This window comes from Moschus berezovskii, chromosome 7, assembly GCF_049115385.1.
Source record: "Moschus berezovskii isolate FMDL1 chromosome 7, NW_MosBer_1.0, whole genome shotgun sequence".
Lineage (NCBI taxonomy): Eukaryota > Metazoa > Chordata > Mammalia > Artiodactyla > Moschidae > Moschus > Moschus berezovskii.
This window is the reverse complement of record NC_142466.1, coordinates 96678790-96822968: the sequence shown is the minus strand read 5'-3', so window position 1 is coordinate 96822968 and position 144179 is coordinate 96678790. Positions and strand designations below refer to the sequence as shown.

General features: G+C 42.4%; 1 long non-coding RNA gene across 1 annotated transcript; it reads left to right on the top strand.

Moving 5' to 3' along the window:
• The first annotated feature begins 40553 nt into the window (after positions 1-40553).
• Positions 40554-98540, top strand: LOC148777424 (uncharacterized). Its single transcript, XR_016037775.1, has 4 exons — positions 40554-40679; positions 89299-89347; positions 95881-95945; positions 97251-98540. It is a non-coding gene; the product is annotated as an uncharacterized LOC148777424 (long non-coding RNA).
• The last annotated feature ends 45639 nt before the right edge of the window (positions 98541-144179 follow it).

Genomic DNA, 144179 nt, shown 5'->3' with positions numbered 1-144179 from the left:
TTGAGAAAGAAGAATGGCGCTGGAGGAATCAACCTTCCTGGCTTCAGATTATACTACAAAGCTACGGTCATCAAGACAGTTGGTACTGGTACAAAAACAGAAATATAGACCAATGGAACAAGATAGAAAGCCCAGAAATGAACCCATGCACCTATGGGTACCTTATTTTTGACAAAGGAGGCAAGGATATACAATGGGGCAAAGACAGCCTCTGCAATAAATTGTGCTGGGAAAACTGGACAGCTTCATGTAAAAGAATGAAATTAGAACACTTCCTAACAACATACACAAAGATAAACTCAAAATGGATTAAATACATAAATGTAAGACTAGAAACTGTAAAACTCTTAGAGGAAAACATAGGCAGAACACTTGATGACATAAATCAAAGCAAGATCCTCTATGACCCACCTCCTAGAGTAATAGAAATAAAAACAAAAGTAAACAAGTGGGACCTGATTAAGCTTAAAAGCTTTTGCACAGCAAAGGAAACTATAAGCAAGGTGAAAAGACAACTGTCAGACTGGGAGAAAATAACAGCAAATGAAACAACTGACAAAGGATTAATTTCCAAAATATACAAGCAGCTCATGCAAACTCAATATCAGGTAAATGAACAACCCAATCAAAAAGTGGGAAAAAGACTTAAACAGCATTTCTCCAAAGAAGACTTACAGATGGCTAACAAACACATGAAAAGATGCTCAACATTGCTCATTATTCAGTTCAGTTCAGTTCAGTCGCTCAGTTGTGTCCGACTTTTTGCGACCCCATGAATCACAGCATGCCAGGCCTCGCTGTCCATCACCAACTCCCGGAGTGCACTCAAACTCATGTCCACAGAGTCGGTGATGCCATCCAGCCATCTCATTCTCTGTCGTCCCCTTCTCCTCCCACCCCCAACCTTTCCCAGCATCAGAGTCTTTTCCAGTGAGTCAACTCGTCGCATGAGGTGGCCGAAGTATTGGAGTTTCAGCTTTAGCATCAGTCCTTCCAATGAACACCCAGGATTGATCTCCTTTAGAATGGACTGGTTGGATCTCCTTGCAGTACAAGGGACTCTGCTCATTATTAGAGAAATGCAAATCAAAATCACAATGAGATATCACCTCACAGCAGTCAGAATAACCATCATCAAAAAGTCTATAAACAGTAAATCCTGGAGAGGATGTGGAGAAAAGGGAATGCTCTTACATTGTTGGTGGGAATATAAATTGATACAGCCACTATGGAAGACTGTATGGAGATTCCTTAAAAAACTAGAAATAAAACCACCATGTGACCCAGCAATCCCACTCCTAGGCATATACCCTGAGGAAACCAGGGTTGAAAAGACACATGTATGTCATTGTTCTTTCAGCACTATTTACAGTAGCCAGAACATGAAAGCAACCTAGATGTCCAATGACAGAAGAATGGATCAAGAAGTTGTGGTGCATATACACAATGGAATACTACTCAGCCATAGTCAGGAATGCATTTAAGTCAGTTCTAATAAGTGGATGAACCCAGAACCTACTATACAGAGTGAAGTGGGTCATAAAAAGAAAGATAAATATCATATTCTAACACACATGTACGGAATCTAGAAAGATTGTTCTGAAGAATTTATTTACAGGGCAGCAATGGAGAAACAGACATAGAGAATAGACTCATGGACACAGGGAGAGGGGAGGAGAGGGTGAGATGTACGGAAAGAGTAACGTGGAAACTTGCATTACCATATGTAAAATAGATAGCCAATAGGAATTTGCTGTATGGTTCAGGAAACTCAAACAGGGGCTCTGTATCAACCTAGAGGGGTGGGATGGGAGGGAGATGGGAGGGAGGTTCAAAAGGGAGGGAATATATGTATACCTATGGCTGGTTCCAAATAGGAAAAGGAGTACATCAAGGCTGTATATTGTCACCTTGCTTATTTAACTTCTATGCAGAGTACATCATGAGGAACGCTGGGCTGAAAGAAGCACGAGCTGGAATCAAGATTGCCGGGAGAAATATCAATAACCTCAGATATGCAGATGACACCACCCTTATGGCAGAAAGTGAAGAGGAACTCAAAAGCTTCTTGATGAAGGTAAAAGAGGAGAGTGAAAAGGTTGGCTTGAAGCTCAACATTCAGAAAACAAAGATCATGGCATCTGGTCCCATCACTTCATGGGAAATAGATGGAAAAACAGTGGAAACAGTGTCCGACTTTATTTTTTTGGGTTCCAAAATCACTGCAGATGCTGATTCAGTTCAGTTCAGTTCAGTCACTCAGTCGTGTCCAACTCTCCGCGACCCCATGAATCACAGCACGCCAGGCCTCCCTGTCCATCACCAACTCCCGGAGTTCATTCAAACCCATGTCCACAGAGTCGGTGATGCCATCCAATCATCTCATTCTCTGTCATCCCCTTCTCCTCCCGCCCCCAACCTTTCCCAGCATCAGAGTCTTTTCCAGTGAGTCAACTCGTCGCATGAGGTGGCCAAAGTATTGGAGTTTCAGCTTTAGCATCAGTCCTTCCAATGAACACCCAGGATCAATCTCCCTTAGAATGGACTGGTTGGATCTCCTTGTGGTACAAGGGACTCTCAAGAGTCTTCTCCAACACCACAGTTCAATTGCAGCCATGAAATTAAAAGACGCTTACTCCTTGGAAGGAAAGTTATAACCAACCTAGATAGCATATTAAAAAGCAGAGACATTACTTTGCCAACAAAGCTCCGTCTAGTCAAGGCTATGGTTTTTCCAGTGGTCATGTATTGATGTGAGAGTTGGACTGTGAAGAAAGCTGATCGCCGAAGAATTGATGCTTTTGAACTGTGGTGCTGGAGAAGACTCTTGAGAGTCCCTTGGACTGCAAGGAGATCCAACCAGCCCATTCTAAAGGAGATCAGTCTTGGGTGTCCATTGGAGGGACTGATGCTAAAGCTGAAACTCCAATACTTTGGCCACCTCATGCGACGAGTTGACTCACTGGAAAAGACTGATGCTGGGAAAAATTGGGGGCGGGAGGAGAAGGGGACGACAGAGAATGAGATGGCTGGATGGCATCACCGACTCTGTGGACATGAGTTTGAGTGAACTCCGGGAGTTGGTGATAGACAGGGAGGCCTGGTGTGCTGTGATTCATGGGGTCGTGGAGAGTCGGACACGACTGAGCGACTTCACTTTCACTTTTCACTTTCACGCATTGGAGAAGGAAATGGCAACCCACTCCAGTGTTCTTGCCTGGAGAATCCCAGGGACGGGGGAGCCTGCTGCCGTCTATGGGGTCGCACAGAGTCGGACACGGCTGAAGCGACTTAGCAGCAGCAGCAGCAGCAGTACCTTTATGGTTTTTTTGACCCTTGACTAGAGGCCCACACACATTTGCCTCTGGAACACATTCTAAATCCACCTGGGGCTCTCTTGTTCATGGTGGGTCCAGGACTCACCTGGGCGCCCTGCTGGTGAGCTCACTGATGCTCCTGGTCTTAGCACAGCATCTCTGCCTTGTCATGACTGTACCTCCATATTCTGAACCGTGGACACATTGTAACCCTGAACCTCTGGTTCTCTTCTGCTGAACTTTACAAAGAATGAGATTGTTACTTGAAAATTTGGGGGGTTTGTAGTAGCAAAGCCTTCTTTCTACCACCCTCACAAACAATATCTAGTTCACAACCTCAATCCTGAAAACAGAGAAGATGACCCTTTCTGGTGGAGGCTGAGCTCTGAACTGCGCTCACTGAACTTACCAAGTCCAGGACCTGAGGATGCGACAATCTGGTAGGTTACTTAATTATTATTATTATTCTCTACAGGGGTGTTTTTGTGAAAATGCATCAAGGGTATACTTTTATAATGTGTGCACACTCATGATATGTGCACACATTTGTGACTCATATTTTTCTGTACTGCAGGTTACACTTCCATAAAAGATTGAAAAATTTCATTGATTAAAACAAAAAAAGTAAAGATACCAATCTTAAGTATTCATTGTCTACTTGAAAAAACATCGAGTCTGAATTTTCAGTTTTATGTTTCAGATCACACTCTACTTAGAGAAATTAGAATCGCAAAGTTGAATCTAATCAGTGCACATGTTGCCTATCAGTTTCTGAAAAAAATTGAAAAAAACCACCTCATGTTTCTCTCAGTTTTGTGATTATTCTGGTGAAACTAAAATAAACTCTAGAGATCCCATCCACTCCACTTTAGAATAGCTGTTGAACGGATTAAGAATTCACCACTTCTGGCTCCTACTTCTCTGCTTTTACTATTTCTTTTTTATTTAAATTATTTTTAAATTAAATTGTTTTAATTGGAAGCTAATTACTTTACATTATTGTATTGGTTTTGCCATACATAGACATGAATCTTCCCCGGGTGTACATGTGTTCCCAATCTTGAATCCCCCTCCCACCTGACTGAGGACAAGAAATGGAACTTTATGGATGGAGGCAAGAGGCTCAAAGGAAGACTCCAGTGACTAGAAATGTAAACTCACAAGATAAAACTCCATTTTCATATCACAACACCACAGTCACGCAGGGAGAAGTAGAGGTACATCACTGAAACACACATGCAAACTCTCCACAGAACAGTTGCATGTTTTGAAAAATTATTGGTGTCAAGAGATTCCGGGAGCAAGATGTAGATAGTGTTTACTCAGAGCACATCTGAGGGAGAGAAGGTTTGTAAGAGTGTGATTCCATTAACAACTTACCCCCCTTTCCATCTCTTAGAAACTAACTGTTGTTAACTGGGACACACAGATCCTGCTCCCCCATGAGGCTATCCCAGAGGAACATGCTTTGTCTCAGATGCCATCAACTGATTATCGAGGGTCCACACTTACCAAAAGAACTAGCTTTTTCCACTAGCACTGCCAAATTATTAGAAACATAGATACTGTGCCTATTGCTGCTGCTACTGTGCCTATTAGAGAAAACAAAATCTTCACTGGGCTAAGAGTTTTACACGGATAATCTCATGTATCTCTCACAAACTCCTAGGGTATCCTGAGTAGGATTCCTCTTTTGACAGTTTTAATTAAAAGCCTGGGACTTAACAGCCATGTAGATGAGAGATTTTAGTGTGGCACATGGAGAGAAGTTATATACCCCTCTAATTAGTTACTAGAATGTGCAGCTAAAGTCAGCAATGATCTCATTAATTTATAAGTATTTGATGGGAGGAAACTCCCGCTAATTAAATAGTTTTCAAAAATAAGATTCATGATTTCATCCATCAATAGTGTATTAAAATATTTTTTTGGAATTGGATTCATGTAATGCTCCCACTCTAGTACTCTTGCCTGGAAAATACCATGGACGGAGGAGCCTGGTAGGCTACAGTCCATGGGGTCGCGAAGAGTCGGACACGACTGAGTGACTTCACTTTCACTTTTCACTTTCATGCATTGGAGAAGAAAATGGCACCCCACTCCAGTGTTCTTGCCTGGAGAATCCCAGGGACGGGAGCCTGGTGGGCTGCCATCTATGGGGTCGCACAGAGTTGGACACGACTGACGTGATTAGCAGTAGCAATGCTCTGTTACAGCTATGTAAAGAAAGCAAACAACTAATCAGCAGTAAAGATCAAAAATGGTGAAAATAAAATAGTAAAAACTCTCATCACAGCTGTCTAGGTCATCAAGGGACAGCCAGAAGCTTATTTTTCTTTTGTAGAAATGAGATAAATGGCCTCAAATATTTCTCCCTGCCTGCATGTCCTGTGCAGGATTTTCTTCTGGCACCATACAGACGTCATTTCATTGTCTTTTGTTTTCACTGATTCTCCTGAAAAAATCAGCTAAATATCTTACTGTTGCCCCTTTTAAGTTAATCAGCCTTTTAATTTTTTTTCTGGCTGCTCTAAAGATTTCTCTCTTTGTTGCTGGTTTTCAGCAGTTTACCATGATGGTATGTACATACAGTTTTCTTTGTATTCAACTGGCTTGGGATTCACTGAACTTGTCTGGATTTCATGAGTTTTGAGAAATTGTCTACAACTATTGGTTTTTCCAGTGGTCATGTATGGATGTGAGAGTTGGACTGTGAAGAAAGCTGATCGCCAAAGAATTGATGCTTTTGAACTGTGGTGCTGGAGAAGACTCTTGAGAGTCCCTTGGACTGCAAGGAGATCCAACCAGTCCATTCTAAAGGAGATCGACCCTGGGTGTTCATTGGAAGGACTGATGCTAAAGCTGAAACTGAAATACTTTGGCCACCTCATGCAATAAGTTGACTCACTGGAAAAGACTCTGATGCTGGGAAGGATTGGGGGCGGGAGGAGACAGGGACAACAGAGAATGAGATGGCTGGATGGCATCACCGACACAATGGACATGAATTTGAGTGAACTCCGGGAGTTGGTGATGGACAGGGAGGCCTGGCGTGCTGTGATTCATGGGGTCGCAAAGAGTCAGTCACGACTGAGTGACTGAACTGAACTGACTGACTGCTTCCATCAGGGCTTCTCTGATGGCTCAGACAGTAAAGAATCTGCCTGGAATTCAGGAGATATGAGGGTTGGGAAGGACCCCTGGAGGAGGGCATGGCAACCTACGCCAGTATTCTTGCCTGAAGAATCCCATGGACAGAGGAGCCTGGAGGACTATAGTCCATGGGGTTGCGAAGAGTTGGACACAACTGAGTGACAAACATTGCTTCAATCATCATCTCCTTCTTCTTCCTTTCTGGCACTTCAGTTATATAATAGACCATTTTATCACATCACATTTGTTTCTTAAATAATTTTTGTATGTTATACTTTAAATTCTCTTTCATTATGGACATTTCTATCACTGATTTTTTTTTTTTTGTTTGTTTCCAAATCTTTTCTTCTACTGAATCTAATCTAGGGTGAATCCACTCATCGATCTCCTAATTTCAATTAGAATTGAATTTCAACTAGAATTTTCATTTGATTTCTTTATTATCACTTTTTCTTTGCTAACCCCCATTTTGTCTTTTAATTGGTTAAACATGTCATAGTTATTTTAAAAATCACTATTTGAATATTCTCATATCTGGATCTGGGTCTATTATATATAAATACACCCACCCACCCACCCACACACACACACATAGGGCTACAGTCCATAGGAACGGAAAGAGTTGGACATGACTGAAGTGACTTAAGACACATGCATGCAGAGTGTACTATGCATAGTCTCTTAAGGGTCCTAACTGAAATGCATAGTCTCTTAAGGGTCCTAACTGAAAACCTAGGAAGTTTATTAGGCCTCTTACTCAGAGACAGACACAGGACTAAAATTCCTCAGCATTTTGAGACCACCAAAATTTCTGTCTAGTTTGTCAGGTGTTTTAGTCAGCATGGGACGCCATAGCAAATACTGTAGACTTGGTGCCTTAAACAGCATTTATTTCTCATAGTTCTGGAGACTGGAAGTCTGAGATCAGGGTCTAATGAGAGCCACTTCCTGCCTTGCAGGTGGCTACCTTCTCACTGTGTTCTCATAGCAGAGAGAATAATCAAGCTCTCTGAGATCTGTTTTTATGTGGATGCTGATTGATGGCCCTATCTTTATGACCTCATGAAGCTCAACATTCAGAAAACTAAGATCATGGCATCTGGTCCCATCACTTCATGGGAAATAGATGGGGAAACAGTGGAAACAGTGTCAGACTTTGCTTTTTTGGGCTCCAAAATCACTGCGGATGCTGATTGCAGCCAGGAAATTAAAAGACGCTTACTCCTTGGAAGGAAAGTTATGACCAACCTAGATAGCATATTAAAAAGCAGAGACACTACTTTGCCAACAAAGGTCCATCTAGTGAAGGCTATGGTTTTTCCAGTGGTCATGTATGGATGTGAGAGTTGGACTGTGAAGAAAGCTGAGCACCGAAGAATTGATGCTTTTGAACTGTGGTGGTGGAGAAGACTCTTGAGAGTCCCTTGGACTGCAAGGAGATCCAACCAGTCCATTCTAAAGGAGATCGACCCTGGGTGTTCATTGGAAGGACTGATGCTAAAGCTGAAACTCCAATACTTTGGCCACTTCATGCGATGAGTTGACTCACTGGAAAAGAGTCTGATGCTGGGAAGGATTGGGGGCGGGAAGAGACGGGGACGACAGAGAATGAGATGGCTGGATGGCATCACCGACTCAATGGACATGAGTTTGAGTGAACTCCGGGAGTTGGTGATGACAGGGAGGCCTGGCGTGCTGTGATTCATGGGGTCACAAAGAGGCAGTCATGACTGAGCGACTGAACTGAACTGAACTGAAACCTAATTACTTCTCAAAGGTCCATCTACCAGTATTATCACACTGGGGACTAAGGCTTCAACATTATGACTTTTGGGGGGACACAATTCAGGCCATAGGACCAAACAAATTTTTAAAATCTGAAAATGTCTCAAATTAAAACTTGGGTCAGAATGTAGGCTCATGTTTCTGAATTTTCCTACTCTCCAGGACGGATATCTCAAGTCCTGGGCATTTTGGAAACCCTGGACCCCCATTTTTGCCTTCTCAAGTCCATGTTACTGCTGAATGCTCAGCCTTTCTGCTCCATGTTTTTTTGTGATTCTGTAAATTCCTGGAGGGCAGAACTATGTAGATTGCTCAGCTCACGGCAATATGTTTCCCTTCTCTATGGAATCTTGGTCAAGTTCTAGTGACCAGATCACTAACATCTTCAGATGATACATTGGTATTTTATTCAACTTTTCCAATGAGACATCAACTAAATTAGGCTGCTACAATTAGGCTGTTAGAGCTAGAATTTCATGTGCCCATAGCCATTTCCCAGCACTACCTCCTCCCCCATGACTATTTTACCTCTGTTCTTTTCATTTTCTCTATTCATCTCTTGAATTCACAAATCCTGCTAGAATACATCTTCCAATGTGAAGCTTTCCAAAGTGACAAAGGAATACTGAGCGTTGAAGGTGATGCTGCCTAAACAAGACTTGCCCATCCTGTCCTGTGAGGTCCCAAGTGAGGACTAAGCTTGGGCTTGGAACAGATGTAGGGGTGCCCACATCAACAGCTACTTTCTTGGCTTTTGTTACATTTGCTTTGAAGATTTTGAGGCTAACCTTAAGCTCATCTCTCTATTATAGAACTTTGGGAGCTAGAGTAAATCCAAAATTACATGTTCACTGTCTGTTCTTTTTTTCACATTCTGTTCTTTACATTCTAACATTCCTCCTGGCATGACACTGACCATCCTCTCTACCAGGGTTGACATTCAGATGTTCATAGCCAGTCAATGTTCACCATTTCCAGCCAGGGATCATACCTTGAACTTGGTGCTATTCAACACTTGAAGAAAAGCTAAGTGGAGAATGGGCATGTGGTTGAGTTTTTCTCCTAGATATCCAGCCATCTGTGTCTGGATTAAACCAGCTGTGACCCTGATTTCACTATAGTGGGAACCAGGGAGTCTTCACTGAATTTTACTTTGGATTAGTGCTCTGGTTTTCCCGTGGTCATGTATGGATGTGAGAGTTGGACTGTGAAGAAAGCTGATCGCCGAAGAATCGATGCTTTTGAACTGTGGTGTTGGAGAAGACTCTTGAGAGTCCCTTATACTGCAAGGAGATCCAACCAGTCCATTCTAAAGGAGATCAATCCTGGATGTTCATTGGAGGGACTGATGCTAAAGCTGAAACTCCAATACTTTGGCCACCTCATGAGACGAGTTGACTCACTGGAAAAGACTCTGATGCTGGGAAAGGTTGGGGGCGGGAGGAGAAGGGGACGACGGAGAATGAGATGGCTGGATGGCATCACCGACTCTGTAGACATGAGTTTGAGTGTACTCCGGGAGTTGGTGATGGACAGGGAGGCCTGGCGTGCTGTGATTCATGGGGTCGCGGAGAGTCGGACACGACTGAGCGACTGAACTGAACTGAACTGAGCTCAGAGGTTAAAGCGTCTGCCTCCAATGCGGGAGACCCGGGTTCGATCCCTGGGTCGGGAAGATCCCCTGGAGAAGGAAACGGTAACCCACTCCAGTATTTTTGCCTGGAGAATCCCATGGACGGAGAAGCCTGGTAGGCTACAGTCCATGGGGTCGCATAGAGTCGGACACGACTGAGCGACGGAACGGAACGGAATGCCATCAGCAATCAAGGGAGAAAGCAAAAGAAAGAGAATTTCATTTGTGGATGTATTTTCTACATTAAACAGTACCTTCTTTTGAAGACCCTTGGAGAAATTCTCTCTGGTCTCAGGATAAGTAATGACTAGATTGCTCCTTGGAAACTGGTTCATTTTTATATTTTAAGTTTTATGAATTTTGTAAGTAATAGTATTTTCTTCTTGTATTAGTCACTTGATAGCTTTGAGTCATACTTAGAGCTTTCTCCTGAAAAGCGTGTGGGATTCCATTACATGCATTTGCTATATTCATTCCAAGTCTGCCTATGTCATATTTCCCTAACCTTGGGGCTCTCTGTCCTCACTGACATCATTCTGGGTCAAATACATCTCTTCCCTTGCTTCAACTACTGTGGCTGCTGTTTTATTTGTCTTCCTCCTTCTAGTCTTACCTTTATTTCCAAGTGTATTGCCTACATTAGCCAGAATAATCATCTGTATTAGTTATCTATTGGTACATAACAAATTAGCCCCCAAATTAGTGGCTTAAAACAACATATATTTGTTATCTCACCATTTCTGTGGGTCAGGAATTTAGGCAAGCCTAAGCTGGGTGTCTCTGACTCAGGATCTCTCAAAAGTTGCAATAAGTGTTGGCAGGGGCTTCATCACTTGAAAGCTCAACTGGAGAGATGTACACTTCCAAGTTCACTCACAGGACTGTTGGCAGGAGACATCAGTTCCTTCATGTGTGGGTATTTCCATAGGGCAGCTCACACCGTGGCAGCTGGCTTTCCTTAGTGTGATGAGGGAGAGACTGGGGTGTCAAGGATGAATTCCACAGTTACCTAATCTTGGAAGCATCAACCTATCCCTTTTATCATATTTTTTGTCATTAGAAGCAGTCACTAAATCCAGTCTATACCTGAGGGTAGAGGATCACACAGTATGAATACCATGATGTGTGGATCACTGGGGCCATCTTGGAGGCAGCCTACCACATGTCTTAGTACACAAAGCTGAGTGTACTTTACTGAAAACCTTTTGGTAGCTCCTTAGTGCTCTTCAAATGAAGTCCAAACTCTGACGTGAATGACGGGGCTCTCCAGCCATGGCTTACCCACTGGTCTTATTTGGAGAAGCTCCATTCCTGATCCTTTTATTTTTTTTTCATGAAAAAAAAAAAAAAAAAAAAGAAAATGGACCCCATTTAGTTTCATCTTTTCTCTGTCCCAGAGGACATTTTCAAAACCTAGAAAACTTATCCAAGAAGCGTGAAACAGAATGTTGCAAATCTTGCCAGAGTAATGTACAATCTAGAAATTTATTTCTAAATAATTTACAATTGTCTATAACTGGACTGAAATGAGTAAAAACAGTGAAAATGGCTAGCACTTATGACTGTGGGTTGGGTTCTCCCTGGAGAACTTTAGGAGTACAACTTTCAGTTCAGTTCAGTTCAGTCGCTCAGTCATGTCTGACTCTTTGCGACCCCATGAACCATAGCACGTCAGGCCTCCCTGTCCATCACCAACTCCCGGAGTTCACTCAAACCCATGTCCATCGAGTCGGTGATGCCATCCAGCCATCTCATTCTCTGCCGTCCCCGTCTCCTCCTACCCCTAATCCCTCCCAGCATCAGACTCTTTTCCAGTGAATCAACTCATCGCATGAGGTGGCCAAAGTATTGGAGCTTCAGCTTTAGCATAAGTCCTTCCACCCAGGATTGATCTCTTACTTTACCTATTCTTAATCACCCTGTTCCCTCGTCCCTCCCAGTTCACAGAAGTTGGGCTCACAAAGGCTGCCTTGGAGCCTCCTCCCTTAAGCACTACACCTATTGCTGTGGCTGGTGTGTGTGGACATGACCTGGCAGGTACTGCTGGGACTGGTGACTACTCTCTGGCTTTCACAATGCTCAGCACAGGGTTCCATAAGCGATCTGATCCTTGAGGAGGGCTACTGTTGCCTATTTTAGACCATACATAACATTTTAAGATGAAGAGTGAAAACAAGGACACTTGAAATATTTTTAATGTGTATTTGGATTTCATGAATTTGATAATAGAAGAAGATTTTTGTTGTTGCTTATTTTACTTTTCCCCATAAGTAATCTTTTTGAAACAAGGGCATTTTTTTTATATTAAAGTTCTTTTGAACATAAATTCTGGTGTAGGAGGATGTCTTTCAGAAAGTTTTCAAACTGATTCTTTTCTACAAAAACATTAATATAACCAGCAACAAGAAAGTTGTGAACAGATCAGTGTTGGAAGATTCTGCCATCAGTCATCTGTGCAGGGTGACTTTAGCTTTCTCTTACCTGTTTCTTCTTTGTTCATCTTTTAGCAAACATGACTAAGTTTTGTGGATTACGTCAGGTCATTTCCAGTTGAAGGAGTGACACTGAGATGGAGTTGATTTGGAGTCAACTAAGGAACCCTCATAGAGCTGGGTAAAGTGAGGAGCTGGCACCTACAGGCCCCACAGAGGGAGGGGTGGCTATCCTCAGGGGCTCCCAGGAAGGATATCTCTCCTGGGTAAAAAGTTGGAGAAATGAATGTTCCCATCTCAAACCCCAGATTTCTATGATCCAGTAGCATTTACTCCTTTTCCAGCCCTCATTCTAAACCCATTACTGCTAAAATAACTTCAATGTCATATGGTAAGAAATCATGCTTCCCTTGCCAGTATTAGCCTGCACAATTTTTAGAAAAGAATGTCTCTAAAAGATCTAGGTCTCTGATAGCAGTCACTCACGGGCCCAATCATTCCAGAAGCAAGTTTTATCTTATGTGATTTGGAGCACTGGGAACTTTCTGACATTTTCAGCTGCCTCTCAGCTTTTTGACACATGAGTTTCACATAAGTTTTAACTTTTTCAGTTATTTCACCTTATCTCCCCATCCAAATGTTTAATGAGTGCTTCATTAATGGTGACTGATTTTTGCAAGTTAACACTCACTTTGCAACCCTGAGCAGCAAATGGAAGAAAACAAAACCAAACTTGTCCTTCTCCAGAGAGCACAAGTTCAAACCAGCCTAGTCAGAATCTCAGTGACTGATCCATTGGCTTCCTCTCTCGAGGAAAGTGTTAGCTGCTCAGTCGTGCCTGACTCTTTGTGACCCCACGGAGTATAGCCCACCAGGTTCCTCTGTCCATGGAATTCTCCAGGTAAGAATACTGGAGTGGGTTGCCATTCCCTTCTCCAGGGGATCTTCCTGACCCAGGGATGGAACCTGTATTGCAGCCAGATTCCTTATTGTCTGAGCCACCAGGGAAGCCCCTAGGGGAGCTTCATCTTCTGCTGAACACATTTTTAAAGAGACTTTAAGAAGCTTATCATATCAGGGACTGGACAGACTCCATTGCCTGGGACACATCAGACCACCTGACCCCTGTCCTGTGATGGCTCAGCACTGCTTGGAGTCTCTCTGTCAGGTCTCTGTGATGGCTGTACCCCAGGGCTGCTTGAGGATCAGACTCCCCTGAAACACTGTCCCTCCCTCATGACTATCATGATCTCTTCTTTTCCTTCCTCATTTCTTAGTGGCACTCTATGCACAAAGGAATTAGCTAAAAATCTGTTTGAAAAATGTACTTTCTTGCACACCTTATGGCCCTTGGAAAACTAACCCTTCATGTCCACACATCCCAGTTTACAAGGTACAGTCACATGACCCAAAACAGTGAAGTTAAGGCCAGTGCCCACTCTAAAGAGGAGATGGGGTTCACAGGTGCAAGGAGACTCAACTAGGGCTGTGTCTCCCATGTGTGGCAAAGCCATCAACTGAATACAAGCTCATTCTTCTGCACTAGTAGTTTCTGGGAAGCAGAACTCACTCTGTCCAGGGGTCCAGGGTTTGGTCATATCTGGCTGAGTTCTCACTGCCCTGGCTTCTTTGAGCCTCCTTCCGTGAGGGCCAGGGGAAGGGGAGGGTTGGAATTTGAGGGCTGGGGCAGAACCAGGACACGAAACTATCAATGAAAACTTAGGTAAGAGTTTTCTTAGACTTGGAAAACAAATCACATTTCAAAAATTACACATTTTTGAAAGTTGACAAATACCATATATGTCATAATATCATAAAAATAACATATTTTTATTATTTCACTTCTGAAATACTTCAGGAATTCCTTTTTTTTTTTTTTTTTTTGCTTTGGTAGTAATTTGCATCTTTCATTTGGAAATACCTATTTCTGAAGGATAAGACTCACTGGAATCTCTAATTTGTGAGTTGCTGTGTGGAGGTGGTAGGGCTTCCCTGGGGGCTTAGTGGTAAAGAATCTGCCTGCAATACAGGAGACATGAGTTCGATCCCTGGGTTGGGAAGATACCCTGGAGGAGGGCATGACAACCTACTGCAGTATTCTTGCCTGGAGAATCCCAGGGACAGAGGAGCCTGGCGGGCTACAGCTTAGAGGGTCACAAAGAGTCCGACACGACTGAAGCAACTGAGCACACACACATGGAAGTGGAGGAGAATAAAATATGACTTCATATATATGGATGGAGTTGGTATTTGTAGAACTGCTGCGCTTTTGCCCTAAGAAACAAGAGTTCTGATAAGTGCTATGGCACATGATTCTCATAAAAATCTCTACATTGCATCTATAATTAAGTATACTGCATTTTAAGCATTTTCCTTATCAGAGAACACTTCTTTTTTGACAGGCATTACTGGAAACGGCCTGTGGTTTAAAGCATGATGGCTGGGAGAGTTCTCAGAGACCAGCTTCTGGCTCTGCGCCTCTCCATCCTTGCCTCTCTTCTGCTGCCCCATCTGCTTGTCAAGACATTGGGGGATTGACATCTTGGGCAGGGGGACGTTCCAGGAAGTCATTCCTGCGCTGGAATGGTTACCAATAAGGTAGCCATACGTGGAGGTGACTAAAATCATGAAAATATGCCTCCAAAGCTCAAATTCAGCATTCTTCCAACTCATTTTCTCATTGGTTGGATCTCAGATCGTTCCTATTCACATGATGCCCTCTAGCTGGAGGTACAGTGGGAGAGAGAAGCTTTGACGTTTTCAGATCTTATGGAAGCAGAACCTTGTGAACATGTTGCTCGTGCAAACAAAGGGTATAAATTGCCTTCGCTCCAAAATGGTCTTGTTTCCAAGGCGGCATCAGTGACCTACAGGGACATGCTAAATGCAGGGAGGGTATTATAGTTTGAGTCATCCCCCACCATGTTGAAGCCTTAACCCCTAGCACCTCAGAATGTGACTGTTTTTGGAGATGAGACCTTTAAAGGGGTGACTAAGGTAAGAATGGACTGATGCTAAAGCTGAAACTGCAATACTTTGGCCACCTCATGCGGTGAGTTGACTCACTGGAAAAGACTCTGATGCTGGGAAAGGTTGGGGGTGGGAGGAGAAGGGGACGACAGAGAATGAGATGGCTGGATGGCATCACCGACTCTGCGGACATGAGTTTGAGTGAACTCCGGGAGTTGGTGATGGACAGGGAGGCTTGGCATGCTGTGATTCATGGGGTTGTGGAGAGTCGGACACGACTGAGCGACTGAACTGAACTGAACTGAAGGTAAAATGGGGCTATTAGTGTGGACTCTAATCCAGTGTGCAGTGCTCTTACAAGAAGAGGAGCTGGGGACACAGACCCCACAGAAGGAAGACCACGTGAGGACACAGGGAGAAGACAGGCCCAAGAAGAAGTCAACCTCCTCACAACTGGATCTTGGACTTTCAGCCTCCAGAGCTGTCTGAGAATACATTTCTGTTGTTTAAGCTGCCCAGTCATGGAGTCCCATACAGGACTTATACAGTGGTACAACTGGGATGTGACTGCGATGCTCCAGGTTGTAATGGAAATTTACAGTTGAGTTGTTTTTGAGTTTATTTAGTTTTTCAAAGTGTTTATTGAGTGATCTACTATCTACAATGGCACTATGCTATGCCACTACACTAAGTGCCAGCCTTAGAACATGACCTAAAAATCTTATGTCTTATGACATAAGATGGGAGTATCAGACAGAAAAATCCTTGCCTTAACTTGTAGTCTAGTGGGAAGACATCAGTTCAGTTCAGTTCAGTTCAGTCGCTCAGTCGTGTCTGACTCTTTGCGACCCCATGAATCACAGCACGCCAGGCCTCCCTGTCCATCACCAACTCCCGGAGTTCACTCAAACTCATGTCCTTCGAGTCGGTGATGCCATCCAGCCATCTCATTCTCTGTCGTCCCCATCTCCTCCCACCCCCAATCCCTCCTAGCATCAGACTCTTTTCCAGTGAGTCAACTCGTCGCATGAGGTGGCCAAAGTATTGGAGTTTCAGCTTTAGCATCAGTCCTTCCAATGAACACCCAGGATTGATCTCCTTTAGAATGGACTGGTTGGATCTCCTTGCAGTCCAAGGGACTCTCAAGAGTCTTCTCCAGCACCACAGTTCAAAAGCATCAATGCTTTGGCGATCAGCTTTCTTCACAGTCCAACTCTTACATCCATACATGACCACGGGAAAAACCATAGCCTTGACTAGATGGACCTTGGTTGGCAAAGTAATGTCTCTGCTTTTTAATATGCTATCTAGACTATAGGTATACATAAATCAATAGGATTTTAAGTAAATTGTGTTTGTGGCAATAAGAATACTCTAGATGGCTGGAATAGAGAGGGCCTGGCAGTAGAAGACCTCTTTAAGAAGATGTCAGAGAAGAGTTTTTTGAAGCCTTGACCGGTGAGAGGAACCATGAACAGCCTGAAGGAGGTGCCAACACACAGATCACTGAGAACATCATTAAAAGAAACATGACACAAGAATATAGGGAGAGAGGAGAATTATAGAGGGAAGTGGAAGATGTTCCGGGCACCCTCTGAGGTTTGATAACCAAAGCTGACTTTGAGCCAACTGCCAAACTTTTGAGTAGGACCATTCTAAGTCATCTAGCCCCAGGCATTCTGCCATCTGGCCTCTACTGTGTATGTAAGTGGAGCAGGGATCCATCAAATCTGCCCTGACTAGAAAAACTGCACAGCTGAGTCACAGAATTGTGAGAAATAATGAACATTTGTCATTTTAAGCTTAACTTTTGCGGTGACTTGTTATGCAGCAAGAGCTAGCTGATACAAACTCATAAAGATGTCATGAAGAGTATCAAGATGACTAAAACATTTAGAACAGTGTTGGGATATAGGCCGTGTATAGTAAATGTTAGTCATTATTGATATTAGGTTATGTGCTTGCAATTTTTGTTTTAACTGTCAGCTCTTTCTTGGCAGGGAGCAGTTTTTTCTCTGTGGGAGCTCCATGAGTCTGAGATTGTGGAGCTGTCCCTACAGAAGGCTTGATGCTTGTTACTGCCAAGTCACCGTAGTGGTTTTATGTTAATTTCTCAGCTTATGATACCTGCACTATGTGGCTCATGTAAATTTTTGCATGGCATAGATTTGGTTTTTCAAGTACTTAGTAATTTTCCCATCCATCCAGGGTTCTGGACATGTGGTGAGTTTCCTTGCTCCTTCCCTGGACCAGTGGTGGAGTTCTCTCTTCTCCTTTGTGAGAAAGATGGTCAGCATTCCATGGGGTCTCACCCAGGCACCTCAGCTCTATCCCAGCCTGTGTGAGTGTTAATTACATTCCCATGGTGTTTAATCCTCACTTCTGCACTAGAGGCCTGAGGCCCATGTCAAGGACTGTCTTGGGCCACTTGGACTAATTTCTGAGAATATTCCTCTTTATTATTTTGAGCTAGGCTATGCATTTTAAAAGGCAGGATGTTAGTGTATCATATCTATCTCCATGGGCTTTCCAGGTGGTGCTAGTGGTAAAGAACCTGATTGCCAACGCAGGAGCAGTAAGAGTCACTGGTTTGATCCTTGGGTCAGAAAGATCCCCTGGAGGAGTGCATGGCAATCCACTCCAGTATTCTTGCCTGGAAAATCCCATGGACAGAGGAGCCTGGCGGGCTACAGTCCATGGAGTCACAAGAGTCAGACACAACTGAGTGACTGAGCACACAGCACATCTGTTCTCATAATGGTAGGAAATCCAAGTCTTCCCAGGATGCCACCTTTCTGGAAGTCACTAGCAATCTCTTTTTGGCAGATCTAGTGGGACATACTTCTCTTTGGATAATGGGAAAAATAATTTCCAAAAATTGATTTTTGAGTTGAAAGCTCCTGTTACTCAGAGGTATTTTTTAAAAGACTGATTTAGAGTTTTTTTGCAAACATTTCCCTGAGAAAGTTACTACTTAGTAATTTAAAAAATTCTCCTCAATGTTTAAAAGAGGTGAACGTTGTTTGTAATAGATTCTTTAATTCTGAAATATTCATCTCAAAAAATTAGCTTCAAAAAAAGTTAGCCTCCTTCCTCAGTGATATCTCTCCCCACCCAGCCCACGTCTTTCAACAATACTGGCAGTTATCACGATTTAAAGATATGCTTGTGGGACTTCTCTGGTGGTCTGGTGGTAAAGGATCCACCTTGTAGCACACAGGATGTGGGTTTGATCCCTGGCTGGGAAACTAAGATCTCACATGCCATGGAGAAACTAAGCCCGCACACTGCGACTACTGAATCTGGCCCATTCTGGAGTTTGTGTGTCACAACTGCTTAGCCTGAGTCACGCCTAGGGAGTTCCTGTGCCTCAAGAAAAGAACCTGAATGATGCAACGAAGGCCCTGAAAGCGGCAACTGAGACCAGACGCAGCCAAATAAATAAATATTAAAGAAAAGAGGTGCTCATGCTTCTTTGTTTTCCTGTTCGGTTTCAGATGTTGCTTGTTAACCACCCAGTGTGAATTACGGGCATTTCCTCCCTCTGACCCCATGGCCTATCGCTACTTGCTCTGCCATCTTCCTCTTCCTATCCCTCCTGCCAAATATGAGAGCTACATTATATATTTTTTATGTTATTGATTGCTTTAACTAACACACTTAAATATTTATTTTCCATTTTAGCAACTTTATAGGACATCTTGACCCCACCTAATATGAGATAAAGGCTTCCTCTCTCCGTCATCCACTTCTTTTTTGTCAGGTACATTTTTATATTTAGTATATTAAAATTGGCAACATGTATTGTTTTGCCCAAATTTCTATGTTACGGTTGGTCATAGGTTGGCCCTAAAATTTGGGGAAAAAAATCGCCTTGGCATCATAAGTTTTATGTCTTTTTGTTTACTATTTAGGCCAAGATCACATATTTTTCTCTCTCAGATTCTGTGTACTGTTAGAAGAATATTCTTGCTCAAAAATCAAATACATTTTCTTTTATTATTTCTCATCAACTGCTTTCTCTTTGGAACATGACTATCTTTAGAACTCCTGCTCGTCCCCTAGAGTTTTAAATTGACTTTTCTTCTTTTCTAAAAAAACAATGCATTTAATTTGTTTGTTTGCTTATTTCTCATATATTTACCTGACACTTGTTTTGTTAGGCAACTTTCTGAGAATAAAGATGGAGACAAAACAGGCCCAAATCTCTGCCCTTTCATTTATTCTGCTAGTGGGAAAGGTAACCAATCAACAGAGAGGTAAAGTAAGGGCAGATAAGGAGGTAAGCATTGTGAAGAAATATACAGCAGGCAGCATCTAGGCAGTGCAATGCGGGATTGAAGCGTCTGCAGGTTTCAAGGTGATGATCAGTGAGTTTCCTCCTGAACCGATGTTCTGCTAGTTATTCTTGTAGTTAGAGATTCACCTCTCTTCAGTCTCATTCTGATTTCTGTGGGGTCAGGAGTATGTGTGGAGTCCACAGCCTGGCCTTAGAAGCCCTTTTCCTGGTCCATTAAAGGTCAGCTGTCCCCTCCCATGTTGTTCCAGAGCCCTCTTGCCAGCTCCAGTTGCAGAACAAGTTATTTGGCTCTGGCCTGGCACTTTTGAGGACTGGACAGAAACTAAGTGTCCCCATCCTTTGAGTAACACCGTCCCCTTTGTCCAAGGCCTTTCAGCCTGGCTTTGACATCCACATCCACTTCGGTGGGGTGAGGAGTGTGGAGAAGCTGTTCATGCTAAGCATCAGTTGGGTAAAGGGACACTTTTGCTAAAATAGGTTCAGCCGTGGTGAAACTGGTAGTTTTCTCAGATATGATAGGTGAGGGTAGCAATTTTGGTATGGTATCAAATTCATATAAAACCGTGTTCATTTTTCCTCTTTCATGATCATAAACACAATTTTAGTGCCAGAAAACTTTAAAGTGCCAGCCTCAAAGATGTTGTAGATGAATGGGTTCACAGTGCTTCAAGGTTTCTTTCAGACGATACTGCTTTCTTTTATAAAAACATGACAAGATGGGTTAATTATGGTGATTTCTATTATTTTACCCAGTGCTTTTCATACTCTCCATACTCTACATAATAAAAGTGGCTAATTTTAAAATCAGAGCAGGACTGGTGGGCAGGCCATAGCTCAGCAGTTCCTTAAACTGCACTGTGATTTCATTACACTTTTGGGGGTGATTCAAGACAAACAGGTGCTCCCCCATCCTTTATTGGGGCTTCCCTGATAGCTCAGCAGTAAAGAAACCACCTGCCCATGTGAGTTTGATCCCTGTGTTGGGAAGATTTCCCTGGAGAAAGAAATGGTAACTCACTCTATTCTTGCTTGGGAAAATCCCATAGACAAGATCCTGGCAGGCTACAGTCCATGGGATTGCAAAGAGTAGGACATGACTTAGCGACTATATAACAACAACATTTAAGCAAAAAGGACATTCAGTTCAGTTCAATTCAGTTGCTTAGTCATGTCCAACTCTTTGCGATCCCATGGACTGCAGTACGCCAGGCTTCCCTGTCCATCACCAACTCAAACTTACTCAAACTCATGTCTGTTGAGTCGGTGATGCCATCCAAACATCTCATCCTCTGTCATCCCCTTCTCCTCCCACCTTCAATCATTCCCAGCATCAGGGTCTTTTCAAATGAGTCAGTTCTTTCAGCTTCAGCATCAGTCCTTCCAATGAATATTCAGGATTGATTTCCTTTAGGATGGACTGGTTGGATCTCCTTGCAGTCCAAGGGACTCCCAAGAGTCGGGTCAGTGGTAGCCTGCTGCAGCATTGGGGGCACTGCGTGCAGTAGTGCATGCATGGGACCTTTTGAAGGAGGATGCCATTATCTTCATTACCTCCACCATAGTTAGGCCTCAGGTCAAATAGCAGGGGAACACAGCCCCCATCAACAGAAAATTGGATTAAAGATTTACTGAGCACGGCCCCACCCATTCCCCTCAGTCAGTCTCTCCTATGGAAGCGTCCATAAGTCTCTTATCCTCCATCAGAGAGCAGACAGACTAAAACCCTCAATCATAGAAAACTAACCAATCTGATCACGTGGACCACAGCCTTGTCTAACTCAGTGAAATTATGAGCCATGCCGTGTAGGGCCACCCAAGACGGATGGGTCATGGTGGAGAGTTCTGACAAAAGGCGGTCCGCTGGAGAAGGGAATGACAAACCACTTCAGTATTCTTGCCTTGAGAACCCCATGAACAGTATGAAAAGAAGGACGTTATATCTACATAAATAGGAGACACGCATATGTCTTTGCTACTTATGAAATTCCATCTGACAGAGTTTGAATCTCTGTTTAATTCAATAAAGTAACATACTATTCTGTGATATCCCAGAAAGTAGAGAAAGTAAACAAAAATAATTCAATAGTAGGGAATATTTTATACAAAGTGTTGGAACAAAGTGCCCTTTAGTTTGTTTGAGTTTTAGGTAATTACAAAAGCAACGGTAATATTGTCTTTTTAAAAGAAAGGGCAAATAGAAATGTGAGCCTCTACAAACCCCTTCTTCAAAAGCCAGGGCACCGTGGCTAGCGCAGGCACTGCTTGCCCAGCAATTAAAGCACCACTGGTCTGGGCCAAACTCTGGAGTTACATGTGTTCAGATTACTGTTCCCTCCCTTAAAACGTTTTACTTGTTTTTTTCAGAAGTGCCACACAGAGACAGCGAGGCCCCTCTCTTCTTGGTTTTTCAAATTGACATGTGTCTTAGGGAGGAGACAGAGCTCCAAACTCTGTGTCACTGTTGGTATTTAAGGCTGCAGACCTTAGATGGTGACAACAGATTACATGGCCAGCCTTGTCCCTCGTGGGTGTGGACAGTGTGCTTGCTTGCAGAGAATGACTCACTGTGGGTTTTGCTGCATCCGGGCTGGGAAGCCACTCAGGGCTTTGATGGAGGCTCCCGAATGAGGAGGGATGAGATGAATCAGAGGCTGAGCTCCCCCACGTCCTCCTTGAGCCTCACAGAACATTCCTCCAGCCAGTGCCCCAGATGGAGACAGGTTCTGCTCTGTGGCTCCTTCCCAGCTGTGAAGTGGTTCTGACCAAACCATCCATCCTAGTGTGACATACGTTAGGGGAGGTGTTCTAAAGCAGAGACAGAGACTAAAGGACTTGTCCCCAAACATGCAGGTGTGATCAGAACCCGAGGTGCTCGGCTCCCACTCTGAGCCCTCCCCTCTGCACCAATCCTCCAAACCACAGAGGGAAGCAGGGGCTGAGGGAGCAGGGTGACTGTAAAATGTGAGGAACTTCAGGGCAGAGTCTTCTTAAAATCTTGTTGCAAAACCCTAATTATAACGTTTTGTACATTCTGTTTTCTATTCGAGTGAGAAACTGCACAAGGCAAATAGTGCTTCTGAGGCCCTAAAATGATAGTGGCAAGTTGTACAGTTCTCAGGTAAATGGCATGGGGATCCCTGACCGCTGTCTGCAACCTCAGGGACAGTTTGGGGTCACCTTTGCAAAGCAGTATCAGTTTATAGTATGAGCAGTCTCTCTGATTTGTAAGTACCTGGGTGAAGGGAGAAAAGCACGGAGAAGGGAAAGGCTTTCTCTAAACAGGCGGCCAGGGTGAGCCTCACCTGTCACTAAGGTGGAAACTCCCCGAGTACAGTGACAAGGGTTATCATGCCAACTGCGCAGCACGTGCTCAATGGGCATTTTTGTTTGAATGTCCATTGTTGTTTTTCAAGATACCAATAGGAGCTTCAGAGGACAAAGGTGTCCGGGTGCTCAATTAGCTTGGGGAATCCTAGAACAAACAGTAAGCAGGGTTTTTGGTTGCAGTCCTCTTAGGATCTGTAATGTGCTATTGTGTGTTCAAAGCTGCAGGCAGAGCACGCCTGTGTATCTCTGACCACACATGCTTGGGAGGAGGGAACAGATAACTTTTTAGTAATGGAAAGAGGTGGAATTTTAGAGTTAGAAGATGTATACTGGAACTTGTCCCTTACTGATCACTGTGATATTGGGAAGTCATTCCCGTGTACTCATTTGCTCATCTGAGTAAAGGAATGGTTGTGGTATGATTTGTAACTTTAACTCAGCATGTGGTGAGATGTCTAGAACAAAGCACGTGTTTCATAAATGGTAAGTCTTGCAAATGTAATTGGGAAGCTGGGTCCCAGAGACTACCAAGAAGTCCAGGGTCACCCAGCTTTGTCCTTGGTTTTCTTGTCTCCCCCAACATTCCTTATACTGCACTATGCTGACAGACAATAGAAATTATATGTGAACATATTTCTCTCATATGCAAAACAAATCAAATAGAAGTTGCCAGATGTTTCTCTTTCACAGAAGAATGAAGTTAATGGATGCACATCAGGGCTCCAACATAAGATTTAAGGAGGGGTTGCTGAATGTGATCTGCCGTAAAAACTGTCGAGCTCGGTATTTCAGCATTCCAGGGCTGCCCAAACCACTGTTTGGTCACATCTGGTCTCCATCAGTCCTGAAGTGTTACATAAATACACGCCCAGTTTAGAGGGTGAGGAGGCCCTACTGAGACAGCGCAGGTTTTGTTCTGCATCGGTTCTGCAGGGGGCCAGGAGGCTGCCTCACAGTCCTGGTCAATGCCCTCTCAAGGGACAGGGCTCTCTGTAGCCCAGGGCATCAGGGGCAGGGACGACACACAACCGTATCTATCCATTCCAGCTGCCCAGCCTCACGTCAGACACACCTGGAAGTTCAGTCTTCCGTTAGAAGGCTCTGGAAACAGACAGCTGCTGGAACTCAGCTCTGAACTTAGAGAAGAACAAAATGCTTCAGTGATCTTGTGGGCTCCATCCATCCGTCGAGCCATCCGTTCATTCACACATCCTTCTACTCATCCATGAGTCCATTCAAACAGTCATCCACCCGTTCATCCATCCATGCCCATCCCATCTATTTATTCAACAAATACGAATGCTTTACATGTATAATTATTCTAGGCACAGGAAGTCCAACAGCAAACAAGTTGGACAAGGGGCTGACCCTTGTGCCCAATTCTGGGATGAAGAGCTGCATTAAGTCATTGCACAATTATTTCTTGGCCAGGGTGATAAATTCCCAGAAAGAGAATTACAGAGTGTAATGTGAGACCCTTCCTAACTGGGAGGCCGGAAATGGCTTGCATGAGCACAGAGGACGTGCAGTGGGGCAGCTTCGAAACCCAGGCTGCAGACCCTGGATCCACTCTGGCCATATGTTTTTTGAGAGGTCTATTCTGCTTTCTCTCAGTCCTGCTAGGCTATTAGTTTTTTCCCCCGAAAGACTCCAAAACAAGGCTATTCCTTCTCTAAGCAAAACTATTAAAACGATCCTAGTATCAGTTTCCCCAAGCAATGCAATTAAAGAGTAGAATTTCATAAAAGCAGAGTCCCTCATTGGAGAAGAAAATGGCACCCCACTCCAGCATTCTTGCCTGGGAAATCCCATGGACAGAGGAGCCTGGTGGACCACAGCCCATAGCGTCGCAAAGAGTTGGACACGATTTAGCATCTAAATAACAGCAACAGCAAAGTCCCTTATACCACAGTGAAGGAAGGAGGGAAAAGTAGGGATTCTTGTAAATAACTGTCCTGGGCAGGAGTCCTCTGTCCCCACGCCTGAGGCTCTGTTGAAGTATCACAGCCTCGGCGCTGTCTATTATCTTTTTTAAAAGGGATGAAACCCTGTGCCAAAATCCAAAACAAAATCTTTTATACTTGCCCTTCACTGATACAAGCAGAAAGGACCTGGTCAGTCAGGAAGTATTTAAAACTTCTCTGTTAGTGAAGTAAGTCAGAAAAAGAAAAACAAATGCCGTATATTAACGCATATATATGGAATCTGGAAAGATGGTGCCGACGATCCGCCTGCAGGACAGCAAAGGAGACACAGACGTAACAGACTTTTGGACTCAGTGGGAGGAGAGGATGGGATGATATGAGAGAATAGCACTGAAACATGTACATTACCATATGTAAAATAGATGACTAGTGCAAGTTAGATGCATGAAGCAAGGTGCCCGAAGCCAGCGCTCTGTGACGACCTGGAGGGCTGGGGTGGGGGAGGAGGTGGGAGAGGGGTTCAGAATGGGGGGAGAGCACATATATATCTATGGCCAATTCTTGTTGATGTATGGCAAAACCCATCACAATATTGTAATTATCCTCCAGTTAAATAAATAAATTAAAAAAAAACAAACTCCTTTGTTTTATGCCCTGCTCCTTGCCAGCAGAGGGGGGTGAGGGTAGGGTGGTAGGCAGAACTATTTCCCACACACACACCCGAGATCGTGACCCTGTTGCCCATGTCCGGTGGCTTGATTATCGCCAGGCAGGGTTCAGCCCTCTTCTCAGATGATCAACTGTAATTATACTCTGGAGGTAATTACACTGGCCTTGTTTCTGCTCTCTGTAGCTTTGCTGGGGTTTTCAAGAAAGGGAGCCTCTGGTTTTGTGCTACCGTGTAATTTCTTTGCAGGGACAGGGTGTTTTGGTTACTCCCAAACTGGCTACCTGTGCCCTAGTGTCTCATTTCCTGCTGCGCTGAGTAGCAATTACACAGCCAGAGGGTGGCTTCTAGTGGGTTTATTCGTCTTCGGGACATGCATTTTGTGAGACAGAAGAGAGTTCCTCTGTCTTCTGAAAGCAACTCTGGCACTAAATACGTCAGACTCCTCCCGTGAATATCTGCCTGGGAGGAAGGAAACCGTGGTGTCTGGTGGGCTCTGCAGCATTGGACAGGGGTGTGCACAGGTACGGATGCGGAGGAGCGAGGAAAGGTGCTGGGAAGGTGGGAGTCTGTCCGCAGGTGAGGCGTGCTTAGGGCCTCACGCCCTGCACACAGAGCCAGGGACAAACTGCGGCCCCAACTGTTTAAAGCTTAAGTCATGCAAAGACTTTCATCCAAGTGTCCCGACAGAACACTGGTGTGCGTGAAGGTATTTGCAGGGCAAAGAGCTTCACCTCACATGCTCTGCCAGGAAGAGATGGATGGATCCTGAGGTCTTTGCGAGATACCACATAAGTGGAGAGAAGCGAGGTGTTCTTGAGATTAGGAGCTGAAAGGGACCTTTGACGCCCTTCCCTCCAGTTCGGGGGAGGAAGCTGGATTCTCTCATGTGAGAAAACCCCACTCCTATGCTTCACCCCGCCCACTAACACTTTAGCTTGGGGCTGGAGAGCTGATTCCACAGCTCAGCCCTGTGCTTCTCTGAGACCATGGAACAAGGATCTGTCACTCAGTGTTTGAAATCTGAGAGCTGGAAATGAGGCTGTGCTTTCTCCTCATGGAGGGGTGATGCACAGAGAGAAGTCACCAAGATGCCCTCATTGGGCCCCGCCTGTGGATGGGAGCTCGGCTGCGTTGCTCTGTTGCACGAGGGTGAGCAGGGTGGGAAAGCAGTTAGCCTGTGATTGTCAGGACTGGTGCCTCTCTCCTCTGTAGAGCCTTGTGCTGAAAATGAGTGATCAGAAACAAAGTGAGACTCGAGCAGGGGACCCCAGGGGAGGGGTCACCGCGACCCTCTTTCCCAGCTCTGTTTTCTCCTCAACCAAACCTGCACGCTTGGTGAAAGCTATCTTTCAACCTGTGAGCTCTCTCGCCAGCTCTCGTGGGCTTCCTCCTCACCCTTCCTATGCCTTTCTCTCTCTGTCTCCACACTCTCAAAATTCTCTACGTTCCACAGCCTTTCTAAAATTTCCAAGGATTTGCATTAAATGCAGCCTCAGTATTTCCTTCATTAACTTGGGCCCCTCTCTATGTTAAAATGACTACTTATTTCCCTGATTGACAAAGGAATAAACAACAGACAAAGGTGGCGCTTAAACCCAGACAGTGTTGGGCTTCCCAGGTGGCTCAGTGGTAAAAGTATTCACCTGCCAGTGCAGGAAATGTGGAGACGTGGGTTCAATCCCTGGGTGAGGAAGTTCCCCTGAAGGAGGAGATGGCAATCCACTCTAGTATTCTTGCCTGGGAAATCCCATGGACAGGGGAGCTTGGCAGACTATAGTCTATGCGGTGGCAGAGAGTCAAAAACAAATGTGCATACACTGTCAACTTTATAGTTTGTTTTTCAAGATAACCGTTTGGTTTCCTTTCCACATTTAATATCCTCTCTGAGACATTTTGACCAACTCTGACTCACAGATCAAGTCCTAATTTTACTGAACCTCTGTTTCCCCGTTCTTCCCTTAACAAACCTGTGGGGATTTCTCAGAGGCTAGAACTCAGATCTGAGTGTTTAGTTGTCTTTACCAGAAAACAGACCTGAGTATACCAAAAACACATTGGCATCAAGATTCTCCCACCTCCTGAACCTCCAGGACAGCTCAGGGAGTGGTGGGAAAGAGAGAAAAAGAAAAACAAATCTGGGGCTTGATCCAGAGACTCAGTCAGGGAACTATGATGATGACAAAGGACAAGTGGATCTTAACAGGTAACCTTGTAGAGAAGCCCAGGCTTTATGTACCTCACTCCGAGCCAAGTTTTACAATAGTAACACTTTAGCCACCAATAAGCAGCCAAGGGCAGTGAAACAGGACTTTCAAGTTTCATTGATTAGCAATAATTTTTTCCCAGTTTTATTGAGATATAACTGACACGCAGGACTGTATAAGGTGTATAGCCTAATGGCTTGACCTGCATATATTGTGAAATGATATCTACTTAAGTTTAGTAGAAACAACAAGTTCAGTTCAGTTCAGTTCAGTCGCTCAGTTGTGTCCGACTCTCCGCGACCCCATGAATCACAGCACGCCAGGCCTCCCTGTCCATCACCAACTCCCGGAGTACACTCAAACTCATGTCCACAGAGTCGGTGATGCCATCCAGCCATCTCATTCTCCATCGTCCCCTTCTCCTCCCGCCCCCAACCTTTCCCAGCATCAGAGTCTTTTCCAGTGAGTCAACTCGTCGCATGAGGTGGCCAAAGTATTGCAGTTTCAGCTTTAGCATCAGTCCCTCCAATGAACATCCAGGATTGATCTCCTCTAGAATGGACTGGTTGGATCTCCTTGCAGTATAAGGGACTCTCAAGAGTCTTCTCCAACACCACAGTTCAAAAGCATCGATTCTTCGGCGGTCAGCCTTCTTCACAGTCCAACTCTCACATCCATACATGACCACGGGAAAAACCATTGCCTTGACTAGACGGACCTTGGTTGGCAAAGTAATGTCTCTGCTTTTTAATATACTATCCAGGTTGGTCATAACTTTCCTTCCAAGGAGCAAGCGTCTTTTAATTTCATGGCTGCAATCAGCATCTGCAGTGATTTTGGAGCCCAAAAAAACAAAGTCTGACACTGTTTCCACTGTTTTTCCATCTATTTCCCATGAAGTGATGGGACCAGATGCCATGATCTTTGTTTTCTGAATGTTGAGCTTCAAGCCAACCTTTTCACTCTCCTCTTTCACTTTCATCAAGAGGCTTTTGAGTTCCTCTTCACTTTCTGCCATAAGGGTAGTGTCATCTGCATATCTGAGGTTATTGATATTTCTCCCAGCAATCTTGATTCCAGCTTGTGCTTCTTCCAGCCCAGCGTTCCTCATGATGTACTCTGCATAGAAGTTAAATAAGCAAGGTGACAATATACAACCTTGACGTACTCCTTTCCTATTTGGAACCAGTCTGTTGTTCCATGTCCAGTTCTAACAGTTGCTTCCTGACCTGCATACAGGTTTCTCAAGAGGCAGGTCAGGTGGTCTGGGATTCCCATCTCTTTCAGAATGTTCCACAGTTTATTGTGATCGACACAGTCAAAGGCTTTGGCAAAATCAATAAAGCAGAAATAGATGTTTTTCTGAAACTCTCTTGCTTTCTCCATGATCCAGCAGATGTTGGCAATTTGATCTCTGTGCCTCTGCCTTTTCTAAAACCTGCTTGAACATCTGGGAGTTCACGGTTTACATACTGCTGAAGCCTGGCTTGGAGAATTTTGAACATGACTTTACTAGCGTGTGAGATGAGTGCAATTGTATGGTAGTTTGAGCATTCTTTGGCATTGCCTTTCTTTGGGATTGGAATGAAGACTGACCTCTTCCAGTCCTGTGGCCACTGCTGAGTTTTCCAAATCTGCTGGCATATTGAGTGCAGCACTTTCACAGCATCATCTTTCAAGACTTGAAATAGCTCAACTGGAATTCCATCACCTCCACTAGCTTTGTTCGTAGTGATGCTTTCTAAGGCCCACTTGACTTCACATTCCAAGATGTCTGGCTCTAGGTCAGTGATCACGTTATCGTGACTATCTTGGTCGTGAAGATCTTTTTTGTACAGTTCTTCTGTGTATTCCTGCCACCTCTTCTTAATATCTTCTGCTTCTGTTAGGTCCATACCATTTCTGTCCTTTATCGAGCCCATCTTTGCATGAAATGTTCCCTTGGAATCTCTAATTTTCTTGAAGAGTTCTCTTGTTTTTCCTATTCTGTTGTTTTCCTCTATTTCTTTGCATTGATCAGTAATAGAGTTTTGTCAAGAAAATGCACTGGTCATAGCAAACACCCTCTTCCAACAACACAAGAGAAGACTCTACACATGGACATCACCAGATGGTCAACACCGAAATCAGATTGATTATATTCTTTGCAACGAAAAATGGAGAAGCTGTATACAGTTAGCGAAAACAAGACCAGGAGTTGACTGTGGCTCAGATCATGAACTCCTTATTGCGAAGTTCAGGCTTAAATTGAAGAAAGTAGGGAAAACCACTAGACCATTCAGATATGACCTCAATCAAATCCCTTATGATTATACAGTGGAAGTGAGAAATAGATTTAAGGGACTAGATCTGATTGATAGAGTGCCTGATGAACTCTGGACGGAGGTTCGTGACATTGTACAGGAGACAGGGACCAAGACCATCCCCATGGAAAAGAAATGCAAAAGAGCAAAATGGCTGTCTGAGGAGGCCTTACAAATAGCTGTGAAAAGAAGAGAGGCGAAAAGCAAAGGAGAAAAGGAAAGATATAAGCATCTGAATGCAGAGTTCCAAAGAATAGCAAGGAGAGATAAGAAAGACTTCCTCAGTGATCAGTGCAAAGAAATAGAGAAAAACAACAGAATAGGAAAAACAAGAGACCTCTTCAAGAAAATTAGAGATTCCAAGGGAACATTTCATGCAAAGATGGGCTCGATAAAGGACAGAAATGGTATGGACCTAACAGAAGCAGAAGATATTAAGAAGAGGTGGCAGGAATACACAGAAGAACTGTACAAAAAAGATCTTCACGACCAAGATAGTCACGATAACGTGATCACTGACCTAGAGCCAGACATCTTGGAATGTGAAGTCAAGTGGGCCTTAGAAAGCATCACTACGAACAAAGCTAGTGGAGGTGATGGAATTCCAGTTGAGCTATTTCAAGTCTTGAAAGATGATGCTGTGAAAGTGCTGCACTCAATATGCCAGCAGATTTGGAAAACTCAGCAGTGGCCACAGGACTGGAAGAGGTCAGTCTTCATTCCAATCCCAAAGAAAGGCAATGCCAAAGAATGCTCAAACTACCATACAATTGCACTCATCTCACACGCTAGTAAAGTCATGCTCAAAATTCTCCAAGCCAGGCTTCAGCAGTATGTAAACTGTGAACTCCCAGATGTTCAAGCAGGTTTTAGAAAAGGCAGAGGCACAGAGATCAAATTGCCAACATCCGCTGGATCATGGAGAAAGCAAGAGAGTTCCAGAAAAATATCTATTTCTGCTTCATTGACTATGCCAAAGCCTTTGACTGTGTGGATCACAATAAACTGTGGAACATTCTGAAAGAGATGGGAATCCCAGACCACCTGACCTGCCTCTTGAGAAACCTGTATGCAGGTCAGGAAGCAACAGTCAGAACTGGAATGGAACAACAGACTGGTTCCAAATAGGAAAAGGAGTACGTCAAGGTTGTATATTGTCACCTTGCTTATTTAACTTCTATGCAGAGTACATCATGAGGAACGCTGGGCTGGAAGAAGCACAAGCTGGAATCAAGATTGCTGGGAGAAATATCAATAACCTCAGATATGCAGATGACACTACCCTTATGGCAGAAAGTGAAGAGGAACTCAAAAGCCTTTTGATGAAAGTGAAAGAGGAGAGTGAAAAGGTTGGCTTGAAGCTCAACATTCAGAAAACAAAGATCATGGCATCTGGTCCCATCACTTCATGGGAAATAGATGGAAAAACAGTGGAAACAGTGTCCGACTTTATTTTGGGGGGCTCCAAAATCACTGCAGATGCTGATTGCAGCCATGAAATTAAAAGACGCTTGCTCCTTGGAAGGAAAGTTATGACCAACCTTGATAGTATATTAAAAAGCAGAGACATTACTTTTCCAACCAAGGTCCGTCTAGCCAAGGCAATAGTTTTTCCCGTGGTCATGTATGGATGTGAGAGTTGGACTGTGAAGAAGGCTGATCGCCGAAGAATCGATGCTTTTGAACTGTGGTGTTGGAGAAGACTCTTGAGAGTCCCTTATACTGCAAGGACTCTTGAGAGTCCCTTATACTCCAACCAGTCCATTCTAGAGGAGATCAATCCTGGATGTTCATTGGAGGGACTGATGCTAAAGCTGAAACTGCAATACTTTGGCCACCTCATGCGACGAGTTGACTCACTGGAAAAAACTCTGATGCTGGGAAAGGTTGGGGGCGGGAGGAGAAGGGGACGACAGAGAATGAGATGGCTGGATGGCATCACCGACTCTGTGGACATGGGTTTGAGTGAACTCTGGGAGTTGGTGATGGACAGGGAGGCCTGGCGTGCTGTGATTGATGGGGTCGCGGAGAGTCGGACATGACTGAGCGACTGAACTGAACTGAACTGAACATATTGTCTATATTTTGCTGGTTTTGTTACAGACTTATAGAGAGTCATTGTTGAGCATCACTGGTCCTGTGCTGGATCCTTGGCCTAGAGCAATGAGGGTTCTCAGCTTCAGTGCTAATGACAGTCAGTGAATGGTCCTTTGCTGATTGGAACACTGCATTGGAAAGGATTCTGACGTGGGGTCCAGGATCCACCACTACTAATTAGCAACACATGACAGGGGCATTACAGTGATTTTGAAATATGCTCACAATCCTTTGCATTCCTCTCAGTGAAAGGCAGAGTACTCTTGCGGGCCAGCCTTAGCAACTTGTTTCTGACAAATAGAATGTGACTTCCGAACACTCCCACTTGAAAATCAGCTACCATTGTGTGAGGAAGCCCATGGTACATGAGGAGGCTGTGTTCTAACCTATGCTGCTGCAAAGTCACTTCAGTCGTGTCCGACTCTGTGCGACCCCATAGACGGCAGCCCACCAGGCTCCCCCATCCCTGGGATTCTCCAAGCAAAATACTGGAGTGGGTTGCCATTTCCTTCTCCAATGTGTGAAAGTGAAAAGTGAAAGTGAAGCCGCTCAATCGTGTCCAACTCTTAGCAACCCCATGGACTGTAGCCCACCAGGCTCCTCCATCCATGGGATTTTCCAGGCAAGAGTACTGGAGTGGGGTGCCATTGCCTTCTCCAGTTCTAACCTATAGCCCTGGTTGAAGTTGAGGACTGAGCCAACAGCCAATACTACCCACTGGCCATGGGAGCAAGAAGCTTGCAGATGATTCCAGCTGCAAGAGCCAAGCTGCCCCAGCTGAAAATGTGTGAAACATAAATAATCTGCCCTACATATATTGCAGATTTGTAAGTGAAAAAAAATGTCAGTTTTTAAAGTCACTAACTTTGGAGGTGTTTACTTATGCAGCAGTAGAAAACCAAAATAGTCACATTAGAGAGTTTGGAGACCTCTCTTCCCATGGGCCTTGGTTCTTGGTAAGGACACGAAGAATCTGAGGTCTCACTCATTGCAAGAAAGTTTATTGAATATAAGGAAAGAAAGAACAGAGAGAACACCTCAAGAGAGAGGTGGGCCAGGCCAAGGGAGGCAATGGCCCTGGAGGGCTGGGGTACAGAGTGTTTAAGGCAAGGTTATCTGCATATTCTAGGGGGTCATTGGTTGACAGTCTTGACCGACAATTGCAGGTTATATAACAAGATGCTCTACCATGCACGTTCTTCCCATAATTCAGTCTCTTATAATTAGCTGCATGTGTTCGTGGAGGACTTCCCTGTAGCTCAGATGGTAAAAATCTGCCTGCAATGCAGGAGACGCAGTTTGATCCCTGCGTTGGGAAGACCCCCTGGAGAAAGGAATGGCAACCCACTCCAGTATTCTTGCCTGGGAAATCCCATGAACAGAGGCGTCTGTTTGGGCTACGTGTGTAGGGTCACAAAGAGTCGGACATGACTGAGCAACCAACTGTATGTATGTCTTCATGGAATATTTGTGAGCAGTAATAGGTCCAATGGCTACCAAAGGTTACTTTAGTACGTGGTAGTGTCAGGTGTGTGCATGTGCCAGAGTAGGTAAAGTCCCACCAGTCTGCCAGAGGGGAATTTTTCCAGGCCTCCTGACTATTTTGGAGTACTGATGGGGGTGTATTAAGGGTGGGCTGGTAAATTGCTTGGTGGGATTAGGTGACCACTGGTTGTTTAGCTGAAGGGGCCACCTCTTGGTGCTCATGTCTAACTTCCTACCTAACAGTCACAGGATGAAAAGTGGCAGAAAATAGTTATCAGATGCTCTAGTCTAGAGCATCTGAAATAAAAACAGTATAAGTTATTTTCCTTCCATTAAACTACTTCTGTTTCCATTTGGGAATTTAAAATTTAATGTGCTTACCTACGTCCATGAAAAAAGGCCAAGATAGTATTGATTTCAGAAGATTACACTCAAATTGACCAATGCTCTTTGTTGAGTTTAACTTCTGCCAACCCCTCTGAAAGGGTGGAGGGTGACCATGGCAGCCTGAACATGCTCTGGAGACAGAGCGATCCAGAGGTGGGACCTCTTGGGGTCCTTGCCCACTCACCAACGTCCTCCATATCAGCAGCTGTCACTGGCAACTGTATTCTGCTTCCCAGTAGATTTCATCAGGAGGATCCAGCCTGAGATTAGAATGGGGCCTGAGAATTCCAAAATTCAGGAAAGGAGTTCTACATCCAAACACCCAAGGAAGAGCTCCCAGGCCAAACTTTCAGACAATTGTAACAGTCCTTTCCTGTGGTTCAGACATTCCTCAGAAATTCCCTTTCTCCAGTGACCCATACTGACAAGTGTGAAACATACCATAAGTGTGATTATTCCTGTGTGTGTGTGTGTATGTATGTGTCCGTATACGTGAAAGCTTCCCAGGTGACGCTAGTGGTAAAGAACTTGCCCGCCAATGCAGGAGATGTAAGAGTCGTGGGTTCCAGCCCTGGGTTGGGAAGATGACCTGGAAGAGGGCACGGCAACCCACTCCAGCATTCTTGCTTGGAGAATCCCATGGACAGAGGAGCCTGGCACACTACAGTCAATGGGGTCGCAAAGAGTCAGGCACAACTAAAGTGACAGCATGCACATGCACACACATGCGTGTGTATCTGGTCAAGCTGGTACACTCATTAGGTGCTGAGTGTGTGATGATGGTGGAGATAGAGGTCCAGACTTTGAGGGATCAGAGTGGACGCTGTCAGCATAAATGGCCTAATTTAAGTGTGACGTAGGCAAAGCACTTGAGTGGCTGGGGACAGCATTCTGGAGAGCATGTCCTCAGGGCTCCTTTCTCAGAGATAAGCTGAGTGAGCCGGGAGGAGGCATCAGGGAGGGTGGGGCTCTGGATGAATGCCCACGTGTGCAAGAGCACAGAGGCTGGGAGCTGCTCATCATTGCCAGGAGCAGGGCACCCCATGGCTTGCAGCCCATCAAGCGGAGACCACCCTGGGAGGGGAAGGGTCAGGAGAACCGCTCAGCCCTAGACAGTGCAGGCTGCACTGAACTGGAAAGGGGGTTCACTGGGTCCCCAGGGGTATCCTACCATCTCATGCTGGAGCTCCCCCTCCCACCCTATGAGCTAAAGAAAAGAATTAACAGCTGGCAAAAAGAACACCCCCAAATCCAAAAAGCATTTGGTCATGGATGGACATTGAAACCTCTGAGTCCAGCTTGCAAAGTCCTCCTGTCCTGAGCCTGGGTACCCCCAACCCTTGTATGCTATGCCTGGTGTGGACGGCTTTCACTTCAGACCCTGAGCCTCTCACTCACCATCGTGCCACCCATCTGCATGGCAGCCCCGGAGGATGTCCTTCCCTGGGAGCAATACCACAAGGCAGGCGTGGGTGGGGAGGATGGCGCAGACACCCAAGGGCCCTAGATCACTCCTGTACATTCTCCTGTTGTCCCTTCCCCCTTCTGGTTGGTGTTAGGTTCTGTGGTGACACCATCCCCCAAGCCTTTTCCTTCCTCTCTATACCCAACTCCAACTCACGCTTAGGTCTGAGGTCCAAGGTCAACTTTTGAGGGAGTGTCTTCCTGGATCCCGAGGTACACATACACACAGTACTTTGTACCTTGCACACATCCCAATTTAAATTATAGTTCTAAGCCTGGCGTGCTGTGGTTCATGGGGTCGCTAAGAGTCAGACACGACTGAGCGACTGAACTGAACTGAACTGAAAGCTACAATTACTCATTCACTGATAAGGTCTAAGTTCTAAGAAGAGTGTCTGGTGCCGGAGAGAAACCCAGGCGAGTGCGGGGCTAGGTTCCCAGGTAGCCCTCCTGTGGCACACTCTTGCCCTTGGGTGAGAGCTGGAGCATCCTGACCTCGTGCACAGGGACTTGTGCACGTTCGCTCCCTGAGGATTACATCAATGGCATCTCATTCTAGATGGTTGCTAAAGAGAAAACATCCTTCATCCCACGATCTGCCCTCTGGACACCAGACGGGACTAGAGGAAAGCTGGTCACTTCTCTTGGCATCACCTGAGGCAGCTTCAGGCTGGTGGGGCCAGAATTGAGGCTTGTGTACATGACCTGGGCTGTCAGTCAGGACTGTCCACATGTGCCCTGAGCTTCCTTACTCCATGTCTGCAGGGTTCCCAGTGTGAATGGGGAGGGAGAGAGACCCTGGATTTGGACATCAAAACATTACTTCCTCTGAATTTTACCCCCAAGGCAGCCACCAAGATCTGCCTAGGTTCAAGGAAAATAGGGTGGTTCAAGGGAACATAGACTTCCATCTCTTTTTTTACATTGTGGCAAAATACACATAACATCAACTTTATCATCATCAACATTTTTGTGTACGGTTCAGTGGCATTAAGTACATTCACATTATTGTGCAGACATCACCACCATCCATGTCTAAAATTCTTTTCATTTTCCCAAACGGAAACTTCACACCCATTAAACACTGGCTCAGATGGTAAAGTGTCTGTCTGCAATGCGGGAGACCCGGGTTCTATCCCTGGGTTGGGAAGATCCCCTGGAGAAGGAAATGGCAACCCACTCCAGTATTCTTGCCTGGAGAATCCCAGGGACCGCGGAGCCTAGTAGGCTACCGTCCATGGGGTCGCAAAGAGTCGGACACGACTGTGAAAGTGACTTCACTTTCACTTTTCTTTCCTCCAACCTTGGGCTCACCTCTTGCTAGGAGCAGTGGGTTCTGGAAGCATCACTGTGGCCATTTTTGAGAAATACAATCTACCTCAAATAATCCAGATTTCAAGGTGCGGTCAGGAACCATAAACAACGTGGGCATTTCCCCACTTTGAGTCTTGTCCTACTCAATGAAGAGTTATGGACCATGGCTTTCTCTCTCTTGGTACCCAGCACTCTCATGCTGGGTTCCTGGTATCTCAGATGCTGGTATCTCAGTTTTTTCATCTTTAGAAAGAGAAAGTAATGTATATGCTCCCTTCTAGTTATAAAATTCTATGGTTCTCTATCTCCATCCCATCTTAAACTGCAAAACATTCTTGAAGTATGTTTTGTGCTTTAATTTCTTAAATCCTGGAACATGAGGTCTTTCTCTCATTAAGGACCCTTTTTAGAAGTTATTTTTATTACAACACTTAGAGCAGAGATTCACTGGGCAGGAAAGAGCGGGGTTCTGACAGCTGCTGTGTGTGTTTGTTTTGTTTGGCCATGCAATGTCAACTCCACTAACTGGGTTAATAAGGGCAAGGTGCAAGCCACCAAGAACCTCGCCATTGGAAGTTTTACTGTGACCTTAGCCATCTCCTTTAGAGCCAGAGCTTCAAAGAGGAGACAGAGATAAAGGAAAGAAGGTTCCCCAGACTGAAGAGCCCACAGTGTCCACCTTATTCACTGACTTAGTGTCCATCACTCTCCTTTTAGGGGCAGCCGATTGGGAAATGCACATGTCCCTCTGCTTTTAGGTCTGACTATCACTTCATATGCCAAAATTCATATGAAAATATCATCTTTCAGAGAGAAATATGAAGCTTCCTTTAAAACAAATAAGTCATGCTTTCAAACCTTTAGAATCTAAAAAATTGCATTAAGTGTGAAGAGGTGAAATATGAAATAGATTTACCATTTCTGAAATAAATACGTTTCCATGCTGACAGCAACCCAGATCTAGCTCTCCACACAAACATCAAAAATATAAGTGGAAAGGTTCTGAAGCAGCTTTGGAAATGTTATCATGTAAAAAATTGTGAGTCGACTTTTCTGTGAAATTGATTTTCTTTGAAAGGGAAAATATGACTTTCCTTAAAAGTTTATTATTTTTTTATACTCAGTCAGAGCCCCCATGACCCAGCATCCTGTCCTGCATTTAGTTTTTTAAACAGAGACTTTCAGTCCATCTGGGATTTAAAGCAGAGTAGCTGAACCGAGCCGGGAGAAATCAGAGTTATTATGGGCTTCATTATTTCTGCTTTATGGGAAACCCCCCTCTACTGTAACTTCAGAGTAAGGGAGATGGATGAAGAGGCTTGTGCAAAAGATACACACTTTCCATATGTATGGTATGGGGGATGGTATTTGGAATATTTCATTCTAGAACCAGAGCCTCCTAACGAACCCCCAGCCCACATGCTTTGGATGCTGTGAGGTGAAGAAAGTTCTCCTGTAACTGTTGAGTTTCTGGAACACTCTGCAGGGAAACTTTGCTGCAAGAAACTGGACCAGACCTTATGCAGTCACTGCATCTAAATTATAAACCAACTAAAAGATTACATCAAGCCACTCGCCAGTCAGTATACACACATCCCTGGTTTAAGCCAGCTCTCTGTGAACCTGCCTGGGGTCAGTGTAGTAAGAGTGAGGCCCCATTCAAGTTCCCAGCACCCATGCTTTTGGGCTCAGACGGCTGGTAAAAGGTCAACAATCTAAAGTCTCCCCGGATCCTGGAACATAAACACTGCATAATAAGAATTTTTTAAAAAAGATGGTTTCCATCATTTTCCCAGCTGTTGGAGTTAATGGGCTGCTTCTCTGAGAACCAGAGAGATTATCTATAAGAGGAGATACAGATGGCCAAGTGTGACCCCCAGGGGACACAGCGCTGGGCCTTTTGGCACAGCTGTTTCCTGATTCACTTTTCTTCTTCAGTAAACACTTCTGTGAGCTGCTAGTTTGGAAGAAGAGCTGGACTGTTGGAAACCCTTTGATGTGTGGGGAGAATGAAGCTGAACTTGGAATTTAGTGACTTCAAACACTAGGTTGAAGAACTTCTCCAATTCCAGCAGAGCTCAGGGATTGAAAAACTGAAAGCAGGACTTAGCCTGTGAACTGGGTCTGGGATTTTGTGTGGAAAGGCCCCAAACCCTGTGCCTCTACTCTAGTTCACCCCATCCTCTGCCAGATAATGTTTGTCTAAAAGAATAAGCGGTTTATCTGGGGCCGGTTCTAATGGAAACATTTCCATTTGGGGTTTCCATAATTATAGGCCAGGCTCTCTGTTGTAATATTCCCATGAAGGGATTGAAGTCTAAACATGAAAAAGAGATCTTGGAAGTGCCTGGGAACCAGGACTTGTAACAAGAGTGAAGTGGAAGTGTCTCTGCTCAAGCTTGCTGTGTTGGAAACTTGTTCTGGGAAGCAGAAAATGGTCCCGATATAAAAGCCACTCCTGGTGAGGTTAGAATCGAGGCTGGGAGAGGGTCTCATCTGCAAGTATGATTTGGGTGTTATCATGATGCATTTCACCTTAAGCTGGTGTCAGGGTAGAAGCAGGCATGCCTGTGGTTCGAGGCTGGATGGCCAGGAACTGAGTTAGTTACCCCTGTGTCTGAGTGCTGGGTTGGCACCTGTAAATTGTCTGGGGGAGGTGATACTTCCCTGATTTTTCACCTATACAGAAAGGTCCATAGGCAAGTATGGTGCAAGGGGGCCCCCAGTCAACGGTGGTTCCGTTTCTGCAGTTTCCGCCTCCCGTATCTGACTCTGAGTGTCAGATATAACTTAGCGTAAACACAGGACACAGAACATAATTTCCTGCTCTTCTGCCTTCTTGCTGTAACATAGTCTCAGGAGTATTTTTCTTTTTGTGAATCAGCTACAAAAGATCAATGAATCAATTCTCCTATCCAGGGAATCCCGTGCCTCTGCCAGCCAAGAGGAATGGAGATTTGTTCCGCTTTCTGGAGTCAGGGCCCAGAGACCTCTGGTGGCAAGCAGGCTAGAGCCTTAGCTGTGGCAGGTCGGGAAAAGTGATGCCAGTGGGCATCAACATCAGCGGACTGCGAAGCGGAGCATTCACAAGCGTGAGGAGCTTTCAGGCCAGATGCTCTCAGGCTACATGTTGTGATTCCAACACTTTCCCTTCACTGATGCAGAAAGTGAGGTTTAAAGACCTGATTCGCTCACATGTCAGAAACAGCCATGAATCGCTCCCAAATGCTCACCCCTCTACCCCCAGCCTGTCTCTCTCTGTTTCTCTCCGTCTTTCTCGCTCTCTCTGTCCGTCACCTCCCCCACCCACCTATGGCACATTCCAAGTCTGGGATTCTGGGTGGAAGGCCATGAAGGCAGCCCCCACCCGCCCTGTCCTTTGCCCGGGGAAATGGGACTGGAAACCAGCAAAGCTCTGGTTCTCCCCTCACAGAAATAACGAGAGCTATTTTAGCAGAGCGTGAGGAAGAAGAGAGTCCTGTACTGCTCCCGAATTCCTCGTCCACAGCACGGTCTGTGGTTTCAGCTCACCATCCCCACCATGACTATGTGGAAGGCCAGCACAGGTGCAGAAGGCAGTGTCAACCCTGGCATCTCAGCAGCCCTGACCCCTACCTTGTGCCTAGTTTGTATTTAACCCTGTTATCACTTGGATTGGCCGATGGGTATGGGGCACTATTAGTCGCTCAGTCGTGTCTGATTCTTTACAACCCCATGGACTGTAGCCCACCAGGCTCCTCTGTCCGTGGAATTCTCCAGGCAAGAATCGTGGAGTGGGTAGCCATTCCTTTCTCCAGGGGATCTTCCCGACCCAGGGATGGAACCCAGTTCTCATCAAGTCTCCTGCATTGGCAGGAGGGTTCTTTACCACTAATGCCACCTGGGAGAATGATTTTACCACCTGAGCTACCAGGTAAGCCCCTTTCACTTTTTCTTTTCACTTGCCTGCATTGGTCAATGGGCGGGGGTGGGGGGGGTGGAGTAGGACTCTGTCTGGGGCAGCCCCGAGGTCTGTAGAAATGATAAACCAGATTCATATGGGAAAGCAGTTGCCCATACAAACTTAATGCTGATTCAAACATTAATTCTGCCAAAATAAGTCTAACGAATAAACAAATGGGGAAACTCGGTGCCACTGCCCTCTAAACTCAAAGCTTCCTGTCTTTGACAAGTTGTAAAACACCAAAAGAGGTCTAATTCAACAAATTACAGTTGTTTTCAGAACAGATAAGATTCCACTTTAATGATGCTTACAGGATATGAGAGTTTTGGGAAAACTTTTAATTCTGAAATAATTATAACTTTCCAGGAAGCTACAAAAACAATAGAGCGAGGCCGCATGCATTCTTTGCCCAGGTTCCCTTGAAGGTTACGTTGTATGAAACTATAGTTCGATATAGAAACCAGGAAACTGACACTGGTACCATGTACAAGGGGCTTCCCTGGTAACACAACTGGGAAAGAATCGGCCTGCAATGTGGAAGACTTGAGTTATATTCCTGGGTTGGGAAGTTTCCCTGGGGGAGGGATAGGCTACCCACTCCAATATTCTTGGGCTTCCCTGGTGGCTCAGATGGTAGAGAATCCACCTGCAATGAGGAAGACTTGGGTTTGATCCCTGGGTTGGGAAGATACCCTGGAGGAGGGCATGGCACTCCAGTATTCTTGCCTGGAGAATTCCCATGGATAGAGGAGCCTGGCTGGCTACAGTCCACAGGGTCACAAAGAGTAGGACATGACTGAATGACTAAGCACAGCCCAGCAGAACACAGATAGATTTGTATATTATATATTTAAAATCATGTGCTTCTTTACCATCTATATCCTCCTCAGTGAAGTGTCTTGTCATGCCTTTTGCTCATATTTTATTGTATTATTTGCTTTTGTTTTTAATGTTGAATTTCAATTTTAATGTTCTCTATTTTGTCAGATGTGTGCTTTGTAGTTCTCTCTCCCAGTCTGTAGGTTGTCTTTTTATCCTCTTCACCTGGGTTTTCTCAGACCAAGTCCTTATTGTTGAGAAAGTCAGATTTACTGAGATTTTCCTCTGATGGGTTGTGCTTTTGGTGTCATGTCTATTCACCACCCCTCGGCCTTGAAGATTTTTTCGTATTTTTTTTCTAAAAGTTTTATAGCTTTATGTTTTATGTTTAAACCTATTACCCATTTTGAGTTATGGAGTATATAATGTGTGAGGTTTAACGTTTTTGTTTTTTTCCCCAATATTCTATAAACATTGTATTGTATGTGTGTGCTCAGTCACGTCCAACTCTTCGTAACCCTGTGGACTGTAGCCCGCTAGGACGGTAGTCCTCTGTCCATGGGATTTTCCAGGCAAGAATACTGGAGTAGATTGCCGTTTCCTACTCCAGGGGATCTTCCTAATCCAGGGACTGAACCCATGTCTCTTGTGTCTCCCACATTGGCAGGTGGATTTGTTACGACTAGCACCATGTGGGAAGCTGCTTTTTTGGCCTATGCGTGTCCAATTACTCCAGCACCATTTGTTGAAAAGACTGAATTATAGGACATTTAAAAAATCATTTTGCCATTTTACATATGAATGTAGATGTGAAATTGCATTTCTTTGAGGTAGTTTTTGACAGTGAAAATCCCCTTTGAGAAAGTTTTGGCCCCAAAAATTCAGATACAAGTTTTTAAGTCTGTGTTTCCTGGGGCCTTGGTTTGGTTGTTGGGCAGATTTCCTGTTGTGGTCATCTGGTACTGGGTGATGCCAAAATTAAAGCTATCTCTGTAGTCAATGTCATCAACACTCAACCAGCTACTTCAACCAACACAGGACCCAGAACCTCTTTTTAAAATGTACGGAGTAGGTGAACAGAGGGCATGTCTGTATACAGAGCTCTAGGACCTTGAATTCAGAGGAAAAGAAAATGTAAACACATTGAATGACTGGTAGTTAAAGTTATTCAACTTGATCTGTACAGATCATTTTCTAGTACATGAATTAAGTTAATGAGGCAACAATTTTCACTGCATTCTTTATAAGGAGATTGAACAAAATTTTTCCTCTCAGTATCAAAATAAGAATGCTTTTCTCTTCCCCTTTGGAAGTACTGGTATCTGGGTATTCATTTTATGTCTGGGCTTGATCTAGATTGAAAGTAACGAGAATGGGCATTTTTGTTTCCCTGGTCTCTCAGGATCTTCAGGGGTCTTACCTGTAAGAGTGAGGTTCTGTTTCCTTGTCAATCAGAGAAGGGGTACATAACGATCTGATTACTCCATCCAGTTATTTTGTTTTCATATTTGTGCCTTTTATGGGGGTGAAGTCTTGGGAGCTGGGGTAGATGAGCTTCAAGGCTGAGTGCAGTTGGTTGCAAGGAGACAATTTCTGTGGATGCTTGGTCTGTGCCTGCATCCAGCCTCTCACCACCATCTGATCTCCACCTTAGGTCAGAGTGGAACATGCAGGCAGGGAAGGCTTGAAGCTCCATGCCTAGTGTGGAGTGTAGGCTGTGGTATAAGATATCAGAGAGGATCCTCTGGAGGACACTGATACTAGCTGTTTTTCAGCAAATCACTCAGTGAACATTCACAGCATGCCTGCAGTCGGCAATTTCATTGTAAGAACACTGACTAGGAGGATATTAAAAGAATAGTGTGAAGCCTCACCTCATTCTGTCAACCTGCCCAGTGCTCACTATAGCTATCATTGAATGACCTGAGTGCCTGCTCCTCATCTGAGCTGTGTGGGACACAAGGACACTGCTAGGGGGGGTTTTCCACTTGCATATTTGCATGCTAAGTCACTTCAGTTGTGTCCGACTCTTTGCGGCCCTATGGACTGTAGCCTGCCTGGCTCCTCTGTCTGTGGGATTCTCCAGGCAATGATACTGGAGTGGGTTACCATGCTCTCCTCCAGGGGAACTTCCCAAACCTGCGTCTATTATGTCTTCTGCATTGCCAGGTGGGTTCTTTATCACTAGCGCCACCTGGGAAGCCCTTTTCCAACTTATCCCCCTCCATTACTTTAAACCCTAAAAGAGTGCTAAGGACCCAGAAGACCATCAATGAATGATTTTTAATTTAGAAGAAACTATCAAAACAAGTGGTATAAATAATACTGTAATACTTCAGAGAAGGGAGAAATGTTTCCGGTGTGGTATGGGCAGGAAAGCTTTCCCACATTTGGGACACTTACATGGGACCCTGAAGGGAGTGTGTAAATTAAATGGTGAGTCCTTCTTTCCCTGTGACCTTGCAAGTCTCCAGAAACCTCTCCATAATGTTGGCCGTGGACTGCCACTCTATGGGAGCCAGCACTCAAGGGTTAAACAGCAGAGAGCCTGATTATATAAAATGAGTTCCAGATTTAGGACAAAATCTGAACTAATACATCGCATGCTGTATTCCCTGGGAAACTGAAGAGAAAAAAAGGTGAATTCCATCTGGTAATGCTGGGGAAAGTTCCCTCAGAGATCGGCAAATGGGGGGCAAGGGGTAGCTGGGTAAGAAAGTCATTATCATGACATTTCAAGCTTACAGTTCCAAATCTAGAACAGATGGAGATTGTTAGGTTGCATTTCTGAGCTAGATTATAAATGGCACTAATCAGCTTGAGGTAGCCTTGGCATTTCCTGAAGACTCTATGGCAGCCTGATTGGTGGACATTCAACATTCCACTGCAAAGAGCTGCATCAGACCCTGCTATTCAGAGCAATTAAAATTACAAGGCAAGCTTGGAAAAGTAGATTAAAATGATCTGTCTGCTGTTTATGAGAAATTCACTTCAAATTCAATAAGCATAGATAGGTTGAAAGTAAAAGAATGGAAAAAGACATGCCAACAGAATATCAATTTAAAAAGAGGCATGAGTGACCGTATTAATAGCCAATAATATACATTCCAGAGCAAAGAAAATAAAGACAAAGGGGAATATTACATAAAGATAAAAGGAAGACATAATTTTAAATATGTATGCAAAAAACAACAGAGCTTCAAAATACATGTAGCAAAAACTGATAGAACTAAAGGAGAAATAGACAAAGCCAAAATTATGATTGGGAACTTCAATGTCCACTTCTTATCAAGTAATAGAACTACTGGAGAGAAAGTCAGTAAGGAAATAGATATGAAAAATAGGATCTACCAACAGGATCTAACTTGCGTATATAGAATACGCCATCCAATGGCAGAAGAATACACGTCTTTTCTCAAATTCTCATGAATATTCACAAAGATGGACTGTATCTTGGACCAAAAAACAATATTAAAACATTTAAAATAATTGAAATCATACAGAATGTATTATGTAGGCATAATGGAATCAAGCTAGAAATCAATAACACAGACAAAAGGAAAAATCCCTAAACATATGGAAATGAAACAATATGTTTCTGAATAAACCATGGATTAAAGGGGTAGTCTCAAAGGAATTTCTTTTTAAAAAGTAGAACCAAATGATGAATGACATTTAAAAAAATATATGAAAATATGTAGGGTATAATTAAAACTCTTTAGAGGAAACTTAACACTACATGCTTACATGAGAAAAGAGAAAGTCTCATATCTAAATGTAAGTTCATGCCTCAAGACTGAAAAAGAAGAGCAAAATGACCTGAAAGCAAGTAGAAGAGAGGCAATAATAAAGTTCAGAGTAGAAACCAATGAAATTGAAAATAGGAAAACAATAGAGAAAACTAATGAATTTTAAGATTGATTCTTTTAAAAAATTAATAAAATTGAAAAAAGTTTAGCAAGAGATTGCACCAATATCAGGAATGAAATGGGACTACCACTAAAAATCCTATAATCATTAAAAAGGATTATAAGGATAACAAAGAAATACTATGAATAAGTTTATACTTGTAAATTTGAATATTGGAATAGTTGGAAGAAATGGACCAATTCCTTGAAAACCTAAAGCTGCCAGAAAGCAACCAAATGAAACAAATAATCTGAATAGTTCTATCAGTTCAGTTCAGTCACTCAATTGTGGACTGCAGCACATCAGGCTTTCTTGTTCATCGCCAACTCCCAGAGCTTGCTCCAACTCAAGTTCTATAATGATTTAATAAATTGAATTCATGATTGAAAGCTCTCCTAAAAAGGAATCTCTAGGCTAATGTGTTTCACTGTTGAATTCTATTAAATACTTAGATGAATTAATGAATTAACACAATTTTAATACAAATGCTTCCAGAAAACAGAGGGAAGACTTCCTAAATTCATTTGATTAGGTCAGTTAGATACCAAAATCAGAGAATGTGGCTGCTGAGCCAGAGCCTCTGTAGGAACCACGTCTGGATAGGCTACCACCATTAGGCCTTCCTCTCTAGTATCAGATGTGTTTTCAAATATGCAAGATGATGCTGTCTGTGTTGCTGGGCAACTTCCTGAGAAGCAGGCACGTGAGAGTTGAGGGGCGGGAGTGGAGGGCAGCACTTTTCCAGCTCACATTTACAATTAGATTAGATACCAAAATCAGAGAATGACAGAAAATGGAAAAACTATATCATGAAAGATCAATATCTTTCATGAATTTACTATAACAAAATATTAGCAAACTAAATCCAGCAGTGTATAAAAAATTATATACTATGAACAAGTGGGATTTATATGTGCAAGTTTGGTTCAATGTTCTAAAATAAATATAATTCACCATACCAACCAGGCAAAGAAGAAAAATCATATGATAATATCAACTGACACAAAAACATTATTTTGCAAATCCCACAGCAATTTATGATAAAAACCCTTTCTCAGAAAGATTGGAATATAGAGGAACTAACTCAAATGGATACAGAATATTTATGCAAAAGCTACAGTTCACACTATTCCTTATGATAGAAGACTGAATGCTGTCTCCTGAAAACTGAGAGCAAGGCAAGAATGTTCACTGTCACTACGCTTATTCTTTATAGTACTGGGAATTATAGACACTGTAAATGGCAAGGACAAGGCACACCAATTCTAAAGGAAGAATAAAATCATGATTTCCAGGTGACATGGTTATCTGTATATCTATATATATTGTATTTTGTAGATAAAAAATCTACAAAAAACCTAGAACTAATAAATGAGTTAAGTAACATTGCAAGAGCAACATGCAAGACTCAACTGCATTTATATAATAACAATGAATATTCAGAAAACATAATCTAAAAATACCAGTTTCAATCACTGAAAAAAATGCAGTACTTAGGTATAAATACGGGCTTCCCAAGTGGTGTTAGTGGTAAAGAACCCTCTTGCCAATGCAGGAGACATAAGAGACTCAGGTTCTATCTCTGGGTCAGGAAGATTCCCTGAAGGAGGGCATGGCAATCCACTCCAGTATTCTTGCCTGGAGAATCCCATGGACAGAGGAACCTGGTGGCTACAGTCCATGGGTCACAAAGAGTTGGACACGACTGAGCGACTTAACACACACAGGTATAAATCTAACAAAATATATAGAGAACCTGTATACTAAAAAATATAAAGTGCTGGTGACAGAAACCAAGAAGATTTAATTAAATGATAAGTCATTGTTTTAATGATTTGAAAGACTCAAAATATTGATAGTAAATTTGCCAATTATCCTTAAGTTGATCATAGATTTAATGCAATTCTTATTGAAATCTCAGTGAAGTTTCTTATAGATATAGATCTGAACAGCACTATCAACTAAGCTGACCTAATGTCCTTCTACAAAACACTATGTTCAAAAGCAGGAGAATACACAATCTTTTCAAATGTCTGTAGATAATTTGCCACCTTCTGGGTCATAATAGTCTCAAATTTAAATCAAAGAACATTCTCTGTTATTAATAAAAAATTAATAACATAAATATATCTTTAATTCCCAAATATGTGGAAACTAAGCAACATACTTTTATATAACCTGTGGATCATGAATAAACCAAAGTGGAAATTAGAAAATATTTTGAGGTGAATTAAAATGAAACTAAGCTATCCTAAAATTTATAGTATGAGGTAAGACAGTGCTAAATCTGTATTAGATTTAAAATCTCATCAAAGATCTAAGTTTCTACATTAAGAAAGTAGGAGAAGAAGGACAAATTAAGGTGAAGAAAGAAGAGAGGAAGATAAGAACAGAAATCAGTGCTATAGAAAACAGAAACAATAGAGAAAAATCAAATTCAGCTAGGTTTTAGAGAATATCAATAAAATTGATAATTTAATATCTTGACCGATCAGGGAAAAAAGAGAAGATAAAATCAGGAACAACAGAAATTAAAGAGTCTATCACTAAGATCCTACAGACACTAAGAAAATTTTAGCAATATTATGAACAACTTTATGCCAAAATTCAATGATTCAGATGAAACAAATTCTTTGAAACAGACAAACTAATAAAATTCATCCAATAAGTAGCAGATAACTTTAATAATCATATGACTATTAAATAGAATCTGTAGTTAAAAACCTTTCTCACACACACAAAAAAATCCATTTAAGCCAACATGGCTCCATTTGTGAATTCTTCTAAACATTTAAGGAAGAATGTCAGTTCCACACAGACTTTTCCAAAGAAAAGAGGATGAACACTTCCTGACCCAGTCAATAGTACAGCATTACGCTCATATCTAAACTAGACAAAGATATTACAAGATAACTACAAGCATTTCTCATAAACATGAAGATTAAAAAGTTAGCAAAGATAAGACAATGAAAAAGAATAACACCTTGTGGAATACAGGTGGGTTAATATATTTTTTTTAATGTAATTCAGTACATCACCTGAATTGAAAAGGATGGCCATCTCAGTTGATGCTAAAAAAGCATGTAATAAAACCACAAATCCATTTACCTTACTTTCAAAATGTGGAAATGTAACCAAAAAAGCATTTACAAGAAGTTTTACAGATTGCATTATGCTTAATGATAAAAGCTGGGATTCTTTTTCCCTAAGGTCAGTATCCAGGCAAAGGTATTTTCTGTCACCATTTTTATTTATCACTGTACTAAAGATTCTAGCCAGTAAGGTAAGGCAAAAACAAAAAAATACTAAAATCATACAGACTGAAAAGGAAGAAATAGAGCTGTGTCTATAAGCACCTGATATGATTGTCTATACAGAAGGTTCCAAGGGATATAAAAAACACTAGTGAGTTTAGCAGCCTAGAGAGTTTAGCACAATTGCAGGATAAAAGATCAACATAAGAAGTTAACCATATTTCTGTACAGTTGTGTTGTTCAGTCACTAAGTCATGTCTGACTCTTTGAGATTCTATGGACTATAGCATGCGAGGCTGCTCTGTCCTCCACCATCTCTCAGAGTTTGCTCAAACTCATGTCCATTGAGTCAGTGATGCTATCTCACCATCTCATTCTCTGCCTTCAGTCTTTCCCAGTAGCAGGGTCTTTTCCAATGAGTCAACTCTTGGCATCAGGTAACCAAGGTGGTTTGCCATTTCCTTCTCCAGGGAATCATCCTGACCCAGGGATGGAACCTACATCCCTTGCATTGATAAGTGGATTCTTTACAACTGAACCACCTGGAAAACTCTAAATTTAAGAATATATGGGTTTGAGTGAACTCCGGGAGTTGGTGATGGATAGGGAGGCCTGCTGTGCTGTGATTCATGGGGTCGCAAAGAGTCGGACACGACTGAACGACTGAACTGAACTGAACTGAACTAATAAAAAATACCATTGGAGTTTAAAAGGCCTACCACAGATTTGGAGATATTTGCAACACCTGCAAATGATAAAGTCTCATATACAGAAAATATAGATTTTCTCCAAATCAAGCATATGGTAGATAAGCCAACTAAGTAATGGTGCTCTGTGATGACCTAGGGGGGTAGGATGGAGGGAAGGAGGCCCAAGGAGGATCTATCTATCTATCTATAGCTGATTCACTTCATTGCACAGCAGAAACTAAGGCAATACTCTAAGGCAATCGCATTCCAATTTAATAAATGATGTTCTTTGTCAAGCTGAGGAAGTTCTTCTCTGTTCCTAATGTGCTAAGCATCTTATTCACAAACAAATGTTGAATTTTGCCAATTTTTTTCTGTATAAATTGATAGATCATATGATTTTTATTTTTTAGCCTTTGAATATAGTGGATTACATTTATTTATTTTCCAGTGTGAAAGCAGTCTTGTGTAAGTCCTTCTTGGTTGTGGTATAAAATGTTTTCTATACATTGTTGCATTTTATTTGCTAATATTTTATTGATTTTTGTATCTATATTCAAATAAAGATATAGGTGAAATATCAGCCTTTATTTTTTCTTTCTTGTAATGTGTTTGTCTGATGTTGGTGTTAGAGTAATGAAGGGGTGAGGAAGTTTTCCTTTTGCTTCTGTTTTCTAGAAGAGATTGTAGAGAAGTGGTATAATTTTTTCCCTTAAATCTCTGGTAGGATTCAACATTGAACCCATTTGGGTCTGGTGCTTTCTCTTTGAGAGGTTATTGACTATTGATTCATTCTCTTTAATAGAGGCAAGTCCATTCAAATGATCTTTTTCTCTTCCTGTGAGTTTTTGTTTTTCAAGAAATTGATCCATTTCATCCAAATTATCAGATTTGTAGTTATATAGTTGCTCATTGTATCCCTTGTTTAAGTTTTCAATGTACCTGGATCTTTAGTTATGGTCCCTCTTTAATTTTTGATAATGGTAACATATCTTTTCTCTTTTCTTCAGTTGATTATCCTGGTGAGAGCTTCATCAATATTATTGATTTTTAAAAAAGAATCAGGTTTTCCTTCGTTGATTTTTCTCTGTCTTTTTTAATGGTCAATTTCCTTGACTTCTGCTCTAATATTTATATTTTCCTTTTTCCTTGCTTTTGACTTTAATTGTTCTTCTTCATCTAGTGTCTTAGTTCTAAGGTAGATGCTTAGGTTGTTCTCTTATATTTTCCTCTTTTTAATATATGTATTTAATATTATATAGTCTTCTAAGTCGGAGAAGGCAATGGCAAGCCACTCCAGTACTCTTGCCTAGAAAATCCCGTGGACGGAGGAGCCTGGTAGGCTGCAGTCCGTAGGGTCGCTAAGGGTCAGACACGACTGAGCGACTGCACTTTCACTTTTCACTTTCACACATTGGAGAAGGAAATGGCAACCCACTCCAGTGTTCTTGCCTGGAGAATCCCAGGGATGGGGGAGCCTGGTGGGCTTCCGTCTATGGGGTCACACAGGGTCGGACGTGACTGAAGTGACTTAGCAGCAGCAGTCTTCTAAGTGCTACTTTCATTGAGTCCCACACATTTTCATATGCTGTGTTTCCATTTTTCTTTATCTAAAAACATTTTTAAACTTCTGTTGAGACTTCTTTCTTCGCTCATGTGTTACTGAGAAGTATATAGCTTAATTTCCAAATACTGGAGATCTTCTAGCTTCCTTTCTGCCTTTGATTTCTTATTTACTTCTACTGTGGCTTAAGAACTACTTTGTATCATTTATACTTTTTTAAATTAGTTTTAAGTGTGTCGTATGAATAATAATATATTTTATGTCAGTAAATATTGCATTTTCCAGAAATCAAATAATAGACATCACCCCTAGCATATCAAATAATTCACTTAATATAAATGATGTATATAACACAACACTCCACATACAACAAACATAAAACACATTTTTTTCAAGTGATTTGCCAAGACTGGCCATATCCTGGGCCATAAAATAAAAGAATCAATGAATTAAAAAAAAAATTGAAATCATAGAGTGTCTTCTTTGATCACAATGGGATCAAATTAGATATCAATAACAGACAAAAGGAAAAGCTCTAAATACTTGTAAGTGCAGCAACACATTTCTAAATAATCCATGAATCAAAGAGTAAATCTCAAAGGAAAGTTCTGAAAATATAGAACCAAATGATGAATGAAAATGAAAATATAGCATATAAAACCTATGCAGAGTGTGCCTTAACTACTGAAAGGAAAATTTACAACCATAAATACTTATATTAGAAAGGAGGAAAGATTTCAAAACACTAAGTTTCTACTTCAAGAACCTGAGAAACAAAAAGGGAAAATAAGCAGGCAGAAGGAAGGAAACAATACAGCTATTCTGAAATTGAAAATAGGAAAACAAAGCAAAAGCAATGAAACAAAAACTGGTTCCTTAAGAAATCAATAAAATTGATAAACCATTAGTAAGATTAACAAAATAAAAATAAGACACAAATCTTCAATGTCAGGAATGAAATATGGTATGCCACTACAGATTCTGCAGTCATTAAAAGAATAATAAAGGAGTAACATGAATAAGTTTACACTTTTAACTTTAGTGACTTAAACGAATCAATTCCTCAAAAACCTCAGTTACCAAAACTCAACCAAGGTGAAACAGATAATCTGAATAGTCTTACAATCATTCAGTTCAGTTCATTCGCTCAGTCTTTGCGACCCCTGGACTGCCGCATGCCAGGCTTCCCTGTCCATCACCAACTCCCAGAGCCTACTCAAACTCATGTGCATTGAGTCAGTGATGCCATCCAACCATCTCATCCTCTGTCATTAAGAAATTGAATTTGTAATTAAAACTCTCCTGAAAATAAAATTACCCATGTAACAGTGGTTTTTCTGCAAGGGGTCTCAGATACCAATGTTAATTTTTTCCATACAAGTTAAGGAATTGGGACTTTCAGTTTACCAGATTTAGCACTGATGAGTGAATTTCATCCACAAATAGATTATGGATGTCTAAAAAGATATGAAAACCATGATTCACACTTCCATTTATAGTTATGTAATTTCCCCTTCTTCACTTAGCTCTTTATACTAAGTAGAATGCACTATTTTTAATTTTATTCTTTTCATAATGATAATTTAGCAGGTTTTCTCATAACCTACTGTCCTGGTTTTCAAGACATGTTTACTTTCTTCAGAGGTCCTTGTGTTAAAGGGGCAGTTTTAGTCATATGCCTTTGCAATCCTCCTACTTGCCCAATGTCTGGGATATAGCAGACATTCCATAATTCCTGCTCACTTGAAATCCAATGCAAAAGTATTTAGTGTTGTCACTGCACAGAAGAAAACAATGTCTCCAAGGTTGCAGGTAGCTCAGTGGAGGAGAAAGAAAGAGTAAAAACATCCCAATGAACCAAGAGACAGAAAGGAATGTGTCATGGCTTTTTATCCCTTTTTTATTGAGATATAGGCTTTCCTGGTGGCTCAGATAAGAATCTACCTGCAATGTGGGAGCCTGGGTTCCATCCCTGGGAAGACCTGGGAAGATCCCCTGGAGAAGGGAACGGCTACCCACTTCAGTATTCTTGCCTGGAGAATTCCATTGACAGAGGAGCCTGGCAGGCTACAGTCCACAAAGAGTTGGACATGACCGAGAGACTTTCACTTAATGAGATATACTTGATTTACAGTGAACGACAGAGGATTAGATGGTTGGATGGCATCAGTAACTAAATGGACATGAGTTTGAGCAAGCTCCAGGAGATGGTGAAGGACAGAGAAGCTTGGCATATTGCAGTCCCTGGGGTCACAAAGAGTTGGATACAACTGAGTGACTGAGCAACAACAGTGTTATATAAGCTTAGGGTGTACAACATAGTGATTCACAATTTTTAAAGGTCAATTTTTATAATTATTTTTATAAATTTATAGTTATTATAAAACATTTGCTATATTCCCTGTGCTATACAATATATCCTTACAGCTTGTTTATTTTATACATAATAGGTTATATCTCTTAATTCCCTAACCCTAACTTGCCCCTTCTCCCTTCCCTCTCCCACGGTGACCCCTAGTTTATATCTCTGAGTCTGTTTCTGCTTTTTATATTCACTGGTTTGTTTTCTTTTTTCAGATTCCACATGTAAGTGATATCATACACTATTTGTCTTTCTCTGTCTTCCTCTGGAGCTACTGCAGTCTCATTGGGTAGGTGAAGTCAGGGTACAGGAGAACCCAGAGCTGGTGCCCACACACTGGTGGGTGTAGTCAGGTCCCGGGGCTAGAGCCAACTCATTGTCAGTCAGTGCTGGACCCTGGAGTCTGGCTGCAGGGCCTGAGTGCCCTGCTGGTGGATGGGACACACCTGACATAGCTGGTGGCAGGATACATGGTGTCCTGGAGCTTGTGTTGTCCTGCCAGTGTGCGAGGCTGGGACCCAGTCTGTCCCAGGTCAGGATCTAGCCTGTTGGTGGTTTTGCTGGGTCCATAGGCTGTGGTGCTACAGATGTGTGTTCTTGTGCTTAGTCACTAAGTCATGTCCAACGCTTTGTGACCCCATGGACTATAGCCCGCCAGGCTCCTCTGTCCATGGGATTTCCCAGGCAAAAATACTGGAGTGAGTTGCCATGCCCTTCTCTAGGGAATCTTACTGCCTAAGGAATCAAATCAGGGTCTCCTGCATTGCAGGCAGATTCTTTGCCAGCTGAGTTACAAGGGAAGCCTCTAGATGTCCTGCTGCTCTTATCCATTCAGTGATGTGGGGGGCTGGTCCTGAGGCTAGAACAGGCTCACTGATGGGTGGAAACAGGGATGCTGGGGCTGGTTTCTGCCCAACTGGTGTGTGGAGCTGGGTCCTGGCATCTCTGGTGGCCTGGATCATGTCTGGGGGTGGACTCAGGGGGGTCTTAAAGCAAATTGTCTGCAGGTAGGTGGAACTGTATATCCACTCAGTTAGTTGCTTGGCTTGAGTGTTCTAATACTGGTGCTCACAGGCTGTTGGGCAGGAGTGGGGATGGGTCCTGAGGATAATCTAGAGGGAGGATTCCAAAATGATGCTTGCCAGCTCCAGAGTCCGTGTGGTAGAAGGGGTTCTCCTAAATGGCTGCCATATTGTCTTTGTTCCTAGGTTGAGTCACAGTTTCTTCCTGCCTCTCTGAGAGACTCTCCAAGATCAGCAAATAGGTCCAACCCAGGCTCCTTTAAAATCTTGCTTCTTCCCTGGGCCCCTGAACCTATGAGATTTTGTGTGCACCATTTGAGAGTTGAGTCTCCATTTTCCCCCAACCCTCTAGGACTCCTGAAAGTAAGCCCTGTTGGCCTGAAAGCCAAATCTTTGGGGGGCTTGTCTTCCCAGTGCAGGACCCATGGGCTGAGAGCCCGATGGGGGGCTCAGAACGCTCACTCCTTTGGGAGAGCCTTTGAAGTTATAATTGCTTTCCCATTCATGGGTCGCCCTCTTGGGAGTATCAGTTCAATTCAGTCGCTCAGTTGTGTCCGATTCTTTGCGACCCCATGGACTGCAGCTCACAAGGCCTCCCTGTCCATCACCAACTCCCACAGTTTACTCAAATTCATGTCCATTGAGTCGGTGATGCCATCCAACCTTCTCACCCTCCGTTGTCCCCTTCTCCTCCCACCTTCAATCTTTCCCAGCACCAGGGCCTTTTCCAACGAGTCAGCTCTTCACATCAGGTGGCCAAAGTATTGAAGTTTCAGCTTCAGTATCAGTCCTTCCAATGAATATTCAGGACTGGTTTCCTTTAGGATGGACAGGTTTGATCTCCTTGCAGTCCAAGGGACTCTCAAGAGTCTTCTCCAACACCACAGTTCAAAAGCATCAATTCTTCATGCTCAGCTTTCTTTATAATCCAACTCTCCCATCCATACATGATCACTGGAAAAGCCATAGCTTTGATCTGATGGACCTTTGCTGGCAAAGTAATGTCTCTGCTTTTTAATATGCTGTCTAGGTTGGTCATAACTTTTCTTCCAAGGAGCAAGCATCTTTTAATTTCAGGGCTGCAGTCACCACCTGCAGTGATTTTGGAGCCCCCCCAAAATAAAATCTGTCATTATTTCCACTGCTTCCCCATCTATTTGTCATGAAGTGATGGGACCAGATGCCATGATCTTAGTTTTCTGAATGTTGAGTTTTAAGCCAACTTTTTCACTCTGCTCTTTCACTTTCATCAAGAGGCTCTTTAGTTCTTCGCTTTTTGCCATAAAGGTGGTATCATCTGCATACTTGAGGTTATTGATATTTCTCCCGGCAATCTTGATTCCAGCTTGTGCTTCATCCAGCCCAGTGTTTCTCATGATGTACTCTGCATATAAGCTAAATAAGCAGGGTGACAATATACAGCCTTGACTTACTCCTTTCCCCATTTGGAAACAGCCTGTTGTTCCATGTCCAATTTTAACTATTGCTTCCTGACCTGCATGCAGATTTCCCAAAAGACAGGTCAGGTGGTCTGGTATTCCCTTCTCCTGAAGAATTTTCCACAGTTTGTTGTGATCCATACAGTCAAAAGCTTTGGCATAGTCAGTATGCCAACTTGGGGGTATTGGACTTGACTATATCATGAGTCCACCTTTCCTGCTCATCTCATTGTGGTTCCTTCTCTGTATCTTTAGTTGTCGAAGATCTTTTCCTGTAGGTCTAGTCTTTTTCATCAATGGTTGTTCCATAAATGGTTGTAATTTTGGTATGAGGAGGTAAGCTCAGGGTCCTTCTACTCTCCATCTTGTCTGATCTCTCATGTCATGGCTTTTAAAAATTAACTGTAGGTAATAATGGTTTCCCTAGTGGCTCAGACAATAAAGAATCTGCCTGCAATGTAGGAGAGCCAGGTTTGATCTCTGGATCAGGAAGATCCCCTGGAGAAAGGAATGGTAACCCACTCCAGTATTCTTGCCTGGAGAATTCCATGGACAGAGGAGCATGGCAGGTTACAGTTCATGAAGTCACAAAGAGTCAGACACCACTGAGTGACTAACACACACACACTACACTGGTTTAGTTCTTCTGTTTAAAAGTCTTCCAGTTATGCATCTTAAAACTACAGAATAATATAGCCTATAAAATTTCAATCTTCAACAAAGAGTTAAAAAGATTAAAACAAATTGCTGTCAGAAGACAGGAAGCAGCATTATAAAAATATCCCTCTATTTTTTCTCATACATAGTATTTATTTTATTAGTCCTACTATTAAATACTACTTGTTACTACTATTTACTAGCCCTATTGATGTTTTGTTTAAACAATAACATTTATGTAGCAACAATAAAAATTATAGAATAATATACTATTTTGAAAAAAACCTATATATTATGTTAAAGTCATAGATGTGATTAACTATTTATTATGTTATATCATGTGGGGTGTTTGGGCCTGTATGGCTGGGTACTGGGTTTGCTTTCTAAAAAGTTACTCTATTCACAGTGTGAACTCTAGTACTAGGGAGGGTTCTGTGCACAGAGCTGCCTGCCTCAGGGTGTCAGAGCTTAAGGGGAGTCAGGAGGGTTCTGAGCAGGGCAAGGGCAAATTGGACAGGCATAAAAGTGAGCCTGCATGTTAGTATGTACTACAAAGGGCTAAGAGGGGCATCTCACAGGCTTTTGGGAATGGGAAAAGGGACTGTGTATTTGCTCCCTTCCAAGGGGAGGCAGAATGGAGACCAGGGAACTTATTTCTATGGGGGTGTTTGTTATAAAAGCAGAACATGCCTTGGACCAGCCTGTCATTAGGAAAAAATAAAATCTTCAGACGTCAGATATTTAGAAGAAATGGAAATGTTAAAGTTGATGAATGTAAGGCAAAAGAACTATTGTTTCCCTGTTTGTGCAATGAAGGAATGCTAGTAACCTTCATTCCTGTACTAAAAAGGGGGTAAATGAAAATTTGCTGTAGGAAAAAATACTGAAACCCTTTTTTCAGAAATAAACAGGTCTTGAAGAAGTCTAAGGAAAAGATTTGCTTTTCCTAATGCCAGATTTCTCTCCTGCAGACATTACACATACAAGGAAGAAGGGGGAACTCATGTACACCCGGGGCAGATTCATGTCAATGTATGGCAAAACCAACCAATATAATATTGTAAAATAATTAGCCTCCAATAAAAAAAAAGGTGAAAAAACAAACAAACAAAAATAAAGTTTATCTGAAAAAAAAATTGAAAGAAAGAAATAGTGACAAGTGCCATTGTTTAGCAATTCAGAAACTAGCTGCTGATGAAAATCACACATGAGCATAAAAACATGCACAGCCATGAAGAGAGAATGGGCTGGTTAATAACAACCAAATAGCAAGGACACAATGGTTACAGCCTGGAAAGCCAGATATCCATCAGCAGAGACAAATAAACAACAGCACATCCATGTAAAGGAACTCAACACAGCCATTAAAAGCTGATTGAGCAATTTTCAGTTAGAGTAAAGATTTATTCCCTGTCATCTCCACTTGGACACTACCCCAAAAGATCCAGAAGAAGCAAAAAAGTGAAGGCCCACTCACTGGAAGAAGAGGGAAGATTCTTTCCCTTCACTGCGGGCCTGGGGAGCTGTTTCCTGGTGTTTTCTGTTTCAGCGATGTCCCAAGGGCACTGTTCTGTGTTGAGGGAGATTGGATTACTCTGAATGTCACCTAGGTCACTTTTGGCACTGTTGGGTCCTACCTACCTGGTGTGGCCAAGGTCAGTTGAGAGCCTGGCAGGACATAGAGAAAGACAGGGGACCATGCCACGTGAAGTCACATGTTTTACACATGCTTTTGGAAAACTGGCTGTGTGTTAAAGCACACATAACATATATGTATATGCTACACATATGCACACCATACATATATGTGTATCCATGTAAATATTAGCATGACAATTCATTGGCAGTCTCTCACAGGGAATGTAAGTATTTGTATCACACTCCATTTTATCCTCTTTATATGGGATCTGCTTGCTTTGTCTTCCATTCATTTGTAACCATTCTCAGAAACAACATCCTGTCCCTGGTGCCAACTATAAAGATACACCATTCTTGGTACAGCTGAATGGAAAAACAAGAATGCCCCGAGTTGGATCAGCACAAAGAGAGGCTTGAAAACTGGAAACATCTCCTATTTAGAAAACAAGAAGCGGGCAGGAAACAAGAGCCCTGGGGAAGTGCAGAGGAGCATGGGAAAAAGAAAGGGTAGAAGACAGGGTCAGGACCAGGGCTGGTTGGCCTGTCAATTGTCTCAGATCCAGGATCACTACTTGGCAGTAGCTGTGATTCCTCCTTCTACGAGGTCACCTATGGTGGGTGAGTGTAAGTGCATGTGGCCAAATGTGTGTGTGTGTGTGTGTGCGTGCGCAATACAGTCAATGAAACATTAGATAAAATCTTTGAAATTTTTGATTCAAGAAAGTATATTTAATATAATTTTGCAGAGAAAAATCCCTACTTTCATAGAAGACCCTTAGGTACTATTTTTCTGTTTCTTTTTCCTGGAGATTCTTTAGCTGTATGGATCCCCCACTACCGCACTCTCCTCAGAGCTGAATTTTGCTTTGGCAAAAATTCCTTCCAGCCAGCCTCCTGCTCTCCTCTGTTTCCCTCCGCATCTTCTGAGATGGTTTCAGTGCAGCCAGGGGACTCCTGCTTTGTGCTTTATCCCTGTGTCTTTCTCTGATTCTCAAGGTTTGGGGGACTATCTTTAATTACTTCACTTTTAATTCCTCCACAGTAATTCCCAGGCTCTCATGTGTTTCTCTAGTATTTGATGAAATCCAGGTCACCATGCAGAAAATATTGAGCACAAAGGAAGAAGTCCCAGGAGGCAAAATCTGAGACCGGAAGGTAGGATTTGGAGCAGCCAAAAGGCCAGCAGGCGAGTTCAACCGGATGGATGGTCATTTCCTTTCCTTAAAATTTACTTTAGGATCTCCAGCCTGAGCAGCTGAGTTAGGAGAAGCTGGGGAGGAAGGACACTGACCCGGGGTCAGGAGACAGGGTGGCGGCCCACCAGCAGGACCCCCAGGACACCTCCTAAGCCTTGTCTTCACATCTATAATGGAGGGCCTGTTTCTGCCAAGTTTCAACCTGAACACAGGAGATGGCTGCGAAGGAGCTGGGCATGGATGGAAGGGAGAGTGTGGGTGGGTGTGACAGTGTGCTTATGCTTTTGTGTGAGTGTGTGAGAGCAAGTGTGCAGGGAGTAAGTGTGCTATGTGTACATGTGAGCATCTGGGTGTTGGAGTGCATATCTGTGAGAAAGTGCGTGAGTCTGAACGTGTGCATATATGTGAAAGAGACTTGTGTGAATGTGAGTATGTGCACGTGAGCATCTAAGAGTGTGCTGGTGTGGGAAAGTGTGTGTGTGCATGGGTATAAGTGTGAGTTGTGAATGTGTGTGTTTGAGTGTATGGGGGAACGTTTGCACTTAACTGAGTGCATGAGTGTGTATATGTATTTAGTGTGCATAAAGAAGTGTGTGGTGTGTGTGAGTGTAATACTGTGTATGTGTATGACTGTGCTTGTCAAAGTGTATCAAAGAATGTGTTTGCATGTGTGAAGACAGCGTGTGAGACCTTGTGTAAGTGCATGAGTGCATGTGTATGTGTGTGTGCGTGTGACTGAGTGTAGAGAGAGATGTTTAGAATGCAAAGACTATTTTTAAAAAGACATGACTGAAGCTCTCTTATCACACTAAAAACCTTAGCAATAATTCCTCAAAACCGTCAACATCTGGTCAGTGTTCAGTTCTCCAACTGTCTCGTAAATGGTAATTTTTTTACAGTTTGTTGAATCAAAATCCAAATGAGGCTCTACTTTGCTAATTTAAAGCTCTCTCATTCTTTCTTTGCATTTTATTTGTTGAATCAGCAGCTCTTTCATTCCCTAGAGTTTCTCTCAATTTAAATTTTGCTTTCTTTAAGATTTTGCATCTGGAAGTTGTCATTTATCATGTTCTTCCATCCCATGTGCTTCCTACAAATTGGCAGTTGGACCTAGAGGCTTTATCTCCTTCAGGTTCAAAGGCCTGTCTTGAATAACTCATAGTGGGTGTGTCCTCCTGGCAGACACATCCTGTCTGTCTATGTCTTTGTTGGAAGGTTTTAGAAGACCTTGAGAATCAATACCTAGAGGAATAGCTCTCTTGGTGACCCTGACACACACTTGAGTTAAAATCACCACTGTTTCCATGTGTTTAGGGGTTGACAGAGCAAGCGGCCTGCAACTGTCTTCTAGTGGGAACTTCAGTGCCAACAGAAGGGTCTCCAGCCCACAGCCACCCTGGCCAGGGCTCATGGCATGAAGATGTGTCTTCTCCCCATCGCTCCTTCCTATAGCTCAGCCTTGCTCCCAGATGCCAGGAGATAATGGTATGGGCTCCTTGCCCCTTGAGGACTGTCTTGATGGCTCAAAGTTGGATATGTCCTGTCTTTGGATGACTTCTCTTCAGAAGACCAGGGGATTCCCTTTATTTCAACATTCTGTTTTATTCATATGCTTAGCTTTGTCGCTGCCCAGATTCTCTGTGCTAAAATCTTATGAGTCTCCTTAGCTGGGGAGAAATGGCTCTATAACCCGTGGGCTGAAGCTGGGTCAGTCAAGGACAAAACGGCCAGACAAGTCCCGCGGGACCATCTCTTGAATGTTTTCTGAAGAAAGAAAAGAAATGAGGATGGATGGGAACTGTGTGTGTCACACTGAGGGACAGCTGAGGGGTAGAGGCAGCAGGGAGACAATTATCTTGAAGTCTTTGGGGCTGATTTTTTTGTGTGTGGGAAAAATGTAACAAGAAGGGCCTGCAGGACAGCACTTCAATTAGAAACTGAGGGGCACAACCCACAAGTGTCCTGAAGTAGATCAAGCCTGACATGGGCTCTGTGGGGCCTCCTCCCCTGACTCCTGTCATCTCTCTTATTGTCACATGGATGCTGCAGATGAAATGCCTGGACACAGAAGGGCTTCCTTGGTACCTGGGTAGAGAGATTGTAGCCTGATGCTGATCTCAAGATGATTGGTTAATTGTGTGTGGGTTGATGGCCAGGAAGACCCAGGACTCTGTGGTTCTGCATGATAGAGGTGATTCCAGAAATCGGGAGGGAGCCAACAGTGGGAAGGGGATGGTGAAGAGAACAGAATCTTTGCTGCAAGGTGCACAAGATAACTCCTCTTTGCTCTCCCCCAACAAAATGCTTCCTCAATGGCTCAGTGGGTAAAGAATCTGCCTGCAATGCAGGAGACACAGGAGATGCATGTTCGATAACTTTGTTGGGAAGATGCCCTGGAGCAGGAAAATGGCAGCCCATTCCAGTATTCTTGCCTGACAAATCCCATAGACAGAGAAACCTGGTGGGCTACAGTCCATGGGGTCACAACGAGTCAGACATGACTTAGCAACTAAGCACACAACAAAATGCTCAGAGAGGCCCACATGCATGCTAATCACTATGGGGTTGGTTCACTATTATTCTGAGGACGAGAGTTCTGGAGCTGGCTTTACACTGAGGGTGGGTGGGGTTGAGGAGGGAGCTAGCTGTGTGGTCTCAAACGGCCACCAACAAGGAACAATGAATCTTCCACATGGATGACTTTCACTTTCATCCACAGTTGTTTCACAGGGGGATGCCTGCCCAGGGGAGCCTAATTTGGGATTCCTAGCACTTTTGTGTTTTTGTGTCATCCAAATTAGTCTTGGGGAACAAAATGATGACTGTGAACACAGTTGACAGCTCTGCTGACACAACAGATAATGGCTTGAATGGTGAAAATTCCAAGCTATGTCTGTGACCAGTCTTTTTAACAATGAAAAGATGTCTCTCAGGTTTGGAAATGAGAGGTATGGTCAACTCTCTGATTAATGGTGAATGAATGGGAGACAGCAGGTGACTTTACCACACTATTTTTGTCTTTACTTTTCCTTTATTCTTTTTTCTTTCCCTTTCAAACAGGAGATTTGATGTGCTTGATAGTTTTATAAAAGAAGAAAACCAGGGGTGGCTTGAAAGTGGCCACTCTCAAGTCACATCTCAGTCCTGTCCCGCACAGCTTTTGTCCCCTTTCAGCTCTTTTTCTCACTTTGGAAGAGATCTTTGAGTGGGGCTTTTACTGATACAAGTGAAAGCAGATGGCGCCATGTTTGCCACATTCTGCACTGATCTGTCAGCCAGCTCGTAGCCTCTGGCTGACTCAGGAGAGAGGGCAGGGCTGCACTGTTGCCACTGACTCTGACCTCTTCCCACACAGAAGAGACAGCGAGTTAATGGCTGGGGAAACAGCAGTGGTGGGAGAAGTTTCCCAGCCCATAGGGAGTGGGTGGGAATTCTGTTTTAATCACCTCCTTCCACCCGCTTTGATGATCTAGGGTTTCCACCCTTACTAGGAGGATGATCAGGCATAGCCCTCCATCCTGGAAGTGAGATGGACTGCCGTTATTAGTCACACATACTCCCAGCCAGGGGAGGAGGACTCTACACACCACCCAGGGCCACATGGGGGGTGTACTGGGGACCAGAGTGAACCAGCAGGGCCTGGTTCCAGTGGGAGGTTGTGATCAGCTTGCTTGAATGATTCTACAGTTTGGCAGGAACCAAAACCTGCTTCAGTTCTGTTCAGTTCAGTTCAGTCGCTCAGTCGTGTCTGACTCTTTGTGACCCCGTGGACTGCAGCACGCCAGGCCTCCCTGTCCATCACCAACTCCTGGAGTTTACTCAAACTCATGTCCATTGAGTTGATGATGCCATCCAACCATCTCATCCTCTCCTCTCACCTTCAATCTTTCCCAGAATCAGGGTCTTTTCAAATAAGTCAGCTCTACACATCAGGTGGCCAAAGTATTGGAGTTTCAGCTTCAGCATCAGTCCTTCCAATGAACATTCAGGACTGATTTCCTTTAGGTTGGACTGGTTGGATCTCCTTGCAGTCCAAGGGACTCTCAAGAGTCTTCTCCAACACCATAGTTCAAAAGCATCAATTCTTTAATGCTCAGCTTTCTTTATAGTCCAACTCTCATATCCATACATGACTACTAGAAAAACCATAGCCTTGACTAGATGGACCTTTGTTGGCAAAGTAATGTCTCTGCTTTTTAATATGCTATCTAGGTTGGTCATAACTTATTTTTCCAAGGAGTAAGCGTCTTTTAATTTCATGGCTGCGGTCACCATCTGCAGTGAATTTGGAGCCCCCCAAAATAAAAACCTGCTACTTAGGGATAAACAGAATTTGCACCTGCCCCCTTGATAAGAAGGCTATTTGGTGGTGGTGGGGGAACCTCATCTATGGGAGCAGAATGGTAGGGGGAGCTTACACCTAGAACTTTGGAGGCTCTGCTGATTTTACCATATGTCAGGCAGAACATCTTAGGCTTTCCAGATGGCGCAGTGGTGAAGAATCTGCTTGCCAATACACAAGATGCAAGAGGCATGGGTTCAATATCTGGGTTGGGAAGATCCCCTGGAGTAGGAAATGACTAACCACTCCAGTATTCTTGCCTGGAAAAATCCCATTTACAGAGAAGCCTGAGAGGCTCAGCCCAGGAGGAGTGCAAAAGAGTCAGACACATCTGAACCCACACACACACCAGGCAGAACATACTTCTAAACCTCAATTTTAAGCCTTGTCCCCTAGAAAGAGAGTGCCAAGAAGTCACTGATAGTGACAAGGGGTGCCCTCTGGGAGTGACACCTCATGGCTGCCTGCAGACTCCCAGCAGTGGGTTCTGTGGGGCCTGCAGAGCCTGCCTGTGCGCTGCCCCTGAGCAGCTTCAAACCTTGCTAAGAAGGTACAGAAGATGTTCATTTCTTCAGCTTCATGTAAATGGACACAGAGGTCCCAGAGCATCACAGGCTAGGGGACTACCCAGGTGGTCCAAGTGGGATGGTCTTACCACCTCCAGAACAGGACTGAAAGGGGACATGTACTAGAGGGGCAGGCTGGCATGGACCACAGCCTATGGCTTTTTGGAGTCTTCATTCAGATCCACTCTAACACAGTAGCTCAAGTTGTAGGTTCTCTTTTTCTCTTACATGACGTGAGGTCCAAGGTCTTCCCATGTGGCACTAGTGGTAAAATATCTGCCTGATGATACAGGAAGCATAAGAGATGTGAGTTTTATCCCTGGGTTGGTAAGATCTCCTGGAGGAGGGCACTGCCATCCACTCTAGTTTTCTTGCCTGGAGAATCCCATGGGCAGAGGAGCCTGGCGGACTATAGTCCATAGTGTCACAAAGAGTCAGACACGACTGAGCAACTTAGCACATACACACACACACACAAAGTAAGGTCCAGGGATAGTTTATCCAAGGTAGTAGCATGGTTTCAGAATGTCACCAGAGAACATAAGACGACTGGAACACCACCATGGTGTTCGTTCCATTAAGGGAGGAGGAGAGGGCAAAGGCTACATGCTAGAAGACAGTCTGGAAACTTCCACTTACATTTCCTTGCCCAGACTTAGACATGGCTGCTCTCATCTGCAAAGAAGGCAGGACAACACTGTGTTAGGTTGAGCATGAGGTCAACCCTGACAAGACTGAGGTTCTGTAGTTCAGGACGTAGGGGGACAAAAGATCCTGAGAGCCTAACCTGGGGGCAGAAGCACTGCTGGGCAGGGCTGGAGAAATAGGATGTGACAGCAAGGAGAATGACTCATGAGATGAAACGAACAAATGAAGAACAAGTCAACAGAAGCTTGTGCCAACTGCACAACCCATAGATTTCCAGAAGACCAGGGAGCAAATGGCCCCACCAAGCACGTGGAAGCTGCTGCTCAGAAATACAGAAAGTGCTGGGTTTGCAGACTGAGCTTGGTCAGTGGTAGTACTCAGTGCAGCCTGCCCTCTGAATTCTGGATACAACATGGTGTGACCATTTCTACTAAACCTCAGAACCTCAGAATTTTGCAATGAGACAGCTTATGTCTATTTTGCATGCTATTAGGAATACTGGAAAGTGGAGGTCAGGTGAGAGTATCTGGACCAATTTTGTGAAAATGATGACTGGAAGAATTCTTGAAAGTTTATTAGAGATGGAGATGTTAAATGATTAATTGGTCAATTCATTTCCTCTGTATGGCTTCGTACCCAGGGTTCTGTTAATAGCAGGAGGGAAGCCCAAGGTACATCCCTGCCTATGGTGAGCTTAAACTCCAACTGACACATGCTGCTCGCTAGGGGAAAGACAAGGATGCCTGGAAATCAAGCAAGTAGTGACATGAAAGGTACTGCTAGCAGTATATCCTTTCTCCTTACCTCTGGATCTTTTCTAAGAAACAAAACAAAGGAAAACACATCAGCATTTCAAATCAAGAAAATTAGCCCTACGATTGAGGAGTAACACAAAGGGACCACCCCCAGATACTCTGAACAGGCACCCTGGCTATGTGAGCACAGCCATGAAGTAGCCACTGATGCTCAACCGGCTCCCAGAGGGCAGACTCTGTGGGCACCATGGCTCATGCCCTCGTGTCACTGCTACCCACCTGGTGCTGGAGAGCTCCAGGTGGTGGGGGCAGGCATGTGTGAGAGTGAACATGCGCTCTGTGATCACTGCTCTGGGACAAAAGAGAAACTACTTGTTCTGAGAAAGCTGACCTCAAATATTTTGAATCCCGATCTTAACTTCAGTCTCAGTTCTCAGTACTTGGATGCAGCTGCTGGTTTAGCAAAACCTCCTGCTTTCCTGGGTTGCTGCTGGGTGTTCATGGACCTAACAGGCTGACTTTCAGACCTGGCTGACCACTAACTGGGCTCTTGGGAGACACTTGAATCTGTTGCCATGGGTCATGTTTCCATCCAAACAGAACAACAGTAGCGAGATTATTTACCTTTGCTTACGTTAACTGGCATGTCTGAACTACATTCAAAAATCCCTAGACGTAACCCTGGTTCCGCATATTGGGGTGTTTCCCTCTCTCTCCTTTTCATCCTTCGGTCTGACCTCCGTTTAGTGGGGTCAGACAAGTCTTTGGAAAGTCCAGTGAAGTCCTGCCCTGCTGTTCACTTTCACAGCCAAGTGACAGTAGCTAATGCCATTCCAGAAAAATGGAAGGCGTCTCAGCAGACGAATGTCATTCGCGTTCAGTTCAAGCTGAGTGTAAGGAGGCGATACTGCGGGAAGCTAGGTATTTTCAGCCAGGTTCCGGTTTTCCTCTCTGAATAAAATGTGCAGAGCTCAGACCTAAAGAGAGCCTGTCTTAGAGGCGAATGATGGTATCCATGAGGCTCTCAGAATGACTCCATTTAATAATGACAGATCAGTCCTGGGAACGGAGAGATCCTGCCTAGACTCAGTAAGCCTTTGTTTGTAAAATAAAGGAATTTGTAGGTAATCAGTCAATGTGCAAAGTTTCAGGACTTGCTGTGGTCTTCCTACAACTGTTTAAAATGCTGTGCTTTTAATTCCACTGATAATAATAAAGTGTCTGTCTCAGCAGGCTATGTCTTTTCTGTATCCCAGGTGCCAAACTCCAGCAGCATCAACCAAACCTCTGATTCAGACTTGTTTTTCCTTTGGCCCCATGAGAAACCTGTGACTTTCAGAGAGTGGGACAGTTGCTCACTGTTTTAGAGCTGGTTAGCAAGCAGATCTCATCTTATTCACAACATGCTGGAACAGGGCTGGAAAATGTTTCTGATCTTTTTTGTTCTTGTTGCTGCTTCTATCTGTTGTCTCCATTTCTCTTCTTCCCTTTCTCCTTAAATGCACTCCATCCAGGCTTTGTTGCCACCTCCTCACCAGGTTCCTCTTGTCAAGATTGTTCATGACCTTTGTTTTGCTAAATCCAGTGTCTAATTCTCAGCTGTTATCAGACTTCAAGCCAAGCCTTCGTCATGTGGTTTGATGAAGGTGATTGCTCCTTGCAGGAGATGCTCCCTCCCTTTGTCCATGACCCCCAGCTCTCTTCTCTCACAGACCACCCTTGCATGGTCTCCTGAGCTGTCTCCTCACCTCCCTGACCTCAGCTGCTGGCGTGTTCCAAGGCATGGCCTTGGACCCTTCTATTTTCCTGTATCTACACTTACTCCCTAGTTAAACCCATCTGGTCTCACGGCTTTTAACTCCAACTGTGTGCGTTTCTCCACATCTATATCTGTATCTCTACCCCAGCCTCCCTTCTAGACTGCCTGCCCTCCATTAGGAAGTCGGACAGGCATCCCAAACTTAGCCCACACAGACAAGAGCCCATCCACCAACCTGGTTATCCTGCAGCACTCCCATCTCAGGAAGCAGCCATTCTTCTAGTAGCTGAGGCAGACAAATACCAGGTCTTCTCTCATAACCTGTCTCCAATGCAGTAACAAAGCCTTTTGTATCTACCTTGAAAATAGTGAGGAATCTGACCATTTCTCTGACCATTTCCTGTTATCGTTAACACCCTGGTCCAAGCTACCACCACTGCTCACCAGGCTTATTATCATATTTCACAACTGATATTTCAGTTTCTGCTATTGCCCTCTGAGAGTCCATTGTCAACATAGATACCAAAGAAAATCTTTTAAAGCCAAGGATGAGCTACATTGATCTTCTCCCCGAGACTTTTTCGGGATGCCCTACTTCACCCTGAGTAAAAGCCAAAACCCTCAGCTTGGCCTCTAAGACCCACCACCCTCATTCCCGGTTACCTCTTTCATTCCATGTCCAGCTCTTCTCCCCTCACTCCATTCATCCCGCCCTTAGGTTCATTTTGCTTCTTGGGCCCATGAGGGATGTGCCTACCTCCAAATTTCACCCTAGCTGATCAGAGTGGAACAGTCTTCCACCAGATCATCTCTCATGTCCTTCCAGCCTTTCCTCAAATGGCGCTCTGTCAGCAGGCCCTCCCTTGAGTTCTCTTTAACAGAAACACCACCCACACTCACATACCCACAGTCTTTGTTCCCTTTACTATATTTAGTTTTATTCATTCATATCTCACCAGTTAACATACTACACGTTAACTTGCTCACTTTTTTAATAGCCAGTTTCTCTCTCAATCTTCAAAAAACAGGCACTTTGTATTTTCTCTAATCTGTCTCTGGCATGCATCACAGTGTCTGACACAGATAATACTCAAAAACTGTTGAATGAATGAATGGATTCAAGCCTTGATTAACATGGTTTTGGTAGTAAGTTTATCTGCATGTGGCATGTTTTGTCATTAAATGAAAGTGAAGTTGCTCAGTTGTGTCCGACTCTTTGCAACCCCATGAACTGTAGCATACCATGATCCTCTGTCCATGGGATTTTCCAGGCAAGAGTACTGGAGTGGGTTGCCATTTCCTTCTCCAGAGGATCTTCCTGACCCAGGGATCGAACCTGGGTCTCCCACATTGTAGGCAGACACTTTACCATCTGAGCCACCAGGGAAGTTTTGTCATTATAAAATTTAAAAAGAGAGATACTAGTCTTCAAAAGGAGACTGATGCCCATATGCTCTGTCAGGTCCTACACTTGGCGTGGACGATGGGGTGGGAAGGATTTGGATCTCCTGAGCCTGTTTCTGCAATGACAGTGTATGTCACCAATATCAGGGCTGGCTGTGTACTCCAGCATGGGCCTGCAGTGGTCTGTAGGCCACAACAGGCAGGTTACTTATGGGGTGAGTGGCAGGTCAACCAGGAGAATGGTCTTTATTCAGTTCAGTTTAGTTCAGTCTCTCAGTTGTGTCCGACTCCTTGCGACCCCATGAATCACAGCATGCCAGGCCTCCCTGTCCATCACCAACTCCCGGAGTTCACCCAAACTCATGTCCATTGAGTCGGTGATGCCAACCAGCCATCTCATCCTCTGTCATCCCCTTCTTCTCCTTCCCCCAATCCCTCCCAGCATCAGGGTCTTTTCCAATGAGTCAACTCTTCACATGAGGTGGCCAAAGTATTGGAGCTTCAGCTTTAGCATCAGTCCTTCCAATGAACACCCAGGATTGATCTCCTTTAGGATGGACTGGTTGGGGACTCTCAAGAGTCTTCTCCAACACCACAGTTCAAAAGCATCAATTCTTCGGTGATCAGCTTTCTTCACAGTTCAACTCTCACATCCATACATGACTACTGGAAAAACCATAACCTTGACTAGACAGAACTTTGTTGGCAAAATAATGTCTCTGCTTTTTAATATGCTATCTAGGTTGGTCATAACTTTCCTTCCAAGGAGTAAGCGTCTTTTAATTTCATGGCCTTTATTAAGCAGGTCCATATCTCCAAATCTTGGATTAGTAAGAAATAACTTTTGGTGACTAAGATCTCTAAAGTATAAGCGAAAAAATCTACCAGTTTGTTGTCACCAACTCTCAACTCTACCAATTTTTTCCTGAAAAAGGAAAGAAGATAATTCTGGTGAATTGATACTCTATGATGTAAGAATACTTTTCATTTTTCTACCCAGCAGGAATAAAACTGCTGAGGGGGTTTTCAGTGCTTTCTTATGATAGAGTTGTGTCTAAAAGATACAGGATTGAGACTAGAGAAGTTTCTACTAGTCACATCTTGGGAAATTTGAACATGAAAATAAATTATGATAGTAATGGATTACAACCCATTGAATGAAATATGCACCCAGAGTCCATGCTGATTTAAATAAATGAATAAATGAGAGAGAAGAAAAAGTTCTTCCCTAGAGTAGAATGCTGACTGATACATGTGAAAGGAATGAAGGAATTAGAACATTATCATCTGAAAATCTTTATAAGGATGGTGATTCAGGCAGGAGACATTATTCGATGCTGCAGTTGATGGGTGGAATTTGATGGTAAAAGGATATTTGTTGGAGTCTGAGAGCATCTTCCACAAAATACTTCTCAATTATAGAGGAGGTGATGGTGACTTTGCAGTGGAGAGCCTGGCAAATACCAAGGTGATCAAGGTGATACTCTGCAGTGGTGGGAAGAGTTGATGCTGTGTGCACTGAATGCAACATTGTTCTTGTCGAACCTACTCTTCCAGTTCATTCCACCCTCCCCTTCCCCTCCTGAGTCTGCATGTCATTCTCTGCGTCTGTGTTTCTATTCCTGCTCTGCAATTACGTTCATCTGTACCATGTTTCTAGAGCGCACATATATGCGTTAGTATACAATATTAGTTTTTCTCTAACTTACTTCGTTCTGTATGACAGACTCTAGGGTCTATCCACATCACTACAAATGACTCTATTTCATTTATTTTTATGGAGGAATAACATTCTATTAAATAAATGTATCATGTCTTCTTTATCCATTCATCTGTTGAACTTTTAGTTTAGTTCCTTGTCCTGGCTATTGTAAATAGTGCTATGGTGAACTCTGAGGGACATGTGACTTTTTGAATTATGGTTTTCCCAGAGAATATGCTCAATAGTGAGATTGCTGAGTAATATGGTGGTTCTATTTTTATTTTTTAAGGAACCTCCATACTAAATACTCTACCATGTGTAAAAGAGATAACTAGTGGGAACCTGCTGTTAGCACAGGGAACCTGCTGTTAGCACAGGGAGCTCAGCTTGGTGCTCTGTGATGACCTAGAAGTGTGGGGTGGGGGTGAGGGAGCTCCAAGTTGGAGGGGATGTATGCATACCTACAGCTGATTCACTTCATTGTACAGCAGACACTGCTGTAACGTTGTAAAGCAATAATGCTCCAATTAAAAAAAGAATCAAAAAATTGTTCCTGTCAGGGATCCATGGTCTGAGACTGCCGTGAGGAAACAGCAAGCTTCATTCTCTTTACATTGAGACAGGGAAAGGGTGAGGAATTTTTCTAGACTGGAGAAGACTGAAAAGACAGTCACATGCAGTAGATGATCCTGGACAGAATCAGGAACCAGAAAGGAAAGGGGGTGGCACTAGGAAACTTAGCAGTATTTGAACGGGATCTGTGAGCTGGATGCCAAGGTATTGAAGTTAATGTCTTGATTAAGAAGGTTGTAGAGTGTTTACCTAGAAGAGTGTCTTTGGAGGAAAACACACTAATATTTAGAGGTATCAGCAGCTGCCTCACAAATGATTGTAAAAAAAGACTAATGATATAATGATCACAGATGGATAGGAGATATGATGGGGAAAATGTGGTAAAATTTAAACTGTTGTAGAAGATATGGAAAATTTTATACTGTTCTGACTAGTTTTCTGTATTTCAAAATGGACCATTGAAAAGAAAGCGGAGAGACGCTGGAAGAGAGTATTCTGATAAAAATAGTATTGTTAGCAATGAGCTTTCTATCAGAATCAGTCAAAAATTTAATTAGCCTTTAGCATACTATTTTCTCCCAGGTTAATTATAGTGGAAATATCCAACAAATGGAAATTATTAATATAGTTATTCACTTTTAAATCAGGGCCATAATGACACAGAATCTATTACCCACAGCAAAGCAGTGTCTATAGTCCAAAAAATTTCCAGGGAGAACTAAAGATTCCCTTTTCTTTTTTATTTTAGTTCTTTATAGGTTTTAAAATAAGTTTCTTTCATTTTGAATCTCCCTAAAGGAAATTTCAAAAATATTGAGAATTGGGGAAAAAAGAACAAAGAAAATCTATTGCCTGTGTTAATATTCTGGTTCATTTTCTTCCCCATTTTCTGAAGCAGTCTTTTGTGTTGTTTGAGACAAATCTAATCATATTTATGCACACTTTTATCCTCTGGGTCTTTCTCTTAGTATCTCTAGTGTTTTTCCATGCTGCCACATGGTCTTTCTCAATTACAACTTTAATGGCTAATAATACTCCATCATGTAGAATTACTGCTGTGGGCTACTTGCCCATCCCTATGGATGACAGAGCAGGGAAGCAGACAGGACTTGAACCTGGATGTCCAAACACACTGCTGCTGCACTTCTGGGTCCAAGATGATTCATTTTCAAGCTAAATTGACTTTACTAGGATTTTTCTATTACTATAATCAAAAGTTGATAAGAGAGCTCACAGTTTAGAAGTTTGGAAACAATTGTCAGTGATGAAGGGACCAATGCCTTGAAGACAAGGAAGTTTATTGTCAGAAACTAGTCTTGTTATAATCTCAGATATGCAGATGACACCACCCTCATGGAAGAAATCAAAGAGGAATTAAAGAGCCTCTGGATGAAGGTGAAAGAGGAGAGTGTGAAAAAGCTGGCTTAAAGCTCAACATTCAAAAACTAAGATCATGGAATCTGGTCCCATCATTTCATGGCAACAGATGGGGATACAAAGGAAACAGTGACAGACTTTATTTTCTTGGGTTCCAAGATCACTGTGGATGGTGACTGCAGTCATGGAATTAAAAGACCCCTGCTATGGCAAACCTAGGCAGCATACTGAAAAGCTGAGACGTCAGTTTGCTGACAAAAGTCCATATAGTCAAAGCTATGGTTTTTCCAGTAGTCATGTATGAATGTGAGAGTTGAACCATTAAAGAAGACTGAGTGCTGAATAATTGATGCTTTTGAACTATGGTGCTGGAGAAGACTCTTGAAAGTTCCTTGGACTGCAAGGAGATCAAACCAGTCAATCCTAAAGGAAATCAGTCCTGAATATTCATTGGAAGGACTGATTTTGAAGCTGAAGCTCCAAAATTTTGGCAGCCAGGTGACAAGAACCAATTCATTGGAAAAGACCCTGATGCTGGGAAAGATTGAAGACAGGAGGAGAAGAGGATGACAGAAAATGAGGTGGTTGGATGGCATCACCTACTTAATGGATATGAGTTTAAGCAAACTCTGGGAGATAGTGAAGGACAGGGAAGCCTGGCATGCTTTAGTCCATAGGGTTGCAAAGAGCTGGACAGGACTGAGCGACTGAACAATAATAGAATGTTTTCCCTTCCCCACATATTACCATCACAATAATGGCTCCAATATAATAGGAGTGGGTCACAGTAAAAAGGGCTAAAATCCAGAGACTCTGAAGTAGCTTTTAGGGAGGCCCAAAGTCAAGAACAGAGATGAAGGCAAGGACATGACTCCTGTGGAGTCATGGAGCTGACTCCTGTGGTACCTACAGCTATAAATACTAATCAAAGTCCAACACCTAGCCAGATTCACATAAATTCTCAAACAGAAGGACTATTTACTTTAGTTTCTATTACCCAGTAAGGGCTTCCCTGAGAGCTCAGTTGGTAAAGAATCTGCCTTTAATGCAGGAGACCCTGGTTCAATTCCTGGGTGGGGAAGATCCACTGGAGAAGGGATAGGCTACCCATTCCAGTATTCTTGGGTTTCCCTTGTAACTCAGCTGGTAAAGAATCTGCCTGTAATGTGGGTAGGTTCGATCCCTGGGTTGGGAAGATCCCCTAGAGAAGAGAAAGGCTACCTGCTCCAGTTTTCTGGCCTGGAGAATTCTGTGGTCTGTATAGTCTATGGGGTTGCAAAGAGTCAGTCACAACTGAGTGACTTTCACTTTCACCCAGTAAAGCATGTTCATCTTTCACCTTGGAGTGCTAAAAGGCAAAATGAGCAAGCAAATAACCCCCCAAACTCACAGTCTGCGAAGACAAAGCAAATGTCTAGAACAGACATTTCAGAACCTGACTCAGATATGACACAGATGTTGGAATTATCAGATAATTTAAAATAAGTGAGATTAATTTGTTAAGCACTCTTATGGAAATAGTTGACAACTTGCAGAACAGAACAGCATTGAAAGCAGAGAGATAGAAATTCTAAGAATCAAAGAAAATGTTAGAAAGCATTAGAAGTTAGAAGCAAATATTGCCCCAAACTCACAGTCTGCGAAGAGAAAGCAAATGTCTAGACTAGACATTTCAGAACTAGACTTAGAATGACACAGATGTTGGAATTATCAGATAAATTAAAATAAGTGAGATTAATTTGCTAAGCACTCTTGTGGAAATAGTTGACAACTTGCAAGAACAGAACAGCATTGAAAGCAGAGAGATAGAAATTCTAAGCATCAGAGAAAATGTTAGAAAGCATTAGAAGTTAGAAGAACTGTGATCAGAAATAAAAGTGAAGAATGGTTTTGATCCATCTATTAGTGGCTTGAACAGCCAAGGGAAGGACAAGTGAGCCTGAAGATATATACACATCACACACACACACATTTACTACACTTAGGTATATCATGTTCAAATTACACAAAATTAACAACAAAGATTAAACTTTGAGATCAAAAGTGAAGGATAGGAGGGATGGAAATACCACAACCTATAGAAAAATAAGAATGAGAATTTCAGCAGACTTCACATTGGAAATTATGCAAACAAGAATGGAATGTAATGCTTAAAGCGTAAATGAAAAAAAATCCACCAACCTAGAATTTTATGTAAAGCAAAATCGATTTTTCAAAAGTGAAGGAGAAATAAAGATTTCCGTAAACTAAAACCAAGGCAATTAAGAGAATTAAGTAAAGTAAAACGTTTATTAATCTCATTAATTTGAAATATAGCTTTTTTTTCTTTTCTCTTTTTTATTTTTTTATTGAAGGAAAATTGCTTTACAGAATTTTGTTGTTTTCTGTCAAACCTCAACATGAATCAGCCATAGGTATACATATATCCCTTCCCTTTTAAACCTCCCTCCTATCTCCCCCCACATTCCATTCCTCTAGACTGATACAGAGGCCCTGTCTGAGTTTCCTGAGCCATAGAGCAAATTCCCTTTGGCTATCTAGTTTACATACGGTAATGCAAGTTTCCCTGTTGCTCCTTCCATACATCTCACCCTCTCGTCCCCTCTCGCCATGTCCATGAGTCTATTCTCTATGTCTATTTCTCCATTGCTGCCCTAAAAATAAAATCTTCAGTACCATTTTTCTAGATTCCGTATATATGCATTAGAATACGATATCTATCTTCCTCATTCTGACTCACTTCACTCTGTATAATAGGTTCTAGGTTCATCCACCTCATCAGAACTGACTCAAATGCATTCCTTTCTAAGGATGAGTAATATTCCATTGTGTATATGTACCACAGCTTTATCCATTCATCTGTGAATGGACATCTAGGTTGCTTCCAAGTTCTAGCTATTTTAAATAGCGCTGCAATGAAAAATGGGATGCATGTGTCTTTTTCAATTTTCGTTTCCTAAGGGTATGTGCCTGGGAGTAGAATTGCTGGGTCATAAGGTGATTTTATTTCTAGTTTTTTAAGGAATTTCCATATGGTCTTCTATAGTGGCTGTATCAATTTGCATTCCCACCAACAGTGCAAGAGTATTCCCTTTTCTCCACACTCACTGCAGCATTTATTGTTTGCAGACTTTTTAATGATGGCCATTCTGACTGGTGTGAGGTGATATCTCATTATAGTTTTGATTTGCATTTCTCTAATACTGAGCCACGCTGAGCATCTTTTCATGTGTTTGTCAGCCATCTGTATGTCTTCTTAGGAGAAATGTCTGTTTAGGTCTTTCTCCCACTTTTTGACTGGGTTGTTTGTTTTTCTGGCATTGAGTTTTATGAGCTGCTTGTATACTTTGGAAATTAATCCTTTGTCAGTTGTTTCATTTGCTATTATTTTCTCCTACTCTGAAGGTTGTTTTTCCACCTTGCTTATAGTTTCCTTTGCTGTGCAAAAGCTTCTCAGTTTAATGAGGTCCCATTTGCTTACTTTTGTTTTTATTTCCGTTTCTCTAGTAGGTGGGTCAGAGGATCTTGCTTTGATTTATATCATCGAGTATTCTGCCTATGTTTTCCTCTAAGAGTTTTATAGTTTCTAGTCTTACATTTAGATATTTAATACATTTTGAATTTATCTTTGTGTGTGGTGTTAGAAAGTGTTTCAATTTCATTCTTTTACATGTAGCTGTCCAGTTTTTCCAGCACCATTTATTGAAGAAGCTGTCTTTTCCCCATTGTATATTCTTGCCTCCTTTGTCAAAAATAAGGTACCCATAGGTACATGGGTTTATTTCTGGGCTTTCTCTCTTGTTCCATTGGTTTTTATTTCTGTTTATATGCCAGTACCATACTATCTTGATGACCGTACTTTGTAGTATAATCTGAAGCCAGGAAGGTTGATTCCTCCAGCTCCATTCTTTTTTCTCAAGACTGCTTTGGCTCTTCAGGGTCTTTTGTGTTTCCATATGAATTGTGAAATTTTTTGTTCTAGTTCTGTGGAAAATGGCATTAGTAATTTGATAGGAGTCACACTGAATCTGTAGACTGCATTTGGTAGTATAGTCATTTTTACAATATTGATTCTTCCTAGCCAAGAACATGGAGTATCTCTCCATCTGTTTATGTCATCTTTGATTTCTTTCATCAGTGTGTTATAATTTTCTGTGTACAGTTCTTTTGTCTCCTTAGGTAAGTTTATTCCTAGATATTTAATTCTTTTTGTTGCAATGGTGAATGGATTGATTCCTTAACTTCTCTTTCTGATTTTTCATTTTAGTATATAGAGATGCAAGTGGTTTCTGTGCATTGATTTTGTATCCTGCAACTTTGCTAAATTCACTGACTAGCTCTAGTAATTTTCTGATACTATCCTTAGGGTTTTCTATGCACAGTATCATGTCATCTGCTATCTGTCATCTGTAAAGTGAGAGCTTTACTTTCTTTTTCCCATTTAGATTCCTTTTATTTCTTTTTCTTCCTTGATTGCTGCAACTAGGACTTCCAGATCTATGTTAAATAATAGTGGGGAAAGTGGACACCCTTGTCTTGTTCCTGATCTTAGAGGAATGCTTTCAGTTTTTCACCATTGAGAATAATGTTTGCTGTAGGCTTATCATATATGGCCTTTACTATGTTGAGGTAGGTTCCTTCTATGGCCATTTTTTGAAGAGTTTTAATCATAAATGGGTGCTGAATTTTTTCAAAGGCTTTTTATGCACCTATTGAGATTATCATATGGTTTTAATCTTTCAATTTGTTAACATGGTGTATCACATTGATTGCCAATTTGCGTATATTGAAAAACCCTTGCATCCCTGGAATAAACCCAACTTGATCATGGAGTATGAGCTTTTTGATGTGCTGCTGAATTCTGTTTGCTAAAATTTCATTGAGGATTTTTGCATCTTTGTCCATCAGTGATACTGGCCTGTAGTTTTCTTTTTTGTGTGTCTTTGTCTGGTTTTGGTATCAAGGTGATGGTGGGCTCGTAGCATGAGTTTGGAAGTGTTCCTTCCTCTGCAAGTTTTTGAAAGAGTTTTTAGAAGGATGGGCATTACCTCTTCTCTAAATGTTTGATAAAATTCTCCTGTGAAGCCATCTGGTCCTGGGCTTTTGTTTTTTGGGAGATTTTTGATCATAGCTTCAATTTCAGTGCTTGTAATTAGGTTGTTCATAATTTCTGTTTCTTCCTGGTTCAGTCTTGGAAGATTGACCTTTTCAAGACTCTGCCATTTCTTCCAGGTTATCCATTTTATTGCCATGTAGTTGTTCATAATAATCTCTTATAATCTTTTGTATTTCTACACTGTCTGTTGTAACCTCTCCTTTTTCATTTCTAATTTTGTCGATTTGATTCCTCTCTCTTTTTTTCTTGAGTCTGGCTAAAGGCTTGTCAATTTTGTTTATCTTCTCAAAGAACCAGCTCTTAGTTTTATTAATCTTTATTTTTGTTTCTTTAATTTATTTTTCATTTATTTCTGCTCAGATCTTTATGGTTTCTTTCTTTCTACTATTTTGAGGGCTTTTTTGGTTCTTCTTTTACCAGTTATTTTAGGTGTAAAGTTAGGTTGTCTATTCGATGTTTTTCTTGTTTCTTCAGGTAGGATTGCATTGCTATAAACTTCCCTCTTAGAACTGCTTTTGCTGCATCCCATAGATTTTGAGCTGTCATGTTTTCATTGTCATTTGTTTCTAGAAATTTTTTGATTTCTTCCATAACCTGTTGGTTATTTAGAAACATGTTATTTAATCTCCATGCGTTTCTGTTTCTTACACTTTTTTTCATATAATTGATATCTAGTCTCATAGCATTGTGGTTGGAGAAGATGCTTGATACGATTTCAATTTTCTTAAATTTATTGAGGTTTGATTTGTGCCCCAAGATGTGCTCTATCCTGAGAATGTTCCATGTACACTTGAGAAGGTGTATTCTTGTGCATTTGGATGGAATGTCCTGAAGATATCAATGAGATCCATCTTATCTAATGTATCATTTAAGACTTGTGTTTCCTTATTAATTTTCTATTTTGATGATCTGTCCTTTGGTGTGAGTTGGGTGTTAAAGTCTCCTACTATTATTGTGTTACTGTCAATTTCTCCTTTTATGTCTGTTAGTGTTTGTCTTATGTATTGAGGTGCTCCTATGTTGGGTGTGAACTTTCCTTGTGGCTCAGATAGTACAGAGTCTGCCTGCAGTGCCGGAGACTTGGGTTCGATCCCTGGGTTGGGAAAATTTCCTGGAGAAGGAAATGGCTACCCACTCCAGTATTCTTGCCTGGAAAATCCCGTGGATGAGGAGCCTGGCAGGCTGCAGTCCATAGGGTTGCAATGAGTCAGACGCAACTGAGTGACTTCACGTCACTTCATTTCATTTACTTTGGATGCATAGATACTTACAACTGTTATATCTTCCTCTTGGACTGATCCCTTGATCATTATGTAGTGTCCTTCCTTATCTCTTGTGATTTTCCTAATTTTAAGGTCTATTTTGTCTGATATGAGGATTGCTAGTCCAGCATTCTTTTGCTTCCCATTTGCATGGAATATATCCCCTCACTTTCAGTCTATACATGTCTTGAGGTCTGAAGTGGGTTTCTTATAGACAGCATATATATGGGTCTTGTCTTTGTATCCATTCAGCCAGTCTGTGTCTTTTGGTTGGAGCATTTAATTTATTTACATTTAAAGTAGTTATTGATATATATGTTCCTATGGCCATTTTCTTAATTGTTTGGGGTTGGTTTTGTAGATGTTTTTTCTTCTCTTATATTTCTTGACTATATAAGTCCCTTTAATATCTTTTGTAAAGCTGGTTTGGTGCTACTCAATTGTCTTACTTTTTGCTTGTCTGAAAAGCCTTTTATTTCTCCATCAGTTTTGAATGAGATCCTTGCCAGGTACTGTAATCTTGATTGTAGATTTTCCCCTTTCAATACTTTAAACATATCTTGCCATTCTCTTCTGGCCTGCAGAGTTTCTGCTGAAAGATCAGCTGTTAAGCATATGGGGTTTCCCTTGTATATAACTTGTTGCTTCTTCCTTGCTTCTTTTAATATTCTTTCTTTGTGTTTAGTCTTTGTTAGTTTGATTAGTATGTGTCTTGGCATGTTTCTTCTTGGGCTTATCCTGTATGGGACTCATTGTGCCTCTTGGACTTGATCGACTTTTTCTTTTTCCATGTTGGGAAATTTTCAACCATAATCTCTTCAAAAATTTTCTCATAGCCTTTCTTTTTCTCTTCTTCTGGGACCCCTATTATTCGAATGTTGGTACGTTTGATATTGACCCAGAGGTCTCTGAAACTATCCTCAGTTCTTTTTACTTTATTCTGCTCTTCAGAAGTTATATCCAGTATTTTATCTTCCAGCTCACTGATTCTTTCTTTTGTTTCAGATATTCTGCTCTTGATTCCTTCTAGAGTATTTTTAGTTTCAGTAATTGTGTTGTTTGTCTCTGTATGTTTATTCTTTAATTCTTCTAGGTCTGTGTTAACTGATTCTTGCACTTTCTCCATTGTTTTCAAGGTTTTTGATAATCTTTACTATCATTATTCTGAATTCTTTTTCAGGTAGTTTGCCTATTTCTTTTTCATTTATTTGGACTTTTGTGTTTCTAATTTGTTGCTTCATTTGTGTAGTATTTCTCTGCCTTTTCATTATTTTTTTTAATCTTATTGTGTTTGGAGTCTTCTTTTCCGAGGCTTCAAGTTTGAATTTTTTCTTCCTTTTGGTTTCTGCCCTTCTAAGTTTGGTCCAGTGGTTTATGTAAGCTTCATGTAGTGTGACATTTGTGCTGAGTTTTGTTTGTTTGTTTTTCCTCTGATGGGCAAGACTGAGTGAGGTGGTAATCCTGTGTGCTGATTGGGTTTGTATTTTTGTTTTGTTTGTTGTTTAGATGAGGCATCTTGCACAGGGTGCCACTGGTGGTTGCGTGATGCCAGGTCTCGTATTCAAGTGGTTTCCTTTGTGTGAGTTCTCACTGTTTGATACTCTCTAGGGTTATTTCTCTGGTTGTCTAGGGTCTTGGGGTCAGTGCTCACACTCCAAGGCTTAGGGCTTGATCTTTCTCCAAAGACTAGCCTAGGTCCAATCTATCAAGAGGAATTTCAGCCAAAATGAAAGGGCCTTTACTTGAGTTCCAAAAGCCAGTGTACAAGAACACAGCAGAGATCTCTGACTCATCAGAAATGCACTGTGTCATCTCAAAGGCCCTCCACCCCTAATTTTTTATATGTTTACTCTGTCTTCCATTTTGCTTTTTTTTTCCTGCTCTCTTTTTTTCTTTTCATGGTAACAAAATTCTTGAATAATTTTAGTTTGCAATTTGTATTTTTGAATGTTTTATGCTGCACTGGATATTACAATGACATGTGATGTCACATTTACATATCATCATTTTTCCCATACATAAGTTTTTTTCTATATAAATGTTTGTTGTAGCTGAATCATACTCTATAAAATTGTTTTCCTGATTTTTCACCTATCATCATTCTCAGTTTGTAACTGTGTTACATTTTTCATAAAACTTTCTGAACATTATCTCTGATATGTGAGTCTTTCCCTGGGGCCAATGCTGTATCTACATCCCACCTCCCCTGCCTGCCAGTATTTCCAGACCTCTATTTCTTTATGATTTCATCTCTGTTGCCTGTGTGTGTGTGTGTATTTGTGTGTGTGTTTGTGTGTGTGTGTGAGCATGCTTAGTTGCTCAGTTGTGTCTGACTTCTTGTGACTCTTTGGATTATAGCTGGCCAGGCTCCTCTGTCCATAGGATTTCCCAGGCAAATATACTGGAATGGGTTGCCATTTTCTTCCTCCAGGGGATCTTCCTGACCCTTGCTCATTGGTGACCAGTAAAGCACTATAATGTGTTTCTGTCCTCTGGAGTCACAATTGACAAGATGCACTTTGTCCCAAGGGAGTCATACTCTTCCTGTGAACACCATACACTTATTTAGTGATGTTGAGCCATTCTACTTTGTTTTTTTTTTTTTAATTTTATTTATTTATTTATTTTTTTGCATTACAATAGTTTAATATGAACTATCAGAACTAATTAACAGTATAACAATATTTTACAACTGAAATAATTAAAATAAACTATAAAATTACTACATAAAACAGGTCTGATCTAGCTTATTTACTTTCTATAATCTCTTCAGTGCTGCAAAACCATTTATTTCTTTTTTTTTTTCATGTTTTAATAAACACTTCGTCTTTTTGTATTGCTTTTTTTTTTCATCACAATAATAGAAATATAACATCATATATCACTGTAAAACACATTTCCACATAAATGCTGATAAGCACAAAATATTTTTCATCATTTACATTTTAACTGTAATAATATATGGCAGAATTAAAGCTGCATCCATCATGTGTCTAACTCACCTTGCTGTAATGAATTTTTAAATGTAATGGTTTCTGTCGCAAAGTAAAATCGTACATAATGTCTAGTGACACAGTACGCTGGTGGATGGGTGGATTTGGAAAATGGAAATGCAACTTCATTTTTAATTAGATTTATAAACTTCACCACCTCCACCTCCAGCCAGCTTCCCAACCCTCCCTCCCACCACCATTATTTATTTATTTATTTATTTTTTTTAAATGAGGCTTTTAATTAATGTTTGACAGAGCTGATTCAGGTTGAATAGACTAAATTTCTTTAAACAAACTTACTTATACTCCAGAGTCCTTTAAAAACTTAATAGCATTTATACATTGAAGGTATTTGATTTTCTTGTAACTAGCACTTCAAATGCAACAAGCATTTGAAGCAACAAGCATTTGACCCAACAAGTAAAACTTTCTACAGTTCATAACTTTTATAAATAAAATAAATTAAATGTACAGTGAATAAGTTCTCTGAAATATTTCAATATTTCTGCAGGTTTAGTAACATCGTAAAATACATTTCAACTAAAATTCACAAATCAAAAAACCTGTTAGGCATTTTTAGGCATTTTAAGTTGGAAATGAAGACCAATGTTACATCGTAATATGCCAATTACAAATAGTACTTCAAATAGCAAATACTACAGTTTGTCCCAAACTTTAAAAACTATTCATGAACTCAACACTGAACTATTGATGGCTATGAGAATTGTTTCCTAGCCTTTTTGAAAATTTCAACCCATTTACGTTTAAGGTAATTATTGATAAGTACGATCCCGTAGCCATTTTCTTTATTACTTTGGGTTCAAGTTTATACACTCTTTCTGTGTTTCCTGTCTAGAGAAGATCCTTTAGCATTTGTTGGAGAGCTGGTTTGGTGATGCTGAATTCCCTCAGCTTTTGCTTGTCTGTAAAGCTTTTGATTTCTCCTTCATATTTGAATGAGATCCTTGCTGGGTATAATAATCTGGGCTGTAGGGTATTTTCTTTCATCACTTTAAGTATGACTTGCGTTTTGGTTTTAGAAAAGGCAGAGGCACCAGAGATCAAATTGCCAACATACGCTGGATCATGGAGAAAGCAAGAGAGTTCCAGAAAAACATCTATTTCTGCTTCATTGACTATGCCAAAGCCTTTGACTGTGTCGATCACAATAAACTGTGGAACATTCTGAAAGAGATGGGAATCCCAGACCACCTGACCTGCCTCTTGAGAAACCTGTATGCAGGTCAGGAAGCAACAGTCAGAACTGGAATGGAACAACAGACTGGTTCCAAATAGGAAAAGGAGTACGTCAAGGTTGTATATTGTCACCTTGCTTATTTAACTTCTATGCAGAGTACATCATGAGGAACGCTGGGCTGGAAGAAGCACAAGCTGGAATCAAGATTGCTGGGAGAAATATCAATAACCTCAGATATGCAGATGACACTACCCTTATGGCAGAAAGTGAAGAGGAACTCAAAAGCCTCTTGATGAAAGTGAAAGAGGAGAGTGAAAAGGTTGGCTTGAAGCTCAACATTCAGAAAACAAAGATCATGGCATCTGGTCCCATCACTTCATGGGAAATAGATGGAAAAACAGTGGAAACAGTGTCAGACTTTGTTTTTTTGGGCTCCAAAATCACTGCAGATGCTGATTGCAGCCATGAAATTAAAAGACGCTTGCTCCTTGGAAGGAAAGTTATGATCAACCTTGATAGTATATTAAAAAGCAGAGACATTACTTTGCCGACCAAGGTCCGTCTAGTCAAGGCAATGGTTTTTCCCGTGGTCATGTATGGATGTGAGAGTTGGACTGTGAAGAAAGCTGATCGCCGAAGAATCGATGCTTTTGAACTGTGGTGTTGGAGAAGACTCTTGAGAGTCCCTTATACTGCAAGGAGATCCAACCAGTCCATTCTAAAGGAGATCAATCCTGGATGTTCATTGGAGGGACTGATGCTAAAGCTGAAACTCCAATACTTTGGCCACCTCATGAGACGAGTTGACTCACTGGAAAAGACTCTGATGCTGGGAAAGGTTGGGGGCGGGAGGAGAAGGGGACGACGGAGAATGAGATGGCTGGATGGCATCACCGATTCTGTGGACATGAGTTTGAGTGAACTCCGGGAGTTGGTGATGGACAGGGAGGCCTGGCGTGCTGTGATTCATGGGGTCGCGGAGAGTCGGACACGACTGAGCGACTGAACTGACTGACTGACTGACTGCCACTCCCTTCTGGCCTGAAGAGTTTCTGTTGAAAGATCAGCTGTTATCCTTATGGGAATCCCCTTATGTGTTATTTGCTGCTTTTTCCTTGCTGCTTTTAATATTTGTTCTTTGTGTTTGATCTTTGTTAATTTGATTAATATGTGTCTTGGAGTATTTCGCCTTGGGTTTATCCTGTTGGGGACTCTCTGGGTTTCTTGGACTTGGGTGATTATTTCTTTCCCTATTTTAGGGAAGTTTTCAACTATTATCTCCTCAAGTATTCTCTCATGGTCTTTCTTTTTGTCTTCTTCTTCTGGGACTCCTATGATTCGAATGTTGGAGCGTTTAACATTGTCCCAGAGGTCTCTAATATTGTCCTCATTTCTTTTAATTCGTTTTTCTTTTTTCCTCTCTGTTTCATTTATTTCTACAATTCTATCTTCTAGTTCGCTTATCCTGTCTTCTGCCTCTGTTATTCTATTGTTTGTTCCCTCCAGAGTGTTTCTGATCTCATCTATTGCATTATTCATTGTATATTGACTCTTTTTTATTTCTTCTAAGTCCTTATTAAATCTTTCTTCCATCTTCTCAATCCTTTTCTCCAGGTTATTTATCTGTAACTCCATTTTGCTTTCAAGATTTTGAATCATTTTCACCATCAAAATTTGAAATTCTTTATCAGGTAGATTCCCTATATCTTCTTCTTTTGTTTGTGTTGGTGGGCAATTATCTTGTTCCTTTACTTGCTGGGTATTTCTCTGCCTCTTCATCTTGCTTATATTGCTTTGCTTGGGGTGGCCTTTCCCTCTTCTTGCAGTTTGTGGAGTTCTCTTTATTATGTAGTTTCTTCGCTGTGTGTGGGGTTGGACGGGTGACTTGTCCGGGTTCCCTGGTTAGGGAGGCATGTGTCAGTGTTCTGGTGGGTGGAGCTTGATTTCTTCTCTTTCCTTTAGAAGACAATGGCTGCTTTTCTGGGAGCCTGATGTCCTCTGCCAGTATTCAGAAGTTGTTTTGTGGACTTTACTCCGCATTCAAATGTTCTTTTGATGAATTTGTGGGGAAGAAAGTGGTCTCGCGGTCTTATCCCTCCGCCATCTTGTTCCTTCCTCCCCAGAACACTGGATTCTTATATTCCACTTGATCGTGGAGTACCTCTTCCCAGCTGCTTCAGCAAGGCGCAGCTGCTGTACCTTACCTTGGACGAGGGGTATCTCCTCAAGGCCGCCCCTCCTGCTTTGAATGTGGATCAGCTCCTCTCGGCCCTCCGGTGCCCAAGCAGCCACCGCCTCCTGGAGGTGGTACAGCTCCTCTCAGCCACCGCCCTAACCCTGGGTGCGGGGCAGCTCCTCTCAGCCACGATTCTGCACGTGGTCGGTTGCGCCGGGAGCCGGGCGTCTCTCGCGTCTGCGCCGCTGGGAGCCGGGAGCCGGGAGCCGGGCGTCTCTCGCGTCTGTGCCGCCGGGAGCCGGGCGTCTCTCGAGCCATTCTACTTTGGAATCATCTTGCCAACTATTTTTTCCAGGACCAGATGAAACTATTATTTTCTCATCACAAACTGCTTTCTTTAAAAAGTTGAAGTATAGTTGACTTATACTGCTGCTCTGCAAATAGGATTATCAGTACTATCTAACTAGAGTCCATATATATGCATTAATATATGGTATTTGTCTTTCTGTTTCTGACTTACTTCCTTATGTATAATAGGTTCTAGGTTCATCCATCTCATTAGAATTGTTTCAGATGCATTCATTTTTACAGCTGAGTAATATTCCATTTTGTACAATTATTTAATCATTCATCTGCCAATGGGCATCTAGGTTGCTTCCATGTCCTGCTGCTGCTGCTGCTGCTGAGTTGCTTCAGTAGTGTCTGACTCTGTGCGACCCCATGGACGGCAGCCCACCAGGCTCCTCCGTCCCTGGGATTCTCCAGGCAAGAACACTGGAGTGGGTTGCCATTTCCTTCTCCAATGCATGAAAGTGAAAAGTGAAAGTGAAGTCGCTCAGTCATATCTGACTCTTCGCGACCCCATAGACTGCAGCCTACCAGGCTTCTCTGTCCATGGGATTCTAGCAACTGTAAACAGTGTTGCAATGAACGTTGGGATACATATGTCTTTTTCAGTTATGATTTCCTGAGGGTATAGGCCCAGTAGCGGGATTACTAGGTTACATGCTAGTTTTATTCCTTGTTTTTAAAGAAATCTCCATACTTTTCTCTATAGTGGCTACATCAATTTGCATTCCAAACAACAGTGCAAGAGAGTTCTCTTTTCTCCACATACTCTCTAGCATTTATTGTTTGCAGACTTCTTGATGATGGCCATTCTGATTGGTGTGAGATGATACCTCATTGTAGTTTTGATTTGCATGTCTCTGTTAATGAATGGTGTTGAGCATCTTTTCATGTTTTTATTCACCATCTTTATGTCTTCTCTGGAGAAATGGCTGTTTAGTTTTTCTGCTCACTTTTTGATTGGGTGAAAACCATTGTCTTGAGTATCAGTGTTTTAATTTTTACTTCAATTATTGCTTATGATTCAGATTATTCAGGATACAAAGAATAGTTTATTGTTTTTATTCAATTCTCACACTTTACAATGTTCATTCTTCATGATGTTCCAAGATTCCTTCTTTTATCATTGCTTTTCTGTTGGAGAAATACCTTTAATTATTCTCTAAGTGTAACCTCTTAGCAACACATTATTTTAGTTTTTCTTTTTCTAAGAATGTCCTTTACTAAATAATCCCTTTGTTTCTGGGAGACATTTTTACCAGATACAGAATTCATGATTGATATTCTTTTTTTCGGCACTTAAAAAATTTTATACAATTTCATTTCACTCTACAGTTTCAAATGAGAAATCCTCTGTCATTTGACTTGGCATTCCCTTATGGATAATGTGTCTTTTCTCTGTAGTTATTTTGAAGGTTTTTTGTTTATGTCTAGTTTCAGGTGATGCTAGTGGTAAAACCCACCTGACAACACAGGAGCTGTAAGAGACTCAGGTTCCATCTCTGGGTCAGGAAGATCCCCTGGAGAAGGAAATGACAACACCTTCCAGTATTCTTGCCTGGAAAATCCCACGGATGGAGGAGCCTGATAGGTTACAGTCATAGGATCACAAAGAGTGTCAGACATGACTGAAATGAGTTAGCGCTTTCAGAAGTTAAATTGCAATGTATATTGGGAGGAATTTCTTTGGGTTTATCCTATTTGTGGTTTGCTCATCTTCTTAAAGCTGTGGATTTACCAATGCCACCAAATTTAGGAAATTTTTATCTACTATTCCCTCAAATACTCCTTCATGTCTACTCTCTTTCCCTTTTCACTCTGGGATTCCGATGACACAAATGTTGGATCTTTTGTTATTATCCCAAAGGTTGCTGAGTCTCTGGTTTCTTTTCCCTTTTTTTTTTAAGTCTATTTTCTCTCAGTTGTTCAGATTAGGTAAATTCTATTGATCTGTCCTCAAATTCACAGTTTCTATCTTAGTTAATTTCCATTCTACTATTTGAGCCCATTTAGAAAGTTTTCTATTTATTACTGTATTTTTCAGTTCTATAATTTCCATTTGGTTTCTTTTTATTCCTACTCTCTTTGATGAGAATTTCTTTTAATTTGTCCCAGAAGATTTTAATTACTTGTTAATCTCTGTTATGATGATTGCTTTAAAATCCTTGACAGATAATTCACATATCTGATTCTTCTCATCGTTGGAACCAGCTGATGGTCTTTACACATTTAAGGTGCTATTGTCTTGGTTCTTGGCATGCTAGATGATTTTTTAATTATAAGTTGGATGTTTAAGCTGTTAAATAAGAGACTTTGGATCTTACTAAAGTTTTAAATTTTATTAAATGTATTTATTTTTATTTTAACTTATTTCAGTTAGTCATACAGGTCCTGTCCTGCTTTTGTGGCAACCTAAATGTCAGAGCCTTGGTGGTGCTATTTTGGGATGGTGGTATGTCCTGTGTCGCTGGGCTCTTACTTGTCTCTGTTGGTGCCCAGGCTGGGCTCTCTGGAGAAAGCACACCTCCATCCTGTGGGGCAGTGAGGCTACCCAGTCCAGGTCCTTGTGTGATGGAACCCTTTGTCATGCCCACAGCTGAGTGGCGAGGAGAGTCTCAATTCAAGTGTCAAAAGAGAGAGGTGTCCCATTGATTGCCTCTTGTCAGCAGCCCCAGTTAATCTCTTGGCAGTTGCTGAGATTTTCTGCTGTTTTTGCAGAACTTATGCTTGATTTGGGGGAGGATGGAACATGCCAGGGCTACAGTGAACTGGGAATCCAGAATCGCTAGCTCAGGGCTGCCTCCTATGAGTAAGACATAAGACAGACTGTCACTGTGTTGTTCCTCCAATTCTGGGCTCACAAACCAGGTTGCCTCCCTCTATCCACCATTCAGAGCTCAGCTTCAGTCACATCTTACACTACTTTCAGGGTTTATTGTTGTGCTTAGTGGGAAGGAGAGATAAGTCCAGGAAGTTCAGTGGACTTATTTTAAATAGTAAATTCTGTGATAATTTCATCCATCTTGAAATTTTCCAAAAATATGTGCTTATAGTACTTTGTGCTGTAAATTAGTGGCCTCATTTATCAATTTTTCAAACTTTTCAAGACCCAGAAATTTAAGACAATTCACCAATCACAGTTTAAATTGATAATCTTCAATGTGTTCAACAGAAAGCAATTAAGATCTATTCACAATTTGTGGTTTGCTTCCATCTGATGAAGTACAATTAGGTGAGAAGACTCTTCCAAAATAGGTAACACTGAGCAACATTGGAGTCCTCCAATGAATATTTCTAAAGTTTTGGGGAAAAAATTGGGGGCAGCCTTAATAGGTTTTAGTCTAAGGTTAAAAAGAGCAGTGTCCTTGAATTTTCCAAACTTCTACACTATTCTGAAATTCAAGTTCTTTCATATGTGTATCTGTTCTTAGGCTGCTTCCTTCTAGAGGCTTTGCAATGAACCATCACTTTATCCTGGTGATGAAGGAGCTTAGTGCTCACTCCTACCCATTGTGAATCTCCATCCCAGGTAACAAAGTCTCCCCACCTTTCCAGGCAGCAGAACCCTAATCTTTGAAGCTGTGAGTTAATTCAAAGGGCCGACAGACGATTCAGTGGTCTTTCTGACTTCTGATTCTTTTTCACAGAAACATCCCCACTATAAAGTGGGTAAATAAATACATGGTGAGACAGAGAAGTGCTATTTTTTCCTGCTGTGATATGTTTATTCCCTCTAGATTTAAGCTTTTAAAAGTAAGCAGTATTCTCTTTTTTCATTTTTACAGTGCCACTGGTTTACTTTTTATTCCACTTTATTCTAGTTTGGTGATGCAGTTACTCCAGGGATAGAACAGAAGAGGATCAGACAAGGTACTGTGTCTAATGGGAAAGAGGAGTGAGCTAATTGATGTACAAGGGTACCACCTCACTCCACCACAGAAAGGGACTTGTCTGCTAGGTCATTACAGAACATGACTTTGTCATATAGACTATCTGTAATAAAAGTGAAAATGATTACATGTGAAAAAAATTATGAATATATAGTCTTTGCAAAATTGAAATGCTGTAAATCAAGGGATGAGGAGTGTCTATGGTGAGACAGTTAAGAGGGAAAGAGAGAAGGCAGTGGGAGTCTCAGGGAACCCAAATTAATGCATCAGGGATGCTGAGGAGCAGAAGGCATCCTCTCCATAAGCTATTGTCTGAGTAGAGAGATAAGAAGAGTAGCAGGAGCTATTGTCATCCAGTAAAGCTCTTAAAATCCTGGGATGAGGGAGGCCTGGGGAATCAGGCAAAGATTAAACAGTAACATAAAAAAGAATTAGATATATGCTCATGAAGAGAAGCATTTAAATAAATTATGTTGGATTTAGAGAATGAATTATATGAAATTATAAAAAAGCAGCTTTTGAAAAATATTTTATAAGAAGAGGAAACAGCATGCATCAATAAAAATTACAGTTTTTATTCTAAAAATAATTGTGAACCTCCAGGGCAGGCAACAAGGTGAACTATATAACCACCACCTAGAAATACAAAATAACAATTATTGTTTTGAATGTATAATTGAACAGAAAAATGGTGTAAACCAAGTGTTCAGAAAGAGAGCCATTATGTTTAGAAATGTAATATGTGACAAGTACAGTGTTTCCACGCTGGGAAATGAGAAGCCATTAAGGAAACAAACTGGTCCCTTTGAACCATAAGCTAAAAAACACAAAATCCATTCCAAGTACTTCACATGCAGAAAAATAATAGTGTAAAGACCTACAAGTAAACAATGAAGACTATATTATGACCTCAGGGTAGGATCCCCTGGAGAAGGGAATGGCTACCTATTCCAGTATTCTTTCCTGGAGAATCCCATGGACAGACGAACCTGGTGGGCTACAGTCCATGGGTCCATAAAAAGTTGGACACAACTGAGTGATGAACACAACAGGGTAGGAAAGTATTTCTTACGTAAGCATCAAAATCATAACATAAAAGGAAAAAGAAAGTAATGCATTCAATTAAGTTCAAACTTGTAAATAACAAAGGATAGTCTAAGAGTTCCACTAGATAGACCTGGGTTTAGGAAAGCTATTGGTAACACTATTAATGAATATTTTCTACCCATTAATGAGAAGAAGATAAGGAAATCACACTGGGGCAAAGATTGCCCAGTCATATCCAACCCTCTCCGTATTCACCAGTCTCCCTTCTTAGTCTGGCTACATGACCAAATTTGGCCAATGACATTTGCGCAAAGAGATGTCTGTCATTTGTAGCTCTGGCCTCTAAGCTGTCTCATGTGACCTTCTGTATGCTCTGTGTCCGCGATCTCCATGGCTGAATGTGAAGCCCTCCCAGATGGAGAGCCACATGATGGAACCCTTGAACATGGATGTACATTGTTTAGGTCCACATACACATGGATTTTTTTCAATAAATACAGTACCTGTAAATAAATATGAGTTTCTTTTTTTACATTTTCTTTTCATTTTTGACATCAGTGTTAGTATTATGAATAGCATCTACAGTGTTTTATATCATATAAGAATATCAATACAGGAACAGGCAACTCATCTTGTCAACAATGGAAACTTTGGTATCAATAAATACAGTATAGTACTATAAATGTATTTTCTCTTTCTTATGATTTTCTGACCATTATCTTTTCTCTAGTTTACTTTAAGAATACAGTATAAAATACACATAATATACAAAAATATGTGTTTTGATTGATTGTTTATGTTATTGGTAAGACTGCCAGTCAGCAGTAGGCTTTAAAGTGTTAGCTGCCCAGTTGTGTCAGACCCTTTTGACCCCATGTCCTGTAGCCTGACAAGCTCCTCTGTTCATGGAATTCTCCAGGCAAGAATACTGGAGTGGGTAGCCATTCCCTTCTCCAGGGGATTTTCCCCCACCCAGGGATTGAACCCTGGTCTCCTGCATTGCAGGCAATTTCTTTACCACTTGAGCCACCAGGGAAGCCCTCAACGGTAAGCTACTAGTAGTTAAATTTGATATAACTAGCCTGAGTTATACCTGGATTTTTGACTGCATAGGTTGTTGGGGTCCATATTGTCCAAGGTCAACTGTGCTAGATCCCTGGATCCCCCGAAGAAGAGCCATCATCTAGGTTAGATCCACATCAGCTGAGGATGTGAGCAGAAAATAAATGTTTATGATGTTAAACCACGAATATATTTGAGTTGTTTGTTAGAATAGGACTAATTATCTTTATCCATTTAGAAATCAGTGCCAGGAGTGGGACACTTGCGTTGAAAACCTGGTATCTATGACATTGCCTTAGTTTTGGGTGGCAGTTCATAAGAAAACTAACATTTGAGCCTGGAAATATGGAAATTCATGTTATGATTTGGTAAATATTTGATAAAACTGTTGCCTACAATAATTGGGAGGCAGGTGGTGTGCCTAATTAAGCTGACAGCTCATGGAGGAAAAGTAAATTGAAAAAGTTCAAAGTGGTATGGGCCACATTTGGAAAAATGTCCGAAGACTGAGATGAGCTCAGTAGGGCAGTTTACAGGAGAAATGAGAGGAAACAGTGCAAGTCCACAAATTCCAGTCACTCAGAATCGGCCAAGGCCTGCTAGGTCACGGGGAATAAGAGATGAGGTGTTTTTGTAAAAGCAGCCAACAACTACACAATAAAACTTCTGCAGTGAATAAAGAGAAAGATGAGACTGTATGTGTGGCCTTCCCACAGAGCCTGAGAGCCTAAGAGAGTCTCCAGAAAGTTGAGAGAAAAAGGCTGAGGGTAAGGAAACAGGGTAATAAAGAAGAATTGAAACTACGTTCAGGGAAGAAAAACAACTCTGGGTATAATTATTGGAGTCTGGACCTGAATGGAAGCAAGGAGACCAGAAATCTATCAAATGTTTGAGGAAATCGTGTTGCTAACAAAGCCATTAACGGGAACAATGGAGACAGTGTCACAATGGTGGCAGTGAGGGCTTCCCTGGTGGCTCAGTGGTAAAGAATCCACCTGCCAGTGCAGGAGCTATGGGTTCCATCTCTGATCCGAGAAGATCTCACATGCCGTGGAGCAACTAAGCCTGTGCACCACAGGTATCGAGCCTGCACTCTAGAGCCTCGGAGCCAAAATACTGAGTCCATGTGCTGCAGCTACTGAAGCCTGCATAGCCTAGAGTTCGTGTTCTGCAACAAGAGAAGCCACAGCAGTGAGAAGCCTGTGCACAGCAACGAGAGAGTAGCCCCCACTTGCTGCAACTAGAGAAAAGCCCATGCGGCAATGAAGACTCAGAACAGCCAAAAATAAATAAATAAATAAATAATTAAAAAAAAAAAGTAGTGACAATGAAATATTCAAAGAGTACACTTGGTTCTCTGTAGCAGATTGCATTTTCTAAAGTGGCCACATATGATGTCCCATTCCACAAGGGGTTTTACAGTGTGACCAACACACCTGCCACCAAGGGACAAGGGTCTGTGCGCTCTCTTGGCCTCTGGGTACGCTCAGAACTGTGAGGGGACTGCCGCTGTGGCATGTCCATGATTAGGTCATCACGGGTGGCGCATCTTCGAATATCACTTATAGTTTTTATGTGATATGCGCTCTTGGAACCCAGTTACCGTAGTGTGGGAAAGTCCACTGTTCCTGAAGAGGGTCACCTGGGAGAAACCAGCCCTTTAACTCAGGATAAACTTTCGGCCAACCTCCAGCAACGACTTGCCAGTCATGTGAGTGAGCTCTTTGGAAGTAGGTCCTTCAACTCCAGTTGAGTGACTGTAATCAACACCACTGATCCCTGGTCAAATTGAAGATTTGTGAACCAAATAAAAAATTTTTCTTTGAAATCTACTAACCTTTGAGGTGTTTCTTACATAGCAACAGATGACCAAAACAGCCTCAAGAGCAAGATGCAGGCTTCACAGTCTGTACATCCCCAAGGATAAATGCATATTTTCTTCCCCAATACTTATATAACACTTATAACATGTGTGACCAATAAAGTGGATGAAAAGGAGCTTCCTAGATATTATTATCATAAAAAATAATGGGACAGAGAGCTCCTCCTAGAGAACTTAATTAAGGCCTAGTCAAGGAATCTACACTTCAAGGGCAAGGTGTCTTCCCAGGGACTGTCTGATAGGAATCCATTACAATTTTGAATCAGTAACTGTGGTATGTCTGCTTTTCTCCCTTTTTGTGAACAGCTTTTCCTGCAGGTGTCCTGCACCACTCTCCTGTTGCCATAACATCCAGCACTGAAATGTGTACATTACCATATATAACATAGATGACCAGTGCGAGTTCAATGCTTGAAGAAGGGCACCCAAAGCCAGTGCTCTGGGGCAACTCAGAGGGATAGAGTGGGGAGGGAGGTGGGAGGGGGTTCAGGATGGGAGGACACGTGTATACCTGTGGTAGATTCATAATGATGTATGCAAAAACCATAACACTATTGTAAAGCAATTATCATCCAATTAAAATAAATAAATTAATTTTAAGAGATATGTAGATGATACCACCCTTGTGGCAAAAAAAAAAAAAAAAATTATGGGGAAGATTGGGATGACTTGACTTTTTAGTCCATTAAGTGCTTTCCCAGTTGGTCCTAATGGAGGGAGATATCCATCACCTGGTCTCTGGGCTGGATGCAGGGACTTGATGACATTTTGTATGGTTTCCTTGGGGAGGGATATGAGAATGTTCAGTGTAGGGGCAGAGAGGAGTCGACTGATGGTTTATGACCATCGCGGCTGAATTCACAGAGAGTAATAACATTCACTTTAATCCATATACACCCTAACACTTCCCTGGCTCTGAAGTTAAGTTGACCATATGACTGAGTTCTGGCCAATGGAGTGTGGGCAGCCCCTCCCAGGCCTGGTTTCTAAAATGCTTCATATCACTATCCATGTTTTCTCTCTCTCTCTTTTTTTAAACGAAACCATAATATTTTATATTTTATTTATTTTTTAATTTTCAAAATTTTTTATTAGAAAACTGAAATTTTACAATGTGTTTGTATCACTCACTGAGTACATGGTATTTAAAAACAACATCATTACAGAAAGATAACAAAAGCACAAAGTCTTGTTTTCTTTCTTCTGTCCTCATGACTGAAGGCAAGGATCCTAAGATGGTTGAGTCACTCAGTAGAACAAACCCAGACTCCCAAAAGAGCTGATTCACATCAACATTCAGTGAGCAAAATTAACTTTCTTTTGATGTTAAGCTACTAAAATTTGGGGGTTATTTATTATAGTATGTAGGGATAATTAGCCTGTCTAACATAATAAGCAGAGAATATGAATAGATATATTAGAAAGGAAAAGACCCAAATGGATTATAAAAATGAGACGATACTCAGCAGATAAAACTCAAAACAGCACTTAAGTATCATCTTTCCACTTATCAGATAGGCAGAAAGCAGTCCACTAATACTGAAGAAAAATAAAAAATTTTCAACATTGGTGGTGGGCGTATGTGGGGGTCAGAGTTCAGGGTAGGAAACAGAAACAGATCTAAATATTTTAGGCAGAAAGATTTCCTGTGGATAACAGTGTGCTGATAGCAGACAGAATCAGGGAAAGGATGGGAGTAACAGTGAGCAGAGGACTGATGGGCTCCAGGCTGTGTCTCTAGGAACGTTCCCTGAGCAGGCAGAACTCCACCCTGGAACAGGGCAATGCGAGATCAGAAAGTTACTCTTGAAGTCACAAGATTTAAGAGCAAACTCCTTTATGTGTGTCCCAGATGAAAGACAGCTGGGGTGGGGTATGGCCAGGACTACCACTGCAGACAAACCCTATTTGACCTGGGGAGGCAGCCAAAGGCAGCAGGAAATGCATTTCCTCAAACTCTACAACCCCCTTAGAGAGCAACTTACCAGTACAATTATACTATGCTTGTGCTCAGTCATTCAGTCCCAACTCTTTGGGATCCTATGGACTGTATGTAGCCCGCCAGGTTCCTCTGTCCATGGGATTTTTCAGGCAAGAATACTAGAGTGGGTTGTCATTTCCTCCTCCAGGGGATCTTCCCAACCCAGGGATTGAACCCACATCTCTTGTGTCTCTTGCATTAGCAGGTGGGTTCTTTATCAGCTGAGCCACCAGGGAAGCTCATAATATAGCACAGTTAAACTACATGAAAAAAGGATAAAATAACAAAAAATAATAATTCAAGGAAAAGGTATGCTACAAAATGGTATATGAAGAGTAACATCAATACTTCACATATTTTAAAAAGTATTCAAAGCAATAATCCATCTTATTTGGGAATACACAATCCATAGGGCCTGTTCACAGCACATACGAATTTCATTCAATCCAGAGGTTCCCTCTGCAGCAAGAGGGAGGGCAAGCAGATGATAAAGGGATTTTAACTTTATTTCTAATATTTTATTACTTTTTGCTTTTCCTAGGATCTGAAGCATGGTGATAAAATGTTTACAAGTATTGATGTTTACAAGTATCTTGGTCATTGTAGGTATGTAAATGTCTGGTATATCCTTACCTGTACTGGTTGGGTTTAAAATGTTTCCTGATTAAAATGAATACTATGAAGTGTATTCAGCAGAGTCATACAAATATAAAGAAAACTGAAAGTAACTGGAAAAAAGATGAAATATGGTGATAATTCTGTTGTCATACAATTTTGTGTTTTCCATATGTACATTATAACAGTTGTAACTGACATCAATATCAGCTAACAAACCAGCAGGAACAAACCTGTAGTGGGCAATGCTAGATTTCTCGTTTGCTGCAGCAAGGAAGACCACACAGCATGGAAACTGTGGGTGATGGCATGGGGCAGATGCCATGTAGACATGGTTTAGAGGGTACAAGGGCTGGAGGCAGTCACAGGATGGTCTTGGCAGGGATTGACCAGATCCTGAAAATGAGGATATTGCCAGAAGATTAAGTAATCTTATTTGAGAATATCTGTTTCCATACAAAGTTTCAATAGATTGGTTTGCGTGCAGTCTTACCTTTGGCAATTAAGGAACCTTTAAGAGAAGAGTCATTGATTACTTGGTGGTTGATGATAAAATAAATTCTGCTCCATTTCCATGAGTAAGATCTTTGAGAACAGGAACACTTAATTGTATCTAGTTTCTTTAATGTGGCATGTGGGGTCATGCTGAATGGCTTCTAATAAATTGAGTCATATTAAGTCTTTCTTCTTATACCTGAATGACTGTACTTTTTTGAAACTTGCCAACCTGTGTTTTTTTTAATAGTGATTAGTCACCCCAACTTTTGCTTAGAGCTCTAGATCTGATTTTTCTTTTTGGAGAAAATAGTAGTTGAGTGGGAAAGGGTGCTAAATTTCTTCTCACTTCATCTTTCTTAGGAAAAAGGATAGATGACTATGTGGTGGTCATAAGTCCTTATGATAGACATAGCATTTGAGACAAAATAAATAGCTTTGTCATATCTGGCCTGAAAAACACAAATCTACAGTGACAGGAACAGAACACAACCAGAGTTTCATGTGTTACAGAAGTTGGGTTTCTTAGCCAAACCGGTGCCTAAGAATATATGTAATTATGGTTACAACTTATATCACTAGTCTTTTTTCCTTTTCACTTTTAGCTCTGCCACTCTTAAAAATTATGTATTGGAGATACCCAGCTCTGGGGTAACTTTGTTTTGTTTTATTTATTATTTATTTGCTTTATTTAGTTATTTTATGGCATCAGAATAGGGCTTTGGAGAGATTGTACCTCATCAGATCATTTTAGGAACATTTTTAAAAAAACTTAACCTCTTTGACATCTCTCTCGTGCAGAATAATTGCCCCCAGCATACCACAAGTTGTTTCTCAAGAGAATCAGTGTCATCAACGGAGGACAGGAGAGAATCTGAATGTTTGAAGGCAACGTGGTTGCTGTGAGGAGGAATACACCGATAGAGGAAGCAGAGGACACCTACTGTGTGGTCCGGATTTCAGAGGTCATCTGCAAAGCTGCCAACCAATGCCACTGAATTCTCTTGGATAAATTCCATTATGTCATAAATCTCTGGGGACTGGATATTGATAATTAGGAATACTTACTAACCCAGTATGTACTAAGGCCAGATTAGGGCATCACGGTTTCAGGAATAAGACACTGAATGCTTCCTCTTACTGTCTCTGGCAAAGCCTCCTCTTCTGGGCTTGTGTTTTGGAAGGAATTATCACAACCTCCCATCCAGCCTCCAAGAGCAAGCCATATTGGCCTTTGGCCAATCAGGATATAAAACTCCCCATGATTGATTCAGAGATGATCATATGGCCTGAGCCTGTCCAATCAGGTTCAACAACACTCAAGAGCAAGGCATTATGTTGTTAGGGAAACAAGTTCCTCCCCTGCTTCCCTGGTGGAACCTGGCAGTAGGAAGAGGAAGCTGCTGGCACCCTTTTGAGATGAAGGGAAAGTCAGTACTAAGAGAGTACCTCTGAGAATTGGAGGGAGGAAAATAGTCCCCCTCAGGCGTTTGAGCCTCTGGGTCAGTTATTCCCTGAAGTCAGCCCTGCCTTTGGGTCTTTGAGTTGTAAAAATCACTTGATTTCCTTTATGTTTTAGTTCTAAGGTGTCTAAGATAGTTCTAAGGTATGAGTGTGGCTCAGTGAGTCCTGCATCCTGAACGTAACACTTCAGATTAGAGCTCCTCGCAGCTATGGCTGTGACAGAATCACCAGGAAAGTAGTTCTTGATTCAGTGTCAGGAATATTGAGCTTGCATCTCATTTAGACTAAAACTGTTGGCCCTCTGAGACCCTACTCCTCATGTGTGCCAGGGATGGTCACTCCTAGTCTGTATAATACATGAATTGCTGTGAAGTCAGGTGAGAGATTGTGGTCGTGGAGCCCCTAGTCGGACAAGGAGGATGCTTGCACTTCCACTTCTTAGAGTGGAAACGTGGCTACTGTCACCTCAAAGACTGCAGAACCCCTGGGAAGTGCCTGTGTGTGGTGTGGACAGGTCATGAACAAGGTTTATTACAAATAACTTTGTGGAACTTGTCAGAAATCGTACACCCTTACTGAATGGAAGATATCACCTGCCCAAATTGTAGCAGACTAGATGCTCCTGCCTAGTAAACCTTGCCACATGGACTCCAAAAGGCCCTGGGTTGGTTATTGCCTGAAGCCAGCCCAACCTTTGCTGGGGGTGCAGGGTGACACGTCACTGTTCACCCCACCACTCACCTCCTGGGATAGTCTGGACACTGCCCAGGGCACCTGGGAACCAAGCAGGTACAAAGCTGCAAGGTACTGGGCCCATGAAGAAGTGAAAGTCTCTGGAAGGGAAATATGCTTTGTCTGTGGGAATCCCTGGGGCAGAAGACCCTGCTCTCATATCCTATCCACACAGTGTACATTTAAACTTACTATACAAAGGAGTCTTGGACAGTTTGAGGCAGAAGCTTTGACCTTGTTACTCTGAGTATAACAGGGAAGAGAGTTGGCCTGACAGACCTAAATCAAGAACTCTAGGGTGTGACTCCATAGGCACTGGGTACGACTTCTTTTGCATGAATGTCCCTCAAAGTTTTGCCCTTTCATCCACATCTTCAGGAAAAAAAATATTTTCTGTATTTAAAAAGGAGTTAAAAGACCCGAAAAGGTCATCAGTTGGTGCGAAGCACAACTTCTACTAGAAACTCACATGCTCCTCCACCGTGCAGGCCAGGGTGGTGCTGCCTGGTGTCAGGCTAACTGCCTCATTAGAGGCCCAGCCTGCCTCTGGAGTGCTCACTGGCAAATGCCTTTGTCGAAGCTCCCCAGGATCTTCTGCCTCCCAGAGACTGGGGCTTGCACTGCAGGAGAAGCACCTGACATTTATCCCTCTTCTAGACTTGCAGGCACTGTGCCTGTCCTCCATACCTTCTCCAATATACACAGCTCCGCAAGATCCTTTTCCTGCCTCACCACCCTGAGCTGCATTATGTTATCGACGTCTTTTCAGTATTCTGAAGTTTTGACATGTGGGGCTTTCCTGATCCTGGAGGGACTGCCCCTCCCAGAGTTAGCCAATACTAAAGAGAGTAAGCAAGCATATTCCATGTTCTTCCAGGAACACGCTTTTTAAATGCAACTGATCAATCCAGATCCCCAGTCCAACCCATCCATCTCCTCTATCAGGCTCTCATACTGTAGTGCACTAACCATCCACCCAAATCACCCTAGGATCTGGTACCAGACAGCCAGGGACAGCCCCTGTGCCCCAGAGCCCACTGAAATTATTCAAACGAGGCAAACTGCATAGTCCCTCCATTGGAAGCCACAATAAAGTCTCTCTGGCCCATACTTACCCCCTCTTCATTAGCCTCTGGCTGACCCTGATTCCTCCCCACGTGGCCCTGTAGGGTACAGCATGTCCCTCCCTCTTGGGAACTGTGAGTAACAAAGTCTATTTTCAGTGGCAGTCATATCTTGATCTGTTAGCCTCACTATATCTCCAATTTTCTATTAATATACATTATTTTTGAAACATGGGTGCAGTGATCATGATCCTCACACAGATGTCAGATTTTAGCCTTATTTCTTGGGAGGGGCTCACAGTTATAGCTCTTGTTTCACAAACATCAACTCATTGTTTGAAGCTTTAAGTAGCAGAATTTCTCAATTGAGTGGGAGGCCATCTTTGTTGTTGTTCTTTCCATGTCTCCACAACCCAGTGTTGGATTGTGATACACATCAGCCCAGAGTTTGGATACGGAGTTGTTTATTATTCTTGGAAGAACAGGAGGAGAGGAGGCAAGTCTTGCATCAATGTGTTTGTCCCTGGAGAGCCGTTATCATAACTCTAGCCTCATGAGGAGGCCATTAAGTGGATGGGACAGCTGCCCTCAGTGTCCCATGGATGGACCACTTCAGACATAGAGGCAAGCCAGGCAGCCGTGCCTAAACAGGGAGCTTACCAGCATGGATGCTCCTGCCCTCAAGGACACAACCATCCGGCCCTACACAACTCAAAACTAACTGCCACTCAATCCCCGTGGCATGGGGCTTTGGCTTGACATGCCCCAGTTTGGAAAGACAAGATTTAAAAGGATAAAGTTCAAATATGAGTCAGCTGGTCCTGTCAACTTCATATCTGCACATAATTTAAGTCAACAAAAACCATGAACTTGTATGAACTGCCAGGAACAGAACTCAAATGACGTTCCCCCTCCTCAATCACATTTATTTTTCTTTGTTATCAGAGCCACTACATTTTGCATTTTTATTACTCGGGCTTCAAAGAATACCAAAATTCATACACAGCAAACTTCCAAACTACGTTTGAGAACCTGTTGACTTGGGAGTGACACCCAAAATCAACAAATCAAATGGAGAAAAACTGGCCCAGATTTGCTTGCTTACTGCTGTGTTATGGACTCAGAGAGATAGGGTGAATTTTATGGATCTTGGAAAATAGTCTTGTGTGATTTTAATTAACTAGAGCATGATGGTGAAATACAGGCATGAGATGGGGGATTTTTCCACTTCTGGCTTCCCTGGAAACTCTGCTAGGACAGCCACAAGCAGCTCTATGGGGAAAGTGGGTCTTCACAGTCCATCTATACAACCTCTTTGTAAAAGGTTCAGAGAATTAACAACAATCTCTAACTAAAACTCAATCGGAAACTACAATGACATATCATAGCCTATTCTTTTGATGCTTTCAGAAAAGGAATTTAGTTATGAAGGCATTTGAGGGGTAAAGAATTACCCTGCAATGCAAGAGTCCCTGATTTGATTCCTGGGTCAGGATCTGCTGGAGAAGGGACAGGCTACCTACTCCAGTATTCTTGGACTCCCCTTATGGCTCAGCTGGCAAAGAATCTGCCCACAATGTGGGATACCTGGGTTCAATCCCTGGGTTCAGAAGATACCTTGGAGAGGGGAAAAGTTACCCACTCCAGTATTCTGGCCTGGAGAATTCCATGTATAGTCCATGGGGTCACAAAGATTCGGACATGACTGCACGACTTGCACTTTCACTAGAAACTTTACATGTAATGTCTCTACTATGTATGCTTCTCCCCACGTGGTCTCCTGGTAAAGACAAGGAGAGGAGAGCTTGCTCTCAGACCCCTCCTGCACCCTTTGTGGATTCAGCCTCTTTAGTATCTCGGCCAGATTCCCCTGGAGAAATGGTCGATTTTCTATGCAGCATCCATTGCTTCTTTCTGCCTTAGCAAGAATCTAGTTTTTTACTGGGTGTTAGTTTCCAGAGTACAAAATGAGACTTCTAATTCTGTATTGAGGATGGAGGCTGTGTCCCACGATGAGGAGACCCTGAGGTTGGAGTCCATGTCCTGGCCCCAAGGGATCCAGAAGGTGGAGACCATGTCCCAGGATGAGGGGACCCTGAGGGTGGAGGCCATGTCCCAAGACAGGGGAACTCAGAGTCAGTTCTCAGTATGGCAGAGGATAAAGTCAGCCAGAAACTGGGACTCTGAGACATCATGGCATCCTTGTACCACAACCGGATGCCTTTCTTAAGAGTTTCAAGTTATTTGGGTGAAATGAAGCCTGGTGACTCAGAGGTTAAAGCGTCTGCCTGCAATGCGGGAGACCTGGGTTCGATCCCTGGGTCGGGAAGATCCCCTGGAGAAGAAAATGGCAACTCACTCCAGTATTCTTGCCTGGAGAATCCCATGGATGGAGGAGCCTGGTGGGCTACAGTCCACGGAGTCGCTTTCACTTTCAAGCCCATAGTAAATAAATCAAGCCCAAATTTTATATAAACCAGTGATCTCATGGGCACTTCCCAATCTGCCCACCCACATACATACAAAGACACTGGTTCCTGGATAAAACCTGTGCTTCAGACTTTTGTTCACTCAATATTTTCTTCCTCTTATTATTAAAAATGGCCCTTTTGCTTGTGTGACAACTTATTCTTAAGAAAGAACTGTTTTCAATAGTGAAGTTCTTCCTGATATCTCCTAAACAAGACAAGCTTTTGTACCCACCACTGTCTTCCCTTTCATCCTCTGTTCTCATGGATGTCACTTCTCATAGTATCTCTCTGACAATACTAGACACATCTTTCAAGAATCAACACGGATGCACACTCTTCTGAAAAGCTCCCTGACCTGCCCAGGTAGCATCTGGGGCTACTTTTACGTGCTTTCAGAATGTCTCCAGCAAAGTGTGATGCTGGGATAATTGACTGTTACCTGTTTCCCTTATGTGTACTCAGAAAGGTCAGGAATAGTGTCCATCCAACCAGCTTCTCCTCAGTTCCTGGCTCTCTAACAAATGCTTGTTGAATGAATGAGTGATTGTAGAATGCACTGCAAATTTATCTGTATGGGTGACTGAATCAGTTTGCTATACATCTGAAACTAACACAACTTTGCAAATCAGTTATACTTCATTAAAATTTTTTAAAAAATTAGCTGGATGGATTTGTTGAGACTTTACAGGGTATTTGAGAAGGAAGCCTGCCCTGGCCCAATGCCTCCATCTCTTTGAGATGGGACCACTGAAAATGGCAGCACTATCTTCAGCTGAATATATGAGTTACCAGATTGAGACTAACAGTCAACCCACAGAACCATGAGAAATAGCATTGTTGTCTCAAGCCACTAAATTCTGGCATGGTTTGTTACAGAGGGCAGATATTTGATACAAGAATTGTTGTTGTTGTTTAGTCTCTAAGTTATGGCAGTTCTCTGAGACCCCCATGGACTGTGTGCAGCCTCCCAGGCTCCTCTCTCCATGGGATTTCCCAGGCAAGAATATTGGAGTAAGTTGCCATTTCCTTCTCCAGGGGATCTTCCCGATCCAGGGATTGGACCTGTGTCTCCTGCATTGCAGGCAGATTCTTTACCACTGAGCCACCCAGGATTTCCCCTTGATACAAAAGTCTCCCTAATTCCTTATCCCCCATTTATAAAGCATCCTGAGCACTTCCCAGCACTTTTACAGAATATGGAGACCAAAGACCTGAAGGAGACATCAGCATTGGCCTTGGAACAGTATCTGCAGAATGATTCCAAGGTATAGGCTCAGTCTTCCTCTGGAGGCAGATAGAAAGACCAGCTTTTCTGGCCTTAGTCCCCTCTCTACCCATGAGCAGCCTGAGTTGGCACAGTGGATTTTCCAAGTGAACTTTGAGGAATACTGGGTTTCCAGCAAGGTGTACCTTGCTGAAGCATCTCTGAAGTCAGAGAGACTACTCTTGTATGGGTTTCTTATATTAGGGTTTTGTATACAATGTTAGTGTTGCCCAAGCGGCACTAGTGGTAAAGAACCCACCTGCCAGTGTAGGAGACATAGGAGACCCTGGTTGATTCCTGGATCAGGAAGATTCCCCTGCAGGAGGGCATGGCAACCCACTCCAGCATTCTTGCCTGGAGAATCCCACGGACAGAGGAGCCTGGCAGGCTTCAGTCCATAGGGTTGTAAAGAGTTGGACATGACTGAAGCGACTTGGCATGCACTCACACTCAATGTTATCTGAAGAAAGCATTTAGTTGCTTTACATGTGAGAATCACAGAACCGGATACTTTTCAGGGCCTGTGGGGAACCTGGTCTTGAGTAAGCAGGAAATCTGTGGCTCCAGGAGGAGCCTGCTTCTCATTTGGTGTCTTGCCGCAAACTTCCTGGAGAGGCTCCTGTCCAAAGCTCCTGCGGTTTCACGTGATGCTGGACAATGTGCAGGCATGAGATGGGTACTCAGCATGAAGAGTGGCCTGGAGGCTTTGTGCAGGGCCACCTTCATAATGACTCACTTGGACATCGTCATTTATGTGTCCCCAGGGCAGGATTTCCATTTCATCCTCTGTTCCCATGGATGTCACTTTTCACAGCGTCTCTCTAACAACACCAGGCACATCTTTCGATTCAGCATGGACATACTCTCTTCTGAAAAGCTTCCTGACATGCCAGGAGGCATCTGGGGCTACTTTTCTGTGCTTTCAAAGTGCCTCCAGCAAAGCGTGATGCCAGGATAATAGACTGCTTGTTACCTGTTTCTCTCATGTGAGCCAGTTCCCTGCATGTAGCCTGGGATTCATCCTGCTGGGAACGGAAGGTCATTTCTGAGCTGCTGCAGTGACTACACTCTGAAAGAGGAGCCTGTGGGAAGGGGCTGCCCAGAGACTTCATTTTCAAGGTGATAAACCTGCACATCCATCAGAGGGGGAGGGCTTGGAGTGAGTGTCTGCTGCAGAAGAAAATTGTGTATGTGTGTGTGAGGGGTTTAAACAGCTATCTCAAAGGGTTCTGTATTTCTAATAAGGTGGATTAATCTGGTCTGCTTCTTAACCAGCCTCTAAGTATGCAGGTGTCCCACAGACACACTCACACTACAGGGGCCTGGAGGAACCTGATGAAAGATTGACAGTGGGGCCCAGACAACCTTTCCCCAGGTGTCCAGCACCAGCCGACCTCCTTTCCACACAGCCCGCCTCCCACACAGGCTTCCTGGTCCCAGGTGGACAGAGGAGGAAGGTTGGTGCCACTGCCAGCTTCCTGTCTCCCTCGGCCTCCTTCCTCCTTGGCTGTCTCAGAAAAGGGTACTTGGGAGGGTGACCTGCTTCAGCAGAGGTCTGAGGACCCAGGGAGACAGATACAACCTGTGTTCTGCCTGATGCCTAATAAAGAAAGCTGAATGCTAAAGAATTGATGCTTTCAATTTGTGGTGCTGGAGAAGACACTTGAGAGTCCCTTGGGCAGCAAGGAGTCGACACTAAAGGAGATCCACCCTGAATATTCACTGAAGGACTGGTGCTGAAGCTGAAGCTCCAACACTTTGGCCACTTGATGTGAAGAGCCAGTTCATTGGAAAAGAAGACCCTGATGCCGGGAAAGATTGAGAGCAGGAGAAGGGGCTGATAGAGGATGATATGGCTGGATAGCATCGCCATCTCCATGGACATGAATTGAAGCAAACTCTGGGAGACAGTGGAGGACACGGAAGCCTGGCACACCGCAGTCCGTGGGGTCACAGAGTTGGACACCACTTTGAGACTAAACAACAACAACAATATGCAATACTGCATGGAATTGAAACCGCAGCCTTGTGAGATGGAGGCTAATTATCCTCAGGCTATACACGAGATAAGCGCACCTGAAAAATACACTAAACCTGAAGAGTTTAGTGAAGCAACCCAGACCACATGGCTGCACTATGATCACAAGGCGTCCTATGAGTCCCTGACAGAAGCACAGCCTGGGACTGGTGCCACTGGACCTCGGAGGTGGGTGTTCATCCACCTTGAATTCCTCCAAAATTTCTACAGCTTCTTCTCCAAAATACCAGAAACTCATTTAGTGAACAGCAGAATAAAATGACACTTCTGAGAGCCGTCAACTTCCTCTTTTGTTGAAAAGAGGAACTAAAATATCAGGGAGCAACTCTTAGTCTGCTTTCTGCATCTCTGGTGAAAGCAGCTGCCTCTTCTGTGAGGAGAACAGGTTGGGGTTTGCTGGTGGCTTTCAGTGGCTCCAGCATATGAGCCAGCCGCCACTGCCACCCATCTGCTGTCTGGGAACACAGCAAACCTGTGCTCTGCCCTTTCCTGCCTAATTCCTCAGAAATGTGGCTTCTGTGAAGCACAAGTGCAGCTTGGGAAGCCAATATGACAGGTGGCATTTCAGAGTGACTGTGGACAACGACTTCAGACTGGTAACCAACATGAGCGTGGACGCCCACTGCTTCAGCAGGTCAGAAGGACAAAGCCATGAGGACACGGACGTCCCCAGGCTGGAGACCTCCTTGTTCTGGAGCTGCTGGCCTCACTGGAAGTCTCTCATTCTAGCAGAATTCTGTCTTCTTCTGAAAGAATCAGTCCAAAGGAAAAAACAAACTTTTTCTTGCTTTCCTTTTTATCTCTGCCTTCGAGGCATTTGCTTTTGTTAACTTGTGACTGGCAAGTTCTCTGGCTGGACCAGGCTCTTGAGGTGATTTGAAGGATTGCCTGTGGCTGCCTGAGCCATCCCAGGGCAGACTCGTGGCCTGCAGGTCAGTGCTCACGGTGCCTGTGATGAGAGATGTCTGGAGAGCTACATGAAGGCCCCCGTAAGAGTGACTTGTGCTGCCGCTGTCAGAAAACAGGGATGTTCAGCGTGAAAGACACATTACTTTTTGGAGTTGCTGCTGCTGCTAAGTCACTTCAGTCGTGTCCGACTCTGTGTGACCCTATAGACGGAAGCCCACCAGGCTCCCCTGTCCTTGGGATTCTCCAGGCAAGAACACTGGAGTGGGTTGCCATTTCCTTCTCCAATGCATGAAAGTGAAAAGTGAAAGTGAAGTCACTCGGTCATGTCTGACTCGTAGCGACCCCATGGACTGCAGCCTACCAGGCTCCTCCATCCATGGGATTTTCTAGGCAAGAGTACTGGAGTGGCTTGCCATTGCCTTCTCCACCTTTTGGAGTTAGATCACTCCAAACCAACTGCTGATCCAAATAAGGCAAAGGATATTCCAAATGGGGAGATAAAGAGAGGGGGGGAAAGGAAGAGGACAGGGATAAATGCACCCTGAATCTTGGGCCCCAGGGCCCCCTCTCTTGACTCCTCAACCAAGCGGTAGCCTGTCCTCTGGACCATAGTTTGAGCCTGGTTTTTGGTTTTTTTCTGGCTCCAGTTGTTAGGTTTTCTGTTTGCATTGTTTATTGAAGTATTTCCAACTCTTCCCAGGGCCAGGTTGTTGCTAACAAGAAATAGAATCCTTCTAAGTGTAATTTATACCATCAGGAAACAGCATAATTATTAAATGTCATTTTCTTTGTCTCTTTAAAGGCACAGACCTTTAGAAGGTATCCAGTGGAGATGTGACAAAAGTGGCAAGGACAGCTTCATTCTTCCTGAGTTACCTCTCTCCCAAGCCTATGCAGTAGGGCCAAGAGCAATCCCCTCCACTTTGGAGCTCTCCCATGGGGGACAGAGACTAAAATGGACATCTGGCTTTACCATAGACACAACTGTAAATATATATGCAACTAACCTCAGAGTAGCTAAATATATAAAACGAATATTAATAGACTGAAGGAAGAAATGGTAGTAATACAATTCTAGTACGGGACTTCAATATTCTACTTTCAACAATGGGTAGATTTTTCAGACAGAAAGTCAATAAGGAAATGGTGGACAGGAACAGCACTGTTAAGCAAACTGACCTAACAATATAAATAGAAAATTCCATCCAACAGCATTAGAAGACGCATTCTTCTCAAGCACACATAGAAAATTCTACAGGATTGATCATATTTACATCACAAACTTAGTCTAAGCAAATTTTAAAAGACCAAAATCGTATCAACTGTCTTTTCCTATCACAATGGTATGAAACTAGAAATCAATAACAGGAGAAAAGTTGGTAAATTCACAAGAAAATTAAGCAACATATAATTGAACAGTCAATGGGTCAAAGAAGAAATTAAAAGGGAAATAAAAATGTATCTTGAGACAAATGAAAATAGAAACACAACATGCCAAAACTTACAGGATACACCAAAAGCAGTTCTAAGAGGGAAGATTATAGTGATAAAAGCATGCAGTAAGAAAAAGAAAGAGCTCAAATAAACAGCTCGACTAAATCTTACTTTGAATAAACTTGATTCAAAGGTAAGATTTCACCTCATTCCCCTAGAAGGTCCATATTGGTGGGCTGAACAGTCTGCAGCCTGAGCCTTCTCATGTGTTTGATCTCCTCTCCCACTCCTGAGGTTTAATGTCCCCACAGTATGACTTAAAGGAAAGACAATGGGAAGAAACCTGTCCAGTGGGCCCAGAAAGTGCCTCCATTTGGTTCTTTCAGAGGTGTTCTCCTGGCCTCTCTAGACTCACCGCTCCCTGGGACAAATCAATGTGTGATATAACACATTAAAAGAATGAAGGACTAAAATAATATGATCATCTCAATAGATGCAGAAAAAGCATTTTGCAAAATCTAATATATTTTCCTAATAAAAAGTCTCAACAAGATACATATAGAAGAATGTACCTCAATATAATAAAAGCCATCTATGGTAAGATAATATACTCAGTGGTGAAAGGCTGAACTCTCTTCTTCTAAGATCAGAAAAAAGACAAGAATCCCCACTCTGACCACTTATATTCAACATTGTACTAGAGTCCTAGCCAGAGTAATTAGGCAAGAAAAAAGAAATAAAAGGTTTTCAAATGGGAAAGAAGGAAGTAAAATTGTCTCTGAAGATGATATGATCTTATTTAATAGAAAACCCTAAAGACTCCACTGTAAAACTGTTAGAACTAATCAACAAATTCAGTAAAGCTACAGAATACAAAATCAAAAATTAACTTAAAATGGATTAAAAATAAATATAAGATACGAAACCACAAAACTGCTAGAAGAAAACACAGGGGAAAATCTTCTGGACATTGGTCTTGGTCATGATAGTTTGGATATGACACCAAAAACACAGATAACAAAAGCAGAAGTAAGCATGTGGGAATACAGCAAAGTATAGCTTCTGCGTATTAAAGGAAACAATAAACAAAATGAAAAGGCAGCCTACAGGACAGGAGAAAATATCTCCAAATTCTGTTTCTGTTAAAGAGTTAATACCCAAACTGTATAAAGATTCCTGCAGCTCAAAAGCAATATAACAAATAATCCAATTTTAAAATGGGCCAAGGACCTAAACAGACACTTTTCCAAAGAAGACATTAAAAAGTACACAATAAAGGTGTTCAACATCACTGATCATCAAGAATATATAAATCCAAACCATCAGAGACATCACTTTGCCAACAAAGGTCTGTATAGTCAAAGTTATTATTTTTCCAATAGTCATGTTCAAATGTGAGAGGTGGACCATAAAAGAGGCTGAGCACTGAAGAACTGATTACTTTGAGTTGTGGTTCTAGAAAATACTCTTGAGAGTTCCTTGGACAGCAAGGAGATCAAACCAGTCAACCCTAAAGGAATTCAACCTTGACTATTCATTGGAAGGATTGATACTGAAGCTCCAATATTTTGGCCACATGATACAAAGAGCTGAGTCTTTGGAAAAGACCCTGATGCTGGGAAATTTTGAGGGCAAGAGGAGAAGGGGATGACAGAGGATGAGATGGTTGGATGGTATCACCAACTCAATGGATACAAGTTTGAGAAAACTCCTAGAGATAGTGAAGGACGGGGAAGCTTGGCGTGCTGCAGTTCACAAAGTTTCAAAGAATTGGATGCGACTTTGTAGTTGAGCAATAACAGCAACAATACATCATACCTGTTAGGATGACTAATAAAATATAAATATATTTCATTTACATAAAAAAATAACAAGTGTTGGTAAAGATGTGGAGAAAGAGGCACCCTTATACACTGTTGGTGAGAATGAAAATGGTGCAGCCATTATGGAAGTTTCTCAAAAAACTAAATATAGAACTACCATATGGTCCAGAAATCTCACTTCTGGGTATATATCCAAAGGAATTTAGATTAGGTTCTTGAAGAGATATCTGATTTCCATGCTCATTACAGCACTATTCACAATAGCCAGAACATGAAAATAACATAAATGTCTATCAATCGATTAATGGATAAAGTAAGTGTGATGCATATGTATCTGTGTATATATGTAAAATATGGAATATTATCCCTCCATATAAAGGAAGGTAATTATTCCACTTGGGACAACATGGATGGACCTGGATTTCTTTAAGTAAGTGAAATAAACCAGGCCCTTAACGACAAATACCGTGCAATCTCATTTATACGTAGAATCTGAAATAGTAAAACTCAACTCAAAAAAGCAGAGATTAGAAGGGTGATTGATTGCCAGGGTCTAGAGAGAGGCAAAAATGTAAGAGGTGATGATAAAACAGTACGAAATTTCAGTTATACAAGATAAGTTCTGGAGATCTACTATACAGCATAATGCCTATAGCTAATTCTACTGCACTACATACTTAAAATTATCTAAGAAGGTAGATCTTAAGTGTTACCACTCCCCCCCTGCACCCCCCCACACACAAATAATAATAAAGGAGACAAGAGGAAACTTGAAGAAGTAATGAATTTTTTATGGCCTTGATGATGGTGATAGGTTCATGTGTGTATACTTATTCCCAACTCCTTGAGTTGTATACATTAAATGCTGCTGCTGCTGCTGCTAAGTTGCGTCAGTCGTATCCGACTCTGTGCAACCCCATAGATGGCAGCCCACCAAGCTCCCCTGTCCCTGGGATTCTCCAGGCAAGAACACTGGATGGGTGACCATTTCCTTCTCCAATGCATGAAAGTGAAAAGTGAAAGTGAAGTCCCTCAGTCGTGTCCGACTCTTAGCAACCCCATGGACTACAGCCTACCAGGCTCCTCCATCCGTGGGATTTTCCAGGCAAGAGTACTGGAGTGGGTCTCAGTGCCTTCTCTGATACTTTAAATATGTACAGCTTTTTACATGTCAATCATACCTCAAAAAAACTGTTCAAAAGAAAAAGAAATGTAGCCGTTAGCATCTTTTCTTTTTGGATTGCAACTTTTTGTTCAGTTCAGTTCAGTTCAGTTGCTCAGTCGTGTCCGACTCTCCGCGACCCCATGAATCACAGCACGCCAGGCCTCCCTGTCCATCACCAACTCCCGGAGTTCACTCAAACTCATGTGCATAGAGTCGGTGATGCCATCCAGCCATCTCATTCTCTGTCGTCCCCGTCTCCTCCCACCCCCAATCCTGCCCAGCATCAGACTCTTTTCCAGTGAGTCAACTCGTCGCATGAGGTGGCCAAAGTATTGGAGTTTCAGCTTTAGTATCAGTCCCTCCAGTGAACACCCAGGATTGATCTCCTTTAGAATGGACTGGTTGGATCTCCTTGCAGTCTCCAGCACCACAGTTCAAAAGCATCAATTCTTCGGCGATCAGCTTTCTTCACAGTCCAACTCTCACATCCATACACGACCACGGGAAAAACCATAGCCTTGACTAGACAGACCTTGGTTGGCAAAGTAATGTCTCTGCTTTTTAATATGCTATCTAGGTTGGTCATAACTTTCCTTCCAAGGAGTAAGCGTCTTTTAATTTCATGGCTGCAATCAGCATCCGCAGTGATTTTGGAGCCCCAAAAAATAGAGTCTGACACTGTTTCCACTGTTTCCCCATCTATTTCCCATGAAGTGATGGGACCAGATGCCATGATCTTCGTTTTCTGAATGTTGAGCTTCAAGCCAACCTTTTCACTCTCCTCTTTCACTTTCATCAAGAGGCCTTTGAGTTCCTCTTCACTTTCTGCCATAAGGGTGGTGTCATCTGCATATTAGCATCTGCTATTTTCCTCTCTTCATGTCTGGAAAGGAATTATTTCAAATGAAAATATTGAATAGACAAAGCAAATGGGACTAATGCTGCAGCTCTAGTACTTTGACTACCTGATGCAAAGAGCTGACTTATTGGAAAAGACCCTGATACTGGGAAACCTAGAAGACAGGAGGAGAGGGGGACGACAGAGAATGAGATGGTTTGATGGCTGTACTGACTCAAGGAACATGAGTTTGCGCAAACTCCGGGAGATAGTGAAGGACAGGGAAGCCTGACATGCTGCAGTCCATGGGGCTGCAAAGAGTAGGACACGACTTAGTGACTGAACAACAACAAACCTCTAGAAACATGATCAGAACTTCCCACTCCAAGTGCAACTTTGAACCAAGTGCATCCCCAGGACCCTGATCGTGGTCAGAGCAGCCTCATTTCCTATGTGCCTTCATTGTTCTATTTAAATTATCTCTGATCTAGGACATTTTCTGGTGACCTTATAACCACATTCTCATAAAGAAGGGGTCAGCTTTTAGATTTAGATGAAAAGCAGAATTCTAAATACATTAGGGCAGCAAAGGAGACACAGACATAAAGAACAGACTTTTGGACTCAGTGGGAGAGGGTGAGGGTAGGATGATTCGAGAGAATAGTTTGAAATATGTACATTAACTTATGTAAAATAGATGACTGGTGCAAGTTCAATGCATGAAGCACCCAAAGCCATTGCTCTGGACAATCTAGAGGGATAGGGTGGGGAGCGGGGTTCAGAAAGGGGGGACACGTGTCCCTGTGGCCGATTCATGTTGATGTATGGTAAAAGCCATCACAATATTGTAAAGCAATTATCCTTCAATTAAAATAAATAAATTTAATTTTAAAAATTTAAAAAAAAAAACATTATAAAGGAATCAGCAAATTGTGGCCCCAAACCCTCTTCTTGCAAGCTTGGGGGCAGTCTGAACGCACCTCTGTGGTTTGTTCCCTCAAATGCGGTTTGAATCCAGAGCAGTGTTTTCTGCGCATTCACATCTCAGAGCTGCTCCTAACAATAGACTGTTCCCTCCCCCATGCCTGTGTTGGCAGCAGCATGTGGCAGGTCTCAGAATGCTTCATCATGATGCAATTTGCTTGTCAGGCCTCCATCCCAAGCAGCAGCTGTAGCTGATTATGGCTCAGTTCAATGCTGTGTTTCATGATCCACCTCCTCCCTTTCAAAATCCATCAGCATACACGCATGGATGTAATATTAGAGACTCCCAGCAAGGCTGGAGCTTGGGAAATGCACTTTCCTCTCCTTTTCAGGACAACCGTGTCCAGGAAGTCCACGGAGAGGGGCCAGTGTGCAGTCAGAAGGCTGGAAAGGCCCCCTGTGTGTGTGTCTGTAAGCTGATGCTGACAAACAATATTCTCTTAGACTTTCAGAACTTTTCTTCTGTAAATTTATCTTCCTTCTTCTCTGGTTGTCACCATGTTCAGTCCTCAAATCTCAGTAGCACTTCAGGTCCAGTGCTTACGTTCAACCATTTCTATTTCTGCTTGGGGGTTCCATTCTGAGCTAAGTCGCTTCATCATGTCTGACTCTTTTCAACCCAACGAACTGTAGCCTGCTAAGGTTCCTCTGTCCATGGGATTCTCCAGGCAAGAATACTGGAGTAGTTTGCCATGCCCTCCTCCAGGGGATCTTCCCTACCCAGGGGTCAAACCCACATCTCTTACTGCATTGGCAGGCAGGTTCTTTATCACTAGTGCCATCTGGGAAGCCCCTGCTTGGGGATGAGTGAGTATGAGTGTGAAAGTTGCTCAGTCACGTCCAACTCTTTGCTACCCCACGGACTGTAGCCCACCAGGCTCCTCTGTCTATGGAATTCTCCAGGCAAGAATACTAGAGTGGTGCTGGTTGGCAAATAACATGCCCTTCAAAGTCACAGACTGTCACTGCCTCCTTATCATCCATCTCAGTCTCTTCTAACTGGTAAGTGTCATCCTCAGCCATGCATACCTACCTGCCCCGAATTATTCTTGTCTGTCATCCCTGGTGTGTCACCCATGCCTACTGTCCCTCAGCAAGTCTGAACCACAGTTGGCCTGTGTTCAGCCTCTCTGGTTGCTTCTTGGACAAGCTGTCACCTTGACTGCTCCACATGGTATTTCCCTAAGAGAACGTGTTCTTGAACTATCTCTTGAAATCCATAATAATTTTTCAAGAGCTTTTAGTTCCCAATTAAAACAAAGACAGTAACTTTCTCAAGGACTTTCTGGGAAAGATGTTATCAGCTGGAAAACCTTCTCTTCTCTTGCGTGGCTGAGAAAGCATTTCCCGATGAAGGCTCCATCTCAAACACTGGGGGCTCGCTCAGGTACATGGGAGGTGTGTGCCAGGTATGCACACGAGGTTGGGAGGAGAGCCAGGCAGATCAAGAACAAATTAAAGGAGCACAGAAGGAGGAAGATTAAGAAGAAATGAGAGTACTCAGATGGCAGAGACAAAAAGGGAAGCATAATTTTATGTTCTCCAGATGATGGGGGCTTGAAAAGGCTCTAGTTGACTAGAATTAAAGATCCTACCTTTTCCTAAACTATTTATTAGAATGAATTATTAATATATGCAAGGAGATCCAACTAGTCCATTCTAAAGGAGATCAGTCCTGGGTGTTCATTGGAAGGACTGCTGCTGAAGCGGAAACTCCAATACTTTGGCCACCTGATGCGAAGAGTTGACTCATTGGAAAAGACCCTGATGCTGGGAGGGATTGGGGGCAGGAGGAGAAGGGGACGACAGAGGATGAGATGGTTGGATGGCATCACTGATTCGATGGACATGAGTTTGGGTGAACTCCGGGAGTTGGTGATGGACAGGGAGGCCTGGTGTGCTGTGATTCATGGGGTCGCAGAGTCGGACACAACTGAGCGACTGAACTGAACTGAGCTGATTAATACATAATTTATGGACCCAGCACAAAATGAGCGAGTGGGCCTCTTATTCCAAATTAATAAGAATTTCAAGATGGTGACAGCAGAACATGAAGCCAGGTGTGACCCTTCTGTGTGCAAGGCCTGTTTGTCTGCTGGGTGGCTCGCCCATGTGGCTGCCCTGCTGCTTGTCTGCTCTCAGGGCTGACTTTTCTCCTATAAGGAAATTGTTGGCTTTTTTGACTTTATCTCAGTCCCAGGAAATGACTTTCACTATTGCAGCTTAAGCAGGAATGGTGTCCACCTGCCCTCTAAGGACCAGAGGCCTGTGGGAGAGAGTGGAGAGGTGCCTCCCACCTCCACCGAATCAACATCTGCCTCGCAGTCTGTCTTGAGGCTGTTCTGTTTAACCTGGCTCCTGGCCCGAAGAGCTCAATTTCCTGTACTTAGACCTGGAAGGAATCCTAATGAGTCCTCAGAGGAGCCTTCCGGCAGACCCTTAAACCAACCCCCCCACCCCCACCCCACCCCGTCTGTGAATGGTATTCTGAGGAAATTGCCGGCACCTGGCTGTCGTTAGCTCTCTCCTTGCAGGAACTCCTGTGGGCTGCCTGCTAGGCTGTGGTTGCATTCTGAGCAGGCTCCCAGGCCAGGTGTTGCCCTCCGTGACTGAGGCACAGGCTGCTCTTCCTTTCTTCATGCTATTTCAGTGCTGTTGAAGCAGGAAAGGAAGCACACACCCCAAAGAAAAGGTTGGATCTGCCATTTTCACTTGTGATTGGCAGAGTGACAGCTCTGCAGGGTGGGACAAGTAGGTACAGTCATGGGGTCGCAAAGAATCAGACATGACTGAGCAATGAACACTTTCACTATTTTTTCATGCAAGAATAATGTGCAGAGTGGGGAGCCTGGTGGGCTGCCGTCTATGGGGTCACACAGAGTCGGACACGACTGACTTAGCAGCAGCAGCAGCAGAACAGTGGTGTTTTGGAAAACAGCTTCCAAGATCGTTTCTTTTACCTTAAATTTTACCTGGGAGAAAAAAATCCTTGAGAGTAGCTAGTACATTTCACTGAAGTAATGGAAGAAGGGAGTACTTAGTAGGTAAGAGCAGAGTCATATTTGAAAACTATAGTAATTTAACACAGTCACAAAGGCTAAGGAATGGATAGATAGATGAATTAAATAGAAAAAAATTCAGGAACAGATCCAAATATATATAAGAAAGCATTTAAAAATTATTTTTATTCAAGAAGAACTGGAAAATTTACTAACCATTTGGAGAAAATGTTCAAGACCTTATACCACGCAGATAAATAAACTGCATGTGGATGAAAGAGTTATTTTTAGTACACATAAAAGTAATGAAAGAACAGACAGGTGAGCCTATGGATGCATCTCAGATGAAGGGGCCCTTCAAACAGGATGTCTGAGGCTGCTGCTGCTGCTGCTGCTAAGTCGCTTCAGTCATGTCTGACTCTGTGCGACCCCATAGACGGCAGCCCACCAGCCTCCCCCGTCCCTAGGATTCTCCAGGCAAGAATACTGGAGTGGGCTGCCATTTCCTTCTCCAGGGGATCTTCCTGACTCAGGGATCAAACCTGGGTCTCCTGCCTTGTAGGCAGATTTTTACCATCTGAGTCACCAGGAAAGCCCCAGAATATCACATGTTGTCCTTTTATAACCACACCCAGCTTCCTCCCACTCCCATCCCTAACCCCTGGCACCACCAATCTGTCTCCTCTATAATTCTGTCCTTCAAGAATGTTATACGAGTGGAATTACAGAGTCTGTCACTTTCCGTATTTCTGCTCTCTCAAGTGTTTTTTCTTCTTTCCTCGTGCCCCAGGATTCCTTCCTGATTATTATTTTTCTGTCTAAAGAACTGATTGGGGGTCATTCTTTAAAAGGTAGCCTTCTCCACACAGACATGAGAGCCTGTGTGAGGCCTGCATGGAGCCACCTGTATGTCAGGGATTGACTTTTTCACTCACTGTAATTTCCTTATGATCCATCCAAGTTGTTTGAATTTTTATTACTGAGTTATGCTTCATCTATTATTTTGTTTCTTCTTATTATTGCCGAGTGATGCTCTATTGTAAAGAGAAATCAGTTTATTCACCCATTATACAATATTTTGGTTCTTCCCATATTTTGGCTCTTTACTACAAATAAAGCTGCTATGAAAATCTGTGTATAGGTTTTTTGTGAGTGCATGTCTTCATTTTATTAAATAAATGTCTAAGAAGGCAGCTGCTTGATCATCTGATAAATTCAGGTTTAATTTTATAAGAAAATGCCAATCTGTTTTCTGGGAGGTGCTGAGGGGGGTGGGCTGTCTCATTTTCCATTCCCACCAGATACTTCTAAGTAACTCACCCTCTCTGAATCTTAAGCATTTGGAATTGTTACATTTTATTTTCACCATTGTGATAGGTGTGTGGTATTTATGTCCCAGTGTGGCCTCCTTTTGCATTTCCTTGATGGCTAATGATATTGCTCATCTCATGGGCTTATTTGCCATCTGTGTATCTTATTCAGTAAAATATCTGTTCAGCTCTCTTGCCCATTTCTTGCCCATTTCTGAATTGTATGGCTTGTTCTTTTCACTGTGGAGTCCTGAGAGTTCTATATATTTCCTAGATTTAGTCCTTTGATGGCTTTGTGTCTTCTCCCAATCTGCGTAAAGTTAATGCTTAGGTTCACTTTTTGCTCTGTGGGTATCCAGTTGCTTCAGGCCACTGGTTGGACAGTCTGTCTTTCCTCAACTGAATCCCTTCTGCACATTTGTCAACAATCATTGGAGCTTTTGTATCAATCTGGGTCCAAACAAGAGATAGAAACCAGTAGGTTAAATGGGAGAAGTTTAATACAAGAATTATTAACTATAATAAAATAATAACTATAGGACGTACAGAAATCTATACAGTATAGGGTTGCTCCTAAGGCTGAAGGAGAAATCACAAAGGACAAAATTGGGAGGAGTTCAGACTTCCTTGAAAAAGACGTGGTTTGGCCACCAAACTGCAGAGAAGCTCGTTGGTTTAGCCAGGCTGGAGTTGGTGGTTAACTCAGCATGCCCCACCTGGACTGTGATGGATGGGGATCAGGCAGTTGGCACTGAGTCGGGTGCAGGTTGGGGGAAGAGGACTTTAGGGCAGGCAGACCGCACATGCAGGGCTTCCGTGGTGGCTCAGACAGTAAAGAATCTCCCTGCGATGAGGGAGACCCAGGTTCGATCCCTGGGTCAGGAAGATCCCCTGAAGAAGGAAATGGTAACCCACTCCAGCATTCTTGCCTGGAGAATTCCATGGATGGAGAAGCCTGATGGGCTACAGTCCATGGGGCTGCAAAGAGTCAGACACGAATGAATTACTAACACAGGCTGCATGGACAGAGGGAGCAATCACCTTTGTGTGGCTCTTCCAAACCCCAGGGGCAGTATGGGGCTTGCCCAGGTCCTGGCACACAGGAGGCTGAGTGTGGGCTGCCCACAGACCCTCATGTCTTTGTGGAGAAGGAGTCCTTTATACTTAGGAATACATATATCTACCTAAAGAAACAGAAGACCTATATACAGAAAACTATAAAACACTGGTGAAAGAAATCAGAGAGGACACTAATAGATGGAGAAATATACCATGTTCATGGATTGGAAGAATAAATATTGTGAAAATGAATATATTACCCAAAGTAATTTATAGGTTCAATGCAATCCCTATCAAGCTACCAACGGTATTTTTCACAGAGCTAGAACAAATAATTTCACAATTTGTATGGAAATACAAAAAACCTCGAATAGCCAAAGCAATCTTGAGAAAGAAGAATTGGAATGGGGGGAATCAACCTGCCGGACTTCAGGCTCTACTACAAAGCCACAGTCATCAAGACAGTATGGTACTGGCATAAAGACAGAAATATAGATCAATGGAACAAAATAGAAGCCCAGAGATAAATCCTTACACCTATGGACACCTTATCTTTGACAAGGGAGGCAAGAATATTCAATGGAGAAAAGACAATTTCTTTAACAAGTGGTGCTGGGAAAACTGGTCAACCACTCGTAAAAGAATGAAACTAGAACAATCCCTAACACCATACACAAAAATAAACTCAAAATGGATTAAAGATCTAAATGTAAGACCAGAAACTATACAACTCTTAGAAGAGAACATAGGCAAAACACTCTCCGACATAAATCACAGCAGGATTCTCCATGACCCACCTCCCAGAATATTGGAGATAAAAGCAAAAATAAACAAAAACCTAATTAAAATTAAAAGCTTCTGCACAGCAAAGGAAACTATAAGAAAGGTGAAAAGATGGCCTTCAGAATGGGAGAAAATTATAGCAAATGAAGCAACTGACAAAGGATTAATCTCAAAAATATATAAGCAGCTCCTGCAGCTCAATTCCAGAAAAATAAACAACCCAATCAAAAAATGGGCCAAAAAACTAAACAGACATTTCTCCAAATAAGACATACAGATGGATAACAAACACACGAAAATATGCTCAACATCCCTCATAATCAGAGAAATGCAAATCAAAACCACAATGAGATACCATTTCATGCCAGTCAAAATGGCTGCTATCCAAAAGTCTACAAGCAATAAATGCTGGAGAGGGTGTGGAGAAAAGGGAACCCTCTCACACTGTTGGTGGGAATGCAAACTAGTACAACCACTATGGAGAACAGTGTGGAGATTCCTTAAAAAACTGGAAATAGAGCTGCCATACGACCCAGCAATTGCACTCCTGGGCATACACACCGAGGAAACCAGAATTGAAAGAGACACATGTACTCCAATGTTCATCGCAGCACTGTTTATAATAGCCAGGACATGGAAGCAACCTAGATGTCCATCTGCAGATGAATGGATAAGAAAGCTTTGGTACATATACACAATGGAGTATTACTCAGCAATTAGAAAGAATACATTTGAATCAGTTCTAATGAGGTGGATGAAACTGGAACCTATTATACAAAGTGAAGTAAGCCAGAAAGAAAAACACCAATACAGTATACTAACGCATATACATGGAATTTAGAAAGATGATAACGATAACCCTGTATACGAGACAACAAAAGAGACACAGATGTATAGAACAGTCTTTTGGACTCTGTGGGAGAGGGTGAGGGTGGGATGATTTGGGAGAATGACATTGAAACATATATATTATCATATGTAAAATGAATCACCAGTCCAGGTTCGATGCATGATATAGGATGCTCGGGGCTGGTGCACTGGGATGACCCAGAGGGATGGGATGGGGAGGGAGATGGGAAGGGGGTTCAAGATGGGGAACACATGTACACCCGGGGCAGATTCATGTCAATGTATGGCAAAACCAAATCAGTTCTTTAGACCGAAAAACAATAACTGAGAAAGAATCCTAAAGCACAAAGAAGGAAGAAAAATCTCTGGAGAGAACAGAAATGTGAATAAATAGATTAACCTTCTCACCAGTTTATTAAGTCATATTTGAAAATCAGAACAAAAATGATAATGTAATAACACAAACTCTCATGCCAAGCCATGCCCACCACTTCTTGGGCCCCCACAGGGCTCTTGCTCCGTCTGAAAGAAGAAGGGCTCTGAAGCCTCCTTGTGTCCCCATGTGCGTGGTAGGACATTGCATCTGCAGCACTTTAAGAGGGGTAAGGTGACTGAGGGTCCCTCTGGAGGGGGTCACCTTGGGGAGAGACCCTGAGTGTAGGAATGGCAGGGAGACCATCTGAGTGGAGGCTGCTAAAGCCAGGGTGGCCTCCAGGGAGCAAGGACCACTGGGCGTCAGACCTCAGATCCTGGCTGGTGCAGAGGGAGATGAGAGGACATAACTCCAGTCTCTAGGCGTGGCCCTCCACCAATTTGGCCACTAGGAGGGGGAGATCAGAGCAGCACACAGTGGTGGGGGCTGCAGGGCCAGGAAACCTAAGGAATCCTTCCCCACCTCTTCCTCTGAGCTGCTGGGAGGAGAGGTGGGGAGAGGGATCATCAGATTCAGGGTGCTGGACCCCCAGTGCTCCTCACAGCATGGGGCCCAGCTCTTAGGGGCACTTCTCTGTGTACATGAGTGGAGATTCTCCAGGAAGACCCTACTTTTTGGAAACAGAGACTGTGGGTTGAACATTAAAGGTTTCCGACGTGGCACTGATGCTGCTGCTGCTAAGTCACTTCAGTCATATCCGACTCTGTGTGACCCCATAGAGGGCAGCCCACCAGGCTCCTCCATCCATGGGATTTTTCAGGCAAGAGTACTGGAGTGGGGTGCATTGCCTTCTCCGACGTGGCACAGTGGTAAAGAATTTACCTGCCATTGAAAGAGACACAAGCGATATGGGTTCGATGCCTGGTTAGGAAAGATCCCCTGAAGGAGGAAATGGCAACCCACTCCAGTTTTCTCGCCTGGGAAATCCCATGGACAGAGGAATCTGGTGGGCTACAGTCGTGGGGTTGCAAAAGAGTTGGACATGACTGAGAGACAGCATGCACACACGCTGAACATTAAAATTATATTATACAGACCACTAAACTCATACAATTGCAAAAAAGAAAACAACAAAACAACCAGGCATTTTTCAAGGACACATGGAATTCTGGGTGGAAAGCTGTGAGCTGAAACAGGCTAGCCACTCTCACCTGGTGACCTACTAAAAAGCAGGCTTCATCTCCAGTGAAAATTCCAGTTGGGGCTCCAATAAATTCCTTCTTTCTCTGTGTCCTGTTAGACAAACAGTAAGAGCAAGAAGACTCATACAAGAACTGGTTAGGTTATATGCTGTGGCTATTTTTGGTTGTTTTTCAGAAAAGTGTATGTTGGAAAAATAAGGATTGGTAGCTGAAATCTCAGAAGGAAATAACTGGTTCCCCCACTGCCAAGGGCTGCTGGAGAAGGGCGTGGACTTTGGTGTGTGGGGCCTGAGGGTGGGGTTGGGGGCAGTGGCAGAGAGGCCCGGGGGTTGTCTGAAACAACAAACTTGGAATATCTAAGGCACTTCAGAGTGCAGAACCTGTTCTGAAAACTCCACTTATTTCTCTTTCTGAGGAAGGACCTTCTGAAAGGAACAGGAGGGCTGAAAAGAAAAACAAAAAAACGTTTCAGGGGCATAATTATAAAAATGCACTTCTCCTTCATTTGCCCAGGGAACACTTCTCTCTGGTTGCAGGCTTCGTGGAGACCTGAGAACAGGGGCACAGTCAGCCCGAGGCTGTGATGGGAGGGCACAGAGAAAGCTTAGCTGGACAAGTGAATTTCTGGGATCTCAGAGCAGCCTCTGAGGCTGTGACCAGGATGTCCAGGTAGCTGTGGGGAGCACAGGAAATGGGACCTGAGTGTCCTGGGAGCAAGGAGGAGGCCGTGGGTGACTCGAGTGTTTGGCAGTGCCAGGAAGGGGGATTCTCAATGTCCAAGGACTGCTGGGGTGCCACCTGTGGGCGGTGCCCACGCTGGGTGGCATAACCAAGCCCAGGTGTGTGCACGTGGTGTCCACAGACAGGCTCTGAGGTGACGGGACAGCAGCAGCACACATGGCGTCCTTCCCAAGTGCTCCTGCCCAGCAAGTGGGTGCCTGCCTTCCTTTGGCAGAAACTGGACCAGGGTCTGAGAGAGGAGTGTGTGGCCTCGAAGCTGTGGGAGAAGGGATGGGTCAGTGATCCTGGAATAGAAGAGAGGAGTCAGAGTTGTGCCGATTCCTCTTCAGAGGACTGTGGGCGCAGGCTTGGTACGGTAAGAGGCACTGGGGGTGTGAGGAGGATGGGTGCCTGGCAGCTCATGTGGGTCCTGCCTCTGGTGGAGGAGGGGCAGGAGGGGCAGCTATAGCCCATCCTGAGCAATGGGAGTCCCATGCAAGTGATGCTTCCCAGGGAGGGTGAAGGGAGAAGAGCAAGGATCAAGGGGTATAGTAGAGAGGGTCTGGGATGCAGAGAAAGCAGTGGCTTGGGGAGAGGGTGGAGGTGGGGAAGACAGGATGTGGAAAGGGATGAGCAAGTACAGGCTTCCAGGAAAAGGGAAGCGCAGCTGTGCTTGGTAAGGTGGCTTGAGTGGCCGCACCACAAATGGAATTGAAGTCCCCAGATGAATGGGTTGTAGGTAGAGGGCCAAAGTAAAGGCAGCATGGTTTTAGAGAAACAAGAAGGGAGCTGGGAGAGGAGAGGATTCATAGCTCAGTAGAAAGGCATCAGGAACAAGTGAAACGGAGCAGGACCATATGGTCCTTGCTACCCCCCACACCCACCGTGTCTTCTGTTGCCTGTGGAAAACTTTAATCAAAGAATCAGTTTAATCAGAAAAGTGAAAAATGCTAAAACAAAGGAAAACAGTCAAAGGAGACTAAATAATGTAGTCATGAAGCACAGTCAAGGACTGTTAGTTCTTTCTCAAGGGCTGTAGATAATATTCTGAGCCATATCCTGTGAACCGTCTTATAGATATTAAAACCCCAGGTGGAGAAGTTAACTGCATGATGAAGGACTGTACCCAGGACTTGAGCTGCCACAATTCTGAGAACTGACGCACAGAAATGGGAACAAGTGCACCCCAGAACTGAAGATTAACTGTACCTAAAAGAACCAAGCTGATGCTAGTCAGACCACTGATGACCAGTTGAAGGTGACTGTTAGAGATGACTGTGCTGTTTCTACATGTAAATGCCCCTCCCACCCCGATTCTGTCTATAAAAGTTCTCACTCTCTGCTTGTCAGGCTGGGTGGGGAATTGGCTTTTGGAAGATGTCTGCCACCCTCCCCACCAGTTGCCAGCATCTGAAATAAAGCAAACTTTCCTTTCCACCAACCTGGCCTGTATGCTGGCCTTTGCATGGTGAACAGCCAGATCCCCAATGCATACCTTTTGGTAGCACAAGGGCACATTCTCCAGAGGCAGAGGGGACATGAAGAGCATCATTCTGAATATCTTATTGAGATGGAGGTGAGTCAGGTATTGTGTCCAGTTGTACAGGTTGCGAGGTGCACAAGGTGCTTCATCATGGCAAAAACCCATCATTCTGGGTTTCCAACATTTATGACACAGAGAACTCTCTCTAATCTGTATGTGGTCATGAACTGGCCAGGAAGGTAGAATGTCTGCTGAGCGGAAGGAAAGGGGCAGATGGGGATTTGAAGGAAGAGGTAAAACGTGCAACTAACAGGAAAGAGATGGAGAAAGGAAAAACCTGCAGCAAAGAAGTGAATGTTTTCTTCCCTTTCTCTTTGCCCAGGTGGCTTCAGGGACTGCCCATGACTGTTATCATTCTAGAATATCACCCCAGAGGCTGTGTTCAAAGACTGCTTCTCCAGGGTCAGAAAGTAATAAACAAGAAACCCTGGGTCTAGACCTCTGCAGTTATAAAGGTGCCATTTTAATCAAACCTGACAGGCCTGCCTAATTTTTTATGAAGTATTTAATTCCCTCAGTATTTCAAAATAGTAAACAAAATAATTTCCTTTTGCCCACATCAGATTATTTTTTTAAGTACTGATAAAACACAGATCCTGGCAACTTCTATTTAATCCAAGTCCAGAAGGACTCACTGCCAGCCCTCAGTCACCAGCATATGCAGGAATGCAGAACTGTTTAACAGCACATTCACCAGGTAGACTCAATGCCAGCCACCTTTCCCTCACAAAATGATACGCAGAGCCTCCCTCAAGCTCTGCGGAAATGGGAGCTTACAGGAACAAATTTTGAACTGATATGGGTGAACGAACAGCCAACACTCACACTGCTGGCTTCCGCTGAAATCCATGGCTGGTCAGGGAGTTATGTCCTCATCGGTACCTGTGTACCAGCTCAAATCCAGGCTTCTTAGGGTAGTGATAATAGATCACTCCTGGAGCCCATTCAATTGAGGTAATGCTCTTTGAGTCTGACATTGAGGTCAATAAATATGAACAATTATTACTACTTATTTTTTTTGGCATTCTCTATTGTGTTTTATAATTATTATTAAAAAGAAAAAAAAAAGCTTTACAATACCTGAATCACTGCTGGGACATGATATTGGGGTCTACTGACCTGACATCTAGCTCCAGTCCTGGTTCCCAGGCAGATGCTTAATCTCTTTGCACCTATGAGAGGGGGTCTCATAGCACCTGGTCTCCACCATTCAAGAGGCTGACAGGAGGATGAAGCCAGACAGTAAAAACAAAGGCCCTTGTACTGCATGTCACACATGTGCAGGGAATAGGGGTACAAAACCCATCTGGAGTGTAGAATCGAATTAACCCAGGAAGATTAGCTTACCTTCCTCTAGTTCAAATAAAAGAGTCAGGGAACGAGAAACAAGGGGCTTGCCGGTGACTCAGTGACAGAGAAGCCGCCTGCAATGCAGGAGACACGAGTTTGATCCTTGGGTGAGGAAGATCCCTCGAGAAGGAAATGACAACCCACTCCAGTATTCTCACCTGGAAAATCACAAGGACAGAGGAGCCTGGGGAGCTACAGTTCATGGGGTCCCAATGGAGTCAGACACGACTGAGCAACTAAACAGCGACATCAGTGAATGAGACATGACAGCACACAGTCACAGTGAAAACGAGGAGGACAGCAGCACCGCAAGTGCTGGGCAATCCTGGACCTGCATGGGCCCCTCTAGGTACACGCAGGATCTCCTCCAAGCAGAATTCCTTTCTCTATGACTCTGCAAACAGGGACTTGTTAAAACCTCTCTCTGTTGCACTCAGAATGTTGTGTTGAACTCACCATGGGATTTGCCGCTAAAAGCCCCGATTGTGCTCCTCTGTTATCACTGATGTCCTGGGTCATCTCCCCTCTATCACTAATGGATAACCACAGAAGGACTCATGGGTCCTGGGTCACCTCTTTGCCTGAGTCTCTTCCCCTGAGTGAGGAAATAAGCAGCATTAAGCATCTATTCCCCTTGTGGAAATAAATGGCACAATATGAGGAATTTTAACACAGCAATTCGGACTTGATACCCCAATCCTGCACTAACCAGCTGCAGAGGGCACCCTGGGAGCTCACACTCGCGGCCTGGCCTTCAGAGCAGGCAAACACTGTTCCCATGCCTTTGTTCTCCTCTCCACATGCTAGCCAAACCTCATTTCCATTTTTACTCCCTACAACTTCTTCTCCCTTGGCTTTTGACTGGCCTGGCCATGTAAATGCCTGCACCCCCAGACTCTTTTCTTCCGCTGTCCTGTAGAGGACACACCACCATGAGTCTTCCCTACCTGCCCCTCCCTCTGAAGCCTCTCCTGAGAAATCTGCAGCATGACTACTGTGCTCATTCATTCCCTGTGCAGCCATGTAGGATGGCATCCAACTTGAGGGCCCTGCGGCTGGTGCAAGAACCCCGTGATGGGAGGTCAGAGCTGCGCTGTGAGTCTTAAACCACTTGTCAGTTATATATCTTGATGATGGTCTAAAACTCTCATATGTTGAGAGCTACTTACAATTTTGAGGAGATGTTTTGTCTTCATGTCACTGAGGTTCAGAAAGGGAGTATGCAGGCTCACACCTAGACCTCCAGGTCAGAGTCAAGTCACCTCCGGATACACTGGGTGACCTCCGTCTTGGCTCTTCCTGTATGAAGTGGGGTGCCTACCACTACTTAGAATTGTCATGAACAGCAAGTGTACATCTATGCCCACTGGATCATGGGGTAGTTGGGGAATGCATGTTCTGTCTGGTGCAGAATAAGACGTTTCCCTGGCACCTAGAATCTGGCCTGCTATCTAAAATAGGTGTCAACCAATACATTTTTTTGGCTGATAATATAAGCAAAGCCCTAGCACAGTACCTGGCAGAAGATGGACATTCCAGAAACTATAGTCAGAGTCAAGGGAGGAGGCATTTATACACATGCTCAACCAAGTTGTTTACGGATCTCTCTGTGAATGAGAGATGTTGCCTGCCATTCCTGTAAACAATGAATTATGCCTGTTTTCAAACCCTTGGTCATGTAGTTAAGATGCATGTCAAAGGAATCATTTCAATGAGCCCAGACTCTTGCATCTTCCCATATAGAAATGCAGTAAAACCATTAACATGAGATATTTATTTTTTTGTGATTTTTTTTTTGTGTGTGTGATAGCAGCAACGTTTTGACGTTTGACTACATGTTTGCTTGTTTCAGCAAAAACTCCTATATATCCTGGCTCCTTATTTTCCTCTTTGGTACAGTCCCTTGGAACTAGTGAGAGGCTGCTTACCCAGGCTATAGTCCTCAGTAATGTCCTCAAATGAAACAAAATTGTCAACTTTTAGGTTGTGCATTTTTTTTTTTTGGTGGACATATGTTCACCTCATTGTCATAGACTATGGTCAAGGATGCCCAACGCCCAGTATGGAGTTTGGCTTCCACTTATCACTCAAACTTGTCTGTGCTGCTGAAAAAGATGGTGGCCACACAAAAGGTAAAAGAGGCGTGCCAACCCTCACCACGAAAAAAAGAGCTTGGTTCTCTTGCTATGTCCATCATACAGATAAGGAAACTGGGGTCTTGAATGACTAAGTTGCCCACAGGCACGAGAATTAAATGAATAATAGAATAAGCTCTGTTGTCTAACACACTGCTGCTGCTAAGTCGCTTCAGTCGTGTCTGACTCTGTGTGACCCCATAGATGGCAGCCCACCAGGCTCCTCCGTCCATGGGATTCTCCAGGCAAGAACACTGGAGTGGGTTGCCATTGCCTTCTCCTGTCTAACACACAGCAAGCACTAAATAAAAGTTTTGATCTTGTTTATTCGAAAGGCTTGTTTATCCTTATTCACTGGTCCGTATGGCTACCAAGGAGGTGAAGTTACAGGATGCCTGACCTCCTGCCCTTAGTAGACAGGAAGCCCTGTCCCCACAGTGCCATTCTGGGGGTTTTCTCTTCCATGCTAAGCAATGCCCCCCAAACAGTTTGAAAATGTCTGTCCTTGCATCAAAACAGAAATCAAAAAACATCTTGAGGTTCTTCCTCCTTTCCAAGTACAACACAGACTGCAATTCCTTTCTTTCTTTTTAAATTTAAGAAAAGAAAAAATATCTCCCCTAAATTCCTAGGGGAAATCCAGAGACAGTTATTCCCATCGTATTTTGAGGAAGTCTTGAATATTTCACTGGCGGATATCGGATTCTCAGAAGGCAACTGACCTTCTGCAAAAGCCATTAAAGCAATGTCATCTGAATGAGGTTTCCAGAACGAAATACTGCAGGCCCACCAGGCAGAAAAACAAACCCAGCCATCAGAGCCCACAAACAGGGCCTCACCAAGCATGGCCATACAGAGGTACTGCACACATGCAACTGAGGCTTCTCTGACCTTCTCAGGACAGTCCATGGGTCCAGAACGTCATACATTTCCACTCCAGCAGGCCAAGGTGAAGCTCAAAAGGATGTTTCATTTCCTCAGTGGGTCACCTCCTTTCTAGAAGGAGAGGAGGACCACACCGGATTGTGTTCCCAGGCCACCTGTAGTAACTATACTACATATCATGTCCCTGTCTGGACACTGGAGATACAACAGTGTAGAACAAACACTTGTATCTGGAGATTACACTTAGTGGGAGCAGATGGTAAAACACCAACCATCTGTACCTGTGTGAGCACAATATCACATGCTGTCCAGGAATTTAAATTACAGTCATATAGAGTAAGATAGAGTGACTGCTTTGTCCTGGGAAACCAGGAAGTGAAGGCGACATCTACACTGAGCCCACAGTACTAAGCAGGATACAGTCACGTGCACAGGAAAGAGGTTCAGAGGCAGAAGCAGAAGCCAGCAGTGAGTGGTGGTGATAAGAGTTCAGCATCTCCAAACAAACCCACCTGTGAGGTTGAAACTTATTGAGAACAAGGGGAGCAGGGAAGAGAGGAACTTAAGGAAGAGGCAGGGACCAGCCTCTGCTGGTATGAAAGTGGGTAAAGAGATTGTACCTTATTCTACACCTGACCAGAGCTGGCTCAGACATTGAGTGGGGAAGCGATAGCCAGTGAGACAGGTTTCCAGATGATCACTGTGGCTGCCACATAGACAAGGAACTGTCAGACATCAAACATCCTTTCCCAGGTGGCACTAGTGGTAAAGAATCTGTCTGCCGATGCAGGAGATGCAAGAGACCCAGGTTTGATCCCTGGGTTGGGAAGATTCTCCTGGAGTAGGAAATGGCAACCCACTATGATATTCTTGCCTGAAAAATTCCATAGATAGAGGAGCCTGGTGGGCTACAGGCCATGGAGTCGCAAAGAATCAGACATGACTGAGTGACTGAGAACACAAACAAACACACACAACGGTTCAGGGACTTGCCCAGGATGAAGATGCTGCGACAGACAGAATTGGACAAGGTTTAAGAGTCTCATCAACAGGACTCAGTGATGGAGCTTAAAGAAGGGGTGAGGTAAAAAGCATCAGAAGTTAACATGCAGCTGTCTGATTTGAACACCTACCAAACAGTTGAGATGAGCCAGTGCAGGTAGGATCCAGTTCCTGGAAGGCTGGATTGAGAAAAAGCAGGATAACCAGGCCAGAATTGGAGACAAAACCGCACTTTTTGAAATCTCATCTGTACAGCTGTCATCTAGAACCAAAAACTCATCTTTCTATTGACATGGCAAAAACTAGTGAGGCTCCAAGCCTGCCCATAAATGCCAATGTAATCCCAATGTGCTGACCACAGGACAGATGAGCCCACCGCTATGGGAACCTGTGCTTTCAGGGAAGGGCATCTGGAGTTCCAGTATGGGGTGTTGGGATCATAGTGTTAAGGAAAGCCAGAGTCAGACAGATGTGAAAGCAGTGAAAGCAGATTTTATTTAGGAATAACACCAACACATGAAAAGAGAACTCAGTTTAAAACTGGGCTCAATTCCAAGTATATGATGGACAAATGGGAATATACAGTCAAGGACCAGGGGGGTGGACAGTGAATGGAAAATTACTAAGAGGAAGCATCACAGGTAAGGGGAGATTCTGCCAAACCAACTTGACAGGAATGCTGAAGGCAGCCAGGGTGATCAGATATCACCTGGAAGATGGAGTAAGATGAGGGCATTTGATCAGATATTGAGAATGAAGGGTTCTGCCTTAACTCACTTGGCAGGAATTTTGCTAAATGTGGGAAATTAAAAGGCAGACACAGGAGTCCAAAGCCGAGTGCTACTTGGGAAGGGTGTTCAGAGGAACGTGGCTGAAGTTTGGTCAAGGAGAGTCTTCTGTCAATAGCGCATCCCTGAACAGAGAGCCCCTGCCTTCTGAGGCCTGGGTACAGCAGGAGGGTGAGGCTGGGACTCCAGAAAGCTGGTGGGGAGAGGCTGCTGCAAGGACCTGGCAAGAGGAAGTGACTGATTTGGCCAGGAGTAGGAGAGTCCCTTGGACTGCAAGGAGATCCAACCAGTCCATTCTAAAGGAGATCAATCCTGGGTGTTCATTGGAAGGACTGATGCTAAAGCTGAAACTCCAATACTTTGGCCACCTCATGTGACGAGTTGACTCACTGGAAAAGACTCTGATGCCGGGAAGGATTGGGGGCGGGAGGAGAAGGGGACGACAGAGAATGAGATGGCTGGATGGCATCACCGACTCGATGGACATGAGTTTGAGTGTACTCCGGGAGTTGGTGATGGACAGGGAGGCCTGGCGTGCTGTGATTCACGGGGTCGCAAAGAGTCAGACACTACTGAGCTACTGAACAGAACTGAACTGAACTGATGCAGGTGATGTGTTCAGACCTGGGAGGGTCGGGAGGGAAAGTACACAGGTGATTTTTCTTTTTACCCCCTGTAAAATGGTATGCCCCTTTGCAGACATGAAGCACGAAAAGGTGAAAATTGCACAGATTTTTTTTTTAATGGTGTCAGTATAAAGTGACCTAATTTTTTGGGGGGGAGAATAATTTTTTCAATATTCACCGAAATTGCCCAGTTCGAGAAGGCAATGGCAACCCACTCCAGTACTCTTGCCTAGAAAATCCCATGGAAGGAGGATCCTGGTACGCTGCAGTCCATGGGGTGGCTACGAGTCAGACATGACTGAGCGACTTCACTTTCACTTTTCACTTTCACACATTGGAGGAGATGGCAACCCACTCCAGTGTTCTTGCCTGGAGAATCCCAGGGACGGGGGAGCCTGGTGGGCTGCCGTCTATGGGGTCACACAGAGTCGGACACGACTGAAGTGACTTAGCAGCAGCAGCAGAAAATTCAGTTATTCTACACCAAAGAGATAGTATAAGGAAAAGAAAGGTTTTTTCTCTTTAGAAAGTTTTTTAGTTGAGGTATACTTGATATATGATATCATAAATGTTTTAGGTGTACAAACTAATGATTTGATATTTGTGTGCATATTAAATGATTGCCACAGTAAGTGTAGCTACTATTTGTCAAGACACAAAGTTAAATTTTAGGATTTACTCTCTTGGCAACTTTCATATATGCTCTGAAATATTATTGATTATATCAACATGCTGTAAATTACATCATCCTGACTTGTTTATTTTATAATTGGGAATTTGTATCTGTTGATCTCCATTTCTTCCCTGTCCCCAAACCTCTCTCCCTCTGGCAACCACCTGCTCATTTCTTCATTCTTTAAATAGTGCTTTCCTGTTTTTAAATTAATTTATTTTAATTAGAGGATAATTACAATTTTATGATGGTTTTGTCATACATCAACATGAATATGGCCACAAGTGCTGGAGTATAGTTGATTAACAATGTTGTGACAATTTCAGGTGGGCAGCAAAGTGAAAGTTGTTCAGTTGTGTCTAACTCTTTGCGACTCCATGGACTATACAGTCCATGGAATTCTCCAGGCAAGAATACTGGAGTGAGGAGCCATTCCCTTCTCCAGGGGATCTTCCCAACTCAGGAATCAAACCCAGGTTTCCCGCATTGCAGGTCAATTCTTTACCAGCTGAGCCACCAGCACAGCAAAGGGACTGCATATACCTGATCCTTTCTCCCCCAAACCCCTCTCATTCAGGCTACCACGTAACATTGCAGAATTCCCTGTGCTATACAGTACGTCTTTGTTGATTATTCATTTTGATTTAGCAGTGTGTACATGTGCATCTCAAACTCTCTAGCTAGCTCTCCCCTCTCATCCTTCTACCCGGCAACCATAGGGCCATTCTCTAAGTCTGTGAGTCTATTTTGTAAACATGTTTATTTGTATCATTTCTTTTTATATGTCACATATAAGAGATGTCATAAACGATATTTCCGCTTTTCTGTCTGACTTACTTCACTCATATGACACTTTCTAAGTCCATCCATGTTGCTATAAAAGGCATTATTCAACAGGTTTTTATTAAACCAGGCTCTTTTCTATGCTCCAGAGAGATGGCAGAGAACAACAACAATTTCCTGATTTATAGAGACTCTGTTCTCATCAGGGATAAGCAAATAAGTAAATAAGTATCCGGTATGCTGTTCGGTGGTGGAAAGATTTTGGAGAAAGTAAAGGAAGACGTCCCATCCAGTAGCATCGAATAGCCACATTCATCCTCCTTCTTCACACTAAGAACCCTGGATATAACACAATATTCCACAAATATTGGAAGATACTGAAAGGTAGAAAAAAGAAAGTAGACTGCCTAGGGACCACAGGGCTTAAGGCATGCTATGACAGCAAGTTCCCCAGGCTTTCTTATTGCACTTTATATCCTGCTCAGAGAACTGAAGAAGCCTCCAATCTGAAACTGCCAACAGACGTACACAAAATACTCCAAGAAAAGCTTATTCTTCTGAAACATGTATTTGCCATTTAACCCAGCAATTATACTCTTGGGCATTTTTCCCAGAGAAATGAAAACTCAAGTTCACATAAAAACTTCACACAAGTGGTCAGCGTGGCTTTATTGTTAATAGTAAAAAAGAAAACCAAAAACAATCTAGATGTCTGTCAGTGGGTTAAATAAACTGTAATACTCCATAAGATGGGAGATAACTCAGCACTGAAAAGAACAAACTATTGATACAATTTGGATAAATGTCTAAGGAAATATGCTGAAATAAAGAGCCAATTCCAAAGATAATCTACTATATGATTTCTTTTTTAAAAGTTTCCCTTTTTTATTGAAGTGTAGTTTTATTCATGGAAAGACAGTTATTTTAAATATAGCAGTATTTATATGTCAGTTTCAAACTATCCCTCCTCCCCACCCTTACCCTGGGCAATCATAAGTTCATTCTCTAAGTCCATGAGTCTGTTTCTGTTATGTAAATAAGTTCATTTGTATCATTTTTATATAATCCACATATAAGTGATGCATATGATTCCATTTAAGCAGCATTCTTGAAATGATGCAACTGTAGAAATGGAGAATGGATTAGTGGTTTTCAGGGGTCAGAGATGGGGATGGAATGACATGGGGAGATGAGTGTGGCTATTAAAGTGTGACAAAAGGGATCCTTGAGATGATGGAAATGTTCTGTATCTTGACGGTGTTAATGTCAATATTCTGGTTGTGACACTGTATTGCAGTCTTGCAAATTATTACCATTGGTAAAAACTGGGTAAATGGTACATGAGATTTCTTTATATTATTTATTGCAACTTATTGTGAGCTTACAATTACCTCAAAATAAAAAGTTAAAAAAATTAAGCAAAAGGGGAGAGTGGATCCTAGGACAAAGTAGAGACAAAAAGTCCTTCTATATTTCCTGGAGTTTGCTCAAATTCATGTCCATTGAGTTGGTGATTTTATTTAACCATCTCATCCTCTACCACTCTCTTCTTTTGCCCTCAATCTTTCCCAGCATTATGGTCTTTTTCAGTGAGTTGGCTCTTAGCATCTGGTGATCAAAATATTGGAGCTTCAGCTTCAGCATCAATCCTTCCAATGAATATTCAGGGATAATTTCCTTTAAGACTGACTGGTTTGATCTTGCAGTCACTGCTACTATTCCCTTTCTTTTTAAGCAAAGAAGGTTTCTAATTGTGTTTGGCATTCCTGGAATCTTCTTACTGATGCTTTTTCAAGTGTATAGTCAAATCAACCCCGCAAACTGAACATCTCCAGAATTTCAAATTTTACATGCAGGAAATGTTATGATTCGTTTTAAAATTTACATAAGGAAATGGCAACCCACTCCAGTATTCTTGATTGGAAAACCCCATGGATGGAGGAGCTTGGCAGGCTATAGTCCATGGAGTCGAAAAGAGTTGCACACGAGTGAGAGACTTCACTTCACTTCACTTGAAACCTTGGGAAGAGTACACTTGGGGCGAATTCATGTCAATGTATGGCAAAACCAACCAATATAATATTGTAAAAATAAATAAATAAATAAATAAAGATAAAAAAAAAAAAACAACCTTGGGAAGAATGACCTAAAAAACAAAGCAGGGCAGTAGATGTTTGGGTCTATAATATTTACAATTTGAGCAATTACAACCACACATTACATGATTTCTGTCAGTAAACATCATCACAGGCAATGCCCCTCTCTTCTTAAGGAAACAGGCAGAGTTACGGACCAAGGGCACCACTGCCCTGTCCAAGGGAAAAGAATGTGGCAAAATTAGGTAGCATTCTGCAGAAAGTTTCCTAATACACTTTTTGTCATCACCATCCTTTGAGCATATTATCTACAGAAAAATAATTCTAACCAACCCATGATATTTTGGGTGAAACCACAGATTCAGCATGGCATTCATTCCAGAGGAGTTTCTCCATGCCAACCTATGTTTTCAATGACAGTCTCTAAGAAGCTAAATAAGCAAGACAAAGATTACATCTTGTCTTTTACACTTGAAAGGATTTTCCATGGAGTAGAGTGTGTTGTGATTATGAAAAGCAGGGTAGCAGAGAGTAAAAATCCCAGATTCCTTTTCTTTCAGTCACTTATTCATTAAAGAATATAATTATCAAATTCATTATACATGCCAGGTCAGTGCTCAGAGCTGGTGAACAATGCACAGTTGTAGTCTCATGCTGTTTCCTGTCTAGGACTCTTCCCAATCACTTACTTATGCTTCTTGATCTGCAAAAGGTGAAAGTATACCAGTGAGCAAATGGCAACTACTAAAGAAATGGTCTAAGCAGTGGTCCTTGTGAATTACATTTTAAAAGGAAGACAGCAGAAGTTCAAGTGTTCCAAGCACCAGGCCTTCAATTCATTATTTCTCTAAAACCTTAAGATCCTTTCAAAAGCAAATGGTTTATTAGCAAGTTAGAATATATGTTTACATTTCTTATTTAGTTGGAAAGTCATAGAAGGGGAGAATAAGGATTCTAGAATTTACCATCTGTTTTTGTTGACTTCAGGTAATTCATAACCTCAACTTCTGGGAAACCGACATCATACAAAATGATAGGAATACAGACTCCAAAGATACTCCTATAACTGCCAATGTAGAGTCTTATGGGGAAAATTTTTAAAAGATGGAGCACTAACTTCGAATAGAATTGACTTCTTAGAACACTTAGGAAGATGGGTGCTCCTCAGAATGATGAAAAATAATGACCTGCTGAGTAGGAGAGAAACCAACTTTATTTAGACCAACAACTAACTTTCTTTTTTCTAGAGAAGTTTGTCTGAGTTGTCAAAGCTGGAAACAGTAAACTCTTCAAGGACAGAAACTGTTTTATTCAAACCTCCCCAACCCTGGCAATCCATATGATGTAGCAAGTGCTCCAAAAATTAAAGGAAGACAGGAAACTATTTACTCTTTGACAGGGAAAAAGTTAAAATAATTGTATGTATAACCTTTTCCTTTCTGCACCCTCTATGGGACAATGTGTTTCTCCTCATTGGCCAGTCTCTGTTTGGCAGAGAAAAGAAGAGAGTGAATGAGCAGAATTAATGAAGGTGAGAGAGAACAGGGGCTCCTGCCTGAGAAATGTCGAAATGGCTTGGCGCCATCTGAGGGAGAATGAGATGCAGTGGGTAGAAGGAGGAAACTGAGAAGGAACAGTCAGTCCCGTGCAAGCGAAGGCCGAAGGGAAGGGATAAACAAATAGGGCTGTGCAATGAAAATATCTCCTGCCTTATTGACAGTCAGGAAATGTCACAGCCATCAGCGATTTCTGGCCTCCAACTGGGAATGAGTGCTCCCAAAACTTCCATCCAGGGGATGCTGCCACACCCCACAGTGATCGCTGAGGAGCTGGGGTAATGCAAGAAACAAGGTGAACAGGGAAACAGGCTTAGCAGCAGACAGCTGAGGTGAATAGGAAAGGAACGAATTCAGTGAGCCCAGAGGCTTGCATCTTCCCATACAGAGAACGCTACATTCCTTAACTTGATACTGCCTGCTCCCTTTTGTTGCAAACTTGAGTATAGCCTGCCTCCAGGTCCTGCCTCCTTGGAGCAGTTTTCTCAGAGCTATTGAGATGCTATCTCCCGGGCTTAGAGTCCTAAACATTCCCACCAAATAAAATAACTCTACTTTCAGGTTGTGACTATATTTTTTAGTCGACAAGGCCTTGAGATGAAAGAGGATTTCTGGGTGCTTCTCGCTCTTCTGTGCATTTTCTGCCCTCTCAGGAAAAGCCCGGGTGGAAGACTCACAATATGCAGCAGGGCCCTGGAGTTAGGTGACTGGGTGCTTGGCAAGGGGGTTTGGATGCTCCGGGAGACTGTCCTAAAAACAAGAATAGGATGGTCCAGGTTTGTGCAGGTTCCAGATGGCGTCTTACAGCGCCTCACATTTGCCATTTCCAGGTGTGTGGCTCTGTGATAGCCAAAACTTACACATTGTCAGCAAATAACTAGTGTTCACACACAAAACATCTAGAGTGCAATAGTAGTGTCTGTTTACCTCCATGAGTCTACTTTAGAGGAGCTTGTCCTCAACGAGCTTGTTTAGATACATGAGAAAATGACACCTCATGTATGGAATATGATGATGACATTTTATTCAGAATTGACTTACTCTTAGTAAATAATCTAAGAAGTCCAGCTGTTGCTCTGCCTTAACAGAAAGGACCACCTAAGACAGCTCATCATAGCCAGGAAATTCACTTTGCAAAAAATTTGTTAAGATCATTTTAAATGCCAGATCCCTACTTTGACCAGTATATCAATCCTGAGCTGTTTGTCTATTAATGCTGATTATTATTTATTCAACATCTATACAAGATCCAATTCCAGTGAATTCGACAAGCCATTCTAAATTTAACAGTCTCTTCTAAAGACCATGTCTGACTCTCTGCAACCCTTTTGACTGTAGCTCGCCAGGCTCCTCTGTACATGGGATTCTCCAGGCAAGAATACCGGAGTGGGTTACCATTTCTTTCTCCAGGGGATCTTCCCAATCCAGGGATAGAACCTGTATCTCCTGTATCTAGGTCGATTCTTTACTTCTGAGCCATCAGGGAAGCCTCTAAAGACCATAGGTATGGCATATCACAATTCATTTTTTTACAGTGAAAGCGAAAGGGAAAACATATTTTAACCTCTGTAAATATGTAAAGAGTTCTCTCCTTTGACTACACCCTTGGGGACCTGTTCCCCTGGACCTGAGTCAGGTCTTTCAGATTGTGTTGCTAATGAACCCAGGCTGCAGTAGTTCTCTTCCCAGAAGAAGCTCGGCTTTGCTGCTGAGCAACAGCCCATTATTAATGCACTGTTCCTTATCTCAAAGAGATTTACCCTGCCTCAGAGCAAGTTTTCATTCCCAGGCAGTGGGACCACACAGCTGCTGCCGGATATCCATGGAGTGTTTCACAAAAGCATTCCTGTGTCTGCGGTCCCGGAGCAAGTAGTTATAAAATGCTGTGTCTTTCTTTTCCCAGAAGTAAATTAGAGTCCTCTGCCTGGCCAGGAAGCACTGGTGGCTTTCTCAGTTTGCACAAAAGAAAGTGTCAGTCCCCAGTCTCCAGTGAAGTCATCAACAGGTTGGATGAAGTGAGGAATTATTTTCAAGCACACAATACCTTTCTTTAGAGATATGGAGACAGCTGGCATTCAGTTTCATTTCACAACACTTTGGCTATCTATTTTACACATGGTAATGTAAGTTTCCACGTTACTCTTTCCATACATCTCCCCTTCTCCTCCCCTCTCCCCGTGTCCATAAGTCTCCACTGCTGCCCTATAAATAAATTCATCTAGATTCCATACGTATGCGTTAGAATACAGTATTTATCTTTCTCTTTCTGGCCCACTTCACTCTGAATAATAGGTTCTAGGTTCATTCACCTCATCAGAACCGACTCAAATGAATTCCTTTTTATGGCTGAGTAATATTCCATTGTGTATGTGTATCACAACTTCTTTATCCATTCATTCATCTGTGAATAGACATCTAGGATGCTTCCATGTTCGAGCTATTGCAAATAGTGCTGCAGTGAACAAAGGGATACGTGTGTCTTTTTCAACTTTTGTTTCCTCAGGTCAGATGTCTAGGAGTAGAACTGCTGGATCATATGGTGGTTTTATTCCTAGTTTTTTTTAAGGAATCTCCATACCATCTTCCGTAGTGGCTGTATCAACTTACATTCCCACCAACAGTTACTCTGTGCAAAGTTTTCATGGAGCCAAATGTGTCAGTCTTTTCTTTTGTGATGTCTGGAATTTACAGTATATTTAGAAAATATTTTCTTAATTTGGGAAGTTTTATAAAAGTTACCTATTTGGTTTACAGTACTTTTGAGGCTTAATTTTTTGCACTTACTTTAATCTTGTTTCTCTTTCTAATTTATTGCTTTGGCCAAGTATTTAGAGTGACATTAAACAACAGAGGGCTAAGTGAGTATACTTGTCTTCTTAATTTAAAGGAAATGCTTTTGGTTTTTACAGCTAAATAGCAGTTGGTAATTTAGGCTTGAATATTGCCTTTGTTGTTGTTGTTTAGTTGCTAAATCATATTCAACTCTCTGACCCCATGGATCACTAGGATTCAAATGTTAATTCTATTTCTGACCAAATACATGGCTCAGGACAAATTTCCTGACATTTCAAAACCTAAAGATTTCTATCTGTTCAATGGGGATATCCATACTGCCAAACTCTGGGTTTTCACTTTTCTCTGTTCTTTTTGTCAAGTATTAAAATTACTGTTATGTAAGTTTTATTGTATGAATTTGGAAGCCTCTAGGCTTCAAATTGATGCTCTTAAACTGTGGTGTTGGAGAAGACTCTTGAGAGTCCCTTGGACTGCAAGGAGATCCAACCAGTCCATCCTAAAAGAAATCAGTCCTGAATATTCACTGGAAGGATTGATGTTGAAGCTGAAGCTCCAATTTGGCTATCTGATGCCAAGAACTGACTCATTTGAAAAGACCCTGATGCTGGGAAAGATTGAAGGCAGGAGGAGAAGAGGATGACAGAAGATGAGATGGTTGGATGGCATCACCGACTCAACGGACTTGAGTTTGAGTAAACTCCAGGAGTTGGTGGTGATGGGCAGGGAGGCCTGGTGTGCTGCAGTTTATGGAGTTGCAAAGAGCTGGACATGACTGAGAGACTGAACTGAACTGACTGAGGCTTCAAAGGCTTCCCTGATGGCTCAGTTGGTAAAGAATCTGCCTGCAATGCAGGAGACCCTGGAAGAGTGAGGGAGCTGGCCTCTGCTGTGTGCCTTCATGCTCTTCATCTCCCTGAGCTACCACCTCCGAGATGTAGGCACCATCCTTTCCCTTTGGGAAAAATAAACTAAGATAAAATGAATTCCCTGGTAGCTCAGCTGGTAAAGAATCCACATGCAATGCAGGAGACCCTTGTTCAATTCCTGTGTCTGGAAGACCTGCTGGAGAAGGGATAGGCTACCCACTCCAGTATTCTTGGGATTTCCTTGTGGCTCAGCTGGTAAAGAATCCGTCTACAATGTGGGAGGCTGGTAAAGAATCCGTCTACAATGTGGGAGGCCTGGGTTCAGTCCTTGGGTTGGAAAGATCCCCTGAAGAAGGGAAAGGCTCCCCACTCCAATTATTCTGGCCTGGAGAATTCCATGGACTATATAGTCCATGGGATCACAAAGAGTCAGACACGACTGAGCGACTTTCACTTTATTTACTTTTTCTAAGTTTCAAACAGTATAAATATAATCAGAATCATATTTTCTTTGAAATCTGAAAAGTACTTTGGGTTTGGCAATGTAGGCAATAGCACTTTAAGAATTTTCACCGTTTATTTTACTTTTGTTGATCTCTTTAAATTTTGTTTTGTATCCAATGTAATTTCTCTTCTTAAATTTCAGCTTTTGTCTGAGGCTTCTCTTTTTTTCTTAGTAAATCTAACTAAAAGCTTGTCAATTACATTAATCTTTTATCCAACCAAATTTTATTATCTGTATTTTCTAGAAAATCAGTTTAATCAAGGTTTCAAATTTATTAGCACAAATCAATAAATGTGTCCTGTTAAACATCTTTGTTTTTTTTTCTGGCCCTGTAACTGTATTACTATATGCAGTGCTAATTTTCTGTATTTATGTTTTCCCTCCCTTTTAATTAATAAGCTTAGGTAGTTGCAGCAGCCTTTCCCTGGAATTTACAATGAACAAGTTCTGAAATTTGTCTGTTCTATCTTTTTCTTTTTTTCTGTATTTATTTCTTCTTTTGGATTTTATTGGTTCATTTTTGGTTATTGTTTTTCTTATTTCTGGAGGTTAATTTTTGACTAATTTATGCCATTATTTCTCATTTAGCAATGTAAAGTTTACACCTATGAATTTTATCTTGGGAAACAACTCTGTTAGTATCTCATAGATTTAAAAAAATTATTTATTTACTTATGGCTGTGCTGAGTCTCTGTTGCTGCTCGGGCATTTCTCTAGTTGCAGCAAGTAGGGGCCACTCTCTAAGTGCACGGGCTTCTCAGTGCAGTGGCTTCTTTTGTCATGAAGCTTGGGCTCTAGAGCATGTAGGCTTTGGTATTTGCGGCTCCCAGAATCTAAAGCACAGGCTCAATAGTTGTGGTGTAGTGACTTAGTTGCTCTCTGGCACATGCGATCTTTGACCAGGGATCAAACCCATGTCTCCTACATTGGCAGGCAGATTCTTTACCACCGAACTACCAGGGAAGCCCTCATAGCCTTTTAAAAACAGCTTTTTTGAGATATAGTACTGACAACAATATAAAAACTGTATATATTTAAAGTATACATTTTAAGTTTTGACATATACACTTATGGAGCCGTCACCACAATAAAGACAATGAAGAAAAAAAAAATTTTTTTTTAAGTACTGCTAAACATACAGCAAAAAGAACCCTTGCTTATAGTACAAGAGCTGAAATGAGACAAGAGAGCAGTTCTTTGTTGAATCTCAGCTGAGAATGTGTGTATTAGAAGACTCAACTCTCTCTGCTCCTCCTATTGATTAGGGAATTGCTAGCAAATTTTAGCAAGTAGACAAATTCACAAAAATGGCATTCACAAATTATGAGATCATTTGTACTTCTGGATTGATTTTCTAAAATTTTATTTAGAATTTTTGTACTCATAAATATGAGATATACTGATCTGTAGTTTTCATAGAATATATCAGATTTTGGTACTGGAAAATGATAACACAATAATGAGTTAAGTGTACCTTCTTTGTCCTCAATTTTCTGGAAGAAATTGTATATGCTTTGCATTATTTCTTTCTTAAATATTTGGTAGAATTCACCATTGAAGTCATTCTGACATAGAGTTATCTTTGTGGGAGGGATTTATGTGTATACATGTGTATGAAGGAGCACCATATTATTTATTACTTTTTAAAAAAATAAACATTTTATGTTTCAACAGTTTTAAATTTACAGAAATCTTGCAAAGATAGTACCAGGAGTTCACATAAAACTCACATCCAGTTTTCTCTAATATTACATCTTACACAGTATATTTGTTGTAATTAATGAACAAGTATCGATGCTATTAATAAGCACACACTTTAGTCATATTTCCTTAGTTTTTACCTAATGTCCTTTTTCTTTTCTATTCCAGAATATCATCCAGGATATGAAAGTAAGGAGGGAAAGGTTTTAATTACAAAATAAATTTCTGTAGTAGACACTGGTTTATTCAGATTATCTGTTTCCTCTTGAGTGATCTTTAGTAGTTTGTGTCTATCAATAAATTTGTGCATCTCATCTGAGTTGTTGAATTTGATGGCATAAAGTTGTTCATAGCATTCCATTACAATAAATTTATTACATTTTGATTCTTTGCTAACATGACATCTCTCATTCCTAACATTGATAATTTGTGTCTTATCTCTTCTTATATTATTAAATGTGATTCAAGATTTATCCATTTTATTGATTTTTCTCAAATAAAAAGCTTTTTAGTTTCATTGATTGTTTTTCTATTTAGTTAATTTCTGTTCTGTTCTCTATTGTGTTCTTTCTTCTGCTTATCTTTTTGTTTCCTTCACTATTTTATTTAATTTCTTAAAGTGGAATCTCAGATAATTTATTTGAGACCTTTTTTTTCTAATATAGCTATTTAGTACTATAAATGTCTTGCTAACTACTGTTTTAGTATCATTTCACAAATTTTAATATGCTGTTTTTTAAAATTTTCATTCAGTTTAGAATACTGTCTAAATTCTCTTTTGCTCTTTTCTATGAATCATGGGTTATTTAAAAGTGCAGTAGGTAGTTCCTAAGTGTTTGGTGATTTTCCAGGTGTTTTCCTTTCCTTGATTTAATTTAATTCTATTGTGATTTGAAAATATAAAATATGCATGACTCGCATCTTTTAAAACTTATTCAGACTTGTTTATAGTCCGTAATGTCATTATCTTGGTAAATGTTTTGTGTGCACTTAAAGAATATGCTTTCAGCTGTGTGTGTGTAAAACATTCTATGAATGTCTATTAGGTTCAGTTAGTTGACTGTGTTGTCTTCTGTGTACCATTGATTTTTAGCCTCCTTATTCTATCAATTATTGAGAGAGGGTATTGAAACCCTAACTAAAGCTGTGAATTTGTCTATTTCTCTTTGCAGTTTTTTTTTTTTGCCTTCTTTGTTTTGAAGTTCTGCTATTTGGGGCATATATGTATAAAATTATTATGTCCTCCTAATGAAGTTACCTCTTTATCATTCTGAAATGACCTTTTTTCCTTGATATTGTTCTTTGCTCTGAAATCTGCTTTTTCTGATATTTATATAGCTACTTCAGATTCCTTTGATTAGGGTTCATGTGATATCTTTTCATTACTTTTAATATATTTGTGTCATATTTAAAGTGTGTTTCTTGGAAGCACCATACACATGTAGTTGAGTACATTGTAGGAGGTGCACTGCTCTTTTTAACCCATTCTGACAACCTTCAATTTTTGTCTTTTAATTGGAGTGTTTAGGTCAAGTATATTTAATGGAAATGGTACACTTAGATTTAAGCACATTATGTTGTTATTTGCTCTGTTATATCTGTCTTCTTTCCCCTCTTTTTTCTACCTTCATTTGCATTAAATGAGTACTTTTGTTGATTCTATTTTATCTCCTTTGTTGGTTTGTTAACTATAATGCTTTGTTTTGCTATTCTAGTGGTTGCTTTAAGCTTTATAATGTGCATATTTAATTTATCACCAACTACCTTAAAGCAATATTATTCCACTTCACAAACAGTATGGGAATCTTCAGAGATATACTTCTATTTCTCTTCTCTTTCATGATATTATCAAGTATTTTATTTTTACAAAATATAAACCATATACTGCATTGTTATTGTTTTCATTCAAACAGACAATTATATTTACAAACATTTAGATAAGAAGAAAAATATATTGTAGGGACTTCCTTGGTGGTTTAGCAGTTAAGACTGGGCTTCCACTGCAGTGGGCACAGGTTTGATCCCTGGTCAAGGAACTAAGCTCTCTCACATGTCAAGCAGTATGGCCAAAAACTGAAAAAAATAAAAATGTTGTAAGTTTACTCATATAGTTTTCATTTTTGGTGCTTTCGTTCCTTTTTGTAGATCAGTACTTCTATCTGAGTTGAACAAGTTCTTTGTACATTCTTTATGCGCTCTGGATACTGGGCTCTTCACAGATAAAATATTTGCCATTATTTCCTCCCATTTTGTATGTTGTCTTTTCACTTTCTTGATAATGTTCTTTATTGCACAAAACTTTTCAATTTTGATGAAGCTCAGTTTATCTATTTTCCTTTCGTTCCATTTGTCTTTAGTCTTATATCTTAGAATCTGTGTTCAAATCCACAGATTTGGATTTGCAGACTTATCCTTATATTTTCTTCTAAGATGTCTATGAATTTAGCCCTTACATTTAAGTTGATGGTCCACGCTGAGTTCATCTTTATGTATGGTGTGAATTAGTAGTCTAAGTTTATTCTTTTGTGGGAAAGAATTCCAGTTGTCCCAGAACCATTTGTCAAAGAGATTATTCTTCCTCCAGGGGAATCATATTGACCCCTTTCTATTTCATATTATTAATCTGTTTCTTTCTAAGTGCAGAATGTGATCTTTTTCAGTTTTATTTTTGTGATCTGTTTAAAATTCTTTGTGGCCTCTTTGTGGTCAATTTTTACAAATGTTTCATGGGTTCAGTGTTGAATAGATGCTTAAAAGTAGACATACTAGATCTCTTCTTTGAGTTCTTTTTTTCTCTCAGTGTCCCATGTTTGCTTTAATTTCTTTGACATTTTAGATTAAAATCATTTGATTTTTTTTTTCTTTTGCCTGGAACAGTTTTTATCTTGAAATGTTGTTTAACATAATGGCAACCCACTCCAGTGTTCTTGCCTGGAGAATCCCA